Genomic DNA, 135,993 nt, shown 5'->3' with positions numbered 1-135,993 from the left:
TGTAAAGTGGCTGGTCTTATGTTGCTCGACTCACTTCATAAACTCTCTCTCTCTCTCTCTCTCTCTCTCTCTCTCTCTCTCTCTCTCTCTCTCTCTCATCTACCAGCTTCTTTCCCCTTACTTTTTTTTTTTTGCTACTGCTTCCGCCCCTCATTACTGCCTCAACTTTATCCCTGTTCTAAGATTTCGTTCCTCTCTTTTGTTTCTCACTCCTATTATCTCTTTTTCTTCTGATTTCCCTTCACTTCCCTTTCATCCTTTATAAAGCTCTTCCTTTCCTTCTACTTCTTTCCTTTTCCTCCATTAACTTCACATTATCCTCCCTTCGCCATTGTTACTCATTAAATCTTTTTCCTCTCTCTCTCTCTTCTCTCTCTCTCTCTCTCTCTCTCTTTTCCCCTCCCCCATCCCCTCCTTTTCCTCTCCTCTCTATCCCCATCCAACGTTACCCATTTCTCCTCTTCATCTCTTCTTTCCTCCCCATTTCCCCTTCTTCATCCCCTCCCCCTCACTCTCTTCACTCCCATACTCCCATTTCCCTACCCTCCCTCCCTAACTCTATCCTACGTACACTATCCCTCAACCCTTCTCCCCAACCACTTCCCCTTCCCCTCCTATCTTTATTTTCTCTCCCCCTCCCTTCCTCTCCCCCTCATGCTCTCTCTCTCTCTCTCCCCCTCCTCCCTCCCTCCCTCCCCCTCCTCTGCTTTGTTGGAGTGCCTGGTATTGATCTGTAATAGCAAGTGTGTGGACGTGGGTGAGGGTGGGGGGATAGGGGGATAGAAAGGGGGAGGAGAGGGATGGAAGGGGGGAGGAGAGGAATAGGGGAGAGGATGGGGGGAAATGATAGGAAGAAGAGGAACAGGGGAGGGGTCTGGGGGAGAAGGACGGAAAAGAGGGGAGGGATAGGGGGAAAAGGATGGAGAAAAATAGAATGGAGGAAAAGAAATAATAAGGGGAGAAGGGATAGGGGGAAGAGGAAAGGATAAGGGGGAGAAGGAATAATAGGGGGAGAAGGGATAGGGGGAAGAAGAAAGGATAAGGGAGAGAAGGAAGGTTATTGGAGAGCGATTGGGGAGGACAGATGGAGGATGAGGGGGGGCCGGAGGGAGCAGAAGGAACTGGGGAGAGAAAAGGAGAGGGATGGGGATGGGGAAGAGGAGGGAATAGGGGAAGGGGGGGGTGCAGAAAAAGGGATAGAGGGAGGAGAGGAGTTACTGGGGGGTCGGGAGAGCAGAGGGATTGGGGGATAGGAGGGAGAGAGAAGATGGATGGGGAAAAGGAGATGACCAGAGGAGAAGGGAATGGTGAGAGGTCAGAGGAGAGGAGAGGAGAGGAAAGAAGAGGAGAGGAAAGAAGAGGAGAGAAGAAAAGAGGAGATGAGGGTAGAGGAGAGGTGAAGAGAGGAAAGAAGAAGAGAGGAAAGGAGAGGAGAGGAGTGGAAAGAGGTGAGAAGAGGAAAGGATACGGGACGGGAGGGGGAGAGGAGAGAAGAGGAGACAAGATGAAGAAGGCGTGGAGTGGGAATGGGAAGAAAAGGATAAGGATAGGAGAGGTGAGAGAGGACATGAGGGAGGGGAAGAGGAAAGAGAGACAGGGGGAGATGAACTGGAAGAGAGGATATGATGGAGCAAAGCATGAGGGGGAAAAACAAAGAGGGGAAATTATAAGATTAGGGGTGGGTGAGGGAGAGAGGATGGGAGAGAGAGGGAATGGAGGAAGGAATGGAGGAGAATGGAAGGAATGGAGAAGTGTGGAGAAGAGAGGAGTGGGGAGAGAAAGGAGGAAAAGGTAGGAAGATGGTGAGAAGAGGGAGAAGGGAGGAGGGGGGGGGCAGACGGAACAGGGAGAGTGGTGAATGGATATGGGAGAAGAAGAAAAAAAGAGTAAGGGAGAAAAAGGAGAAAGCGAGTTATATATGGAGAGAATGAGAGGAGACGGTGGAGATGAGAGGAACAAGGGAGGGAAGAGGGAGAGAGAGAGAAGAAAGGGAAAAGAAGGAGAGAGACAGGGAGGGGAGGGGAGAGGAAAGAAAAGTAGGAGTTAGATTGGGGGGTGAAAGGGAAGAGAACATGAGAGAGAGAAAAATGAACATGTGAAAGAGAACAGAAAATACAAGGGATGGGATGGGATGGGATGGGATGGGATGAGAGAGAGAGAGAGAGAGAGAGAGAGAGAGAGAGAGAGAGAGAGACGGCAGGGAGAAATACAGGGAAGACTAATGAGACGATTAAAACATTGGTGAGAAAAAAGACAAATAAAAAAACAACCGAAATAAAAAAAGAACTGAAAGAAAAAACTCCCCGAAAAAAAAACGAGTAAGACAGATGATAACAAATAAAAAAAACACCAAAAGTCAAATAGGAAAGACGAAGAAATGTGAAAAAATGAAAATAAAGGATGAGGAAAACAGAAAAACAACACAGTGAATGAGAAGAAATAAAAATTAAAGTTATAAAGGCTGATTCGGAATAGCCTGGGGACGAAAATAAAATAAAGTGAAGGTAAAGCAAGTGTAACAGTTAAAGAAAGGAGAGAGGGAGCGAAAAATGTGAGAAAGGCAAAGTGAGACTGAATGAACAGCGTTGTCAACAAGGAATTAGTGGAAGTAGTGCTACTGAGAGAGAGAGAGAGAGAGAGAATGTGTGAATGAGATTATGTGCTCGAAGGGATGTGAATGAAACTTAGTGACTCTCTCTCTCTCTCTCTCTCTCTCTCTCTCTCCCTCTCTCTCTCTCTATTAGCAACAAGCTCATCTGTCAAGTTACCTGGGTGATCGTCGCGTTACCTTAGCGACATACCATCATCCTCTCTCTCTCTCTCTCTCTCTCTTTCTCTCTCTCTCGAGTTTGCTTTCCTTTGTACTCCTTTGTATTCCTTCAAATTTCATTACCTTGTTATATACCTTTCTGATGAAAACCTGCCCACCCTCCTCTCTCTGTCTCTGTCTCTCTCTCTCTATCTCTCTCTCTCTCTCTGTCTCTCTCGAGTTTGCTTTCCTTTGTACTCCTTTGTATTCCTTCAAATTTCATTACCTTGTTATATACCTTTCTGATGAAACCCTGCACACCCTCCTCTCTCTGTCTCTGTCTGTCTGTCTCTGTCTCTCTGTCTCTCTGTCTCTGTCTCTCTCTCTCTCTCTCAGCTTATGCCTCCCCCCCTCCTCCATTACTCCTTGTTAACTCTCTCCCTAAAATCTTCCTCCTCATCCTACCTTTTTCCCCTCCTTCCCTACCTACCTCCGCACAGACTTACGTACCTACCTACCTACCCAAGTCCCTTCCTTTCTCCTAATCCTACCTCCTTTCCCTACCTTCCTACCAATCGTTCTTCCATAACTCAACCTACTGTTTCACCCCACTTCCTCCTTGCTACCTCCCTCCCCCCCCCCAATCTCCTCTCTTAATCACCTTCCCTTCTCTTCCTATCTTCTTTTCTTATTTTTATTCAGTCTCCTCTTCCTCCCTCACTCTCTCTCTCTCTCTCTCTCTCTCTCTTAATTCTGTCTTCTACTCTTCCTCCCATCTTCCTCCTTCCTACCTTCTGTTTTTCTTCTCTCTCCCTGCTTAACTCTCCCTTCTTTCGGTGTTCTCTTCCTTCCTTCTTTCTCCCTTCTTTATTCTGTTTGTTTTATTCTATTCTCCCTCCATTTTTTAAAGTATGTTCTCCCTGCTTAACTCTCTCCCTTACATCAGTCCTCTCTTCTTCCTCTCTTCCTCCCTCCTTCTCCCCCCTTTCTTCCTCCCTTCTTCCCTCCTTTCTCCATTCTCCCTCCTATTTCTCAGTTTTATTATATTATCCTTTTCTTCCCCCATTCTTTACCTTCTTACCTAATTCTTTCTTTACTTGCCTTCTCTTCCTTCTACAGACCATTCTTCTGTTTCTCTTACTCTCCGCCCTTCTTCTTCTTCAATTCTTTATCTTCCCCCTGTTTTACTCTTTCCCTTACCTTTCATTTTCTCTTCCTTCTTTCTCCCTTTCTTTCCTCTGTCTCTCCATTGTGTGATAGTTCCTTGGCTTTCACTGTCTCTCCCTCCTCTCTGCTATCTCACCCTCCCTTAATTCTGCCTTAACCTCGTCCTCCCTTCTTTTTCCCTCCCTTCTCTTGCCTCTCCTTTTTATTAACTTTAGCTGTTTTCTTCATTCTCTCCCTTTTCCCTGCTTCACCCTGTTTCTTAATGCATCCTCCTCTTCTCCCTTCCTAACTCCTCCCTCAATTGAATCTTCTTCCTGCTGCGTGACTTATCCTCTCTCTCTCTCTCTCTCTCTCTCTCTCTCTCTCTCTCCTATTTCTTCTTTTTTATTCTTCTCCTAAACTTCTCCTAATCTTCTACTATACCACCCCCTTCTCTTCCACCATCTTTCCCCCCTCTCACTTCTCTCTCCCCCTCCTTTTTCCCCCCTTTCTCAGCCCCCTCCCCCTCCGTCTCAGCCCCCCCTCATCCGTCTTGTCCCCCCCCCCATCCAAGGAAAAGAATCAATGGTGTCTGCGCCATAAAATTCGTCCCGCCTGTTTCAAAATGGTGTGTGTGTGTGTGTGTGTGTGTGTGTGTGTGTGTGTGTGTGTGTGTGTGTGTGTGTGTGTGTGTGTGTGTGTGTGTGTGTGTGTGTGTGTGTGTGTGTGTGTGTGTGTGTGTGTAAAACTCTTGACACAACCCTGAGAGAGAGAGAGAGAGAGAGAGAGAGAGAGAGAATGTCTTTACTCAGTGAAAATAAGGTAAGCACGAATAACGCACTGGCAAATCGGAAAGCATAAAATTTGCATAAAGGAGTAGGCACCACACGACTCTCTCTCTCTCTCTCTCTCTCTCTCTCTCTCTCTCTCTCTCTCTCTCTCTCTTTCTCTCATTCAACAACTGCAAGTAAGAAAAATAAAATACACGACTTTCAAAAGGCAAGAATAAAGACAGATTCTAGCTACACAGATGAAAAAATATAGAGAGATAGACTTATATTCATGGATAGACAGACAGACAGACCGACACAGAGAGACAGACTGGCAGGTAGACAGACAGAGACAGACAGACAGATAGACAGGAAGACAGACACAGATACAGACACAGATAGTGGGTGAGAAACACAGACATACATACCGTAGACACACACATCCCCCCCGCCACACACACACACACACACACACACACACACACACACACACACACACACACGAACACACACAACCTAAACTCCCGAGCATTACGCATAATCGCCATAATAATTCTTGTCGGCAACGAGTTCGATAACAGCGAGATAAGGACATGGAAATCGGCAGAGTGTGAGTGTGGCAGATATATGGAAATGGAAGGGGGGGTCTCTCTGGTCAAACGTGGAGGGGGAAGGGAGGGGGGAAGAAGGGGATGGAGGAAAGGATGGGGGGACGGGCGAGTGGGTGGAGGAGGAAAGGATGGGGGGACGGGCGAGTGGGAGGAGGAGGAAAGGATGGGGGGACGGGCGAGTGGGAGGAGGAGGAACGGAAGGAGTGAAGCGAGTGGGGGGGAAGGTAGGGGAGGGGGCGAGAAGGGGGGGAAGATGAGAGGGGGGAAAAAGGAGGAGGTTAAAACTAACAAAACTAACTTATCAGCTACAGACAAGGATAGAAAAGCAAGGAGTGGGGAGAAGGGGAGTGGGGGGAAAGGGTGGAGGGGTAATGGGGGAAGTGTGTGGGGAGGGTGAGTAAGGTGATGAGACAGAGGTGGAGGAGGGGGGGATATAGAGAGGAAAGCAGCGGGAGGAAAGGCAGAGAGTGAGGGACAGGGGGGAGAAAGGGAACAGTTGGGGAGTGAGAGAATGAAGGATGTCAGGAGGGAGAAAAGAAAGGGGATGGACATGGATGAGAGGGGGAAGATGTGGGGGGAAGAGAAAGGGGATAGAAAGAGGATGAGATGGGAAAGAGGGGGAGTCGGCAGAGAGGAGTTAAAGGATGTGAGAGGGAACGACAAATATGGAGAGGGGGAAGGAAATGAATTGGGGAAGGGGAGGGGCGAATTTGGGGAAGGAGAGTTGGGGATGTAGGAAAACTATGGACGGGGGGAAATGGGGAAAATTGTGGCCCAGCTGTGTGGAGGAGGAGGAAAAAAGGAGAGGGGAAGTGGAGGAGAGGAAGGGAATGGAGGGGGAGGAAGGGAAGGGAAGGGAAGGGAAGGGAAGGGAGGGGAGGGGAGGGGAGGGGAGGGGAGGGGAGGGGAGGGGAGGGAGGGGAGGGGAGGGGAGGGGAGGGGAGGGGAGGGGAGAGAGTGGATGGGAACGAGGGTCCTGCTGGAAAATTTGGAAAAAGCTAGGACTGGGAGGCTTAGTGGAGAGGATTAGGAAATGGAGGGGGTGGGAGGGAGAGAAAGGGGAGGGGAAGGGGGAAAGAGGACAGAAAAGGGGAAGAGGATCAAGAAAGTATGACAGGGAGTGAAAGGGGAAGGGAGGAAGGCGAAAGGAACGGTGAAAGGAGAGGGAGAGAATGGGGGAAGCAGAGGAAGAGAAACTGGGGGGAATGAGAAAAGTGAGAGAGAGAGAGAGAGAGAGAGAGAGAGAGAGAGAGAGAGAGGTAGGTCGAGGAAAGGGGGAAGAGATATAGAAGAGTAAGAGAAAAAGGGTCAGAGAGGACAAAGAGAAATGGTAGGAGGAAAGAATGGGCCAAAGGAGAAGGGAAGGGAGTGGAGGTAAATGAGAAGAGTGAATAGGAGGGGATCGGAGAGTGGGGGAGAGGGGAAGGGGGACGAAAAAGGGAAGGGAAAGGTTATATGAATAGAACCAGAGAAAACAAAAGGGTAAGTTAGATGGGGGAAGGAAGGGAGAAGGGAAGGAGAGAGGAGAGGATGAGGAGGAAGGAGGATGCGGGGAAGGAAGAGGGAGGGGGAAGATAGATGGGAGGATGAAAGATGGGGGGAAGGATGGGCTGATGAAGAGGGGGAGGAATGGAGCGAGGGGGAGGATGGAGGAAGGAAAGAGGGAAGAGGAAAGGAGGGAGCGGAGGAGGGGGAGGAAGGAAAGGAGGACAGGCGGGAAGGAAGGAAGGGAGAAGGAAGAGGGAAGAGGAAAGGAGGGAAGAGGGAAAGAAGGAGAAAGGAAGAGAGTGGGAGGAGAGGAAATGGAAACGAAGGACAAAGAAATCTGGAAAGAGAGGAGAGATGGGGCATGGGAGGTAGAGAGAGACTAGAGAAAGAAAGGGAGAGAGAGACGGGGGATAGAGAGAGGGAAAGGAAGGGAGAGAGGGAGGCTGGTGTCGCAGGGAGAGTAGGAGGGAGGAAGGGAGGGGGGGCCTGGAGGAGAAGGGGAGATAGAGGGTGGGCAAGATATTGGCTAAGTTAGTGTGACTATAGATACATTGATCCGTTCACTCTCTCTCTCTCTCTCTCTCTCTCTCTCTCTCTCTCTCTCTCTCTCTCTCCCACACACACACACACACACACACACACACACACACACACACACACACACACACACACACGCACGCACACACACACACAGTCATGAAATTCTGCTACGCGTACCAATAAAAGGAGTAATTCTAATTAATCATCTCAAGGTCGGGTCATCTCCAATTAGCATTCTACCTAACAAAAAGCAGTTCATTTCAGCAGAGTGAGTCATAGGAGCCTACGAGTTACTTAAAGCCATTCTACCATGAAGGGATATTTGACTAGGATAACACAGTCTTTCGTAAAATTAACCATAGAGAATAAGGGCAATAGGACAGGTAATTAAACGAGAGAGGTCAGAATAACACCAATGGGACTGGTAGTTATAAGAGAAAGGTCAAGTTTAGCAGATGGTGCAAAATAAAATGTACTATTTGTTTTTTGTAATTTCATCTGAAGTCGAGAAAACAGGTCACAGCAAAGAACGAATGAGTTGGAGAAAGGCTGGGCAGGAGAGGGCAGGGCAGGGCAGGGCAGGGCAGGATAGGACAGGACACAGAAGGGCTGAACAGGAAAGATAAAGAAAGAAATGGACAGGGGGGTAAAAATACAAGGCAAAGAAGAACAGAGAAATACGGGGCAGATAGGAGCAAGAGAGGGAGGGAGGACAGGACAACAAAAGAACAGGGAAGGGCAGGCAAGACAAAGGGGCAGGGCTGGGCACAGGAGGGCAGCAGGAACTTTGCAATATAGTGCAGGTCAAGGCAGGACAGAAGGAAGGACAACTATATTTTCTAATGCTGCTTTCTCTCTCCCTTTCTCGGTCTGAACAGGGCATGGGTAAGTAGACAAACAACTCCCAGGACACACCACTATGTCCTGTGTCCTGGGTGTCCTGCATGAATGACGTCTTAGGTACTGTGGCCTACATTTTGTGTGTCCTGCATGTCCACTCCTCTGTATGATGTGTCCTGGATGTATAAAGGGACATGTACGGAGTAAGGCGTCCTAGGTAAGCTTTCTAAACAGCATGTCCTGGCGATGTGTCCTGGTAATGGGTCATGGTTATTGCCCTGGGTGTGGCTTCACATCGGTGAGTAGGTTACAGGATACATAAAGAGTACATATATGATGTATCCTGGCATGTACCCTGGTAATGTGTCCTGGTTATGTGTTCTGGTGATGTGTCCTGGCAGTGTGTCCCAGTAATGTGTCCTGGTGATGTGTCCTGGGTGTAGTGTTCATTAGTGGCTAGATCAGAGGGTGTATAGTATAATGTGTCCTACGTAACCACTAAATATAATATGTCCTGGTAGTGTGTCCTGCGTTGTCCTGGGTGTGGTGTCAACGGGAGGGTGTGGGCCAGGGAGTGCAGTGGGTGTAATGCGCCTGATTAAAGGTGTCTGATTGTTTATACCCTTTTATTCGGCTTACTGGCACCAGGTGTGTCTAGGTTCTGTCACTTCCTGCTATTATTATTATTGTTATTGTTATTATTATTATTATTATTATTATTATTATTATTATTATTATCATTATTATTATTATCATTATTATTATTATTATTACTGATGATTTTGTTTCATCTATTACTGAGATTACGGTTATCGGTATCACAAGTTTTATAGCTATTGGCAATATTTTAGTTAATTATTATTATTATTATTATTATTAGTTTTTCTTGTTATCCACCCTATTCTTGTCGTTGTTGTTGTTGTTGTCGCTGATGTCTTCCCTACTATTACTGTTGTTTTATCTACATAATAATTCTCTTTATAATAACTAAAACAATCCATTACCTTCATCACTCCTAAACAAAGACAATCCTCATAACAACACTGCCAGTATAATTATTACGCCTTCCTTCACGCTCACATTACTCTCACCACTCTCTCTCTCTCTCTCTCTCTCTCTCTCTCTCTCTCTTCGGCAATTTTTTAGCGGTACGGTTTCATTCAACTTAAAAACCTCACGCACTTTCATTACCAATCTTTATCCTTCACTATCATTATTTTTACGTATATTTATCTTTATTTCTATCTATCCTTACGTATCTTCCTGCCTGTCCTACTACAAAAAGATACACTGAATATTTCTCCTTCGTTTTCCCGGGCGTTGAACAGATTTATAAGACTTCTCGTATTGAAAAGGCTACATTTCCGTCTCCCTCACTACATAAACATTGACAGAAGTTCTCAACATCGTCTTTCGACTAAGTAAGATGATGTTTTCTTTTAGTCTTGCTATACCGTGACGATTGCATTTCCTCATACACAAAGCACCTCTCGCTCTCAAGGATTACATCACCATCGGAATGAGTGGATCTTGAATTTGACTCTGTTTTCACGTTCTTGTTTTTTCTTGAAGGGAACAATCTTGCGGCCTTTGGTTTCTTCTTCCCTGCATTTAAAAAAAATAATAATAATAACCTCCCTCGTTATATATACATTTACAAGAGTTCTCCCGTCTCGTTCTTCAAAGGAATTTAAAGAAAAATATATTTATGGCAGATCCCTCATGTAAAATTCGAGGTCCCTAGTGCCATATATATTTCTTTCAACTTTCCAACTACGCGGTCGGGCTCAGATGGTCCATTTTTGCCTGTCTGGGTACTGGGAGGGTCGACCTTAGTGCCCGGGTGTGGTTTGGGCTTTTTTTGCTCCCCCCTGTTTGGAGTTGAGGAAATTCAATGAAGAAAAAGGAAGAGAGTATAGTGAACAAGGCGACACAGGCTGGGTTGCTATATATATGTTTGTTTATACTCTCTCTCTCTCTCTCTCTCTCTTAGCAAACTTCTGAAGATAAATAAACTAAATCCTTCATCTCTCTCTCTCTCTCTCTCTCTCTCTCTCTCTCTCTCGGATTAGCAAACTTCTGAAGCTAAATCTGCTAAGTCCTTCTAATAGCTCTCTCTCTCTCTCTCTCTCTCTCTCTCTCTCTCTCTCTCTCTCTCTCTCTCTCTCTCTCTCTCGGATGAGCAAACTTCTGAAGCTAAATCAACTAAGTCTTTCTAATAGCTCTCTCTCTCTCTCTCTCTCTCTCTCTCTCTCAAAGGATCCAGAATAACCAACACTGCATAACGACGAAAATAAACCACTATCAACCATGTACACGGTTTCATATCTACGTCTCATTTACGTTTCACTGGGATTGGTCATGTTTCAAAATTTTGGAGCCAAAGTTTCATGAAATTCGAATCTAAAAATCACCCGGACGAAATTTCAAAATGTTTCGCTTCAGTTTCGATGACCAAAATTCGTAATATATCGTATCTGAGCGAAGTTTCAAAATACATCGCGTTTCAAAATCTTATGGACAAAGTTTCAGATTACAGCGTTTGATGAGTGAGGGGAAAGTTTCAGGAAAGTCTAATCTCTCTCTTAACTTCATTAATTCCACGAGAGAGAGAGAGAGAGAGAGAGATCTGAGTGAATTGTTTATGTGAACCTGTGTGTGTGTGTGTGTGTGTGTATGTGTGTGTGTAATTAGTTTAACATATGAGACACCGAAGCAAAGTAAAGGTGAGGATTCAAGAAAGTTCCCAAGAGCGATTATGTTATGTCTGGGAAGCGAGTCCACCCTTGAGTCATATTTATAAAAGATCCTAACCAGTTATTAGGACACACAAGCTTTCATAATACTTAAGTTTTTTTTCTGTATCCCCTCTTGCTAAGCCTGACTATAAATTGGATGTTAAGTGTATGTTTGGTGTATGAGTGAAGAAAAAAAACGCCTCTATAAGGAATCCAAACTCAACTTAAGCTTAGGAACGTTTATAAATACCGTCCCTGATTACCGAAAGAGCAAAATAACCTACAGAATACCAATACCACTTACCGATGCTCTATGTAGGACAGGAAAAAGGAAGAGACAAAGAAGTGGTGTTTTTGCCTTAAAGTGATATTATTAAAGTGCGGTGCAGGAAGGAAGTGAATCAGAAATGTGGTATATATTTGTGAGTTCTAAGATTCGTGCTATTAAAACTAACTGCACAAGGAAAGTGAATCAGAATAAGTGGTATTTGTGGGTTCAAAGATTGGTATTATTAAAACTAAGTGCACGAAGGAAGTGACTCAGAATATTCTAAGTGGTACTTCTGGGTTCTAAGATTCGTGCTACTAAAACTAAATGCACGAAATTAAGTGACACAGAATAAGTGGTATTTGTGGGTGCAAAGATTCGTATTATTAAACCCAAGTGCGCGAAGATGTAGGCAAGCCAGGAAAATGATAACGATAAATTCTGATACTACTGTGAGGATAGGTAATTGTTCGCCCGTATTCCATTTTACATAATACAATCAGAAACAAGGTAGAGAGGTCAAGATTTATTACTTCCCATCAATGGTTTCCGTAATGATTGAAAAAGAACGTGAGGGCTGTCTTCCTCATCGCAATTTCGGGCTTATCATTACAGCCTTAATTGACTGTAAGAGGGCATTTAATTACAGTGCCACGATTACTGACTGTAACTTAGATTGAGAGAGAGAGAGAGAGAGAGAGAGAGAGAGAGAGAGAGAATGTGCATCATAGAGCATTTACTCTAACATGATAAAGATCCCTAACCATTTATATATAGCTCGGTTGATGGCCAAGTGCAGTCAGATTGGAGGGTCGATTTAATTAATGAAGACTCATGCCTACCTTAACACTGCGGGTCTTGCGCAGTCTAGTCAGGTGAAAATAAACAGACTATATTGTAACTGATGACTGACAGCTTAATTAGTTGTAGGCTATTTTAACTCGGAAAAAAGCGATTACTGACACTGCAATTCAGATGGGATACACACAGGCGAACCAGGGCAAGAGCGGAGATAAATAAACTAAAATTGGTTGTAAGCTTGCTGAAATGAGAAGCTTACTTAAAACAGCCATTATTAAACCTGTAGGTAGCACGAGATAAAAACAGGTTAATTAGGATGAACGTAGAGGGCAAAATACAGGTAAGTGAATCAGGTGAAGGTGTGAAGGATATTGAAGTGGTAAATGGAATGTGATTGTGGGAAAATGGAAAAAAAAAAGTACTGACTGATATACTTCTTCACACCATGGATATCTTTTATACTTTATTCTAGCTAACATCTTTTCTTCAAACTGGAGGGGTTGGATATAGTTTTTATTAATCCCTTTACTACTACGGTGCTTTATTAAACTGAATGAAATCGTCTGGAATTAGTTGAACAAAATACCAGTTGTGCCGACCACGAGAGGCTTCATTACAATCTCATCAGTGTCTGCTGTTTGTTTGTAAGTGTAGAATCACGAGACCTGGCTATCCGACTGCCGTGTGGAATGTGGTGGAATGAGAGGGAGGAATGCTGGGGGCGAGGTGAAGGGAGGTGTGGGTGGGGGGGGTACAGGCCGAGGGATGGTGTAGGTGGGTGGGTGGGTGGGGGGGGTCTAGGCTGAGTGGAGTGAAACAAAGTGCTCATTGAGAGAATTAACTTTCATTCAGTCGTTGTGTAATGGGATGCTTGGGTGGAGGACGGTGGGGTGGGAGGGTGGAATTGGGGGTGAAGTGGGAGAGTGGATGAGTGTGGAGTACGGGCGCGGAAGGGTGGATGAGTGTGGAGTAAGAGAGTGGGAGGGTGGATGAGCGAGAAGTAACACTGTGAAGAGTGAGTGAGTGTGGAGTAACCGAGTGGAAGGGTGAATGAATGTGGAGTAACAGAGTGGAAGGGTGAATAAGCATGAAGTACGAGGGGAAGAGTGGATGAATGTGGAGTAGGAGTGTGGGAGAGTGGATGAATGTGGGGTACGAGAATGGGAGGGTGGATGAATGTGGAGTAACAAAGTGGAGTATAATTCTGACCGTGTGGACGGGATTACGAGGGTGGACTGGGAGGAACTAAAACGTGACTGGGGCAACAAATAGCAGGGTAACGGGGCGCACTCCAATAGCAGGCAAACTTTTGGGATATGATTAGGTCGGATTGTGTATTGGGGGTGATTGGGAAGTGTGTTGGGGTGATTGGTTTGTGTGTTGGGGAGAAGAGTGATTGAGTTGGGTACTGAGGAGAAGGGTGACTGGGCTGTGTACTGGGGGTGATTGGGTAAGTGAACCGGGGAGTGATTGGGTAAGTGTACTGGGGGGTGATTGAGTAGAGAACTGAGGGGTGATTGGGCTGTGTACTGGGGGATGATTGGGTGAAAGATGCGTGTGTGGTTTGCCGCAAGATTAGAGGGTGCGGGAGGGACGATGCGGGACTTGATTTATGGAGATGCGGTAAATTATGGGGGAGGAAATACAAGGAAATAGTATTGCATTATGGAAGAAAATAAGAGGGACTGAGTCAAATACGGATATATATATATTTTTTACAGTACGGAACAACTATATATAAATCGTATGGGTATGTATGGGTATGTAAGGGTGTTGTATGAGGTCTCTGGATGGCGTATGGGGGTGTATGGGTGTTAAATGTGGGGGAGAAAAGGGGGAATAAAGTCGAATAGGAATGCTTTTATCTGGATCCTAAAATTGTGCCCGGAGAGTGGGAATTCGAGGCGAGTATGGGGGTGTATGGGTGGTTTAAGGGGGTGTATGGGCGGTGTATGGGCGGCGTATGTGGGCGTATAAGGGAAAGAGCGGGAGGGAAGGAAGAGGAATAAAGCAAAAAAGGGATATTTATGTTTGGACGCTGAAACTTTGGACTATGTCAGAGAGTAATTGCAAATGGAAACCAACAAGGAGAGGTGTGTGTGTGTGTGTATGGGGGTGCAGGAGTTGCGTATGGTGGTGTGTACGCTGCGTATGGGAATATAAAAGGGAAATACGGGGGAACAAAGTCAGACTGAGATAATTTTGTCTGGATGCTAAAACTTCAGATTGCGTGAGAGCAGTTGCACATTGAAACCGGGCAGGAGAGCTGTGTATGGCAGTGTATGAGTGGCGTATGATGGTGTATGGGTGGTGTATGGCTGGATGGTGGAGTATGGGGTTGCGTGTGAGTGTACTTGGGGTAGGGAGCCGTTTTCTATGTGTGTGGTGGTGGTGGAGGTGGTGGCTGCTACCCCCTGTGTGCAGCGTCCGCAGGGAGGGGAGGGCTGGGGACGAGAGAACACACCCTCCTCCTTACACCCACACCCACCACGCCCACGCCCACGTAAGTACGCCCACACCTACCCCAGTCAAAGCTTAAAGTACCCAAGAATCGCGGGAGTGTGAAGAGAAGTGCGGTGAAGACGTAGGGAAGGTGAGGGAAGGAAAGGTATGGGTGTATGGGAGCTGCTTCCCGTCCTAGCCAGCCACACTCTTGGGCCTACATCGCATCGAGCGAGGGGAAGCACAAGTGGCATCCCCTGAGCCACGCTGGGCCAGAGAGAGAGAGAGAGAGAGAGAGAGAGAGAGAGAGAGAGAGAGAGAGAGAGAGAGAGAGAGAGAGAGAGTGAGTTAGAGAGGGAAGAGAGAGGGGAGGTAAAGAGTGATAGAGAGCAGCCTGGGCACATGTGTATGTGTGTGTGTGTGTGTGTGTGTGTGGCACCCTGCTCCTCCTCCTCCTCCTCTTCCTCCCACACAGTGCCACTATATTGATCACCTTCGCTATTGACCCTACCCTCCCTTCCCTGCACCAAACATCACTATTTGAGATAAGGCCATTATAACAGTTGTGATGCAGTCTTAACCCTAGTGCAATGGTGGGGAAAGGGGGAGGGTGAAGGGGGGAGGGGGCTATCTGGCACTTTTTCCCTCCTTCCCCTCCTTCCTCCATCCAACCCCCTTCCCTCTCCCCCCTCTCTTCTCTCCTGCCTACCTACCTACCTCCTCCTAGCCCAGCCACGCACTCTCACAACCAAGCCAGAAATATTGATCCATTGATTTTCCCCCCTCGTGCTCCTCCACTGTATTTTATTTTCACTCCATGCAGTTGAACCCAGTCGCCGCCCGCCCTCTCCACCACACACACAGTCACCACCACCACACACCACACCACCACCACCACCACACCACACAGCAAGCCCGAGAGAGATAGTTAAACTTGGCGCGCCGTTTCCGTAGACTTTCCCTTACCGCCGCCACCGCACCCGCGAACTCCCACAAAATTGATCTCTCTCTGTGTGTGTGGCGCGGGTGTGTGTGTGTGTTTGTGTGTGTGTGTCTGTGTGTGTAGGTTAAAACAGGCATCGTTGATCAGTCTACCTTGGCCGGGTGACGCGAAAACAGGCCGCCTGCTCTCGCTCTCCTTACTCTCCCCACCACACCACACCAACCACCCCCACCACCATCATAGTTATAATGTCGCCTCCACACTGCACACACCACACCAACACCACACAGTATTACCACAGCCACCGCTGCCACCAACACCACCACCACCACCACCACCACCACACCTCCCAACCACACTAAAAAAAAAAAAAAAAGAGTGTGTGTGAGAGAGTGAGTGAGCGAGTGGCAGAAAACGTGCAGTAAGAAATAATGAAGGATTTGTAAGACGAAGAAGTTATACATAGATACGCGCGCCGTAAACTCTAGAGATCCTAACTTCTTCACGTTCAAAAGCAACTCAGCGGATGCATAATTCGCTCTACAAACATGTGATATTTAGAGGAGAACCAGATTTTTTATACGGTTTAGTGCAGTGAAGTGTAGCTGCGCGTAGGTTAAAAATTACGTGCCTGAAAGAGAAGAAAAGTTAGTATACCTGTCGTGAAAAATAAAGATAGCCAGTGAAGTAATAAAAGTTAATCATAATAATAAAAATAATAAAGTCTACGTAGGTAAAAAAAAAAATAATAATAATACAAGAAAAAAAATATCTATCAAAGTTTTTTTCACGAAGCTCTGTGATGCGAGTGTCAGTGTTGTTGTTGTTGTTGTTTGTGCCGTCGAAGTTGTTGTTGTTGTAGTGATCGTAAACAAAAAATAGAAAAATAATGGTAAACAAGATGCTGCTGCCGCCGCCGCTGCTGCTTCTGCTCCGTCTGCCGTCCCCCCCTCGTCACCTCTGAATCCCTGCATCTCTCCCTCACTCATGTTTCCCTTCTTGATACCACACATGTGAGTACTGCCAGACACCTGTAGAGGGGAGGGGGAGAGAGGGGAAAAAGAGAGTGGAAGAGAGGAGAGGAAGGAAGAGAAAAAGAGAGAGTGAAAGGGAGACTGGAAAAAAAGAGGCGGAGAGGGAAGGAGAAAAAAAGGAGAGGGATAGAGACACAGGAATAGGTGAGAGGGCGAGATGGAAAAAAAGAGAGGAAGAGAGAGAAGGAAGAAAGAGGGTAAAAGGGTAGGGAGGGAGAGGGACAGAGGAATCTGTGAGAGGGAGAGAGGGAAGGAGGAGGGAGAGAAAAAAGAAGAGAGGGACAGGGACAGGGGAATACGTGAAAGGGAGAGAGGAAATAAAAGAGAGAGGAGTGAGAGAGAAAAAAAGGAGAGAGAGGGAGAGGAACAGAGGAATAGGAGAAGGAGAATGAAATATAGTTATAAGGGAGGGATGAAAAAGAAGGGAGAGAAGGAAAGGAGGGTGAAACAAGAGGGGGAGAGGAAATAGTGGGCGGGAGAGATGAAAGATGGTTTGAGGGGAGAGATGAAAAGGAGGGGAGAAGGAGAGAGGGAAAAATAGCGGAGAGGGAGAGAGGGAAAAAAGAGGAGGAGAGAGAGTGGAACACATGAGAGGGAGGGATGAAAAATGGCTGAAAGAGAGAGGAGAAAAAAGTAAGGAGAGGGTGAGGGAAAAAAAAAAAAAAAAGAGGGACATGGAGGAAGGGAAAAAAGGGAGACAAAAAGATAAAGGAAATGCGGGAAAAAATTTTGACGGGGAAAAAGAAGACGGAGAGGGAAAAATGAATGATACGGAGAAAGGAGAGAAAGAAAGGGAGGGGAAAAGCAACACGAGGAAGGAAAAAAAAAAAGGAGGGAAGGGGGGAGGAGGTGGAGGAGGGAGGGAAACTGGAGGGGGAGGAAGGAAAAACGGAGGGGAGAGGAGGAGGGAGGGAAAATGGAGGAAGGAAAAACAACATGAGAGAGAAGGAGAAATGGTAACACAGAGGGGGGACGGGAGAGGAGGAAAATGAGAAGGAAAAAGAGGGAGAAGGGAAGAGAGGGAAATAGTAGTGAGAGGGAAAAATGATATAGGAAAAGGAGAGGGTAAAGAACGAAGGGAAAGAGAGGGGGGGAAAAAAAGGTCAGAAGGAAAAATTAGTGAAGGAGAAAGGAAAAGAGAGGGCGATATTTAAAAAAAAAAAAAAAAGTGACAAAAAAACAGTAATGGGTGGGATAAAAATAGAAAAAAAAAAGATAAGATAAACGACGAATTGATTTTAAAAAAATAGATGAGCGACGGATAGATAAAGAAAATAGATGAGCGACGGATAGATAAAAAAATAGAAGAGACGGATAGATAAAAAAATAGATGAGCGACGGATAGATAAGAAAAAATAGATGAGCGACGGATAGATAAAAAAAAGTAGATGAGCGATATAGATAAAAAATAGATGAGCGACGGATAGATAAGAAAAAATAGATGAGCGACGGACAGATTAAAAAAAAATACGTAAGAGGAAAAGGATGAAAAGTAGAGATGAGATAAAAAGGAGTTAGAGGGAGGGAGGAAAGAAAATAGGTGAAAGGGAAAGGAAACATGCTAGAGAAAGGAAAATGAGAGAGAGAAAATTATGTAAATATCTGTGAGAGGGAGATATGTGTAAGAGAGGAAAATGGATGAGTGGTAGAGAGAGGGAAAGATGAGAGGGAAGGAGAAAGAACGAGGGGGAAAAATGAGAGGGAGGGAGAGCGAACGAGGGAAAGATGAGAGGGAGGGAGGGAGAGAGAAAGGACGAGGTAAAGATGAGAGGGAAGGAGAAAGAACGAGGGAAAAACGAGGGGGAGGGAGAGCGAACGAAAGAAAGATGAGAGGGAGGGAGAATAAAAAAAAAATGGGTGAGAGGGAGATGAGAAATGGGTGAAAGGGAGAGAAAAAATGGGGGAATGGGAAGGATATGAAGAAAGTGAGGAGGGAAGAAATGGGTAAAAAGAATGTAAAATGAGTGAGAGAAACATGGGAGAAATGGGTGAAAGGGGGAGAAAGATAATGCATGAGAGAGGGAGAGAAAATGAGAGCAAGAGAAAATGAGTGAGAGAGAGGGAGCAGGGGAGGAAGATAAAAGGAGGATATTGCTGAGGGGGCAAGAGAGGGTGTGTGTTAGGAGAGAGAGAGAGAGAGAGAGAGAGAGAGGATGAAACTGTAGTAGGGATGAGAAGAAGAGTGAGAAGAGGAGAAGGAGAGAAGAGGGGGGGGAGCGCACAAAGGAATCATGGAAGAAAGACGAAGAGAGAAAGAGAGACAGGTTGAGTGACAGAGAGGATTACTGAGAGAAAGAGAGAACGAGGGAGAGAATGGAAGAATATTACGGAGAGAAAAGAGAACGGAGGGGAGATGGAGAAGGAGGAGGAGGGGGGGGAGGTGGAGAAAGGAAGGAAATTGCTGAGAAGGGGTGAGGGCGAGAGAGTGTGGGAGAGAAAGAAAAGAAAGGGAGAATGGAAAAGTCGGGTCGGAGGGGGAGGAAGGGAGGGGAGAGCAAGAGAGAGTGAGAGAGTGAGTGAGAGAGAGAAAGGACGGAAAAGTTGGTCTGGAAGGGGAAGGGCTGGGGACGGGAGGGGAGGAAGCGAAAGCGAGGGTTGCAAGGGTAAAAATGGGGAGAGAGAAGGGGAGGAAGGGACGGCGAGGGTAGCAAGGGGAGGGAGGAGGGACAGTTAGCGAGGGTAGAGAGAGGAAAGGGAGGGCAGAAAGAGGACAGAGGGAAGGGAGGAGAGACGAGTGCTAGAGGAAGATCCAGAACACCGTAAGTTAACCCTTCTTGCCTGCACAGGAGTCCAGCCTCCACCATTTTTCGAGGCGGATTCCACACAAGACGAACTTCCTACCTGTGCTGTTACTAATCATGGTTTATTATATCCTTAAACACACACACCTTGTCCCCCAATCGTCCATCCCCTTCAAGCTGAACAAAGACGCCTCCCACCAGTGCATAGCAAGCCTGATCTGAAGACGAATTTAGTGCATACGCGACATTTATACCAATTTCATATCAATGATTCCCTTGCGTACTGTATCATTATCCCCAGTCGCTCATCCCCTTAAACTTGGACAAAGAAATCTTAGAAGAGTGCACAGATAACCTGTTCTAAGGGCAAATGAAGTACATGTACGTCGCTTTAACTTGTTCTATTACACAATTTCCCTGAGTATATTTTATCCACATCCCAATCGTTTATCCCTTCAAACCCAAAGACATTATCCGCGAGTGGCACCGATAGCATGTTCTAAAGGTTGTGAACTAACGTGCTTATGCGACGCTGTTACCAATTCTACTCCATCATTTCCTTAAGCACAAGCAGCATCTCTACTGCAATCGCTTATCCCCCTCCAACCTAGACAAAGAAATCTCCCGCTAGTGCCACAGAGAAAGGAAGAGAGATCTGAAGGTTGTGAAGACGAATTTAGCGGGGATGAATGAAGTGCTTTCCCGACGGTATTGCAAACTGCAGTACACAACTTCCTTGAGTATATATAATTTCAACCCCAAACCAAATTCACTTCACCTCAGACAAAGGAACCTTCCGTGAGTGCATAGTGAGCTAATTCTTAAGATGGTGAGGATAAATTACGTGCTTTTGCGACGCTACTGCAAACAAATTTCCTTGAGTATGTAGATTTCAAACCCAAACCCAATTCTCTTCACCCTAGACAAAGAAACCTTCCGCGCGTGCATAGAGAGCTTGTCTTGAAGATGACGTAGGTGATGCTGCTACAAAGAAAAATCGCAGCGAGTGATTACCGGGGAGAAGAATGAGGGATGGTTTAGGCGGACGGCCGGAGTGAAGAGTGATTATTAAACCGCCTTTATTGCGCGGTTCTGCCACGCGCGCAGGAAAAAAAAAAAAAAAAAAAAAAAAAGAGAGAGAAGAGAAAAAGAGAAAAGAAAACAGTCGAGTTATGGCGTGGCTCAAAAGTTTGTGTACCCTTTGCTGTGTCATCTACTTAGTTCTCTTAGACCGCGCCACGACTGTAAATTTATTGGACTTTTTTTTTCCGCGCTTTATTTATTTATTTTTTTTTTCCTCAGTGTTATGGCCATACGCTTGAAACTTAACCCCTTCAATTAAGTAACGCATATTTTTCTTTCATTCTTATTTCCTCCAAGCAATTTTATTCCGCCTAAGGAGAGAAAATTCGTCGTCAACCCCCGTCGCTACAAACGGCTTCTAACATCTAACAAGCAATGGGTCCTATAAATATTAGTTACAATTCGGGTCCTGCCTTCCCTTTTCGTGACTGATGGTTTAAGAAGTCGGGTCAGTTAGTGTTTTTTTCATTTCTTCTTTCTTTTTTTTCTCTCTCTTTTTTCTTCCTGTGTGTTCTCTTGCGCTGTAAATAAAATCTGACGAATGTTTTTTTTTTTTTTCTGCGCGTATTTCTTCTCTTTTTCCAGCACTTTGTTTAATTTCTTTTATCTCTGTTTTTCTCCGCGCCATTTTTTTATGTAAGAAAAAATGAACCAAAGGCTTACAAACCGGCAACATTTATCCCGCACATAATTTGTCTCCCTTCTATTTCTTTTTCATCCTTAGTTTCAGGCCCGTATGCTTATCGGTTAAAAAAGCTCCCTCACACCGTTTCCTGAGCGATTTATTTTATTACATTTCACTGTCCTCTGCTGTTAAATAAATCCTTCCAATATCGCCATACTTTGCATAAATAACGTACAAAGGGATATTAACCACTCATATCCAACAATAAATCGATAAGGGAGAGGCGTTAGGGAAGCTTCCTTACCCGACGAGAATAGGGACCTTTATGTTATTCGCTGGTTCGGCCTCGTACTCTCTCTCTCTCTCTCTCTCTCTCATCCACCATGTTCCCTTACAACCTGCACAGCTTCTTAATTTCTCCATATTTTCTTAGTCTCCATCGCCTTTGTCTTCCCTTCATTCCTTCCTCTTTACTTCGGTCTTTGCGTGGCTCAGTTTCTAATATTATTGCTCACTTTTTTTTTTTGAAGCCAGCGCTGCCAGTGAATTTACGCATTTTTTTTTTTTTATCGCTCATTTTCCGTTTTCCGCATTTTTCCTCTTCATCTTTGGGGCTTCTCTGTCTACGTATTTCTCTTTCTCCTTCCTCCTCTGTGTTTTGCAGTAGATCTAGACTCACTGCTTTCATTTTTACTTTTTACAACTGTGGTTACATTTTTACCAATTTTCTTCGTCCTTTTTTAACCCGTATTTTTGGTTCCATGCTTTGTGTTCTGAGGTGGTTTTTATTTATTTATTTATTTTATTTCCCTTTATTCCTCATGCCTGCGCTAATGCATGTAAATCGGTTATTTTTATCGCTTTTTCTGCGCATTACTATCGTTCAATTTTCATCTTTTGTGTTATTTCTTTCTGTCTATTTTCATATTATTTCATCCCTTTCTCTTCTTCCTTATGCCCGAGCTGAAAGTTGCGTTAATAATTTTACATCTCGCTTACAAATCATTCTCTCTGTCTTTCTTTCATTCCCAGTCTTTGTATTTCGCATTTAGTTTCGTTTTATTTAATCATTTCCTTTTTTCCTGACGCCTCGACCGTATCTGCATTTGCATTTATTTATTTATATATCTATTTATTTATTTATGTTTGATTTCTTCGTGTCCTCTTTTTTATTCTTTATATATATGTTTTTCTCAGATGCTATTTTTGAGTCCTGGGGTCATCCAATTTCTTAAATTTGTGTTTTTCTCATATTTTATTTTCGCATTTTTTTTTTTTTAACTTTCTTTAGTTCCCACCGCTCACTCTCAGCTAAAAATTATTATAATAAAATGTCTGTCGTGATCCGAGAGAAAAAGAAAAAGAAAAAAATAAGCGGACCCTTTAATTCACCTGTTTACCCTTCGAATTAGTAATGAATTATCGAACCGGAAGAAGAAAATGGGACGCGAAGGGGTGAAAAATTGCTTTAATAATACCCACGTAATTCCCCCCCCCCCCGATCAACAATACCGCTTATACGGAAAATAATTTAAGCGTTACAATTATGACGCAGTGGAAGGGGAGGCGAATATTTGCCCCCTATTGTACGCTTATAATCCGAAATCCGATGACCTCCAAAATCCGATGAGGTGTTCTTCATACATTCAGACGATTTTATTCAGTTTTGAAGACACTTTTTCAAACTGGAGGATCAACGAGATGTAGCCTTTCCATAAACCCCCTTTACTGCAAGCTGAATAAAATCGTCTGAAGGTAGCAATTAAAAAAACGCATGTTGAAGGGCTTAAATCTATCCTTGGGTCACACTCTCCCTATAATTTCTCTCTGGTGTTTACGGGTTATAATAAAAATAACGCCAACACGGAATTATTGGGGCCTGAATAATCACTCACAGCCATGCATAAATTTTGGGGCGAAATATTATCAGCCCTATAAAAAAAAAAAAAAAAAAAAAAAAAAAAAAAGGGAACTGAAAAATACAACCTTATACTATTACTATCGATTTTTTTTTTTTTTTTAACTTTAATATTGCTGACTTTCTTTACGCTGAAATAATTACAGAAATGATAAGTTCACTCCGAAAAGCTGATTTGTAAGTTTCCCCCATATTACAGTCCTATACTCCGTTCACACTAACTTGGCCTAAAACTGCCATCCCTCCACCTTGAATGCTGAGTTGTGACATGAGAAAAACGCTAGAATAAGGCGCTAGTCACGAAGACGTGCTAGGGAAAGGATGCAGAGCTGTAGTATTGTCATTTTCCGCCGCTGTGCTACGTGAAACAAAGTTGCAAATGGATGATAATCTGAATCAGGTTAAAGTGAATGAAATATAGCTACACAGATAAAAAAAAAAAAACTAATATATATTCTATACCACATTCCCGATATATTACAAAAAATTACTGAACATTACAAAATCCTCCTTCATATCTCATGCAGGTGTTCCAAATTATTACACTTTTTTAAAGATTTTTTTTTTCCTTCATTCAACCACGACTTATAATTAGGGAACTGGTTAATCATATTCATAGGCGGGAGTGGATCTTTAATGGGAAATCTTTGTGTAATTTAAGGAGCCATTAACGCCTTCACTACGAGGACGTCTTCTTCACCATCTTCTTCATAATTTCAGACAATTTTATTCAGCTGAAGGAAGAGTGGAAGCTGAAAGAGATAAAGCCTTCAATTACCCTTTCACTGACACACGTCCCTCGTAAGATGAATAAAATCATCTGGAGGTAACATGAATAAATAAAAAGCGTCACCGGATTGAATACCAATAAAAAATAAGTAATAAATACATAAATAACTACACGGTACATAAATAAACCGGCGATCTATACCCAGGACTCACTTTACTAGACTTACTGCATAATTCTTCCAATAAAGGATCGTTCACTGAGTACCATAAGTGTCTTCGCAACACCTAATTCTTGGCGATTTATTAAGTTTGTTGCACCCTGACATTAACTTCACATTCCTAAAGTCGACACAGTTTGCCTCAGTAACATACAAAAATAAATACATAAAGCGACATGCAAAATAAATCGCAGGGGAGAATATGATCTGAACAGACTGAATTATCCCTCACATTAATAAAGTAAAAAAGAAAGTTAAATGCAAAATAAATCGGTCAGGGAGAAGTGTTAGGAAATCATCAAAACCTCCTACAATATATACGACCCAAAGAGCCAGAATTATCCCCATATCAATAAAGTATAAAAAAAAATATGTTAAACGCAAAATAAATCGGTGAGAAAGACGTGTTACAAGATTATCCCTAAATTGATAAAGTAAAAAGTATGTGTTAAACGCAAAATAAATCGGTGAGGAAGAGGTGTCAGGAAATCATCAAAACCTGCTAGAATACGACCCAATGAATCTAAATTATCCTCAGCAGGTAAACACGACGAAGGAAGGTCTGAATTATCGCGCCCATAGAGCCATGCCGTATAATAATTCCCGGAGAGCGTGCGCAGGCGTCAGGGATGAGGGAATATTGATCGCCCTCAGGAAAGGTTGATATTCTTGCCCGGGTGCTGCTGCTGCTGCTGGGTCGGGTCGGGTCGGGGTTAAGTCGGGTCGGGATGGGTAGGGTTGGTGCTGGGGTCGGGTCGGGTCGGGATGGGATGAGTTGGCGTTGTGGTCGGTTTGGTTAGGTTGGGTTGGACATGGTACTGCTTGGTGACTTTGGGCTGGAGTGGGGTGGGGTAGGGTGAGTTGGGCTGATTTAGTCTAGGGTGGGTTTGCTTGGGGTGAGGTGGGTTGGGTTGGGTTGGGTTAGTTTAGGGTGGATTTGCTTGGGTTGAGGTGAGGTGGGTTGGGTTGGGTTAGATCAGGTCGGAGTCGCGTGAGGAGAACCCGTTGCCTCCGTCGGCTATATATCAGATACGACCTTGCTGGTGGAGGGATGGGGGAGGGGGAACGGGGGACTGCAGAGGGAGGGTAGGGAGGGGGAAGTAGGGGGGCAGGGGTAGGGATGGTGGCGGAACGAGAGTAGGGAGAGGGAAGAAAGGAGGGAGGATTTGGGAGGGGTATAAAGAGAAGAAGGGAGGAAGGGAATAAGGAGGGGTACAAGGGGAAGAAGGGAGGGAGGGAGGGATAGGGAGGGGTATAAGGGGAAGAAGGGAGGGAGGGAGGGATAGGGAGGGGTATAAGTCAAATAGAGGCAGGGATGGAAACAAAGGGAACAGGAGCTGGAAGTGGACAAAAGAGGAGAAAGGGTAGGAAAGGGAGAGAAAAAGGAGGGTAGGGAGAAGGAAAGGAGATAGGGAGACTTAAAAGGAGAGAGAAAAGGGGGGATTCAGGTAGAGAGGAGGGGTTGAAGGGAGGAAAGGGTAGGGGAATAAGGGGAGGGAGGGGGGAGGCAGAGAAGGGGTTAAGGGTAAGGATGGGGAAACGAGGGGTAGGGTTAAGAAGGGAGGAAGGAGGGTATTGACGATTTTAAGTGCGAACATAAATTTGGACAGGAAGCGTACCTACAACGATTTAAATGCAAAAAAAGTTAGAGAGAGAGAGAGAGAGAGAGAGAGAGAGAGTTGGGGAGGGGGGAGGAGAGAAGGAGTTGTATTGGAGTGCGGGAAACTTGACAAATTAATCATAACCTGAGACTCGATCGAACGCCAGCCCCGCAAGACGGCGGTCCACTAAGTAACTGCTGGACCAAAGACAGTACTCCTTTCTCTCTCTCTCTCTCTCTCTCTCTACCATCAGATGACCCTACAGCTAAGGACAGCCACCAGGAAAACGTAGACTACTGAAGGCTATATTTAACCCTTATGAACTACAGTGTGTGTGTGTGTGTGTGTGTGTGTGTGTGTGTGTGTGTGTGTGTGTGTGTGTGTGTGTGTGTGTGTGTGTGTGTGTGTGTGTGTGTGTGTGTGTGTGTGTGTGTGTGTGAGAGAGAGAGAGAGAGAGAGAGAGAGAGAGAGAGAGAGAGAGAGAGAGAGAAAGCAAATAAAAAAATACGAATACCTAACCATGAATAAAGAACAATGAGTGAATGAGTAAATGAATGAATGAAGGCACCCCGCACTACGCCGCCACGCCGCTGAATGAAAACGCACTGCCATTCATTAGCGAAGTTTGCAGGAAAATTGGGAGCAAAACAATGAGAACAGGAATTTCGCTTTATCTCTAGCCCGAAAAAGAAACCTAAGGTATATTGTTGCTACGTTTACTACTACTACTACTACTACTATTACTACTACTACTGCTCTACTACTGGTGCTGCTGCTACTACAACTATCTATCTATCTATCTATCTATTGCCAAAAGCCTCAATCCCGTAAGGAGTGGCCACAAACAAATCGCCTCCATGTCGCCCTGTCCACCGCCATTTCACTGCCCCGCTCCCAGCTCACACCCTCCTCTCTCGTATACCTCTCCACTAATAGTAATAATAATAATAATAATAATAATAACAAATTATATTCTTATATTCCAATCCATTACTGGCCCATCACGAGTGTAGCGTAAATACAAATAAATAATAAATAACAATAATAATAATCATCATCATCATCATCATCATAATAATCATAATAATAATAATACCGCGTCCCATATCACCCCATTATGTTAGTAGGGTCCCCAGGCTAGGCTCCCGTAATTCTCATCATTTTCAGGACAGGAGACGGCCCTACGCCCCTGGTGGCACTACGGGGTCGAAAAAACACCCACTTACCTCTTGGGGATTCGAAACTTTGCGCGGGTGAGGCTCCGATTGGTGTATTCTATCCACTATACCACTGCTGGGCGTCTGAAATGGAACGAAGGGATCATGAGAGAGAGAGAGAGAGAGAGAGAGAGAGAGAGAGAGAAGCTGTGTGTTCACGGGAGGGGGGAGAAGTAGGGAGGGGAGGGGACGGGAGAGGGGAGGTAATGGGATGGAAGAGGTGGATGACCGATGAGAGAGAAAGACAGAGGGAGGGGAGCGGAGGGGGATAAGAGAATAAGAGTTAAGAGGATTGAAGTAACGAGATCCAAGAGGGGAGAGGAGGAGGAGGAGTCAGAAGAAAGCAGATGAGAGGAGGAAAGGAAAGATAAAGAAAAGGAATAGGGAAAAAAGAGGAACTAGGAAGTGAGGAAGAAAAGAAGAGGAAGAAATGAAGGGAGGAAGAAGAGGGGAAGAAGAGGAATGAAAAAAAAAGATGGGTTAAGAAAGGGAGGTAAGGAAGAAGAGGAAGAAATGAAGAAAGGAAGAAAAAGAGAGGATGAAAAGATGAGAGGAAGAAAATAGGACGGGTTAAGAAAGGGAGGCTGGAAAGAAAAGAGGAGGTAAAAGTATATAGTTGTGATAAATATGATAGGGCGGAAAAATGAAGGAGCTTGGAAGAAGAGGCGAGAAGACAAAAGAAGCGATGAATTAAGAAAAGTTACTGAGATAAGAACATAAAAGACGCACACGAAATGGAGTATGCGATAGAAGAAAGAAAGATGGAAATGGATATGTAAACAAAGGAGAAAAAACAGGACGAAGTAAACAGATGACAAAATAAAAACGAAACCAAAAATTAAAGGCAATGAAATAATACATAAGGCTATGAAATAATCGGATACCAAAAAATGTAAGCAAAAAAAGTGCAACGGAAACGTGACGGAAATGAATAAACTTGTATACATCGATAAAAACTGATACACAAAATATTTCACACCCTCATTTTCATTGGTAGTACAGTAAGAGACAAAAGTTTGCTTACTGTATACACCACTGCGTCTACTTCACTCACAAAATGTTTTTCACTTTCCTCAGTACTCCATCACACCCAAGAGAATCATCTATCGGGAGGGAAGCAAAGGCCCTTATTCTCGTCGGGTAAGGAGGTTCCCTAACACCTCTTCCTAACCGATTTATTTTGCATATTACTCCTTGCTATACTCTTCCGTGTCATTTAAATAATTCAAATACTACCATAATCAGCATTAATAACATAGATTGATGTTAACTAGTCGTGTCCAAAAATAAATAGCTCAGGAAGAGGTGTTAGGGAGCTTCCTTAACAGATGTGAATACGGGACCAAGTTTCTCTTTAAATCAGAATACAAGCCAACTGAGGAAAGTGAGAAAAGAAGAGGTGAAATATTAAGCAAACTTTTGTCCCGGAGTGTACACGTTAATTATATATCTAAAGGCACTGAATGTTATAAGAGACGAATACAGTAAAATCAGTGTGGACAGGATACAATATCACAAACTTCACACGACACCCCAGCATTAGTCTTAGTGATACCGGTACTTTGTTTGAGCATTTAGAAGAGAGATTTATGCAGAATCCACTTTGATGATGTACCTTTTTATCACCAGTATACGAAAAGAAGGAGGAGGAAAAAAAATGAATTGAGAGGAGAGCAGGAGTGGGAAGAGATTGTTTTACACATGAAACATTAAGGAGAGGGAGGGCAGCGTTTCATTCATTCATTCATTCATTCATTCACACAGTCAGTCGGTCAGTCAGTCAGTCAGTCAGCCAGTCAGTTACCCAGACAGGTAGTTCGCATTATCAACTCTCTCATTACCCAGTGAGTCGGCCGATCAGTTAACAATTTTGCTCCTTGTGCGAACTAGCTCAACCAGCCAATTATCATGTTCTCACCCACACTGTTAATTAGCCAGTAAGATAGGTCAGTCCACTTTTTCATTAGCAAGTCTAGAATGCTGAGCTGTATCAGGAGATTAACAACAGAATGTGCTAGTCACGAAGAAGTGTTATGGAATGGATGAAAAGTTGCAGTATTGCTTTATTCTGCTACTGGGTAAGGAGATCAAATTCAAAGGGACGAAAAATACTGTAAATCTCCGCCAAGGTGAATGGACTGTATTATTATTTTTTTTTTAATTCCTCAACTCAACCTGCTCACCTCTCTCATCCGATCGTTTGTCTGTCATATCCTTTCTATCACCTCCCATTCTAATTTTACTACATTTGATCCTCTCACTCGTGTCTTCCTTCTTTGTGGTTCAAACTTCAATAGGATTTTCTTCTGTTTCTACTCTTCTTTAGTCCTCCCCCCTCCACCTCTCTCTTGTCATCTATTTTCCCCCCCGATTTCATTATTTTCTTTTGAGTACCCCCTTCTTTACTCTCTTTCAAACCAACTTCATCATTTTCTTATTCCAATATCTTTTCTTCTTTTCGTCTCTTACACTTTTTCTCTTCTCTGTTATTTCTTTGTAAATTCAAATAACACTCCACTTATACCCTCTCTTTTCTCTCTTTCTTTTATCATTCGCTTTTCCTGTTCCCTCATTTTCTCTCCTCTCTCTCAAACCAACTTGCCTCATCTCTCTCTCTCCAACATCCTCGTCTCCTCAATCATTTTATTCGACGTGGGTCTCATTGTTCTAACCTTTGATATTTGTGAATGGTGGTGCCTCTCTAACTCTCTCTCTCTCTTTCTCTCTCACTCTCTTTTTTCCCTCTCTCCCCCGCTCGAAGCCCCGCCCCCCTTCTCCCCTCTCTCTCTTTCTCTAATCCCCGCCTCCCCTCTTCTTTTAGCCCCTCCCACTTCTTATAGCCCCTCCCACTCCTCTCTCTCTCTCTCTCTCTCTCAGATCAATAACCTGCCCTCACTATTGCATCGGTTTAATTATATCTACTTATTAATACCTATCAATTACACATTTCAAAATTCTCTCTCTCTCTCTCTCTCTCTGGTTATACTCCAATTGACGATATTTCTTTAAGATTTCTCCTACCACCGTCAGACGATTTATTCAACTTAAGGAAAGACACCAGGTTCTAAGGGGTTAATGGACACTTTCTTATTTCTTTCCCACAAATGGTTTCTCTCCAAAACTGAGGAAAATCGTCTACAGGTAGCAAGAACAAAACGAAGACGACGTCATTGATGTGAAGGGGTTAATACAAGTGACTACAGAGGTGTGCGGTACATAGGAGGACTACTGGGACCTAAAAGCAGGCTGTGAAGCCTATGCCCAGAGTCGGTCACATAAAAAAAAAAAAAAAAAAAATCTATACCAGAACAATCATCATCATCATCATCATCATCATCATCATCACATCACCTTTTTTCCACCTAGGGATGTGACTGAGGGTTTGAAGCTGAGGAAAGAGACAGCATGAAAGGCTGAGAATTATCAACATCACGCACTGTGAAATTAGACACACACACACACACACCTCTTACTGAACATCAAAGCCTCCGAAATACCACTCCATATAACAGACCTAAACCATCAGCAGGTAGTTTTGCGGTGCAGTTAGACCCACCTGCAAGACAGAAGAGTTAATTGGTCAACTACAAACTCCAAAAATGGGCGCTAAATCCCAGTCTTGTGCTTCTTCGTGAATCATTCCCCCTGCCAACTCTATCCACTGTCAGTTTCTAGCATCAAATCAGTTGTAGAATAAATCCATAATTCACCTAATCAATGCCATTTCCTGTCAATTACCTGTTCTCATAAAATCTAACCTATAAATAAATCCCAATCCCACCCGCCAATAATGACCCTAATTACCAAGCTCATCACACAGCTTATTAGGAAGTTAGAGCGTTTAATGAGACCACGATTAGGCCCCCATTCGCCGTCAAACGTATAAAATAAACAGTAGCAAAAAAGTCAAACAGATAAAAGCAGGAGCGTAAACCAAAGCTAGGCCGGCCAAGTGAGCAGGGAGGGGGAGGGGGAGCGAGATGGGGAGGGGGAGCGAGAGGGGGAGGAGGAGGAGGAGGAGGAGGAGGAGGAGGAGGAGGAGGGGAGGGGAATGGAGTGGAGTGGAGGGATGGTGTGGGGACTGAAGAGACTGACGGTGGAGAGATGGAGAGGGGATTAAAGAGAGGGAGAGTGGAGGGAAGATTAAAGAGACCGAGAGTGGAGGGATGGAAGGGAGTGGGGACTGAAGAGAGGTGAGTGACGGTATGGAAGGGGGAACTGAAGAGACGGAGAGTGGAGGGATGGAGGGAAGATTAAAGAGACTGAGAGTGGAGGGAGGGATGGATGGTTGGATGGATGAAGAGCAGACTGGTGGAATTAGGAGAGATGGATGATGGGCGGGTGAGGGAAGGGAGATGGGGGTGGAAAGGTGAGTGAAAAGAAGTATGAAGAGGAAGCTGAAGGGATAGAGTGGGGGGAGGGAGGGAGGAAAACGAAGATATCGAGTGTGGAGGGAAAGTTGAGGGTGAAGAGGGAGAGTGAATGGAGAGAGAAAGGAGAAAGCGAAGTACCTAGAAGCATTATGGGGGGGGGGAGTACAACGAATGAGGAGCGTGTGGGAGCGATGGAGAAGTATGCGAGGGAGGGGAATGGAAACTGGAGGGGCTGGGGGGAGGAGGAATGGAGGAGTAAATGTGGAAGGGGGGGGGGCCGAAGAATGTGAGACTGCTTTACAAAAACGAGAAAGATATAGTGGCAGACAAAAGGTAAAATGAAATGGCAGAGAGGTAAGGGAGGGGAGAGAAGACAAGGGGAGTCAGTAGGGAGTGGATGAAGTGGGAGTATGAACAGGGGTGGAAGAGGAAAATCACCGGAATCGGGGTGAGGAGGCAAGGGTGGGGATAAGAGGGGTTAAGACAGAGTAGGGAAGGGAAACAGGGGGGAAGGTGAGAAGTATTTGGGTCCTTGGGGGGTATGGAGGATGAGCTGAGGGAGAAGAGAGGAAGGCAGGTAACGGTGGTATGTAAGAGTGGTGGTGGGGAGGGAAGAGTGGTGGGGAGGAAGAGGGGATGGTGGAGGGAGAGACATGGTTGGGAAGCCGGCGTAAAGGTGTATGTAAGGTCCGAGGGGAATGAGAGGGGGGGGATGTTTGGAAGGGGAAGGAAGATGGGGTGGATGGGTTTGGTGGGGCAGGGAGAGGGGATGGAGATCACTGGAAGACTGGCATAGAGATGCGTAAACCCAAGAGGAAAGAGGGGGTCGGAGTGGAGGTGCGGAAGGGGAGGGCCAGAGTGGAAAAGTTATATGGGGGAGGGGTAGAGGGCAGGAGTGCGGGTGGGGGGACGCTGAGTGAAGGTGTGTGGAGGGAATGGGAGGTGAGAGGGGAGCTGTGGAAGGGGGGAGGCAGGAGAGGGGGGGGGCCGGTGGCCATGTGTGTGCAGGGCCCCGGAGGAGGAGGCAGGGGTAGCGACAGGGGGGACGTAGCTTAGGTCAGTGAACCGCCTCCCGTAGCACCGTAGGGGTCATAGGAGCGATGGTGGAGCAAAGAGGCTGGGTGTGGGTGTGGATGTAAGTGAGGATGAAGGTGTGGGTGGGGTTGTGAGTGTGAGAGTTGTGGATGTGGGGGGTTGTGGTTGTGGGTGTGGGTGCGGGTCTGGGTGCAGGTTATTGGCAGGTGCATGGAGAACTGAAGACTTGCGTGTGTGTAGTTAGTACGATCAGGCAGCCCATCTGTTGGTTTCCCGGTTCACCTACACCTTACACTCTCTCACCCAAACCCATCATATCCTCATCCAGATTCACTTACCCCCACACCCACAATCACTCACCTACACCCTCATTGATCCCCACCCTCACAATCCCACACCCACACCCTCACCGACCCCCACACTCACATCTACATCCAACAGCTGCTTATTCAGACTCACACCCTCGCGCACCTACACTTATAAGAGTGTACGAGGAAAACTGCAGTAAACCCGATGGCCCACGCTAGACAGTTCTTACAAGAGTGACTAACCATGCCCATACCTGTACTCATTAACAAACACTCCAATGTTCCCTAACTCTCATACACACCCAAACCCCTTAACCTAAACCCAGCACTCCCTCACCCTTACGCACACCAACACTCAAACTCAACGCACCTTACCCACACCCAATCCCCCCCCCCCCAACACTTTCTCACCCTCATCCATACTTAAACCCGCAAAATTCTCTCACCCACATCACATTCCCCTCCCCCCACACCCAGTATTCTCTCATCCTCCCACACTCAAGCTCACAAACCCTCTCACCCACACCCACTCCCCCTCCCCCAACACCCAACATTCCTTCACCCTCACTCAAACTCAACACACTCTTTCCCCCACACCCACATCCCGTCCCCCAACACTCAGCACCTGCTCACTGTGTTTGACTTTAATCATTAGTTCCATTCGCTGGTCCGCCCATTAAACCCGGTATTGGTTCATTCACTCACCTGTAGCATCACTCGCTGGTTCTATTCCCCATCCCTCTCATTTATCTCATTCCGTTCTGTTCCCCTGTTTTATCATTTATTCTACTGTATACGCCTCTCTTATTTGCGTCTCTCTCCTTCTCCCTTTATTCGCTTCTCCATTTCTCCTTTATTTCCGAGCGATTTGTTCCCCTCTTCTCTCTCTCTTCGCATTCTGCTTCCCACTCCTCTATCTGTTTTAATATTCTAACATTCCGTTCCCGTCTATTATCACCACCCGCTTCCCTTATTCCTCTCTTTTTTCTCTGTGTATTTTATTATCCTGTTCTATACATCCCTCTTTTATCTCCTGGCATTCTGTTCTCCTCTTATTCGTTTCTCTATCCCCCTCCTACATGGCATCGCATTCTCTTCTCTTCCACCAACTGTACATTTTCTATATCCCCCTCCTTTTATCTCACAGCACTGTCCCACCATTTTCTCTGCTACAATATAATTCATTCCTGAAATAATCCATCTGAGCTTCTATATTTTCCAAGCATTTATACGTCCCCTCCTTTATCTCCTCGCAATCTACTCCCTTCTCAGTTACACCTTAGCATTCCCTAGTACGCTGTGTATATCTCTTTTATATCGACAGAACTACATACTCAAAATGAATGGATGGATGGATGGATTACATATTCAATTTACAAGAATACATTAACAAACCAGAAACAGAAATAAGCTAGTAAGAATGAGATATTAATAATTCTCCTAAACCCACGAAAGGACGACTGTGTGACTTGTTTCCGTCCATAACAGTAATCCAGCAATAAATAAAAGGAAAGGGGACAGACATTTAGAGCACTCAATCTTCATTTCTGCGTATCCATTAAGACAAATATTCTCAAGTAATCTGTGTGGGGTATCATTTATTCAACCCAGCAAGCCTCTCATATTTACCAATTTTGCCATTCCCCTTTCGATAGTGGAGGGACACCAATCTATCCATTTGGTTTAGTGGTCCTGTGGTTTAGTGGTGGGAATAGTCAATCAGAGTGACGGACATCCACAGGTTTGATCCCAACAAGTGCCTGGGGTTTTTTCGATCACGCAATGCCACCAAGGGGAGTAGGATTGTCATCTCCCCCTTAAATGAACTGGACTACGGTACCGATCCCATGCTTTTATTACCTATGCAATCATCTAATCCTTTACCCCCATCATAAGAATAGGGGCTGGGACTGTACTACCTGATCCCGACATTTAAGGCTACTGACCAGTCTCCCGTCTCTGAGTGGCATTATGTGGGCAATGAACCTCAACCTCCTCTCTGATATAAACCCCTGTGGACCATATCTAGTAAGAAGCGCCTTAACCCACGACACCACATTCCTACGGGGCCTCAAAAAATAAAAATAAAAATAAAAAACAAAGCCGGCTGGAGCACCTTAACCCACAAAACCCCTCAAACAAACAAGGCCTCACAAACAAAACCCTTACTGCAATTTGGACCACCTCAGCCCACGATGCCACCTTTCTATACTGCCCCCAAACAAAACCCTACGGCAATATCCCATAATAACACCATCCCTACATCTGACTGACCTGCAGCCCCTCCTCCCCTCCTCCCTGGGGTATCATCTGGCTGCTGGTATATCCGAGGCTAACAATATATCACACCGCATCCCTCTCACCCACACCTACACAGCCCCTGCCTTCTCTCTCTCTCTCTCTCTCCCTCTCTCCTACACCCTGAGTTACACCTCCCCTGCCCTATCCTTTTCCTACACCCTGGGCTACACCTCCCCTGTCCTCTTCCACAGACCATGCACCCCTATACAGTACTCAACCCTTTCGCTGCGGTTGATGCACGGAGGCTTTTGGAGATTTCGTAACATCTCTTCCATGCCGATTTATTACCCATATTACACTTTTATATTTTATCTTTTTAGGTATTTAAACATTTTCAGAATCAATACAATTGCTCTTAGTAAGCCAGAAGAGGACAGAAAGGGGTTATATATAAAATATATCGCTGAGGACGAAGTGCTACGATATCTTCCATACCACCTAAGATATGACCCTAAAACATAAAGATTTTATTCAGCTGGGGGAAATCCCAGTAGTCAGGGGTTTCAAAAACTGTCTCATGTAATCCTTTCTCCGCTAATAATACGTAAGAGAAATTTATTTATGTCAACACCAGACGATTTCGCTCAGTAGAGGATATCCCACGTTGACATAACGTTCTAAAGTAATCTATCCATCAGCTTCATATATATATATATATATATATATATATATATATATATATATATATATATATATATATATATATATATATATATATATACACTGTATGCACATGTATCATTTATCTATCAGAGTATAACAATAGATATAACGCAAATTCCCATTAAACTATAAGTATATATACTTCCAGCCAGGTCGCCCTCTCTCTGCACCCCTAAGCTCCAGAAAAGACCTTAAATTAATATATCTACCTCTTTTAATGTATTTTATTAATCTATAAAAGTCTAAAATGCTGTATATCACACCTAACTCCACTCTCACTTAGCCTATACCTCTCTCTCTCTCTCTCTCTCTCTCTCTGCCCCCTACATTTAAATATTTTACATACGCTGGTAAAAACGAGACTAAATTAATCTATTCATCAATTCTGTATACATTTTATTTATCCAACAATCTCACAATATATCTCACTGAACCCTTCTCTTACCTACACCTCTGTTGGCTGCCCTCTCTCTGCACAAAACACTTCAAAATATGTAAGCTGACGAAAAGACACTAAATTAATCCATCCATCTGTTCTATATGTTGTTTTTTTCATCCCACAGTTTAACAATGTATCACACAAAACCTCTCTTCCACGCTGGCCACCCTTTCCCCCACCCCTTTGGTCCCCTACAATTAAATATGGAGGAGGGTGGGAGGACACTATATTAATCCATCCATCTGTTCTATATCTATTTTAGTCATTTAGCTGAGTCTCACAATAAATCACAGAAAATCCCTCTCTGACCTACACCCACCCTGCTGTCTTCACTCTCGCCAAAAACCTGGACCCTTACACTCAATATACTGAAAGGATATACAAAGGCAAAACCACTGTACAAATTTAACTTTCCATATAGACTTGATCATCGTCCATTACATGTACACACCTTCACACATCCTTGGTTTATCCTATGTCGTTACCTAAAGGCGTTCATTCAACCTGTGCTTTTCACCCACTCACTCAGTTTCCCCTAATCATTACTAGTCACTTAAAGACTAGCAATGTCAGACTGTGGTGCTTAAACATATATTTTCTTCATCAGTACATGTATTCCCACTCACTGTACTTTCACCAGGCCATATTACAATGTCAGAACGCAATGGAAACTGTCTATATATAAGTCCGCTATTTCTACCTTCCTCTAATCCAATCCTTAACCACTCAGTAGGGTAACACCACCATTATTCGCAATGTATTCATCACCATCCTGCCATCCATTCATTTTAAATCATGTCGAAAATGGTTACAAAACTAACATGAGGTGTTTGCTCTTCTTATTCCCGTGTCCCTATTTAACCATTCTCGATTAACTTTTCTTTTCATTCTCGTGTCCCTCTTTCAAATACTTCGTGTCTGTGTTGCTAGGAAATAAATTTATTCTTCGTGTCCCTCTCCTAACCACTCTCCTGTCCCTCTTCTAAGCACTCGCGTGTGTCTCTTCTAACTGTTCACGTGTCTTGTGTGTCGCAGGGATGAATTATTATTGTGTATATACTGTCCCTCATTCACGTGTTCGTCTCCTAACCGTTGTCGTGTCTCTTTGCCGCAGGGTGTCACCGGGCGTCAGAATGGCCATGTCCCCCCAGCAGTTCTGCCTGAGGTGGAACAACCACCAGTCCAACATAGTGTCCGTGTTCGAGCAGCTCCTCCAGAGTGAGTCCTTCGTCGACGTCACCCTGGCCGTCGAAGGGATGATGCTCAAAGCTCACAAAGTCGTCCTCTCCGCCTGCAGTCCTTACTTCCAGGTATGGATGTCGTGTTGTTCATTATAAACAACTTTTCCCACCACCGAAAACAGTGCAAGACAGGTACAACAGATCACAACTGATTCCAACACCAGAGGAACGGTGGAAGCAAGAAAAGATGACAAAGACAAACCAGACAAATCAGCTAAAAAACAGGCAGATGTACTCCACGCTGAAAGCCATCAAACAAACACAGCAAACTAAATACCCAGGAAAGCTATTCACAACAGCACATTAATAAAACACCAGCTACTAAAGATAGAATTCAGGATGTTTATTCACAAAGCCGTCCTGTCCGCCTGCAGATAATAATTGATCAAGGACGTTAAGTATCCTCGACGTTAAGTATCCTCGTCAGTCGCCAGTCCCATAACTTATCTTTTTAATGTAAGTCTTGCTATCTCCAGATGATTATATTCAGCTCTGGAGAACTGAAAAGGACAGATATACATTTCACTTAACTCGTCATCGGATTACAGACAAAGTTCACGGTAATTATTCACACACTCGTCTTCTCCGTCTGCAGTCGTCACTTCCAGATGCAGATGGGTCCAGTGTGTACAACTGGGTAGAGTCAGGAAGGAGGGTGACGGTGGTGAAATCGGACCCAGGACTGAAGAAGGATGGGTTCAAGATGGGTAGAAAGGTCCAGGAAGGGTGGAGGGGTTCAGGAAAGGAGGAAGGGTTCAGGATGGGAGGGAGGTTTCAGAAATAAGTGGGCGGTTCGGAGGGAACGATGAGTTCAAGGAGAGTGGGTTTAGGGAGGAGGAAAAGCTCAAGAAGAAGAGAAGGTTCAGGAGGGACGGATGGATTCAGGAGAGGTGGGAGGGGAGGGAAATTCAGGAGAGGCAGAACTCAATAGAGGAGGGAGGATGGGAGGGAGAGAATTTGGAGAGTACGTAGAGAGAGTATTCATACAAGACCAATGAGACAACAGAACACAGCGAGAGAAGTGGGAAGGAAATTAAGAAAGAGTCCACGGCAATTATTCTCATTCACAAGGAAATTGAGAGACAAAGAGAAGCATACAATAGATGAGGAATACCATAAAACATAGGAATGGGAGAAAGGAAGGGAGAGACGCAATTACAACGAAAGGTGACAGGGAGAAGTTGGATCAATCATTGCACTTAAGAAGACATTGCAAGAGGGAAAACAAATGAAAGGAGGGGGAAGCAGGGGGAGGATAAAGACAGGAGATAAGGTGAGGTGCGAGGAATAGGCGAGGGGAATGATGATAGCGATAATAGCAACGAGGAATAACGGAGGAGGTGGGGAGTATCACGAGAATGACAGGGATAATACGCAAATGGAGGAAAGTTGATGAGAGAGAGAGAGAGAGAGAGAGAGAGAGAGAGAGAGAGAGAGAGAGAGAAATAGTAGGTGAACTTTTGTCCCCGATAGTACCTTGTATATGGTGTGGCGTAAAAGTGCGTATTGATTTTGTCATTCTGATGCCGCACTTTCGTTTCCTTGCTTTTTGTTTTTTCTCTTGATTGCTGGTTTGGATACGCTTTGTTTTCTATTCAAATTGTAGGCTAAAACCAGATGATTTTGTTATGCCAAGAGATAATTCCTAGCAGTCATTGTGTGTGTGTAACCGGGTCGCCGGGTCGGTCAGGATCACTTGATGGTCGTGATCGTCAGCTTTTACCCTCCCGGAATGGAGCCGAGAGCTCATATAGTCCGATCTAAGGGCAAGACTGTGACCTTCACACACGCACACACCCGTCCCCTTGCTCAAGGGGGACAGTAACCACCGACTTCGTCAGTGAAACTTTTCGCAACCTGAGCGAGGCGCGAACTCCCGCCTACCAGATGGCAAGCGAGAACGCTACCACTGCGCCAGCGAGCGGTGTGTGTGTGTGTGTGTGTGTGTGTGTGTGTGTGTGTGTGTGTGTGTGAGAGAGAGAGAGAGAGAGAGAGAGAGAGAGAGAGAGAGAGAGAGAGAGAGAAAATACTGGTTAAGAAAATACACCACGTTATGTGGAAATATATGCTGTACACAAAGGCTTTTAATCTGACGGCCATAATAATACTTCAAGATAAGGAGGGCAAATTAATGAGAAATGCAACTAAGAGGGTCCATCAGTAAGAGATTATTAAACAGGAAAACTAGAGATAAAATTCGCCTCTGTATACAAGTTAGAAAAATGCAATGCCCTGTAAATTTGTCAACACGATACTGTTTTCATTTTAACTTGGCCTACGACTGACATCTCTGCATCTTCATATTTGTGTTTTAGCAGTAGATTACTAGCGGTGCTAGTCACGAAGAAGCGCTATGAAAATGACGTAGAGTCGAACCGAATCTTTCCTGCCGTTCCAGTACGTGAAATAAACCGCAAAAGGGCGAAAATTGAGGCCAAGTTAATTCAAGAGCATAACTCTTCATAGCATAGCCAAAAAATAACTTGTTTAATCAAATTACTTTTTTAATTTTTATACGTGATTTTTTTCAACTTAGGAGAGATTTTTGGAACGTGGAGGCAGATACATCCTTCAATAAAACCTTCCTTAATAAACACATCCTCCTTGTGCTAAATAACATCGTACAGAGATAGCAAGTGAAAAATGAAAGAGGCATCAGGGAACGGGTTAACAGATTTACGGCAGGGATGTAAGGGAGCAAGGTGGGGAGGAAGGCAAGAGCAAGGAGTGGGGGGCAAGATTGAGGGGAGGGGAGAGAGGGAGGACAGAGGGAGGGGAGAGAGGTAGGACAGCGGGACAAGAGGGAGGCAGGACAGGAGGGGTGACAGGTATGAAAGAGGTAGGGGAGGGAGGGAGGCAGGACAGAGGGAGAAGAAAGGAAGCAGGACAAAGGGAAAAGAGGAAAGCAGGACAAAGGGGAAAAGAAAAGAAGCAGGACAAAGGAAGAAGACGGGAGGGTGGACTGGGGAAGAAGAAAGGAGGAAGGGCAAAGGGAGAAGAAGGGAGACAGGACAGAGGGAGAAGGGAGGCAGGACAGAAGGAGAAGAAGGAAAGAAGGTAAGATAGGCGATGCTTGAGTCACAGCCCAATAATCACCCACTCGTGACAGTGAAACAAGCAGCAGGGAAGCAGGCGGTAAGGCAGCAAGCACATGTGAAACAGGAAGCAGGGACCAAAAAACGAGTGGAGCAGACAGCAGGTAATAAAACAGTACTTGTGAGGCAGTAAGAAGACAGCAAGTACAGGTAAACTAAGAGGGCATTACGGGAAAAACAATAGGGATGGGAAAAAGTAAAACAGACAGGCAGGGGTAAGAGAGGCATCAGGGAAGGGGAGTATGAAACTAAGCAGGGACATACAATCAAACACTAAATTTTCCCTTTTTCCCCTCCTACAGGCGGTGTTGGCGTCACATCCGGACAAGCACCCCATCGTGATCCTGAAGGACGTACGGTACACGGACATGCGGGACTTGCTGGACTTCATGTACCGAGGTGAGGTGTCCGTTGACCAGGACAACCTCTCGGGCTTCCTCAGGGTGGCCGAGTCCCTCAGAATCAAGGGGCTTACTGAGGTCAACGAGAAGAAGCGCCTCGAGACCACCTCCACAGCGTCCCCGGCCTACCTCCTACCGCAGGCTATGTCGGGTGCGGCGCCCCCGGGTGTAGCGCCGGGGGTCGTGCCTATCGCCCCCCTCACCCCCATAGCCGGAGACCCCCCGCCCCTCAAGAGACCCCCACTCTCCCCCTCAGCCACCTACGGGGCCAAGAGACGGCGAGGACGACCCCCTAAGATATCAGGGGAGGAGTCCGAGGGCGAGGTCGGGTCTGTGGCGGGGTCGATCTCGGCGGCGGAGGGCGAGGACAACCGTAGCGAGACTGAGGTCAAGGTGGAGGTGGAGGAGCCCAAGGAAAACCCAGACCCCGATGACCTGAGTAACAAAGAGGCAGACACTAAGGTAGGTCAGGTCATGAGTGGGAGGCTGGTCAGGCGTGAGTGGGTAAATAGTGGTGTGTGTGTGTGTGTGTGTGTGTGTGTGTGTGTGTGTGTGTGTGTGTGTGTGTGTGTGTGTGTGTGTGTGTGTGAGAGAGAGAGAGAGAAAGAGAGAGAGTGAGTCAGAGTTTGTGGGTAGGACGAGCGGCACAGCGAGGGAAGGGACAGTGGCAAGAAGGAAGGGGAGGGAGGAAAGACAAAGAGAGAGGTGAAGAGGAAGGAAAGAGAGAAGGGAAGGCAGGACAGAGCGAGAGGAAGGGAGGAAGGAGAGAAAGAAAGGGAGGAAGGCCAGAGAGAGGGAGGGGAGGAGAGTCAGGAGTCAGGAAAGAGGGGGGATGGGGAGGGGAAGGAATGCAAAACAAAACAGGGGAGGGGAGAGGAGGCAGGACAGAGGGAGCGAGGGCTTGAGAGGAGAGGAGGGGAGACGAGAGGGGGGGAGGGGTGGGAGGAGGGGAGGGGAAGACTAGGGATATCCCATCCGAGTGACTCCTGCAACGCACCTGCCATCCCAACCCCTCCATATCCCCCACCATCCCCACCCGCCTCCCCACCCCCACCACCCACACCACCCCCGCCTGTTGCACTAATTAACTTGCTTCATATTGCCTACCCTACCACGTATCTGTTTGTCTTCCTCTCTCTGCGTAGGTGTCGATGCTAATGCCGGCGTTTGCGTGCGTGCGTGCGCCCGCGTGCGTGTATGCGTGCGCCCGCATGTGTGTGTGTGTGTGTGTGTGTGTGATATATATATATATATATATATATATATATAAAATCACCATTGCCAAAACAAATACAAGGGTGTGTAACCAGACTGGAAGACTCTGGTTAGGGGCAGAAGCAAGGGGGGTAGAGAAATAAGAAGAGGAGAAAAATAAAAGGAAACGGAGAAAAAAGGGGGGGAAGCTAAAAAGGGGAGGCGAAGAATGGAGAGAGAAAAAGGAGAGCGAAAAGAGAGGAGAAAAGCGAGAAAGAGTGGGGGGAGGAAAAGCAAAAGGGTATGTTGGGGGGGCTGGCTACAGAGGGTGGATGAAAGGGCAATATGAGGGCAAAAGGGAAGGGGAAAATGAAAGGCTGGGTTTAGAGGCGAGTGTAGAGAGAGGGGAAGAACAAAGAAGGTGGCTTTTGATGCTTAAACTATATTGTATGGGAGAACGCTGAAGGTAAAGCAAGGGAAGACTTTATAACAGGTCTCAAAACTTTCAGGTTCATACGACTCACGCTCTGATGAATAAAATCGTTTGGCATTAGCTGAATAACATAGAAGACACGACTATGACAGAAGCAATACGACGTCCATTACCTTACTTACATATGGAACAAACTTGGGATTATATTTCCACTAACACCAGGAGATTATAGTCTGAAGGAGTCAAAGAAGTCTCCGTGTCAATCAATCATTTTTTTTTTTCCATCAATAACTCTCCACAACAGTTCATTATTTTCGGAAGTCATATTAGTTGGTTGCATTTTTTTTCCAAGTCATTCTAGTTTGGTTAAAATTTTCTTGATATCTGTACGAACTGAGGAAAAAGTATGACCAAAATATTTTATACACAATTTATGTCATAGAAAATTGAGGAACAAGGGGTGAGAGTTTAAAATTATCTCCTTCGCTAAGTCGACGTCTTCTTTTATTCTTGAGACTTCCAAGCGATTTTATTCAATTTAAGAAAGACCTCTCGTGCATCGGAAAATAAAAGACGGTCGTGCATAGGAAGTGAAATGTGAAGTTGATCGAAATTTACAAGGAAGACAGCAATTAGAGTGATACGCAGACGAGGAAGGAAGCAGGTGAGATAAATGAAGTAGGAGGGAAAAGGAAAGAAGAAAAAAGAGAGAGAAAGGAATGAGGGGAGGCGAGAGATAGAACAGATGGGAGGAGAGAGAAAGGAAAGAAGGCAGGAGGGAGAAAGGAAAGAAGGCAGGAGGGAGAAAGGAAAGAAAGCAGGAGGAAGAAAGGAAAGAAAGCAGGAGGAAGAAAGGAAAGGAGGCAGGAGGGAGATGGGAAAGAAAGCAGGACTGTGAAAATACAGAAGGGAAGAGGGAGGAAAAAAAGAAAGCGGGAAGAGGGGAACAATAAAGAATGGAAGGAGAAAAGGGAGAAGGGAAGAGTGATGATGAGAACAACTGAGAGGTCAGAGAGTGTCTTTGGAGTCTATGCACTGAGGGGCTTCACTTGCTAAGGGGAAGAAGGGGAGGATATCACGCGACGAGGATGAAAGGGGAGGGGAGAAACAAGAAAGGAAGATGGGTGGAAGAGGGAAGGGGAGAGAGATGAAAGGAGAGGAGGATGAAAGGGGAAGGGAAACAAGAAAGGAAGATGGGTGGAAGAGGGAAGGAGAGAGAGATGAAAGGAAAGGAGGATGAAAGGGGAAGGGAGACGTTAAGACAAGTTGGGTGAAAGAGGGAAGATGAGAAAGATGAAAGGAAAGGATGAAAGGAGAATGGAGTAATGAGAAAGGACGATGAGTGGAAGAAAGATGGGAGAAGGATGACAGAAGTTAGGCTGGAAGGATGAACTGAAAGGACGGGAGTAAGAAAGGAAGATGGGTGGAAGAGGTAAGGGGGAGGAAACGAAGGAAGGCATGGAAAAAGAGATGGGAGATGGAGGAAAGAGAAGGAACAGTGAGAAAAGAAGATGAGCGAGAAGGAGAGAAAAGAGAAAAAAAAGTGAGGTGACACGAGGTTGAAGGAATGACGTGGGAAAAGGTGAATGAACCGGAAAGACATGAGAAGATGAGGAATGTGAGTGAACAAGACAAGGGGGCCGATAAAAGCTAAGAGAATGAAAATAAAGATGGCTGACGTGGGTAAAACAGGGAAAACGGGAGGAGGCTATGAAAGGAAATAGGAGAAGACGGATGAGGGAATTAGGAAAAAGAAGAGAGCTATTACGATTGACGGAGAACATGGGGGAAGGAGATTAGCAGGTAGGAGGAGGAGATAAGATGCCAAAAGATGAAATGAAGGTGAAAGAAGGATCAGGGGGAAAGGAAGGGGAAGGGAGAGATTACGTAAGACAGGGAAAGACAGTGAGGGAGGGAGGGAGAAGGAAAGAAGGCATTAGGGGATGAAATGAAGGGGACAGTAGGATGAGAGGGTAAGAAAGGGGGGAAGGGAGTGAGAGGGAGGGAGTGAGAGGAAGGGAGTGACGGGGAGGGAGTTAGGTGGAAGGTTGAGAGAAAGGGAGAGAGAGATTACGAAACACAGGACAGTGTCACGAGATGGGGGGGTGAGGATGGGGGGGGAGTGAGTGTCGCAAAGGAAAGAGAGGTCAGAATCGTGGGGGACCGGGAAAGGTCACGAATGGAGGAAGGGGTCAGGAAGACGGGGAGATTTCCAAGGGAGAGAGAGGGTTCAGGAAGGGAAAGTGGATTCAGGATGGGTGAAAGGATTCAGGAAGAGAGGGTTCAGGAAGGAATGGAGGGTTCAGAAAGGGAGGGAGGGTTCAAGAGGAGTTAAGGAGTTCAGAAGACACAGACGTTGAGTCACGAGGAGAGGGTAGAGGATCTTGAAAGGAGAAAGGGTGGAAGAGTTCAGAAAGGGAGGCAGGGTACACGAGGGGAGAGGGGTTCAAAAGAGACAGGGGGGTAGTGTGACGAGGGGAGGGGAGAGGATAATGAGGGGAGGAAGGAAGGGTGGCTACGTCTAGGTGAAATGTGATACCTGGCTGTCTTATCCAGGTGACTGACAACCGGACTGACTAATGGTGGACCTGACTCGCTAACGGGTGAAAGAAACGAGAGGGAAAAGAGGGGAGAGAGAGGAGAGGGGAGAGGGAAAAAGAGGAGAGAGGGGAGAGGGGTAATAGGAATATGGAAGAAGGAAGACAAAGAGGGGAATGCAAGAGGGAAACCAGGACTGAAGTGGAATGAGAGTGAGGATAAGCAGATAGAAGGTAAACAAAGAGGGGGAAGGAAAGAAGAAAAGAGGATGGAATTAAATCATACCTTATATATACACCTCAAATAAGAAGGGAGTAGAAAAAGAAAAGTAATCGGCCACAACTCTCTCTCTCCCTCTCTCTCTCTCTCTCTCTCTCTCTCACACACACACACACACACACACACACACACACAAAACCCTCTGACTGCTAAGGATTATCTCTCGGCAAAACAAAATCATCTGGTTTTAGCCAACAAATTGAACGGCAAACAAAGTGTATCCAAACCAGCAATCAAAACAAAACAAAAAAGCAAGGGAACGAAGGCGCGCCATCAGAATAACGGAATCAATACGCATTTTTACTCAACACCGTAAACGTAGGTACAATCGGGGGAAAAAAGTTAGCCTAATCTCTCTCTCTCTCTCTCTCTCTCTCTCTCTCTCTCTCTCTCTCTCTCTCTCTAATATTCCCACACAGAGAGAGGCTATGTATGTTTCTCTGCCCGTATATGATTCTCTGCGACAGGATGGAGTCAGGATGGCAAGAGACGGACATACCTCGAGTGAAATATACGCAACGAAAATTAGACGAACTAACGCCCCTCACTGTACAATATATTTTTTTCTAACCTGACTGAGGGGTTCGTTTCACTAGCAACCAAGGAGATTATTTCCAACAGCACCACTAAGGCTCATCTTTCTTTATGCAACCACGACTAAGTATTTAAGGTGTAGGAGTGGCCCAGTTCTGTCCGGTGAAAACATCGGCTATAACAATACACTAACACCCATACAGGTAAGACTGGCTTTAACTATACACTAACACCCATATAGATGAGATTTTTGACACGGTAATCATCTCCGTCATGAAAATACGATAATAAGGAAAAGAAAACATATACAACAAAGAAAATATAAGTAGTACCCTAGCAGAAGAGAAATACGCATAACAGAAAATGAGCAAGATAAAGAAAATGGATACGCAAACGAGAAAGTCGGTAATGGGGGGACTCAATTAACCCTTTTGGCCCGAGGACGTCATTAATATTTCATCCTTGCTGCCCCCACACGTTTTATATCACGCTTAGTAACGAGTTTTTACTGAAGGATATCTACTGAATAGCATCTTCCAGAGCCAAAGAGATTAATAATGATGAAAAAAGTCTAAATGAGGAGACTAAGAGGAACGGAGAAAGGTGAGGGGCAGGAGAGTTAGGGGAGAGGGAAGGGTGGGGGAGAGATAGGGATGGGGGAGAGGGAGGGGAGGGGAGGGGAGAGATCTGGGAGAGGGAGGGGAGGGGAGGGGAGAGATCTGGGTGAGGAAGAGAGAGGTGAGGGAGAGAGTTAGAGAGATGGGTGGGGGGGGGAGAGAGAGAGAGAGAGAGAGGGGGGGAGAGGGAGTGGTGAGGGAAAGGAAGGAGCGACGGAGGAAAAGAAAAAGGCTTCTGATTAACGCCTATTGACCGCACGAAGGTCATAAAGGCAGCAATCAGTTTCAACCAAGTCACAACCTTCCCGAAGAACATGACACACAACAATCGAAGTTACATCCACGTCCCCAACTGCACAATTAGGTCAACAGGGGCATGGAAGACACAAACTTTATGCAAGAGTCCGACCGGCACGGGAATGAGGAGGAGGGGAGGGGTGACTGAGGACGAGGTGTGACGCGGGGGGGAGTGAGGGGTGGAATGATGAGAGTGATGAAGCCCTAATTCCATCCTGGGGTGATTGGAATTAAGTGGGGTGAGCGGTGTAGCCTAAATGGGGCGGGAATTTGCTAGTAGGAATATATTAGAATGAGGCTAGGTGATTGAGAGGGAAGGAGGGATGAATGTTAGGAAGACAGAATACTGAAGGGTGAAAGAAGGGAGAGAAGGAAGGAGGAGGGGAAAGAAGAAGGGAGATAGGGACGGAAGGAAGGAAAGGGGGAAGGAGGAGAGATGTGGACAGAGGCAGGAGAGAAGTGGATAGAGGCAGGCGAGATGTGGATGGGAAAGGAAGACGGTAAGGAAGAATGGGGGGAAGGAAGACTGAGAGGATGGATGGAGTAGAATACTGGAACAAAGACGATTTTATTAAGCTCATGAGAGGCCTCTAGTGGCGAAGCGATAAATAAACATAAACATTAAGCCGTTCCAGTTCGACAAGTTTCTCCTTAACTGAAAAAAAAAAAAAAAAAAAATAGCCAGGAGACAGCAACAGCACACTAAACTATCTAAACTATCATCGTAGTGAAAGGCTTAAAAAGGAGTCAAAGTAATAGCCTGATATCATGAAAGAAACAGAGGGTAATATTTGTTTATCTTTGGCATTCCTACACCGTCACTTCCTCGGTGTGCTGAAGTGATAAGATCTAAAATATTCTGTTTATACGACTGTGCGTCTGTGTTACACCTTCTTCTATGACTGTGCAGCTGTTTTGTTTATATGACTGTGCATCTGTTTTACAATTGTTTTGATGACTATGTAGCATATACTTCGCTTCGAACAGCTTGCACACACCTGGCATGGACGAACAATTCTACTGTACACGTTAAAGTCATCAGTTTAATACCCGTTTACACCGTGTGACCTGTCTTACACATATACACCTGTCTTACACATATACTCTACACACTACTCCCCGGCACACCAGTCCTGCACATCTACCCAGCACACCTTTCCTATACACCTGCCTCACCCCCATACACCTGCTTCACTTACACACGCCTGTCCTACACGCCTGCCTCGCTCATCACACCTGTCCTACTCACCTGTAGTGTACACAGCCGTCCACAGGTCATTCATCTCACTCAGGTAAAAATTGACATACTAAAAAAATTCACCCTTATGATCACCGGCCATAAGTACCGAAATTGGCTCGTTTTCATGGGCGTAAAATTGGGCGTATCTCCCGTCAGAGGCAAAACAAACACGCACTGGCCGTGTGTGTGTGTGTGTGTGTGTGTGTGTGTGTGTGTGTGTGTGTGTGTGTGTGTGTGTGTGTGTGTGTGTGTGTGTGTGTGTGTGTGTGTGTGTGTGTGTGTGTACCAGTGCGTACGTGTGGAGGAATTTTACCCCCACCCCTCCCCTCCCCTCCGTGTGACTCCGTGTTCTCCCCCACTCCTCTCCCCTTCTCTCTCCTTCCTACTCCCCTCTCCTCCTTCCCTCCCTCCCCTACCTCTCTCCCTTACCCTTAAAGGATCAATATGCTTCCTCGCGGGCCCCGCCACCCTCTCCTCCACCTTCCTCCACCCTCTCCTCCACCTTTCTCCACCTCCTCCATTATTCCCCCCACTTTCCTCCACCTCTATCAACTCCCCTCCATCCTCCTCAATCCTTCACCTTCCCCCACCCTCCACCTTACTCTTCCTCTGTTTCCCCTTTATCTTATTCTATCTCCACTTCCCTCCAACTTTCTCCACTCTCTATTCTATCTCTCTCTCTCTCTCTCTCTCTCTCTCTCTCTCTCTCACCTATTCCACCCCCGCCTGTCCTCCTCAATCTCCCTCCATCACCACATCCATCCACCCATCCATCCATAAAGGTACATACATACATACATACATACATATACAGGTACATCGATATATACATACATACATATATCGATATTTACCTACCTACTTACCTACATACATACACATAAAACTCTCTCTCTCTCTCTCTCTCTCTCTCACACACATTCTAAATTCCAGATGTCTACCAAACGTCACAGTTTACGAGGCTCACCTGTTCTGATTTCACTCCCTTTTGTTATTTTTTTTCCCCTCTCGTAACTTTTTTTTTTTTTTTTCGGAAGAAGTTGAGATGATGAAGGATTATATTGTGTGGAGTGTATTTTTATTTCTTTCCTCCGTCTTTATTTTTCTTTTTCGTTTTCTTTTTTTTTCGCCGTGGGTTTCCGTTGACTGATCGATGGACTGAGAGAAATCCCTTCCACAGGAAACAATGTGGCTTTCTTTCAGTCTCTCACTCACTCACTCTCTCTCTCTCTCTCTCTCTCTCTCTCTCCCCCAAGTCTTTGTCCTCTTCTTCCCTCTGTGGTATGAGATACTTTCTCCTTAATATTTTATTTTCCTTCCATTTCCCTTCCATTTTAGTGAGTCTTCCTCTGCACCTCTTTAACTACTTCTATTATACCTAAAAATTTAAAGGTTCTTCTTCATATCTAAAATCTTGCCACACACTACCTACTTTCGTCCTCCCCTAAATCCTTCCACTTCACTCTCCCTTTAGTATTTCTCCACCTCCTTTTGTTTTTCACTCCTTTATGTCATCGTTCATCCTCTTCTTTATCGTTTTTTCTCATCTACTCCCTCATTTCTCCTTTCCATAATCACTCTTCCCTCTCTATACTCATTCTTCCATCATGTTACCCACTTTTCATTCACCTTTCTTTTCATTCTTCTCTCAGCAAGTCTGTCTCTCTACTCTTGCAACTCCCACAGGACCGTCCAACATAGTGCTCTCTCGCCCCCCTCTCGTCCTCACTCCCTGTTCTTTCCCCAGCCTCCTCCTTTCCCCAATTCTTATCCTTCCCCCTAATATTTCCTTCTAGTATTTTCCTTTCGTTTCCCATTCACTTCTCTTTCCCATTCACTTCTCTTTCCCATCTTCCTCTCCTTTCCTATCCCATTTTCCTCCTCCCTTCCCTCCATTTCCCAACCCCTCCATTCCCCATCTCTCTCTTACATTCTCCACTCAACGTTCTCTCCAGCCAGCATCTCTCCTTTCCTCCCAAAACACATTCTTCTTCCTTACCACCTCCACTCTGCTCCCTCCTTATGCCCTCATCCTTCTTTCCTGCCTATCTCTTCTCCTTAGCTTCCTTCCATCCTTCATTTTTTTCCTTCTCTCTCTCTCTCTCTCTCTCTCTCTCTCTCTCTCTCTCCTTTTACCCTGTTTTTCTCTCCAGTGGTTAAGTCCTCCAATCCGATGTATTTTTGTATTCTTATTTCCCCCAAACAATTTATCCAGCTTAGGAGGAGGTTATAAGACCGGACGGGTTGGATATGGCCTTCATTTAACCACTTCACTACAAGAGATTTCCCACGAGTTTTCATCCGCTTACCTTCCTTCCTCCCTTTCTCTCTCCTTCCTCCTGTCTTTTGCCCCTTTCCATCCCTCTCCTCTCCTCTCATTTTCTCTCCTCTCCTCTCCCCTTCACCAGCTCTTTTTCGTCTCCCCTGCGGTTCCAACGTAAATACTTTGACCCTATACTTCAGATTCCTTAACTTTCCTTCTTTCAGTTCTCTCCATCTCTGTTTCTCCTCCCCTTCCTTCCTCACATTCTTTCCCCTTCCAACTCACTTCTCTTCTCCTCCTTCCTCACATTCTTTCCCCTTCCCTCTCACTCCTCTTCCTTCCTCCCCATACCTCCTATTCTCTACCAAATTATCCTATCCCACCCAGCTTCCCTTCTACTTCCTCTCGCCCCATACTCCACCTACTCCTCCCTTTTCCTTCTTCCTCTCCCCTCTGCTCCCCACCCTTTTCCCAGCTCCCTTTCCTCCACTTCCTCCCCTCCGGCGTTGCTCTCACTCCCCCACACCACAAACAAAGCACAAACTGTCGAGGAAAATCACCGACACCTGCTCTTCCCAGAATCACCCCCATCCCTTTGTGCTCACGTGTTCCATTTTATTTCACCTGTAATTAAACCACCTCGCTAACTAATCGATAGCCAAATTACACTACCGTCCGTGTGGGGTCGCGATTATTTACTGGGTTTATGAATACATGGTTTATTTATTTATCTAACTCACCCCTAGGTTTCTGGATATAACGTTTTCATAAATTTCCTACCGTCAGTGTGAGGTTGTATTTTTGCTGCACTTTTTTATGCAAGGAAGAAGGAACTAAAGGCCAGGAGCGCGCAAGATTTTTCTCTTATCTAACTTATTCGTATGTTTCCGGATTTAGCGCCTTTTCTAAATTTCTTACAGTCTCTTACTCGTGTCTTTTAAATATCCGGTGGTCTGATGATACGGTACTTCACGCGCGCTGGTTCAAATTCACGCGCGCTGGTTCGAATTCACGCGCGCTGGTTCGAATCCTTGAGGTGCCTGGAGCCTGAACTGTCGCCACCAGGAACGTAGGTCAATCTTCTTTACCATGTAGACTACGAAATCCTACCCTCGGGTTCTCACGCCTTTGGTTCCTTCTTCCTTGCCTAAAAAAATGGGTGCTATTAAGGGGCTAGCAATTACCTTTTTTCCTAGTCCTTTTTTCCTACCTTAAGGGATGTCAATTTTTTTTCTTGTTTTAATTATATGCATCTCTTTCGTATTTTCCCTTTGCCCATTAATTATTTTTGTTATATTTTTGCCTTTTTTTTCCTCCGCTCCAACATCCTCCTCCAGCCTGCCATAAATCTCTCTCTCTCTCTCTCTCTCTCTCTCTCTCTCTACGATATTTTTACCGGAGAGGGAGAGAGAGAGAGAGAGAGAGAGAGAGAGAGAGAGAGAAGATACAAGGAAAAGAAAAAGTGCGTTGGATGAAAGATACCAGGAACAGGGATAAAGAAAGAGGAAGAAAGAAAAAAACGGGAGGACGAAAAAGGACGGAAGGAAAACATGAGGAGGGACGAAAAAGGCATTGTATGAAAGAAGAAAAGGTGGATGAATGGGAAGCAGAATGAAAGAGAAACGAGGTAGGATGATACGTCGCTGGATGGATGGATGGACGGATGGATGGATGAATAGATGGATGGATGAATAGACCGATGGATGGATGGATGGATGGATGGATGGACAGACGGATGAATGGAAAGATGGATAGGTGGGCAGACAGATAGGTAGGTGGCTTTTGTGTGGATAAATTTACAAGATACAATGGAATACAAAGGAAAGGAAACAGCAACAGGCCTAATGATCCTTCCGAGACTATGTTAAGACTAAGAATATGATCTTTAATTCTATGAGGCTAAGAAAAGGATGGCAAAGCAGGATGAAGACATAGAAGGGATGGATGTCGGTGGGTGAATTAATGAAGGAATAGACGAGCGGACGGACAGGTGTTTGATTTTTACCTGGTTGAACGGAAGAAGATTTAGAGTAATAACAGAGGTGAATGAACTAATTGAAACTATGCCATCTGGTTCGTGAATGCATTAATAAGTGAACAGATGGATGTATGGATGAGAGTACGGATGAAAAATGAGCCCAGTATGAATTAATCAGTAGACTGAATGAAACATAACGACAGGCGATGGAGGTGGATGTCGGAGGGAGGAAGGATGGATTGGGAGGATGGATGGGGAAGATGGATGGACAGGATGGATGTGGAGGGATGGACAGGATGGATGTGGAGGGGGATGGAGAGGATGGATGAGGAGAATGGATGAATGTGGAGGATGGATGAGGACGAGAGGCGAGGGACAAAGCCGGGATGGAAAGATAATGAAAGATGCCGGAAGATCAACAAACCGTGAGGGGAGACTTGCGGACGCGGGGGACAAGGAGGAAGAAAGGACGGGGGGAGAAAGAAGAGGAGGACGAAAGAGGTTAGGAAGGACGAGGTGACAGGAAGAAAGAAAGAGAAGGGAAGGAGGACAGAAGGAAGGATGATAGGAGAGAAGAGAAGAGGGAGGAGGAGGAGACATGATGGAAAAAAGAGGAGGGAGAAGACAGGAAATGGAAGGGTGGAGAAACGCATAACATTAAGGATGAGGATGATAGACAAGTGGGAGGAAAACAAGATGGAGAAAGAAAAGAGAGAGGAATGGGGAATTAAGAGAAGAGGAAAGCAGAGAAGAGAGAAAAGAAGACTTGAGAAAGGCTGGCAGAAGTCGTGAAGAGAAAACATGATCAGGAGAAAAATGAAGGAACACCGCGAGAGACCAAGATCGAACACAAGAAGAAAACAAGAAAATTAAGAAGACAGGAGGAGTGGCAGAAGAGAGGAAGAGGAGAGTGGAGATAAGACAGGAGAAGAGACAGAAAAGAGGAAGAGGCGAGTGGAGATAGAAGAAGAAAAGGTGGAGAGACGGAAGAGAGAAAGTGGAGACAGGAGAGGAAGTAAAGGAAGAGTTGAACAAAGACGAGGCAAAATGGTGAAGGACTGGGGAAATTAGGACGATATGAAAAGACGAGACAGATTAATTAAAACCATGACAGAAGGAGAAGGACAAGACGGGAGAGATGAAAAAGAGAGAAGATGCAATAAGAAGACTGAAGCCAAGAAGGGATGATAAGAGGGAGGAGGACGGAAATGAAGAGATAGCAAAAGAATTACTGAGAACGACAGGAATAAGACATACAAGAAATCAGGGAAGCGCATAAAAATTAATGATGATATAAAGCTCGGCGCAGAAAAAAAAAAAATTTGTAATGAGTCAAAGGAGAAAGAAAACATAAAAACAATGATGAAACGAGTCCATACAGTGAGGGGTGGTGAAATTAAAGAAAAAAAAAAAAACGACAGATGATTAATTGAGAAATCATAAGGAACAACAAATACGGGGAGTAAGGAAGTGAGGGTGAGGAAGCAGAAGGAGGAGAGAGAGAGAGTGGAGGAGGAGAAGGAAATGAAGGAGAGGAGGGGAGATGATGATGATGGGAAAGCAGGGGAGATCAAGATGAAATGAGAGGAGGGGGGGCCAGAAAGGAGTTAGGGATTGGAAGAAAGATGAAAAAGAGAGAGTGATGGGATGGAGAGTTACACTGAGCTACAAAGATATACAGATCACACATACTTAGTTACACAGATTTACAAACTACATATTCATTGCTAAGTGACTATCTAAATATTACTAGCATGGCTTACTACAAGACTGTAAAAACATAAATGAAAAATTACAGAAGATTAAGAACAGGAAGGTATAAGTGGAAATTGAAGAAAAGATCAATAGAACAGGATCGAAGAAGACGCTGAAGAAAGTGAAGTGAAGAAAGAGAGTGGAGAGGTAATAGAACAGAATGGAAGACGATGGAAGAGGATGAAGGATAGGCGAAAGGGAGGTATGGGAGGAAGGATAGGAGAGAGGGAGGTGGAAGAGGAAGGACAGTAGGAAGGGAGGAAAGGAAGGGTTAATAAAGAGAGAGGGAGGTAAGCAATTGAGGAGGGAGAAGGGAAAGGGTAGGAACTGGGGGATAGGGGTAAGGAAGGCGAGGAAGGAAGAGGGGGGGGGAGGAACGGGAGGGTTGATAGAGAGGTAGAGAAGGGAGGTGAGCAATTGCGAGGGGGGGTAGGGGGCAGTGGAGGAATTGAGGGGTGGGTGAGGAGGTGCTGCTGTGTATCGGAATTCCCCTGGATCAATACTTCCTTCCAGCCATCATCATTTTCCTCCCCCCCTTACCCTCCGCCTCCCCCCTCCCCGCATCTCCCCCCAAACATACTACCACCTCTTCCCCTTTTCTTCTTCCCCTCCTCTTTTCTTCATCCTTTTTCCCTTCCTATTATACCCCCTTTGTTCCTACGATAACTTCTCCTTCTTTCACCTTCTCTTCTTCCTTCACTTCCTCTCCCCTGTCTTCCCCTCCATTCTCTTCCTCTCCCTCTTTTCCCTTCTCAGCATACCTCCCTTCCACACACTTGACACTTCCAAACTAATTCTCCTTCCTCTCTCTCTCTCTTTCTCTCTCCCCTCTATTTTCCTCCTCCCCTTCCTTCCTCCAACACAGTCCTATTCCCCTCCTCTCTCCTTCCTTCCTAAATGAACTCCCTTCCTCAAACTTTTTGTTTTCCTCCTCTCCCCCATTCCCTCTCCTCATCGCTCTCCCTCTCCATCCCTCCCTTCCCCCTTAGTTATATTCCTCTCCCTCCCTAGCTCATTCTTACCCCTTCTTTCCCCATCTCCCTCCTCGTCCTCCCCAACACACTCTCCTCCCCTTCCCTCCCCAACACACAAGTCTTGTCTGGTGCCTCTCTCTGTTTTGTTTCATTGATCGTACCGCCTCACACTTCCCCCTCTCCCTTCTCCCACCACCCCTTTCTCACTCATCCCCCTCCCTCCCCCACCTCCCCTTTCTCGCCCTTTCCCTTCTCTCCCCACCTCCCCTTTCTCACTGTATCCCCTCCTTCCCTGCCCCTCTCTCTCCTCCTCACATCCATCCACTTACTACCACACCATACCTCTTCCTGCTCCCCATTCCATTAAAGATTCCCTACCAAAGATATTCTCGTTTACCCATTCTCCTTCCTTTCTTCGTCTGTTTTCCTTCCCTCTGTACCTTCTCTACCCCCTTTCTCAAAGCCGTTTACTTACTCATCTATTACTACCACACTATATCCCAAATGCTTTCCCATTCCATGTCTTCGTAATAACTTCCTAATTTGCCAAACTTCCTTAATCCCCCCCTCTTCCATTTATCCCTTCTTACATCTCTAAATCACACACACACACACACACACACACACATACACACATACTTGCTTCTCCAAACCTGCGTGTTTCACCTGCTAATTACCTCCTATTATGCCCCCGCAGAGTCATCAATCACTGCAGTAAATTCACCCCACCCACCACCACCCTGGCCAGACCAACTCCATTTACACTGTTGGGTTAATTAGGGCTGAAGCGCCGAGTATAATGGCTAATGTAATCAATCCGCAAAGTCACTTCAGAGGAACTTTGTTTGATTGGGGGAAAAGAGAAGCGCGATCATGGGTTTCAATTACCCTGACTGACTGCTCTCTGATCCTCGTTTCAACTACCAAACTGTTGATTATATTACCACGATAATCCGACTGCGGGTAGCATTCCTAATACTATACGACCTCCGCTGCAACCACCACGTAAACTCGGGCATCGATGTCTGTTCCGAGCAGCGGCAGGGGAAAAGGGGGGACTGTGAAGGGGGACTAATGGGGGGCCCGGGAGGGAAATGAGGATGCGACACTTTCAATGGGCGCCGAGGAATACCTAAGTTATCCTTCCGCGTATTTTGATCTTCCGTTTTCTGTGGGGCTCGTCGATAGCTGCCTTGCAGTAGCGTCGCGGTGATAGTGTTTTGCCTATTGATTTTTCCGCCACCACGCTTTCACGGGAGGTCGGGGATAGGGAGTGGGGAGGAAGGGGTGCGTAGGGATAGGGGAGGATAGGAGATGGGGAGGATAGGAGATGGGGAGAAGGGAGTAAGTGTGGGCAGGGAGAAGGGAGGCGTTGAGAAATGGGATGGTGTATGTGTGTGTGAGACTGAGTGGGGAGGAGGGGAGGTAGGGATAGGGGGAACTGAGAATGGGTGAAGGAGGAAAAGGAGGGTCAGAGATTGGAGAGAAGCGGAGAGTGAGCGTAGGGAGGAATGGGATGGAGTTTGGGGAAGAGACGGTGGGAATGAGTCGGTGGGGAAAGGGATGTGTGTGTGGTAGGGGACGATAGGGGATACGGGGCAGGGTTAGGAGTTGGCTGTATTAGGGATACGAGAGGACAGGGTATTCGGGCAGGGGCAGGGACTAGGGATTAGGGATTAGGTTGGGAACTGAGGGTAAGGGGAAAGAGGGAGTAGAGGAAAAGGGATGAAAGAAGGGAGGGGTGAGGAATTTACAAGGTGAGAAAAGGACTTGGGAGGCCCGCTGCAGTAGGAGGGATAGATGTGAAAATAAAAGATTGAGGAGACACAGGGAGGTGAGAGTGAGAGAGCTAGATATATATACATGAAAACATACATAAATACATACCCGGTACATGCATACAGACAGGCACAGGCATTCAGACAGAGATAAAAAGCTAGACAGACAGGCAGACCGAGAGGCGGACAAACAGATCGACAGACAGATAGACAGAGATAGATAGAGACAACGAGAATAATTAGAAATACATACTTATCACCAATTTCTACAGTACGCATCATCATCTTTCTCTGGAAATTGTACCTCAACCTCAAAAAATTACCAAAATCAAGTAGTTAATTACTGTGTGTGTGTGTGTGTGTGTGTGTGTGTGTGTGTGTGTGTGTGTGTGTGTGTGTGTGTGTGTGTGTGTGTGTGTGTGTGTGTGTGTGTGTGTGTGTGTGTGTGTGTGCAACAAAAACACCGAAAATATCACAACTCATTCTTTAGTAAAAAAAACATGTATCATATTGTTGTGATTCTTTTATTTATTGCTGCGTATCTACACTGGCAGGACTGAGAGAGAGAGAGAGAGAGAGAGAGAGAGAGAGAGAGAGAGAGAGAGAGAGAGAGAGAGAGAGAGTTTGCTTTAATTCATTTAGATGTGACGTTTATCTATGCGTATTGCACACAGAGAGAGAGAGAGAGAGAGAGAGAGAGAGAGAGAGAGAGAGAAATTGGAAAACATACTATCAAAATTAAAAACAACAGAAAATGTATGAAAGTGTGAGAGAAAGGGGGGACTCTACCACAGTTATCCAATTAAAAATCACCCCTTCCCTGGTAACGCGTCTTCCTATTGGCCAGCGTTCGAACCCCAGCCAGATATATTGATTGGCAGCCCACGAACACAAGCCCCGCCCACGCCCCTCTCTTATTGGCTAGATTTTTCCTCATCCTTTATTGATCTCCCTCGTCCTTGGTCTCCCTCTCCTCCTCCTCCTCCTCCTACTCGATCGAGGGTCCCTCTTCTTCTTCTGGATATCACATCTCCTCCTTGGTCTCACTCTTCTCCTTCTAGGTCTCCCTGTTCTTTTCCTCCTCCTCCTCCTCCTCCTCCTTATTCTAATTCCTCCTCTTCTCCTCGGTCTCTTTTTCCTACTCCTCCTCCTCCTTGGTCTCCCTCTTCGCCTTGATCTCCCTCTACTCCTCGTCCCCCTTCCCTTTTGTGTGTCTGTGCCTCCTTTTTCTCTCCCGTCCCTTACCCTTTCTCCCCTTGTTTTCTTTCACGCTCCCTTCCTTTCTCCTCTATCTTCCCTGCCGCCCCCTTTCCCCTTTCTTTGCTGCCTGTTTTCCCCTCTTTCCTCACTTTTCCATTCCATTTTCCCATTTCCTGATTCTCTTCAATTTTCACTCTTCCCTTTACCCTTCTTTGTTCCCTTTCGACTTTCTTTCCGACCCCCCTTTAATGTTTCTCTTCCCGTTTCTTTTCCGTCCCTTTCACTGTCCTTTCCTGCCACCTTCACTTTTCTTTCCACTCCCTCTTTCCCTTTTCCTACTTGCCCCTTCCCCATTTCTGTCCTCCCATTTGCCTCTCTTTTCCACCCTTCCTTACTTTCTGTTCTATCCTCTTCCGCTTCCTTTGCCGTTCTATTCCCACTTTGATCCTCCCTTCTTTACCCTTTCTCTTCCTGGGCCTTAGCCGCCCTTTCTATCTTTTTTTCAACCCTTTTATTATCCCCTCCCCCTTTTCGGGCCTCCTTTCTTCTCACCATCCCCCCTCCTCCTTTTCGGAAAACAGGGCAGAATGAAATAATGGCAAATCATTCTTAATAGCCCTGGTGGTGGGATTATGCTTCCAGTAAACATAATTATTGTTACCTGGAAAATATAATGCCTGGTTCATGCTGGGATTAGATGCGTTATTGCTGCTGTTACTGTCACCTTTGTTATGATTATGGTCATGATTACTTGGAGAGATGACATTTACATTCTGAATAATTATGTCCGTATTGCTATGGTTCAAAAAATCAGTAACATCATTATAGGTGGTAAGGGCGTTCACCATCCAATCCCTTGATGTTATGCTACCTTAAGATAGTGCTCCACCAGGTAACGCAGGAGAGATAGAACACTCACTACTATGCCCAATGAAATACACAAGACATTCTCACGCCACTGAAGCAACCACAATCCTGACTCCACTTCACACGCCTGATAATTTACACTTTTTTATATATTCTTTTTATCATCTCTTAACCCAATATAAAGGACATCTTTTTTTCATTATTGCTACCTACATATTTTTGTTTTTTTTTAGAGACCCCATTGTGTGAATTGCTGTCAGCTAAATAAATTCGCCTCACGTTTGCATTAATGGTGACAGTATTAACACTCTCAGGCACTTGCAACTCAAATCTCACCTGCATATAATCGTCTCAGGTTATTTAAATAATAGTAAAATACAAGAGTTGTTCCAATCATGAAAGACTTGATGAAGGCTAAAAATAATCCCTCCCATCAGAATAGTAATAATAATAATAATAATAATAATAATAATAATAATAATAGCAATAACAAAAATAATAATAATAATAAAGGCACCAAATTCTGAAGTTCTTAATCTCATGCTATACACAATATGGTTCGCTGCGTCTCCATAAATTTCCCCGTTAAAACTTATAATATCATTAAGCAACCTGCGCACCTGGCCATATATTTTTAGCATTTTTTGGAAGACGATGTGCGAAGAATTTTGGAAACTCAAATTACGAGGTTGCCTAAATCATTCTTACTTTTTTCACATTTTATTTATTTATTTATTTATTTTTTCGCTCAGATGATGATATTAAAGGGGGAAATTTGTGAATGGGTGGGATGGGTGGGAAGAAAGGAGGCGGCGTAGTAGTAGTAGTAGTAGTAGTAGTAGTAGTTGTAGTAGTAGTAGTAGTAATATAGTGGCAGTAATGCAGTAGTAGTGGTAGCAGCATCGTTTTCTTACTCCACTTTACGGAAAATGTGAAGAAAGATTATGCTAACGAAAATATAAAAATAATGCGCTAATGATCTTATATATTTTGAGTGTAGTAGTATTTTTTGATGTTATCCCTGCTGCTGCTAATTATAAACTCCGCCAAGGAGGTTATGTTTTCACCCCTGTGCGATGGTTTGTTTGTTGGCTGGTTGGTTTGTGAGCAAGATTACACAAAAACTACAGAACAGATTTCCACGAAACTTGGCAGAAGAATGTGTCTTGGCCCAGAATAGACTCCATTAAATTTTGGTGCGGATCCGGATGAAGGTGAGGATCCAGGATTTTTTTTTTTTTTTTTCACTTTCTTAAAACTGCGAGATAGGGCGTTTTACATTTTCGTAAATTTTTCACTGAATATTGCATGAATCTTGATTGAAAAAAAATCAGGCCTATTTAGGATGCCTTATACAACTTATAGGGTTATGAGTTTGATATTGGATTAGACTTGATTGAATTAAAAGGAACTGCATGTTGGGCCTTGGCGGAGGTATGCGCTCTGCTGAGGGCCATTACTATTATTATTATTATTTTTTATTATATTTTTTTATTACAATTATTATTATTATTATTATTATTATTATTATTACTACTACTACTACTACTATTATTATTATTATTAACTTTAGCTAATTTACATCTATCCTATTATCCAGAACACACACACACACACACACACACACACACACACACACACAAAACACGCTGACCTTTTAATTTGCATGGAAAGTAAAGACAAGTATGTACACACACACACACACACACACACACACACACACACACACACACACACACACACACACACACAGCAGACCCACAAGTTCTTAAGCTGTGTACTGCTTGAATGCATATCTCACGCGATTTACGCACACCATTTACGCACACGGCATTAGAACACGGTGACCAAAAGGAGACACACACACACACACACACACACACACACACACACACACACACACACACACAAAGAACACGCTAACCTTTTTATTTGCATGAAAATTAAAGACAAGTATGTATTGACCTCTTGGGCTGTGTGTGTGTGTGTGTGTGTGTGTGTGTGTGTGTGTGTGTGTGTGTGTGTGTGTGTGTGTGTGTGTGTGTGTGTGTGTGTGTGTGTGTGTGTGTGTGCTAATCATGCAAATGCAACCTCGCGCCTTAACACACACAGGCCACGAGAATATGTAAACACACACACACACACACACACACACACACACACACACACACACACACACACACACACACACACATCTTTGTCGATACCTTACGAAATTCTCTCTCTCTCTCTCTCTCTCTCTCTCTCTCTCTCTCGTAAAGACAATTATGGTCCCCAGTTCGCGCAATATGAGTGAAAAATGCTCTTCATGACTTTCAACACGCCATAAAAATGAGAGAGAGAGAGAGAGAGAGAGAGAGAGAGAGAGAGAGAGAGAGAGAGAGAGAGAGAATGATAAATTAATACAGGTAATCAAAGTGACTGACAGACAAGCACATCAGGTTCCATCTATCGACTGACATAATAGACACACTGACAGGAAGATAGACAGAATGACAGATAGACAGGAAAGAATGACAGACAGACAGAGGCGAATCGATGGATGGGCACAGCAGCGATCAATAATCCGTTTACACATCAGGGTCTCCGAAATACCGAAGCGAGATTACAACATTTAAAACCCGCTTCAATATGGCTGTTTGTTTTGTAATATTTCAACATCATCATCATCATCATCATCATTATCATTATCCTCAACATCTGTATCATCATCATCATCATCATTAGTATCATTTCGTCATCACCATCATATTATCATCATCAGATTGAGAGACAGACATGTTGACAAATACAGGTATGAAAATACAAACATTTACGTAAAGAATAATAATACAGATATGAAGACACACATTTGGACAGACAGACAAACAGCTGATTAAGGATGATACACACACACACACACACACACACACACACGCTTCGACTAAAGCACGTATAATTGCAGTATTTTGTTTACTGTTGTAGTAGGTCAGGTGTAATTAGTGTGGTTTTAACTGGGAAAGAACACTCAAACAGTATATAATGTTACACACACACACACACACACACACACACACACACACACACACACACAAAACTGCTGGTAAAGGCAAAACGACTGCTAGGATTACGTCATTGCTAGGAAGGGCTAACAGATGCTAGGAATACAAAGCCGCTGCTAGGATCGTCACGTGGAGCAATAGCATACAATGAAGCCCCACACTACCCTTAACGAAGCTCCTAGTCACGCGAGGGACGGAGGAGGAGGAGGAGGAGGGGGAAGGGAGTGATAGAGGTATGGGGAGGATAAAGGAGTGAGGGAGAGATGGAAAGAGGAGTTAGAGAACATGAAGTGGTGAGGAGGTAAGGGTGTGGTGGGGAGAAATGGTGAAGATGAGGAGGAGGAGGATGAGGGGTGGGGGGAGAATGGAGAGAGGAGGCAAGGGGATGATAGGGAGAGATGGGAGGAGGAAGGGGGAGGTGACACGGAGGAATGGGGAAGTGGGAGCTGGAGTGATAGGGGGAGAGGGTGTAGCCTGGAATGCATCAGTACACTCACACACATGTTAGGTACAGATGGAATTAATTTAGTATACTTATAAAACCCACTTCGATGCCATGGATGTATCTGGGTATTTTACTGAAGCTAACCCTGGACGATTTCATTCAGCTGAGGAAATTACAGACAGATAAAGGATCAATTCATACATTTCAATACAGGGCCGCTTATGTACAGTCGCCAACCTAATAATCGATCCACTGCACAACAATCAATAACAAGACGGCAGGGAGTGAGCAAAAACACACTGATGAGATTTTCGGAGCACAACACACTTCCAGAATAATTTTTCCGAGTTTCATAACTGTACGACTAAAGAGTGTATCGCTAATATATGTCCGAAATCCGTTTGCTGGAATGGATTTTTTTTTTTTTTAAAGCCAACTCCAGATGATGTTACTCAGCCTGGGAGAGACAACGAATTTTTTTTGTCTTTTTTTTTAATGTAAAGAAGAAGGAACCAATGAACAGAAGCCCGCAAATTGTTCCACGAAAAAATCAAAAGAAGATACTAGGGACCCAAATGCTAGAGACAGCCTTCATCAATCCCTTCAAAACAAGTGATCTTTGCTGCGTTGAATAAAATCGTCTGGAGGTTGCACGAATAACCTTATCGATCACACGCTGGCAGTGAAGGGGTGAAGGGCCCATGAATGCAATATGCACAGGTATCGACATATTCATACACGTGTACCTGGATAAGTTATACATGAGGCCCTACGTACACTACTCATATAGTGCGCACTTATTCACACACACACATACACAACTGATCAATACTTATTCACTCTGGTATCAGTTATTTAATCATTTAAATTTAGGCGACTTTATTAATGTGCGTCTGCTTCCGGATGATTATATGGCACAGAGGAGGTTAAATACGAAAAATCTAATTCTTTCAGTTCCAAAAGTCTCCCCTGAGCTGAATAAAACGCACCTTAAAAGTACTGGGAATAAAAATAATAAAGACATCCTTGTTATGAAGGGGTCAATACTCACGGTCGGGACAACTCTACTTTTTTTTTTTAAGTCAAGAGTGAGTACTATAAACCCGAAAGTTCCAACCTATGCAGATACTATACACACTTCATGGGCATCAATTAATACAGGAAATGGTCATCGTCACTCAACAAGTTTGTAATACATGCCATAAATTGACACCTGTAATATCCCTGGTGTTGGCATGCCGTCACACACTCCATATAGAGTAGTATTTCATTGATCGGTGGGAAGGTCTGGTGTGGCAAGCACGTAAGCTTCTACACACGCACACGCACGCCTACACACACACATATGTACACGCACGTACGCAAGCATGCGCGACCACCCACCCACCCACCCACCCACACACACACACACGCACGCATATCCAAACATATAAACAGACATATGCATGAAGGCGCGCGCGCACACATACACACACATACAAACAAACAAACACAATCTCACACCCAAGATCTAACATTCCCACGCACACACATGCAGAAACACATGCACGAACGCAAGCACGCACATTCGCCCGCGCACAAACATACAAAATAACACACAAATAAAGTCATACACTCATGAGTACACACCCCCACAAACAACCACACACAAATGCAATATAATACGGCCAAACACTCCGAATCAAATTAATAACATGAATGACAGACAGGCGCCACACACACACACACACACACACACACACACACAAAACGTCATGCCATCACTATTGTTAAGCTACTCCTCTTACTGAGAGAGAGAGAGAGAGAGAGAGAGAGAGAGAGAGAGAGAGAGAGAGAGAGAGAGAGAGAGAGAGAGAGATGGGGAGAAAGGGTGACGAGAGGGAAGAGGGGAGAGAGGGTGAAAATGAAAGAGAGAGTGGGAAAGGGGAGAGGAGGGAGGGTGAGAAGGGGAGGGAGGGGAAAAGGGTAGAGTGAAGGGGAGGCACAATTTATATATTCATTACGAGGCCTGTTGGTGGTCTGTTTGAGGTGAGAGAGAGAGAGAGAGAGAGAGAGAGAGGGGGAGGGGGGAAGGGAGGGGGGGGAAAGTAGAGGAAGAAGGGAATGGACATGATAATAACAGTAAAAACGAGAGAGAGAGAGAGAGAGAGAGAGAGAGAGAGAGAATGGCTCTACTGAAGACGAAAAGACACAGAAACCGAGGGAACCATCAAAGAAAACAGCTACCGTCACGAAAGAGAAAGTGAGAGAGTGTGAAAGACAGACATCAAACGGCGGTGCGAAAGAGACAGTAACGAGACGCGAGCGAGATATTAAAGAGAGAACAAGGGCCTAAAAATGTGCCCTTCCACGTCGCACTCCCTCATAAACACGTCCGTATATTGCACGAGAGAGAGAGAGAGAGAGAAATAAAGACAGACAGATATATGAAAACTCATACACAAAGAAACATACACAAGAGCTAGGAACACCATCATCAAATTCTCTCTCTCTCTCTCTCTCTCTCTCTCGATCACACACGACACTTAGCGCCCAGATTAATCGTAAAGGCGACTCTCGTTTCGGGCTTTTACGCAGATGACGACAAGGAGGCGACACCCGACTGGGGGAAAGAGGGTGGAGACGACTCATTACGGCTCGTTCGTCGTTTCAGGGTCGTCGTTTAGATTCGTGTAAGTCGAATAATAATGAAAAAACGACAAAATTTGAAGGACACCGGGTCAAAAGTACATGCGGGAGCGATTTGGATATTTTTCGTCGTTCGGGGCTGACTGATTCTTTCTTTGATAATTTGCTTTTTGTAACTTTCTAACTTTCTCTCTCTCTCTCTCTCTCTTACATTATCCCTGAGTAAAGTCAGTGTGGCCTAGACAATAACGCCTCCAAGTCTCTCAACAACCCTTCAATATTACTCCCTCCCCTCACTCCAAGGTTTCCTCCCTTATTTATTCCTCCACTCTCGCCTTTCCTCCACTTCCTCCACTTTCGACATCCCTCCACCACTCCAAACATTTCTCCTTTATTTATTCTTCCACTTATTTTCCACATCATGTTCTCTAAGCCTCCCTTACTAAATTTATGTCGTCAGTCTTCCTAGTCCCTTATTTATCTTGCACTCTTCTTTTCCACATCGTATTTTCTTCAAGTTTCCTTCCGATTTTCTTCCTCCAGTTCTCATTCCCACAGCGTCCTCGGTCCTCCTCCTTTATTTATTTTCGTTAATTGCCTGGTTTTCGTCCTTCATTTATTTCATTTGGTTTCTATACTCTTCGCTGACCGTACACTCTCCATGTGTTTTACCTGAGGGCCCATCAAAGCATCACTAACTCAATAACATTACAGCGTCTATTCCACTCAATATACACTCTCCTCTTCCCTCCAACTTCCAATCTTCCGTCTACCATCTACTGCTTCTCTTCCACTCTTTTCCCCCATCCACTCTATATAACTTTTAATCAACCCCCTCCCCTGGACTTCCATTTTTCACTTTCACTTCAACATTCAGTTCACCTCCTCCATCTTTTCCCTTTCACTCGCACTGTTCTCTTTCACTCAAAATATATTCTCCTCTTCCCACTCTCCTCTTCCATTCAGCGTACATGCCCTTTTTTTGTCTCATCCACTTTTACTCTTCCCTCCCATCCACTTTCCACTTCCACTCTCCAGCTTTTACTGTTCCCCCTCCACTGGTCCTGTAATCACTGCATCAACTCCTTCATCCCGTCCCCTCACTCTATTCACTCGAGCCAAAACACGGAATTGCACCATCAGAGTAGAGCCATTGTGTAACAGAGTGGGTGCGGGGGCGGTGCAGAGGACGGGAGGCAGGAGGAGGAGAGGTAGGGAGGGAGGTGGAGAGGTATGGAGAAGGAGAGGTAGGGAGGGAGGGAGGGATGAGGAGGAGAGGTAGGGTGGGAGAAGGAAAGATATGGAGGTGGAAGAGAGGTAGGAAGGGAGAAGGAGAGGCAGGGAGGGAGAAGGAGAGGCAGGGAGGGAGAAGGAGAGGTAGGAAGGGAGAAGGAGAGGCAGGGAGGGAGTACAAAGGAAAGCAAACAGCAACAGACCTGGTGGTCCTTTCGTAGCTGTTTGGTGTAGGGAAGGTTATAACTAACAAAACTAATCTATCGGCAAACGACAAGGATAGAAAAGCAGGAAGTGAGGATGTGAGGTAGGAAGGGAGGAGAAGCGGTAGGGTGGGGTGGTAAAACGGGTTGGAGGTGAAGGACTATGGGGGCACTGAGAGGATCCGGAACAAGATAAGTGCAGGGTGGTCGAGGAGGGGGGGGGGGAGAGGTAAAGCAGTGAAGAAGGATGGGGGTTAGGGGTATAGGTATGGTGATATAAATGCGTGGGGTTGGAGTAGGGTAAGGAGGTGGAGAGGCAGGCGTAGGATGGAGAAAAGGCGGGGGTTGGGAGGGAAGGTGTAAAGGGTGGGGGTGAGGTGGTGGTGGGGTGGAGTGGAGTACAGGTTGGGGGAGGAGTGGTGGGGTGGTAGTGGGGTCGGTGGTGAAAAATGGGGAGAGGTGGTAGGACTGCGGAGGGGATCTATAAAGAGAGGATAACGGGTACTGGGAAAGGAAGAGGGAATTTGGACATGAAAGGGAGTAACTGAGGTGAAACAGGATATATATACAGTAAATTCATAATGGGTAGGTGAGGTTGTGAGGGCAAGGCGTTATTAAGCAGGATATTAAGAAAGGACGTTATTAAGAGCAGTAATTATTGAGTTATTAAAATGAGAATGGACAGGGGGTGTAAAGAGGGGAAAGGACTTGTTACGCAGAATGTTTGCAAGAGTAAGCTTTTAAAACAACATACTGTAATACTAAGAGAGATAAAGAGGGAATAGCAGTAACAGCCATTCCCATACTATGTCATACGTGGCGTAGGGGCCCGAGGCTAGGTTAGCAAAATCCAATACATTTAACGGTAGATGACCGGCCTACTTCCCCTGGTGGCATTACGTGAAAGGGTGGCCTCCAGTCGCCTCTTTAGGAATGGAACTGATGCAAGGCCATAACTTCAAGAAGAGAGTTAAAGGGGAAAAAAGATTTTAGAAAGAGTAAGCCAAAAGGAACCGGGATGTTAGGAGGGGGAGGAAGGATGGATGTTGTAGGACTGAATGTGGAAGTAACCGTTTCGTAATATAAATGGAAAAAGCTGCAGGGAATGTGTGTGAAAAATTACGGCGGGAAAGGGAAGGATAGAAACCTAAAGAAAAGAGTGGATAAAAGAGAAAGGAAAGAGAGTGAGTGAGTGAGGGAGCGACAGGAGAAAAGGGGAATGGAGAGAAAAAAGGGGAGAGAAAGGGAAAGGCGAGACGGAGGGAAGGAAGACAAAGCAAGAGGAGAGGAAGTAAGGATGGAAGGGAAAGGAAGGAAGGAAGGAAGAGTAGGAAAGGGAAGGGAACAAGAGGGTTAAGGGAAGAAAGGAAGTGAGGGGTGAAAGGGAAAAGGGAAGGGATGGTAGTGGTTAGGAAAGGTAAACGAAGGGAAAGGGGGAAGAAGTGTAGGCTAGGGTAGTGACTGGGAAAGGCTAGGGAAGAAGACAGGAAAGGGAAGGGAGGAAAAGGGTGAGACAGAGAGGAGGAGCGGTGGAGAGAGGAAGGGGAGAGGAGGGGAAGGGAAGTGAGGGAGAGGGGACGTAAGGGTTCTGGGGTGCACCTGCCATCATCACTCAGGTGGTTAATTAGGCAGAACAGGTGAGCAGCGGGGCCCTCACCTGTCTCATATAGGTAAACAAAAGAGCGAGGAGCCCCTGTGTGTGTGTGTGTGTGTGTGTGTGTGTGTGTGTGTGTGTGTGTGTGTGTGTGTGTGTGTGTGTGTGTGTGTGTGTGTGTGTGTGTGTGTGTGTGTGTGTGTGTGTGTGTGTGTGTGTGTGTGTGTGTGTGTGTGTGTGTGTGTGTGTGTGTGTGTGTGTGTGTGTGTGTGTGTGTGTGTGTGGAAATGAGGGAGGCGGAAGGAACTTGAGAGAAGAGGGGATTATGGTGAGAGACAGAAAGGGAGGAAACTGGAAAAAGTGGAAACAATGTGAGGGTGGGTGTAGATGTGGAAAAGGAGAGAGAGAGAGAGAGAGAGAGAGAGACAGAGAGAGAGAGAAAGTCCCCATTCGTACTTCACCAGCATAGACACAAGTAACAAATAAAGGAATATACAAACAAAATAAACTAACACTCATATCACTTTGCCTCAAAGAAGTAAATATTGGCCAATTTTCATCCTCTTGGCCAACTCACTATTTACGTAAGAATTCAAGAGCGAGCGAAGGCTAGTGAGACAAGGAGACGAATTATTTCTGAAGTGGCAGCGAAGTGGTGTGGAACAAGGGATGAGTGATGGAGGATGAGTATGGGGGGAGGAAGGAGAAAGAAATGGGGTGAAAACTGGGGGTGCGGAGAGAGAGAGAGAGAGAGAGAGAGAGAGAGAGAGAGAGGTAAGATACAAAGGAAAAGAGAGAGAAATGGTAAGGGAAAAAGGAAAAAGGAATTTGTGAAGGAGGTTCGAGAGGGAAGATGGAAGGGACTGGGAGGCAAGATAAGAGACTACCAAATGGAGGAGAGAAGGAGACGCTGGGAGGAAGGAAGGAAGGAAGGAAAAAAAGAAAGAACGAAAGAAAGGAAGGAAGGAAAGAAGGAGTAAGGATGGATGGACGGATGGATGGACAAATGGAAGGAAGGACGGACGGAAGGAAGGAAGGATGGAAGGGAATAAAAGGATAATATTAAAAGAAGAGTTAGAAGCTGGATAGAGAGAGAGAGAGAGAGAGAGAGAGAGAGAGAGAGAGAGAGAGAGAGAGAGAGAGAGAGAAGAGAAGTGGAGGAAATCAGTGAGAAAAGGAGTGAGAGTGAGTGAGTGTGAGCGAAGGAAGTGACGTAAAAAAAATAAAGCGAGGTTTAACGAGTTCTTGATTGAGAGAGAGAGAGAGAGAGAGAGAGAGAGAGAGAGAGTGAGGGCGGGGGAGGGGGAATATGCAGTGTTTAAGTACATGACTCTCAGTATGAGGAGTGAATGAATGTTGATGTGAGTGAGTGAGTATTGCGGCAGACGGGGACGGGTAGGGGGAGAGGATGGAGGTAGGAAGGGGTAATAAGTAATTGGGAGGTGGAATGGAAAGAGGGTGGGGAAGAAAGAAGCAGGAGGGGGAGGGGGAAGAAGGAAGGGGAGGGGGAAGAAGGAGGGGGAGGGGGAAGTGTGTGAGGGAGAGAATGGGAGAAGCAGAGGATGTACGGAGAGGAGAGCGGAAGGAAGGGGAGTAGAAGGGGGAAGGGAGGGGAGTAGAAAGAAAGAGGAAAGGGGGAGGGGACAGGGAGGGGGCGAAGGGAGGGGAGAAGGTGGGGGCGAAGTGAGGGAAGGGAGAGGGGAAGTGGATTAGGGAGGGAAGAGGGACTATGGAGTAGATTGAGAAGGGGATTGAGAAGGGGATGAAGAAGGTGATAAGAGTGATGGGAGGGGGTGAGGGAATAGGAGGGAGGGGAAGGGTTGCTAGGAAAGGGTGAGGGTGACGGGAGGAAAGAAGTGGGAGAGGAAGGGTTGACAGGGAAGGGTGAGGGGACGGGGTGAGGGGATGGGGTAGAAATGAGTATAAGAAATATAGGGAAGAGGAGAGAGTGTGAGGAGAGAATTAGGGTGATGGGATGATGGGGAGAGAGGGGAGGAGAGAGGAAGAGAGAGAAAGAAGGAAAGGGAGAGAAAGAGAAGGGAGTGAAGGGGAGAGAAGGGGAGAGAAAGGGAGAGAAAGGAAGGTAAAGGGAGAGAAGGGAAGGGGAGGGGGTGAGGAACAAAGCCCCTCTAGGCAGGCTTGCACCCAGTCCTCCTTTATTGATTACTCTTTGGTCCTCTTACCCCCCCAACCTTCCTCCCTTTACCCTCATTCTCTCCCTTTTTCTTCCCCTCCTCACTTTTCTCCCCTCTCCCTCTCTCCTCATTCACTCCCATTTTCCTCCTCTCCTCACTTTTCTCCTCATTCTCTCTCCCCGCTTTCTTCCCCTCCTCACTTTTCTCCCCTCTCTTTCTGTTCCCTCTCGCCTCCCCTCTCTCTCCCTTCTCTCATCCTCATTTCCCTCTCTCTCGTCCCTTCCTCCTCCCTTTCTCTTACTCCTCCCTTCCCCACCTCCCATTTCCGTCACTTTCTTCCTTATCCCTTCCCCTCTTCCTCTCCCGCATCTCCCCTCTCTTTTCCCCTCCCTCTCTTCAACTTCTCTCTCCCCCTCCTTTTCTCTCCAACCATCTATCTTCCATTTTCTTCTCTCTTCGCTCCCTTATCCTTTCCCCTACCTCCCTCCCCTTCTTCTTCCCTCCTCCTAATTCTCTCTCTCTCTCTCTCTCTCTCTCTCTCCTAACTTGAGAGAAAACAGCCTGAGGAAAGTTGAATGGAGACGAGAAAAAGCCGAAAAAAGACAGCTAATGAAGACAAAAGATTAACAGAAAGGGAGTTGAAAGGAAAGTAGAGAAAAAGAGGAAAAGGTAAGAAAACGGAATGATGGGACGAAAAGGAAAGAAAAGGAAGATGCAAAAAGGGAAAGAAAAAAGAAAAAAAAAAGGGAGACTGTACGTAAGAAATGAATAAAAGAGGAAAAGAAGATGCAGAGAGGGAATGGAAAGGAAAAGACTAGATTGGAAAAAAAAAAAAAAAAAAAGGGAGACAGGCTATGAGAAATGGCACAACCCAGACAAAAACAAGACTGACAAATATGACAGGAAACCGAGAGAGAAAAATAACAACCCGACCGAAAAATGAAAAAAAGAAGAAAAAAAAAGATAATGAGTGGAAGAGGTAGAGAGAGCAAAAAAACGTAAAGGGCACAGTATGATAAAATGTTGGGCAGTTTGAGGGGAGTCTTAATGTCACCAGAAAAGAGAAAATTTGGGGATTTAGAGAAGAGTGGAAAGGAAGAAAGGTTAGGGGGGAGGGAGGAAAGGTATGGGGGGAAAAGAAGGAAGGAGAGAAGGAGAGAAAGTGGGGAGGGAGGGCAGCGAGAGGAGGGAGAGAGGAAAGAGAGGACAATACACTGAGAGAAAATGGGGAGTGAAGAAAGGCGGAGGAAGGAAGAGGGGAGATGGGAAGGAGGGGGATAGGGCAGAGAGGAAAGGGAAGGAGCGGAGAAAGGAGCGGGAAGGAGGGGAGAGAAGGAGGAGAGGGGAGGAAGGAGTGAGAGAAAGGGGAAGGGAAAAAGAGAGAGGGAGAAGGAAAGTAAGGGGAAGGAAAACTTAGAAGGGAGGCTGGGCAAGGAGGGGAGGGAGCCCAAAGAGGTTAGGGAGAAAAGAGAGGAAATAAGGGGAAAGGGATATGGGGATAAGAATATGGAAAAAGGAAAGCAAGAGGAAAGAAGCAGGACATAAAGAGAAGATGGGGAAAAAGGAAAGAAAGAAATATGAGAGAGATGGAAGAGGGATTGGGACAAAAGGGAATGACAATAAAAAAAGGAAATGCCAGGAAACTGAGGAAAAGGAGAGAGAGAGAGAGAGAGAGAGAGAGAGAGAGAGAGAGAGAGAGAGAGAGAGAGGAGTTTTAATAGTCGTAAAAGTAGCATTAAGATGATAACAATAATAAAGCACGATAAAACACACACACACACACACACACACACACACACACACACACACACACACCGTCCCCACGAACACAGTCTTCTTTCTCTTCCGTGACATTCAGAACCCACATAAAGAATTCAATTCCCTTTTACTTCCTCCTTCGCCCCTCAAACTCATCCTCCTTAAAACCCCAGCAAAGAGAATCGAGTATCATTTCCAGGAGTCTATTATTTTGAAAGCCATCTCTTCTTTTTTATTTTTTATTTTTTTTTAGGGGGGACTGCGCGGTTTCAAATTTACGGTGATTCCGGTTGCCTATGTGTTATTTAAGCAAGGCATTGATTGGTTTGAGGAGACGTGGGTGCTCTCTCTCTCTCTCTCTCTCTCTCTCTCTCGCTCTCTCTCTCTCATTCCACCTCTGAGCTTTGTGAAATAAACAGAAAAAGGACGAAACTCTGGGCCAAGCTACCGTGAAAAGGGCATAGTATACAGTGAGGAAGAAGTGCCACAAAATCTCCAATAAACTAGCAGAACCCAGTTAGGGAGAATTACTAGGAGATCTTCGAGGTTATGCAAGATACGTTCACTATCACCATCGCTGCACAATCACCCTCGCACCAGCATGATATTAACAACTCAACCATTAACACCCTCACCAAAGTTCCTGCAATCCCCAAATAGCAGAACTGACTATCACCACCATAACACCACACTACATCATCACACAGCTACATCACCACCAGACTACACCACCACCCCATCATCCATCACCAGCAAACTAATCTTACAAATTACAACACACCACAGCCACACCACCACCACACTACACCACCACATCATTATCACCACCACCAAACCAATCCTACATAAAAATCACACCATACCACAGCCACACCATCACCACACTACACCACCACCACCACACCACCAGCAAACCAATCTCACACACAAAACCATATTAAAACCACACCATCATCAGCATTACACCACTACATTACCACAACACCTTCACTACCGCACCACTCCCACATCACAAATTATTCCACACTACCACCAGCACCACACTGTACTTCCACCACACATCAACACCACTACCACACACCAACACATCATCACTACTACACCACTCCCACATCACATGCTATACCACACTATCACCATACCACATCACCACACACCACCACTACCACATGGCCGCAACACCAGCACCACAGCAACACTACCACCATCACGCCACCTTCATTAACCGCACCTCAAGGAGAACCACCACACCACCGCCACCACCACCACACCACACCACATTTATCATCACACACCAACAAGAGAGCCACCACCACCTATACCATCAAAAACAACAACAACAACAACTTAGCACTTTACACCACCAAACCACAATAGCATCACACAACCATCACCACTACAACCTTAAATCATCACAACCAGCACCACCACACCGCAACCAGCACCATAAACCTATCCCAACCACAACAAACTACCACATCGCGACCAACACCAAAAAACCATCCCTACCACATTAACATGCCACCACACCACAACCAACACTACCAAACCATCTCATCACACCACAACCACCACACCACCACAAGTTAGCACCACAACAGCACCACCACAGCAGCAGCAGCACAGGAGGAGCGGCGGGAAAACTGTAAAGTCTTGGCGTCATATTGATCGGTGTTTAGGTCAAGCCACTGCAGTACTTCCCGGGGCTCGCCTGATTGGCCCTGGCACTACTCCCCCCCACCTCTCCCTGCCCTGCTGCTGGCACTGATGGCATGGTGGCACTGGTGGCATGGTGGCACTGATGGCATGGTGGCACTGATAGCATGATGGCACTGATGGCAGTAAAGACCATGATGGCACTGATGGCAATAAAGAACTGATGATGGCAGTGATGACATGATGGCAGCAAAGGCCTGACGATGGCAGTGACGGCATCGTGGCAGTAATGGCATAGGAGGTTGATGGCATGAATGAAACCACGGTAGCTTGTTTATGGTAGCCTGAGTACAGTGCCACTGATCGCGGGGTAACAAGTTGGTAGCACTGGCGGTGGCAAAGAGGTGGCACTGATGGCACTAGGTCTCGTAGGTTGCCCTAGTGATACTAAAGTATGCTGGTGGCACTCAGGGGTGGCACTATCAAAAGGAAAGCATAATCAGACATATTTCGTCCTTGACATGGCTGATTCCGTCCTTGACCTGATCTGATCATCTGATTCCGTCCTTGAAATGAAGCCGTCCTTGAACTGAATCTACATGTATTCTTGACCTGATTCCGTCCCTGATATGATTCCGTCCTTGATCGCTGACCAGAAAGTGGCTGGCTTTAGAGAGATTGAATAAGGGTGGAGGCAACCAATACAAGAGCTGAAATGAATCATGACATCAGCTGACACAGTAAACAATGAGGTAAAATTCGAGACAACAGCTGCCAGGAAAAGAAAAACGCAAAATCAATACAATAACTGACTGAATTGGCAAAAACAACCCATAAAATCAACACAACAGCAGACGAGTAAGCAGCAAACATAACAAAGTGGCACAGTTCCACGCAACAGGAGGAAACACTATGAAATCTAGAGGCTCACGGCAAAACGCAAATAATATGCACCAAAGTTACTGTAGCACAAAAGATCTCTATGACAATCCTATAGTTGGCCCGAAAATCTTCTCTGTAACGACTACAAGGCAACGTTTTTCGTTCGAACCTTCTCCTCCGCCTCCATCATCATCATCATCATCATCATCGACATCCGCCTTGAAAAAGAAAGTGCCTTACCCATTCTGTGAAGCGGGGAAAACACATGACATACAGTAGTCATCCCAATGTTGACAGTGTAAAGAGGAACAACTGACATGCCAACACAATAGCTTTCAGTGTACAAACAAGGAGGCAATAAACATACCGGTTCTAAAATATTAAACAACGTAAACAAAGCAACTGATAGCGGTAAACACAAAGCAGGTGATACTGTAAACACATAACAGTTGATCACAATACACATAAAGCGGCGGATACTACTAAACACAAAGAGCACTCGTAGTAAAAATAAAACAATCGATACTACTGAAGACAAAACAGCACTAGAGGTAAACAGAGAACAGGTGGTACTACTAAACACAACAGCTGATGTAAACAGAAAACAGCTGACGACAACATGGACAAAACAGTTGATGAAAGTAAACACAAATCAGCTGATCACAGTAAACACAAGACAGCTGATAATGGAAAACAAAAAAGCGGCTCATGATAACAACGCCAGATACGAGAACACACAAAACGCTGATAACAGTGTGGGGGGAAAAAAGTCGATACAATTCACTGATACGTGTTATCAAGGAAGGTTTCAACACACACATGACATTCCGGGGAACCTGTAAGTGAATAATTTCGTATGGAACTAAAACAGAAGAGTATATGGTGCTAGTATTAACAAACTCAAGTTGCTATGGGTCACTCTCAGCTGAATAAAATCGTCTGGTGTTAGCTGGAACACTCTACTAATTAGAGTTTTCCCGACTACAAGGTGGGTAAACACACAAACCTGTAACTACACCTCCAGCACAGCAGTAAAACACCAGAGCTCCTGAAGGGTTGATAACACACACACACACACACACACACACACACACACACACACACACACACACACACACACACACACAGCCTTCTAATTGTCGAGATAATAAAAAGGGTGGGAATGAGACAGGGAGGGGCCGAGAGAGGTTTATGAATAGGCGAGTTGGTCCTTAACTATCACGCATACTGACTTACCGTTTTCTACTGTTTTCTTTGCTCTCATTTAATTTCTCTTTACGAAATTCCTGCTTACTCTTTTTCTATGCCTCATTCTTTTCTTTACTCGCCTTTTCACACTGTTATTCCCTCTCACAATCCCATTCTTTCCTTCTCTTTGGCTACCCCATTTTTTTTTTTACTTCCTCCTTCACTTTTCTCCCCTTCTCTGTTTTTCTGTTTTTCCTATATTAATTCTTTCACAATAATATTCATTACTTTGCACTTTCCAATCTCCCCAATAAACCTACTAAATTTTCACTTCTTCGTGTGCTATTTTCTTTCTCTTACCTTCTCTAATTTTCTTCCATTTTAACTTTTTTCTTTAAATTCGTCCTCTCATTTTTCTTTTTCAGATTCTCTCTCTCTCTCTCATTATATTTCATTCTATTTCCTTCTCTCTTTTTTTCCTCGCCCTCTCGACTTCTTTTTATCCTCCTCTCCCTTTTTCCGGTCCTTCTCCCTTTCCTCTCCCTCTCCCTTTTTTCTCCCTCCCCCTTTTTCTCTCCCTCTCTCTTCCTCTCCCTGCCGCGAGCCAGGGATTAAAGGGCTTCTGAGCCTATGGGAGGATAAGGGGAGGAGTCACGTGTAGAAATGAGAGGGGAGAGGATTTGGGGTTCTTCTCCCCTACTTCCTCCTTCCGTTTTTCTCCCTTCTCCCCCTTTTCTCTCCCCTCTCCCCCATTCCCTCCTCTCTTTCGTCTCTCTTCTCTCATTTCTCCCTCCTCTATCCCCTCTTTCCTTTTTTTTTTTCTCTCTCTCACCACTTATTTGTTCTTCCTTACTCTTTTGTCCCCTCCCCCCCCTCTCTCTCTCTCTCTCTCTCTCTCTCTCTCTCTCTCTCTTTCTAAAGTTTTTATACTTGTCATTCACCTTACATATAAATTCTCCCCCGTCTTCTTCCACTGTCTTTACCTTTCTCTCCATTTGCCCCCCCCCCCTCCCCTATCCCTCGTTTCCTTTCCTCTGCCTTTCTTTTACCTGCTCTCTCTCTCTCTCTCTCTCTCTCTCTCTCTCTCTCTCTCTCTCTCTCTCTCAACTTCCTACTCTTAATGCCGCACAGTTCATCGCCCCTTCTAAGCTTCAGTCTCTCTCCCCTCGCAACCCTACACTACCTATGGGGCTTCCAGGTACATTCACCCCATGCACCTCTCCCCATACATATACACACCCACCCCATGCTTAAAAACATCCCCTACGCATCCGAATATAGGTTTACTTCTCCTCCATTTACATCCCCATTCACCACGGATGCACCCCCATAAATAAGTACCTCGTCCCTGTACTTAAGAACACCCCCCATCATATAACTCATACACTAAACCCATACATAAATGTACATCTTCCCCATACTAGAAATCACCCTCCTCATCCGTTTTACGTCCTCCCCATACATTAATACTTCTTACCCATATTTATACCCACGCTACCCTTGGAACTCTCCCCTTTACATCCAGGTATACTACTTCCCCATTCTTGAAAAGTCCCCCTCATCAGACACCCCCATACAGACACACTCCTTCCCGATTTACCCCATACACGCCCTCAACACCATCCATACAGAAACACCCTCATTACACTTAAAAATACAATACTCCATAAAATACAATATATACTCCAAACACATACTTTCTTCCCCTGCTTAATACTTTTGCCTTCTTCATGCACCTCTCCCCTTCCCACACTCCCATACAACCCTTCGCATACATTCTACTTTTTCCCATATACTTTACACAACTACCTTACATATAAATCCACAGTATCTACACTACCGACCTTCCTATACAACTTTTTTCTCTGTCTTATAAACTTCATCATTATCACAATCATCAATCTCTCTCTCTCTCTCTCTCTCTCTCTCTCTCTCAGTAACCCTGTCATTATTAACAACCCCTTTAACTACTAATCACGAGTCTAATTACCCCTATAACACCACTAACAACTTCTAATCACATTATGACACCCACTAACACCTAATCAATTAACCTTTCCTCTTTTTCCTTTCGTTAAATAAAAAGGTGTTGGGCTTGTGGTGCTGTGGGACTGTGTGGGAGTTTGATTATCAGCCTTATGGACCCATGTGAATAGAGGTGAAGGTTGAATGCTCTCTCTCTCTCTCTCTCTCTCTCTCTCTCTCTCTCTCTCACCTTCATTCTTGTCCCTCTTTTTTTTCCCTCGCGATCTCCCTCCCCCCTTCTCTCTCTCTCTCTCTCTCTCTCTCTCTCTCTCTCTCTCTCTCTCTCTCTCTCTCTCTCACCTCCTCCCTTCCTCCCCCTCTATCCCTCCCCTCCCCCACCCACCACCACCACCTGCCCATAACAACTTCAGGTTTTGTGTGGAAACTTGAGAGAGGGGGGAGAGAAGGAGAGGTGGGGGGCCGACACGAATTTCAATTTGTTCTTAAGAAAGGACTTAGGGTACGGGTCGGAGTGGTGGGGGAGTGAAAGGAAGGGGGAAAAGGAGTGAAAGGAAGGGGGAAAAGGAGTGAAAGGAAGGGGGAAAAGGAGTGAAAGGAAGGGGGAAAGAGGAAGTGAAAGGAAGGGGGAAAGAGGAAGTGAAAGGAAGGGAATAGGGGAAGTGAAAGGAGGGGGATGTGAAAGGAAGAGGAGAAGGGGGAGTGAAAGGAAGGGGAAAAAGATGAGGGAAAGGAATGGGAAAAGTGGGTGTGAATGGAAGGGGAGAAGGGGGAGTGAAAGGAAGGGGAAAGGTGGGAGTGAAAGGTAGGGGAAAAGAGGGAAAGGAAGGGGAAAAGAAGGAGTGAAAGGAACGGGAAAGGTGCGAGTGAAAGGGGAAAGGGGGCAGGGAAAGGAAGGGGAAAAGATGGAGTGAAAGGAAGGGAAAAAGGGAAGAGAATGTTGTGGCTTTGTGGACTTCTCCCTCACTTATTTGGGGGTCTCTCTCTCTCTCTCTCTCTCTCTCTCTCTCTCTCTCTCTCTCTCTCAACCATCCATCACACACGAAGTCACTTTTGCTCACTCCATTTCTCACCTTCTCAATCACACATTCATTCTCTCTCTCTCTCTCTCTCTCTCTCTCTCTCTCTCTCTCTCTCTCACACACACACACACACTCACACACACACACACACACACACACACACACACACACACACACACACTTGATTCCCCACCTCAAAGTCTCTTACCTCGATTCATCAATCACTTTCGCACTTCCTCAATCGCTGACGAAAGCTAGCTTACAAGTAAACAATCTCTCTCTCTCTCTCTCTCTCTCTCTCTCTCTCTCTCTCTCTCTCTCTCTCTCTCTCTCTCTCAACCATCCATCACACACGAAATCACTTATTCACACTCCATTTCTCACCTTCTCAATCACACTTACATTCATCACTCTCTCTCTCTCTCTCTCTCTCTCTCTCTCTCTCACACACACACACACACACACACACACACACACACACACACACACACACACACTTGATTCCCCACCTCGCAGTCTTTTATCCCGCGTCATCAATCACTTTCACACTTTCTCAATCGCTTACGAGTACTGACTTACTCACAGGTAAACAATCTCTCTCTCTCTCTCTCTCTCTCTCTCTCTCTCTCTCTCTCTCTCTCTTGCTATCTATCTATATTATCTATCCTGCCATTAATCTACATAATTTTCGCCTCCTATGTGTACTCCTTCAGTAACCCTTTCACAATAAAAGATATTTCCAAGCTAAAGAAATCGTATACAAACTGAAAGAACAATAATAATAATAATAATAATAATAATAATAATAAAATACTGGCTTTTAATGGTGAAGGGGTAAGGGAGGAATGGCGATAAAATGAGGAGGGAGAAAAGCTGACGAAGTGAGACAAGAGGAATGGAAGAGAAAGAGATAATGGGGAGGGGGGGGAAGGGAAAAAGGAAAGTAGAGGGAAATGGGAATGAAGAAGGAAATAAAGGAGGCGTAATAAAGAAGGCAATAAAGAAGACGGAGTGAATAGGAGAGGGAAACAGAAGAGAAACAGAAATAAAGGGAAGAGGAAAACAAAACTGGAGGATAGAGGCAATAAAGAGGGAGGGAGTAAAGAATAAACAATAAAAGTGAAGGGAGTAAGGGATAAGTAATAAAGTAAAGGGGGGGGGAATTTCTGACAACGTGGGGGTAAAAAACAATACATGATTAAAGCGAGGAAGTAAAACAGAAGATATAAAGAGAGAAGATAGAAGAGAAGGGTAAGGAAAGGTTAAACCCTGAGCGACGTGAAGGGAAAGAAGGGAGGGACGTGGAGATGTGGGGAAGGGGGTGGAGATGACGGAAGGGAGGAGGAGATGAGGGGAAATGGGTTGGGAAAAGCATAAAAGGAGGGGAGGATGACGGGAAATGAGTGAGGAAGATGGAAGGGGTAGATGGGAGGAAGGTGGGGGCGAGGGGCAGCCTAATGATGAAGGGAAAGGGAGTACAGGTACTGTACTGATGAAGAGTACGGAGGAGGGGAGAGGGTGCGGGAGAGAAGAGGGGATAGGATGGGAGAGAGGAGGGGATAGGATAGGAGAGAAGAGGGGATAGGATGGGAGAGAAGAGGGGATAGGATAGGAGAAAGGAGGGGATAGGATGGGACAGAGGATGATGGAGGGCGGGGGAGAAAGGAGGGGAGAGAGTGGGGATGAGACGAGGGGAGAGGATGGGGAAGAGAAGAGGGTACAGGATGGGAATGGGAGGAGGAAAGAGGATGGGGAGAGAGGAGATGGTGGGGAAGAGAAGATGCTAGGGTGGTGAAGAGAGGAGGATGGAGAGTGGGGGAGAGACGAGGGCAGAGGGTGGGGAAGAGGAGAGAGGGTAGAGGGTGAGGAAGAGAGGAAGCAAGGGTGGGGAAGACAGGAGGCAAGGGTGGGGAAGACAGGAGGCAAGGGTGGGGAAGACAGGAGGCAAGGGTGGGGAACATAGGAGGGGAAAGCGTGGAGAAGAGAGAAGGCGAGACGGATGGAGAGGGGATGAGGGGAAAGGAGTAGGGAGGCGTGGTGGGGGGGTGGGGATGAGGGGAAGGTCAGAGGTGAACATCCGGGTAGGGACAGGATATGGAGGTTGGGGAGACCACGACTGCCGGAGAGAAGGTTGGGGGTGAGGGAGGGAAAGAGAGAGAAAAGGGCGCGGGAGTAGGTCAGGGTGAGGGAGGGATAAGGGTGAGGGAAAAGGTAAGGGTGAAAGGGAGACAAGGATCAGGGAAGGATAAAGGTGCGGGAGGGACACGATAAGAATAAACACAATAACGAGGTAATTATAATAACTAACTCAAATAATCCACCAGAGGCATACTGATAAAAAAAAAAAACTAAACAAATCTGACAAGGAATATCACGACAAAGATAACGATAAGGAAAAGATAAAGAACAGTCACTAAGGATCATGACAGGAGGTAGAGTTAAAAGATAAGGTAGTTAATAAGAATGTGAGGTCTAGATTAACCTTTTCAACCCGAGGACTTCAGTATATTCTTGCTTCTACTATGCAAGGGTATCCAGCGTAGGAGAGACCTGTTGTTGTGAAAGGTTGGCGAACGCGGTTAATGAAGTAATTTTCCTAAGCTTAATTAAACCGTCAGGAGGTGGCAAGACTAGAATAACAACGACGTCCCCGTAATGAAGGAGTCAGCCACTTTATTCAAATATCTTTATTATTTACCTACATTAATAAGATTTCATTCAGATGCTATTCGAAACCCCTTTCAATACTTCCGTGACACTCCTACGCTGAATAAAATCGTCCTGAGATAGTGATAATAAGAAAATCGTAATTGTAGTGAAAGCAAGAAGGAGGAGAACAGAACAGGGGGGAAGGAAAGGATGGAGCCCAATGGTGGGGTCAGGGATGCGACTGTGGGTCAGGGAGGTCAGTGAGTGGGTGAGGGAGATAGTGAGGGTGATTTTGATTAGGTGTGTGTGTGTGTGTGTGTGTGTGTGTGTGTGTGTGTGTGTGTGTGTGTGTGTGTGTGTGTGTGAAACGTAAAATGAAGGTGAGGAAGGGTCTGGATAAGGTCGAAGTTGGTGGTGTGAATGAAGTGAGGGAGACGGAGGTAGGATGGAAGGAAAGAGGGAAGGAAATAAGGAAGGAAGGAAGGCCATCATCAAGTAATTAGGTCAAAGGGGCAAAGAATAAGGGTGGAGCAAGGATGAGGCTGGGCCAGCATAGGTCAATCGTGTGTGTGTGTGTGTGTGTGTGTGTGTGTGTGTGTGTGTGTGTGTGTGTGTGTGTGTGTGTGTGTGTGTGTGTGTGTGTGTGTGTGTGTGTGTGTGTGTGTGTGTGTGTGTGTGTGTGGTTAAGTAAATGTACAGGAAGGAAGGACTGGGTTAATAACGAGGATAATATTAGACAGTATAAGGGCAGAGGTAAGGGTTGGGCAAGGGTGAGGGTGGATCATGATAAGGTGGAAGCAAAGGATGAGGTGGGGTATGGGTATGGATGAGGTGGGGTGGCAGGTGACTGTGAGGATGAAAGTAAAAGTCCAAGCAGCGAAAGACAGATGTGTAAGGTTATAATATCAGGTCAAAATAAGGCAGTATAAGGGTGGGCATCAAGGATAAGGGTCGGTGAGGAAGAGGGTTGGGGGATGAGCAAAGATAAAGGTGAAACGTAAAGGGGAAGAGAAGGAAATGTAATGTTATATTATTAGATCAGAGTAAGACGATATAAGGGTGGAGCTAGGATAAGGGTCGGTGAGGATAAGGGTCGGTGGGGATAAGGTCTAAGGCAAGGATGAGTTTGAGGATGAGGGTGAGAGTGAGAATGAAATGGACACAGCGGAAATGGAAATGAAAGGATATATTGTTAGGCCAAAATTAAGACATGATAACAAGATAGGGATGGGGCAAGGATGAGGCTGGGTTAGGATGAGGGTGGGTGAGGATGAGGGTGGGTGAGGATGAGGGTGGGCACGGATGAGGGTGGGTGAGGATAAGGTCGAAGGTGAGGGTGAGGGAGGGGCAAGGTCACCCTGGCAACGCGACTGATCAATAAGGGTGCAGGGGCGGGCAGGGCTGATCAATAGTGCTGCTACATGGAGCTACTTGCGCTCACCATCTGGGCGTCTGTGTGCGTCCCTGGGTGTACATGGGGGACGGTGTGTGTGTGTGTGTGTGTGTGTGTGTGTGTGTGTGTGTGTGTGTGTGTGTGTGTGTGTGTGTGTGTGTGTGTGTGTGTGTGTGTGTGTGTGTGTGTGTCATTCTGGGTTGGTCCGTCTAAGCCCCTCTTGATTGGCTCACACGCCCACATCCCCAAGAGCGTAAACACGTACACAACCACACACACACACACACACACACACACCACACACACAGGGACACGCGCGCGCACACACACACACACACACACACACACACACACACACACACACACACACACACACACACACACACACACACACACACACCCTACGTTCATTTAATAAATTATATTCACAAAAACTCATACACAAGCAAACATACACATAGCCTACATAAGCTACACACGCCAAAGTCCCACATCCACACACTTCACACTAAATGAAAAAAATGATATTACACAAGCGCATGCACAAACACACACACACACACACACACACACACACACACACACACACACACACACACACACACACACACACCGTCATTTTTTGCTCTCTCTCTCTCTCTCTCTCACCAAAGCTGTTAAATTTCTCATTTCGTGACTTCCCCTATTACACTCTCAACTGCGCAGACATCGCTGAGAGAGAGAGAGAGAGAGAGAGAGAGAGAGAGAGAGAGAGAGAGAGAGAGAGAGAGCTCTTGTGTGTAAAAGACAGAACAAAATTGTTTTTAGAGCACTGTGTGTGTGTGTGTGTGTGTGTGTGTGTGTGTGTGTGTGTGTGCACCGCTTCAGTGTTCTTTCCCAATTAAGTTAAAACCACACTAATTATACCTGACCCACTATAAAGACAAACAAATTACTACAATTATTATTATCCATTTATTACAGGTGAATTATAATGTGTCCTATAATTCAGGGGCCGTATTCATAAAATTTCCAGAGTCAAAATAGATTATAATATTGGTTCTTCATAGTGTTGCCTTCTCATCTAAGTTCACATACCTATCACAATCAAAAACAAAACGAAAGCTAAAGGGATAAACATAACGAATTACTATGATTTCTGGTGATAATTTATTGCTATAACTTTTATTTTTCGTTCAAATTACTTAAGGTCTTTCATAAATATGGATGTAGGTTTAATGTTACCAGAATCAATTTTTTAAGATTAAATTTGGTTTTTCTCGCTATTAATCTACTAAGGTTGTCTTTTTCATCTTGTTCTTGCTCTCCAGACGATTTTGTTCAGCTGTGGAGGTTGCTTTAGAACTGGAGGGGTTAGATACAGCCTTCATTAATACCTTCATTCTTACAGAGGCCATTCCCAAGCTGAGTTAAATCGTCTGAGGTTAGAAAGACTAGCATGACAAAGACGATAAGAACTGATGAGGTTTAATGTATGAAAGTTGTTTACATACATATTAATCCACTCTCTCTTTCTCTCTCTCTCTCTCTCTCTCTCTCTCACACACACACACACACACACACACACACACACACACACACACACACACACACACACACAACCACTGCTACAATACCCATCCCCACATCTACTATCCCTCGCTCACTCCACCACCAAAATCAACCAGCACCACTCCACTCCCTCACTCCACCTCCTCTTTACTCCACTAATAAACTCACCCTCACCACCTCTCCTCTACTCCACACTGCCTCACCCTCCCTATCACCACCAAACTCCACCACTCCACTCCTCAACCACTTCCATTCCTCCTACTATTACAATAACAATATCCCTCACCTCGACCACTACTAGTCTCTTCCCAGCTTTCCTCTCCCCTTCTCACTCCTCTTTCTCTTCTTCCCTCCTCCTCCTCCTCTTCATTCACTCCTCCTCTCTCCACTATTCACTACTCTTACTCCTCTTCCCCCCTCCTTTGTTCACTCTCTCCTCCATCTCTCCTCCTCGTCCCGCTCTCCTACCCTTCTCTTCCTCTTCCCCCTCTTCCTCTTCCACCACCATCACTCTCCCCTCCCCCTATATATTTCCCTTCCACCCTTCCATATCTGCTCCCTTCAAGCCTTCTCCAATCCACAACACCCTCCCTTCTCCATTCCTCCACTTTTCCATTCACCCTCTCTCCAGCCCTTCCGCTCTCCCTCCTCCCCGTGGGGTGTGGGAGGAGGGGGAGAGGGGAAAGAGAGTTAGAGAGAGGGAGAGACATGGGAGTCGGAGGAAGAGAGAGAGAGAGAGAGAGAGAGAGAGAGAGAGAGAGAGAGAGAGAGAGAGAGAGAGAGAGAGAGAAGTGGGGGAGGGAGGATGCGTCCCTGAGAGGTCGAGCCCGCCGTGTATTGATCAGGGTTTTTTGTCCTTTGCAGAGTGGGGAATCGAACCCGGGACCTTCAGGAGAGAGTCAGGGAAAAGGTGAGTCCTGCGGCTGCGTTTTGGGGTTTGTTGGGGAAAAGAGGGAATGGGAAATGGAATAATAAAAGGGGATTAGGAAAATATAGTGAAAAGGGATAGGACAGGAAAAGAAAATGAAAAGATACCAGAAAAATTAAATGAAAGAGTTCAATAGAGAGACAGGGAAAAAGGTTGAGTCCTATATCTGCTTTTTGGGGTCTAAAAAAGGGAAAGAGGAAAATGAAAAGGAGGAAAATGAGAAGAGGAAGATGAAAAGGGGAAAAATCAGAGGAGGAAGATGATAAGAGGGAAAATGAGGAAAGTAAAAAGGGTGAACATGAGATGATGATGATGAAAAGAGGGAAAAATGAAAAAAGGAAGATGAAAAAGGGGTTAATGAGTAGAGGAAAATCAAAGGGAAGAAAGAAGTGGGAAGAACACACAATAATCTATATGAAAAACAAGAGTTGGGGAAAAGGTAAGTTCTACAGCTTCATTGCGGGGTACTGGGGCTAAGGGGAAATGGGGGAAATTGACAGAAATGAGGAAATGGGGCAAGGTGGGCAGAAATGAGGAAATGGGGAAACGTGGGCAGAAATGAGGAATGGGGAAAGGTGGGCAGAAATGAGGAATGGGGAAAGGTGGGCAGAAATGAGGAATGGGGAAAGGTGGGCAGAAATGAGGAATGGGGAAAGGTGGGCAGATATGGGGAAATGAGAAGAGAAGGCTTTGAAAGGATGGAAAACACTCAATAAAAGTATCTGTTCTTCATTTTGGGGTGTTAGGCTGATGGGAGAAAAGGGGGGTAACGGAGGGGAAAATTGGGGAAAGTGGGGGGAAGGGGGGGAAAAGGAAAGAAAACAGAGGGGAAGAGAGGAACAGAGAGGCCAGTAGGGGAAAAGGAGAGCTAGGGGAGAAGAGAAAATGAAAAAATAAAATGTGTGGTAAGGTGATCAACAGAGAGGGAAGGAAACGGTGAGTCAAAAACCTTTATATTACAGTGGCGGGTTGGGATGAAGAGAAAAGAGAAGAGAAGAGAAGAGAAGAGGAGAGAGAGAGAGAGAGAGAGAGAGAGAGAGAGAGAGAGAGAGAGAGAGAGAGAGAGAGACGAAAAAGGGGAATGAAGGGAAAGAACGAGAGAAGAGAGGAGGAGGGAGGAAAAGAGTAGGAGAAGAGGGAAAGGATGAAGGAGGGAGGAAAGAAGGAAGGAAAGAGGGAAAGAGAGGAAGGAGGGGAGGAAAAAAAGCAAGGGATGAGAGAGAGTAAGAGAAAAGGGGGGGGGAAGAGAAAGATGGGACGACAAGCAGAATTCAGGAGGAAGTGAACCTGTTTTTGTCACGGAAAAAAACGGAGAGAGAGAGAGAGAGAGAGAGAGAGAGAGAGAGAGATGAAAGCTAGCGAGGCAGGGAAGGGAGTAGGGAGATTAGAACACCGAGAGGGCAAAGGTGAACCTCTCCCTCGGCGACGAGAGAGAGAGAGAGAGAAAGAGAGAGAGAGAGAGAGAGAGAGAGAGAGAGAGAGAGAGAGAGAGAGAGAATTATTACATTATGTGACAGTTTACATTTTGTTCCTATGAGTCATACGAGTTATATCTAGAGCAAGGAAAAGAATACTGGGAAAAACAGAAAGAAAAAATAAAGTAAGAAAAAGACTAAGGAGATCATTTTGTGTGTGTGTGTGTGTGTGTGTGTGTGTGTGTGTGTGTGTGTGTGTGTGTGTGTGTGTGTGTGTGTGTGTGTGTGTGTGTGTGTGTGTGTGTGTGTGTGTGTGTGGTACAGTGGTAGAGTGTGCGTTTCGCACGCAGGTGGACGCGGGTTCGTCCCCCACCAGAGGTGTAAAAACTTTGGGAAGCGTTCACCGAGCCACTTACTACTTTGACGGACATAAGGGACACTGTGGTTGAACCAGTGTCGCATACTAGTATGCTTGCACCCAGTCAACTTAAGGAGGGCCGATTACACTTGGTTCACAGACTATACACACATCCAAAGCCACTACAATCACACAAGCAATTGTCACCCTACATACAGCCACTGGGTAGAGATACATTGGCTGTACCGTCCCTGCTTCGATAGGGATAGGCTGGTCCTGTAGTGGACCTCAACGGCTGATGATATATATATATACCGGTATACATATTTATATATTCAACCTCACATCATCATCATTATCATATACCGTGATTTTCTAGCTTACCCCATCCTTAGATGGGAAAATAGGTCAGGATGGTGAGAAATGTGACTGAAAATCAAATATTGTATGAATGAAATTGTAAGAATGAAAAGAGCTACAGAAAGGGTGAGAGGTGGTGCTGGGATGAGAAGGAGAGGGAGCCTAAATGGGTGATGAAGGAGATGAAAGGGAACAGAGATGGATGAAGGAAGAGATGTCAAGGAAAAGAAAGATGGGGGAGATGAAACGAGAGTCGAGGGGAGATTTATATATGAAAGAGACAGAGAAATTTAGGGGACAATAATACAGGCTAAGGGGAGGTGAAAGTGATACGGTAAGAAAAAAGTTAAGAGAAATGATGAAGGAAATAACAGAAAACTGATACAGGGGAGAGGAAAAAGAAGGAGAAATAAAGAAACGTAAAATACAGGTGCAGATATAGACTGTATAGGTGTTTTGATTATCTCATGGTCGGGGTAAATATGATAATCAATTCCAACAAACAGACGACTTTATTCATCTGAGAGTCATACAAGGCGAGTATTAACGAAAGATTAGATCCTTTTGCTTTAAGATCTCCCCCGCAGCCAGGAAAAAGTCTTGGGTTCAATCAAGAAAATTAAAGGGGTTAAATCAAGAAAAAATTTAACGGGTTAAATCAAGAAAATTAAAAGGCGCCATCAGGTATCGAGTTTGGCATGATCACCGAATCAATGCGGTTGGCTGACTGATGCCCACTCAATGCTGTGCTGGCGAGAGAGCACTATAATATATTTCATTAACGGCTTATGTCTCTCTCAGTGCAAATGGTGGGAAGTTCCTTACGACAGTATATGATTCACACAGCCTGAAAGCTGTAATTATGGAGTTTCATTTAAACTGTTTCTTTGCTAACGGATATATTAGTCTGAGATCTCACAGTAGTGAATCACTATGTGTGTTTATAATACTCGTGTGTGTGTGTGTGTGTGTGTGTGTGTGTGTGTGTGTGTGTGTGTGTGTGTGTGTGTGTGTGTGTGTGTGTGTGTGTGTGTGTGTGTGTGTGTGTGTGTGTGTGTGTGTGTGTTCTCTTTGTGTTTTTTTTATTCTCGTGTGTGTGTGTGTGTGTGTGTGTGTGTGTGTGTGTGTGTGTGTGTGTGTGTGTGTGTGTGTGTGTGTGTGTGTGTGTACTCGTACTCGTGTATACACACACACACACACACACAACAGACAGACAGACTGACAGAAGGACAAGCACAGGAGAGAAGAGAAGAAAGACTACGATGAAAGGGGCGAGAGAGAAAGGGGAGAAGGTGATTGGCAATATCGTTCCCCTTCTGATTAGGGCAGGGAGAAGGTAAAAACGGGAAGAAGGGAAAACGGGAGAGAATGGAAGCGAAGAGGGACAGAAGAGAGAGAGGAAGGAGGGATGAAGGGAAATATAATTGAAACGAGAGAGGAAGAAGGAAATGAGGAAAGGGGAGAGAAGCCACGGCCGAACAAGGAACAAGGGAACAGGGAACAAGGAACAGGGGAACAAGGAACAAGGGAACAAGGAACAAGGGAACAAGGAACAAGGGAATTAGGAACAACGAACACGAGAACAAGGAACAAGGAAACGGAACAGGGAATGCAGAGAAAGAGAACATGGGACAAGGGAACTGAGGAACAGGGAACATAGAGCAAAGGAACAAGGAACAAGAGAACATGGAACAAAGGAACATGAAACAAAGAAAGAGAACAAGGGAACAAGGAACAAGGGAACCGTGAGCAAAAAACAAGGGAACAGGGTACAAGGAACAAGGGAACAGGGATCAAGGGAACAAGGAACCTGGAAAGACTGACTCGAGAACTGGGAAAAAGGGAACATGGAACAAGGAACAAAGGAACAGGGATCAAGGGAACAAGGAACAAAGGAACAGAGATCATGGGAACAAGGAACAAGGGAACAGGAGAACAAGGAACAAGGGAACAGGGAAAAAGGAACAAAGGAACAGGGATCAAGGGAACAAGGAACAGAGATCAAGGGAACAAGGAACAAAGGAACAAGGAACAGGGATCAAGGGAACAAGGAACAAGGGAACAGTAAACAAGGAACAAGGGAACAAGGAACATGGAACAAGAACAAGGAACAAGGGAACAGTGTACTAGGAACAAGGAAACAGGAAACAAGGAACAAGGAAACAGTGAACAAGGAATATGGGAAAAAGGAAACAGGGAACAATGAACAAGGAACAAGTGAACAGGCAACAAGGAACAAGGGAAAAAGGAACAATGAAGAAAGGAACAAAGGAACAAGGAACAATGGAACAGTGAACAAAAAACAAGGGAACAGTGAACACGGAACAAGGGAACAGTGAACAAGAAGGGAACAGTGAGCAAGGAACAAAGGAATAGTGAACAAGAAACAAGGGAACAAGAAACATGGAACAGGGGAAAAAGGGATTTGAACCTGTATCCTGCTGATGGGTTTATTAATTATTTCTCCGTTATTAACAGCATTATTACAGTACTATAATTATTATTATTATTATTATTATTATTACTGCTACTTGCCCAATTCACTTACTGGTGGCAATTTCAATGCTTATTATTTTTCTCTACAAATACTACCGGTAATTCTTTCCAGCGGCTTTATCTTTTTATTTTTTTTTGGAGGGGGGGGGTTAGTGTGAAGTGAGGTTACATGGGGACAAGGGGCGCACAATTAGGCCTCTCTCTCTCTCTCTCTCTCTCTCTCTCTCTCTCTCTCTCTCTCTCTCTCTCTCTCTCTCTCTCAGGTTAGTATGAAAAGGGGTTTGATAGGGGTAAGGGATGTAGAATTAACTTTTCCATTCAGCATCCGTAATCAACCTTTCCATTTGGTACCGTTAATAACTCAAAGAAACATCCTCATCTTAAGTCCAGTACAGTAATTTCCAAAGAGAATATCAGCATAACTACCTGTAAAAAAAGAAAGCAGGGGTCTGGCTACTCTTTCACTCAGGCTACAGACAGACGATTTTATTTAGCTGAGACAGACGGTTTTATGTAGCACAGGCACACTCCCGCTTAACTCCATAGATGCTGGGTCCTAGCTAACCTTAATTCTGCTTACCTCAAGTGGTCAGGTAAGAGGGTGTGCATTTAAGGTATTCTACAGTCTTTGGTTAGCTTCTTAATATTTAGCACAGAAAAACAAAATACAACAAAGCTCTTCAGGTTAACTTTTCGTTCAAATCCATGGACTAAACGCTCCCTCGCGAAAAATAAAAAGGTAGTAATATTAACGAGATGGCTACGTTAGATTTCCGAAAACAAGTTCGCCGTGAAAAAAAAAAAAAAAAAATCAGTTTACGATATGAAAAGATTTGAGTACTGTTCAGCAGGGTTAATGAAAAGCAGATTAAGAGGTGATTTTAGTCAGCTTAACGTGGAGGTTAGTAACAAGTTCAACAGCTCAATGTAAAGGAGATTTGGAGTTGCTTTCATTTTTGCAAATTGGTTAACTTAATACAACCAGAATACTTTTATGTGGATCAAGTATTAGATCGACTATAATTCCGTCCGAACAACATACTCGTCATTCCCTTGCTGCCAGTCTAACCAAACATAGAACAACCCAACCCACCCGATATGATCCTTCTAACTTATCCTAACCTAAACGTAATCTAACTGCACCGAATTCAACTTAATCACACCTAACCCAATAAACATACCAAACTTTAACCTAACCTAACCTATTTTAAACTAACCCATCTTAAATCTACCCTAATCTAAGCCTGTCCAACCCATCCCAACCTAACTCAACGTAACCGTACCATCTCTTTTGTTGCAGAGGTGACGAGGTTACCCCAAGACGACCAAGAGAACACGAGGGAGTCCCCAGGATCAGGTGAGTGAGCACGAGCACCGAAGGGGGGAGGGGGAGAAAGGGAGAGGGAGGATTAACGGGGGGAGGGAGCCAAGAGTAAGGGAGAGAACGAGAGGGGAGGGAAATTAGGTAGATGTTAGGAGTATAATAGCAATATAGATTTAACGGGTGAAGGGAAGGAAGGGGAAGCTATATGAGGTGTGGGGGTTAAGGGTAGGGAGAGGAAAAGGGGAGAGGTGGGGAGGAAAGGGAGAGTAGAGGGAGGAAAGGGGGAGAGCAAGGGGGAGGATGGGAGGAGGGTAAGGGAAAGAGTGAACCAGGTGGAGGGCTTAAGTCCCACTGGGGTACAGATTTCAGACAGGAAGGGGAGATCATCGGGATGAGAGAGGGGTACAGAGGGGCAGGGAGAGACAGGAGACAGCTGAGTGAGGGGGAGATAGGCGGCTGAAGGAAAGATAGATGTCTTAGAGGTAAACAGAGAGAAAACCGAGGAAGAAATAAACAGATCGGTGATTCGAGGGTGATCAGGTGGGCATCAACAGAAGGAGGGGGATGAGCCTGAAGTTAGAGGACGAGATAAGGGTGAGTGAGGGGGCAGAGAGGGGCGGGAAGAGAACGGATGAGGGAAAGACACAGGGGAAGATAGAAGGGAGGAGAGATGTAGACGGAGGGAGAGACGAAGCGGAATAGAAAGGGTAAATGAGGGTGGAAGAAAGAGACGAGGGTCAATAAACAAAACAAGCTTGGAGGGTGTAGTGTTAAGAAAGTAGTTGGAAGGGGTTATGGGAGGGGGTCAAGTGAGATTAGCTTCAAAGACTGTTTAGAATTTAGTTGGGAAGCAGGGGATTAAGGGGAATAATAGAAGAATAAGGACAAAGAAAGCCACAGAAAAAGCAACACTATAAGGGGAATAGCTTTAGGTAGACGGGAAGCAGACAGACAGAAGTAGCAGAGACAGGGGAGGAGAGATAGGGGCAAGAGGGCTAAGGGAAGGAGAGAAGGATAGAGGAAAAGGGGGAGAGGGAGTGGGTCAGGAGGGACAAGGAAAGGAAAGAGAGGGTAGGAGGGGGAAAGGATAGGACTTAGGGATGATCTGGATGATGGGAACTCTTGGGGAAAAAAAAGGGGGGGACTTTCACAAACATAAAGCTTTAAGTCAGGGTAAAACTTCCATCATTGGGGAAAAAAATATTAGGGGAAAAAGTAAGGCCAACTTTAGGGAAAACCAAATTACCTTAGACTGTGGGTAACACTGTATGGAAAATAAAGTTAAACTAAGTGGGCAAAAGCTGTAGCATAAAATAAAAAGGTGAAAATATATAACATTAAGAGGGCATTGTTCAACTTAATAAAACTCACACCTATATTGTAATAAAGATCATCCTTACTACCAATATGTTTTGTGAAGCTTTACTACAGATTTCTTTAGGTTTTCTCCCATAGCCTAATCCAAACTGCCTAACATGTGGATTTCCATATATTAAAACTATCTTCCCTATGTACTGTATATATATCTTTTAAAAAATAATCTGACTATACAAGACTAATCTCTTTCTATGGGTATCTTTTTTTTTTTTTTCTAATCGCTTGGGTATGGGTTATCTCTATCTTTAATCTCTTTAATCCAATGACGTATTCTTTATCATCCCTGCTATCTCCAGACGGTTTTATTCAGCTTAGGGGAGCCTTGGCGAACTAGGGGGGGTTTAGACACACCCTTCAATAACCCCTTCATTACAAAACCTCTCCCCTTAAGATGGATAAAATCGTCTGGAGGTAGGAAGAATAAACCACACCAAAATACGTCACTGGATCAAGGCGTCAAATTATCCACCTCCACGTATATAATTCCCTGCACAAGCTATAATCGCGGTGAGACTGGTACCCCTGAATTATACACACACACACAAGGGGGAGTAGTGATAATACCAGCGACAAGAACTTGAACATCGGTGCACTCAGTGTTCATCCCCTTGAGGTTCATTTCCTTCTTCCCAAGCGGTGGAGTGTGTCTGTCTGTGGTGCAGATCTTGTGTGGTGTAGGATTTGTGTGTCTACTGCAACACCACACCACACCACACCACACACACACACACACACACACACACACACACACACACACACACACACAGCGCGCGAAAGTATTTACTCAGCTTTCCAAACTTGGGACACAAAACGGAAAAAAGAAAAAGACCCTTGCTTCTAATTCTGCTCAATTACCTACAATGTAAATCATACGCAGCAGATGCAATACTGGTAATTTTTTATCATTTAATAAGGAAGTGGATTTTGTGTACTGTCAGATTACGGCTAACCAATATTCATACACCCTTCATGTAAGTTAATTTAGGCAATACGGTAGAAAGATTAATTAAACACAAAACTGACAAGATGAAGTCCATGAAGTTCTTGTCTGTATTTTTTGTATAACAGATGAAAAAAAGTTACAAAAAATATAAAAGTTAGTCAGTCTTCATTATACGCCCGTGATGTGTCCCAAGACATCTCAAAATCTTCCTTACAAATCAACTTAGAAACAACAAAACTCTGACAGGCAATATTTCTTTACTGTTTTCCGTCGAGGAAATAATTAAGCACATCAGATAGCGGAAAACAAGGATTTATTGCATAAATTTTTATGATGAGATCAAGCCAGAAACTTAGCCACACACCTGTCCAATACACCGGCACCATAAACCTGTTAATTAAACGTGCAGTATACACGTCTTGCACAACACTCACTTGTCCAATACACTTGCCTAGCACAACACACACCTGTCCAAAACACCTGTCTTATACACATGCCTAGCACAACACACCTATCCAGTACACCTGCCGTATACACATGCCTAGCACAACATTCCTGCCCAATACACGTGCCATATACACATACCTAGCTGAACACAAGGTTCAATACACCTGCTCTATACACATACCTAGCACAACACAAGGTTCAATACACCTGCTCTATACACATACCTAGCACAACACAAGGTTCAATACACCTGCTCTATACACATACCTAGCACAACACAAGGTTCAATACACCTGCTCTATACACATACCTAGCACAACACAAGGTTCAATACACCTGCTCTATACACATTCCTAGCACAACACAACGTCTAATGCACCTGCTAGATACACCACCTTAACACAACATACATCTGACCGCTTCACCTGCCCTACACACCTACCTAGCACAACACGTATCTGCCCTATACATCTGCCTAACACACATGCCTACAGTGGAACAGTGCACACATCCTTAATCGACACACCTAATCAATACACCCAATCAACACATGAAATCAATAAGCCTAATCAATACATCTAATTAACACACCGAAACATCATTAATAATCACTAATCACCATTAATAATCAGTATACCCAATCAATACACCTAGTCAGTATTAATAAGCAATTCACCAATCAACATACCTGTCTAGTAATCAATCAATACACCTGTGCAATACACCTAATCAACTAATCAATATACCTGTGCAACATTTAATCAACACGCCTTCCATTTTTGTTGTCTGACTCTGGGCATAGACTTGACAGCCCGTTCCCTAAGACCAAGTAGTCTTCCGTGCCACATGCCTTCACATGTCACCCACCTAGGTCCTGCTTTCCAATTTCTCTCTCTCTCTCTCTCTCTCTCTCTCTCTCTCCCGATTTAACCCCATCGATGCCGTGATGTCGTCTTGTATATTCTTGCAAACTCCAGACGGCTTTTTTCTGGCTTAGGAGAGGCCTACACTGACCTTTCACTGCTACGGGTCTTTCTTTAAGTTAAAAAAAATCGTCTGGAGGTAGCAAGAAGAAGAAAAAAAAGACAAGGGCGTCACCGTAACGAAGAGGTTAAGAAGCTTGTGTTTGTACGGTGCGTGTGTGTTTGGTCTGTGCGACGTTCCTCATGCAATGTTAAAAAAAAAAAAAAAAAAAATAGTGTCTTTTTATTCTATACACATAAATAGAGGAAAAAATGAAGGTTATAGAAAAAAGGATAAAATTCTATTAATTAGAGATGGCAATTTCAATGGAGAAAATAATTATTAAATACTAACACTTCAAACTCCTATGACAGAGGCTTTGGCTGGATTATGATACTAGAATTGTCCTTATCATGAGATGCTAATTGAACGTGACTAACCCTATCTCTGGTTCCTCAAAACTTTTAAATGGTCAATGCTAAAGAGATATCGTACAAACAAGCAAACCTGAAGTCGGAAAAAACGAGAGTATGAGAGAGAAGCGAGAGACGACAGCAAACACACACACGCACGTACTCTTCCACCCCCAATGGGAATAATACTAACGGCAAAAGAGGTACGGGTATGAAGCTGCTTGGGTATACTGGTGGTGGTAGTGGCAAAATCAACCTTCCTACTTTGGGCTATAAGGGTGAAGGTCGTTCGGTTCGCTGCACCCCAGGGACGGCTTGTTTGTTTTGGTGTCTGGCAACTATGGTGTATTTGCCAAAGTTCAAGCTCCATTATTCAAACACACACGTATACATCACGTTGTAAATATCACCTAAATACACACCAGTCCATTCCCAGTCTTAAAAAAAAAAAAATAAAAAAAAAAATAAAGGATAGTCGAATATTCCAATAAACAAAATGATTCACGGGGTCGAATAACCCAATACATATCGTACACAGAAGCACATTTCGCCAGATTAACTTGTCTCATTCATCAAAAGACACATTTATTGTAAATTATTGTGAAACTGTTTACGATTCAGCGCGGCACTAGAAGCTACCCAATGTTTTCCAATCGTCATTCCCGGCTATGAAACGCTCGAGCCTAAGTTTCGAGACAGCAAGGTGCACATGTTTCATTCCTACATTTGCTCGTGATTTCACAGTAACGTAACACTGAATGAAAAATAACAAGAAACGAAAACAGGCTAAAGATGTGCACTGTACTGTAACGTAACTCTGAAAAAGATAAGAATACAATGAAAAGGAAAACTGATGATGACGAAAACAAGCTGAAGGAATACACTGTAACCATTAATAATACGGAAAAGTATTTTGTAATGTGCGAACGACAAGATAAAGCAACATCAGCCAAATTATACAGCTTGTCCTTTGTACTTTTTCCTCATTGCATTTTCTTTCTTTATTCTATAGAAGAAATTTAAAAGTTGGAAGAGAAAAAGGAGAGAAAATGTCGAGGTAAGCCTTGCATAAACTCTGTAATGCATGATGGTTTACTATTTATTATTATCATTATTTATTATTATCATAGATGGTGATACTTTTTCCACTCTCAGGACTCCATTTTTTGTACTACATATTATTGCTTTTATGATCAGTGACCAACAGCTCGTTTTTGATGCAAAGACTGGAAAATGTTGTACATATTATTATCATGTTTATCGTTCTATTTCCATAATTGATTTTCTTATCTTTTTTTATTCTTGTCTTGTGTATTGTTCCATTTTGAGTATCATATTTAATGAGTTTGTGAAAGTGACACAAATTACAGTAAGACGAATATATATACAAGTGGAATTCTAGAACGTTTTTCCTCATTGTTCCGGTCACTTTCACAATACTCCGCCTCTTCTGCATTATCTTGCATGCCGCGACTGCCGTTCCTATAGTTCCGTTCAAAAGAATGCCTCTCGTTCACTCTTCTTCCACCACAACACGAAAACCACCTCACATAAATCCCATTACAAGTCAGATCCACTCTCTCCCACCCACACTTACTCCCTGCTCTTTATTCTCCCTACTAACCTACCCACCCTCTGTGTATCCCTTCCCAATTGATAACAGGTTAGGGGATAATTAAACCTTCAGTGAGTCAGTACAGAAGTCAGTCAGTCCAGTCATAATTCGATTGTCCAAAGTTAGACTCGCATTCAAACAAATACTTCTTGGATAGACTCCTTCATTTATACACGCTTTAAGTGGCTACGACTTTCTCAACACATCCCCATCACTCACCACCTTTTGCCCTTCTTGGTCAACTCCTTATCGCATCCTATCAATTCCTGATCAACTTCCCTCTCAACTGCTCTCTTTCGCCATTTACTACCTTATCACAACCCAACACGCCTATTAAATTCTAACGCTCTAACACGAACCCAGCCACAAGTATCCATCAACTTCCTACACTAGCTCCTCTTCAACCTACATCCCAATCTTATCAGTACACATCAACTACCATCCCAAACTCCCATTATCACCTCACCCACCAGTATGCATCAACATCCCCAATCAACTCATCAGTCCTCTCTCCTACTACCCTATAACTTTACTTCTCAACTCCCCTCAACTGCCCCATTCTATTACGATCAAGTTAGTCATTATTTGTTGTTAACTGCACACCTGAACTGCCATCAACTAGTCATCAACCACTAACAACTCAGCAATCAACTTCTACCAACTAACCCCACCCACACCTCTCCCTGCACCACAAACATCCCATTCTACCAACTACAGCCGCTCTCAAACTGTCTCCTCTGCCCTTGTATCAGCCCAGCCATCAATTTACAACTCAGCAATCAACTTCTACCAACTTTCCCTTTCCATCTCTCCCCCACCACCACCACACCCAACACCCCATTCTACCAACGCCAGCCATTCTCAACTTGCCTCTTGTGCTCTTGTATCAACCCAGCCATCAATTTACAACCAACTTCTGCCAACTTTCCCCATCCATCTCGCCACCCCCACCACACCCTACACACCCCATTCTACCAACTCAACTTGCCTCCTGTGCCCTCCTATGCAACACACACGCGTTGAGGTGTGCATGGCGGTGTTGCATAAAGACCCACTTCCTTTCCGGCCTCCCCCTCAGTGCCAGGCATGATAGTAATGATGTCGCATTTTTTATATATATATATTTATACCCTTAACCCGTTCAGCCGGACCACCTCACTGGCATTTTTATTCTTGCTACCTCCAGACGATTTTATTCACCTCGATATATTTTTTCAGACGATTTACTTCACCTGAACGTATTTAAAACGATTTTATTCACATTTTATTCTACCGGAGGGGGTAAGATCCAGCCTTCTACGCTATCTCCCCTTACACTGAATAAAATCGTCTGGTGCCAGGATGACTAAAATGAAACTGAGGCACTTGGGCTGAAAGGGTTAATTTCTCTTGCAACTTCTGTGTGTGGCGATGGAAGGAAAAAAAAAAAAATGTGGGGATGGTGGGAGGGGAGGGGAGGGGGGAGGAGACGTAGGAAAAAAAAAAAGAATAAGAAAAACAGAAAATGGCAGTGGAAAGCGCAGGACTAGATTGCACTGACTGATTTTTAGTTAACATTCTTCGGATTCTCTGACTCACTCTCAGCTGCATAAAATCGTCTGGCTTTAGCTGGGATATAATGCTAGACTTATCCCGGCCATGAGAGGGCTACACACTTCACTTCACTACAATGGCGTCTTTTCATATTACTCAAACGCCATCCTTTCGCTCCCATGACGTCCTTTTTACTTATGACCAGACGATTTTAGTCAGCTTTATGAAAGCCTTTTCGACTCAGAAGGGTTAGATAAACTCTTGAGTAACTGCTGATATCAGGGCTGATTTAAAATAGTCTGTTACGCAGCAAAAAATAAATAAAAATATAATAATAAATATAAAAGGAAGTAACTACTGAAACTATTACAAACCACTACTATTATGCATTTTTCATTTTACTCAGAGTACTACTAGACAATTGTATTAATTACGAAAGACCATTTACTGAAGTGACAAATGAAGGATTATCTAACCTCCCGTATAAAATCGCCTGGAGATAGCACGAAAAACTATATATATATATATATATATATATATATATATATATACGATTTAGCTAATCTTTTGAAAAACTTATTCAGATAGAGGTCACGTCCAATTAATCTCTCAAAGGTTCATTAATATCACCTCACCATGAAATCTAACTCTAATTCATTTTATAGTAATAATAACCCTCTCGTGATCGGGACAACTCACTTTATTCCAGTTAATGTCAGATGATTTTATTCAGCTGAGACTAAGTCAAAGGAACTCGAGTGTTAACATCGGTATTATCAACCCTCTCATGGTCAGATCATCCCTATTATCAAAACCACCTGTCCCTTGACGAGTTTATGTTGAGTGAGTCACATTATCTTCAGAGTTAGTATATAAATTTAGTAATGAGGACTAATGAATAAGGAAGACAATGACAAGGTCGAGGTTAATGAGATATGGTTACCAATTAACGTTAACTCTCAGACTCAGCTAAGAAAAACTGTCTGGCGTCAACTGGAATAGAATATTACAGCTATGCCTACCATGGGCGTCAACTGACTGTAAAAACTAGCCTAAACTTGTCCTTATCATGAGAAGGTAGGCTATTACAGTATTAACACTACGAAGTTCCCGTGACTCAGCCCCACCTAAATTCAACCGTCTGGCGTTAACTGCCATACAATACTTGTCTCGACTATGAGTGTATTAATGAGCAGTCAGACGATGTAACGATCATGTCAGAACAGGTAACTATAGGCCTCGTCTCACACAGGTCAAAATCGAAGAAACTCTGACGAATTCAGTCCAGCCGTGTAGGTCGGGGAAAGAGCTGAGGGACACCCGTTTCATCAAGTCATGTTCTGTGTATTCCACCTCACTGTCAGCCACGATCCAGGTGACCGTGAGAAGTGGAATGACACGTGACGTAAAGACAAGATGCGGGGTGTTCTTTCGACTTTTACTCCGACGTACACGACCGGACACATAGCATTAGATGTATCCAAGTCAGTGAAAAAGAAACAAAGAAAAAGAAAATTAATCTAGTCCTGTTCTTATCCCAGCCATTTCATCACAGTGCCTGAGGAAGGGGTGGGGGATGAGGGTGGGGGTTAGTGAGGGGGGGATGGGGGGAATGTCGAGGAGTGGGTGCGGGTTGGTTGTGGCTCTCTCAGCACTGCATGTCACTGTTGTTCCTCAGCACAGCACCCGAGGGAGCCTTCCTTGCCCACACCCAGCAACTCACTGCCAGCCACGCCTAGCATCATCATCATCATCACCGTCTACCTAGCTGAGTGTTTATGCTGAGCTGGTTTGAGAGAGAGAGAGAGAGAGAGAGAGAGAGAGAGAGAGAGAGAGAGAGAGAGAGAGAGAGAGAGAGAGAGAATGTAGTGACACGACTGCAATTATATTTAAGTTTTATGACTGAACCGTACACACCTGCTGCCAATTAACCTGTGTATATAAAGTACCTTCCTGTCAGTACATAACCACTTGTATCTCTAATATGTAGCATATTAGAGGCATGACAGAGGTGCAAATCAAGCAGGGCCTCAAGAAACAAAACTATATACATTAAAAAAAAAACACTGAGACAATAAAAATCCCCAAACAAGGTAAACCATTGATAAACACACCAAAACAAACAGAACAGGTCAGACTATAGGATTACTTACATATACTGTATTCATTAACTAAAAGCAAGAACAAATTATATCGGGCATTAAATAGCCTAAAAACAAAAATACACACACACACACACACACACACACACACACACACACACACACACAGAAATGTTGCACCTGAATGACTTCTTAGAAAAAAAAATTAGTAGCACGCTTCAACTAGCCGCAATAAGAATCAACAAAACCTCAAATATGCAAACAAACTCACTAAAACACACACACACACACACACACACCAAAACACTTACAAACAGCTAAAGCAAAAGGTGGCCCTGTACGACTGCTCAGACATGGAACTAATTAGACTAAACTTGCCATAGCTTTAAAAAAAAAAAAAAACTTTGGAGTAAAACATGTAAAAAATAATAAGCATAAACACAAATAGAAAGACAGATAGATGGATAGACAAACAAACTATCAATGAAAACAAACACCCATTTAAAAAAAACACAGATAAAAAGCAAAAACAAACGACCCAGCCACATATAAAACCAGTAACAGGCTTGAAATTCTATAGATCAACCAGACACTCGAACTAACGAAATATCTCCAACAAAAATAAAATAAAACAAAATAAAGGGCAGCAAAAACAAACAGTCCACTTGTATGATTTTATATAAACAATTACTAAGAGCCTTGAAGTACGGTATGCAATAATATAATAATAATCCACGTCTTAAACTATCTACATAAATACACCGAAAGAGACACACCAAAGCAAAATATTCCACCAGTAGGGCTGGCTGGATAAACAATATGTGGACCTAATGAAGTATGATATGAAAATGGAACTCAACCAGATGACGAAAACATGCAGATCAACCCCAGCAAAAACTAAATTGATAAAAAAAATAATAACACAAACACCAAAACACAGACACAGCCAAAAACAAATGTTGGACAAACATGCCTCTATTTCCACACACTTTTTTTTTTTTCCCACTCGCCACCCTCGATTGTAACATTGAATTTAACGACCACATCAAACACATCCATGCTTCTGTGTACAAACATAGGCACGTGCTAACAGTGTGTGGAATTCCATTAAAAAGCGCAATAGCTACCCAGTTTGATCCCAGACACATGCACAATGCGTCTATATTTCACTTTATTTTACGTATTTGTATGAACACTGACTCATTACGGCTAGGAAAGTTGGCAGTAATGATAAGGTGTGTGTGTGTGTGTGTGTGTGTGTGTGTGTGTGTGTGTGTGTGTGTGTGTGTGTGTGTGTGTGTGTGTGTGTGTGTGTGTGTGTGTGTGTGTGTGTGTGTGTGTGTGTGTGTGTGTGTGTGTGTGTAACCAGCTCAACATAAACACCCTCATTCACAAGTCAACTTCAACTTTCAACTACAAATTCTGGTGTTGCTCGGTGGTGGCAAGGTGACCTGACTCTGACCTTACCGTGCCCGGGTTCGAGTCAGGTCGGGTCAGGTCAAGCTAAGGTCAAGGTCAAAGGGGAGATAAGGGCACGGAGTCAGGCTGGGATGGTATACCTCCTCCTACTTTCTTATACTTTTCCAGTTCTCTTGTTTCCTTTTTATTACTTCATTTATATTTTTGTGGCATACTCTTTTATAATGTGTATTTTTTCCAAATAGCAAAACCAAGTAGTAGTATATATTTATTATTATCTTTGCCATCTAATTTTTATTGCTTAAATTTTTTGTCATACTGAAACGTAAAATTTTTTGATAATGTCACAAGTTTTGGTTTTCTAGTTTATTTTTGACTGCATTTTAAGATTTTTCCAAGTAATTGTCAAAAACTTCATTTTTTTCTATTTTATTTTTGACTGCATTTATTTGATGTTGTTGTTATTCCTGGCTTACCGAATCCCTTTGTGTAAGTCATGCCACTCTCTGATTGGCCCAAACTTTGTGACCAATCAGAGAGACGCGTGCCGAAGCCAATAGGATCCCGGTACGCCAGACCATTATTTCAGAGCCAGCCCTTGGGTTGAGAGAGAGAGGGAAGAGAGAGGGAGGGAGAGATAAAGTGGGAGAGAAAGAGAGCTTGCACAATTTCAAAATGAGTAAGTGGGAAGATCCTTCAAAAACACTGCAAGCTCTCCCTTCCTCCCGCTCTCTCGCTCTCTTTCACACTCTTTCTCTTTAAGCCAACAGACAGAACAGCACTGGTACAGACTGCAGGTGGTAATATCAAATCTCTTAAATATCTGGATTAAGTAGCCTAGCCCAGGGTCCCTACACTCCTGATGGGTAATGAAGGACTTGATGATAGACAAATACAAATAGATACTGTAGATACTGCTAAAAAGTTCAATTTAATCGCAGACTAAATGTTCAGAATAGTCTAGGAGGTAAGACTACTATAGTGCACAATACTACTACTACTATCTACTGAGCTATGCTGGTACTAGGACTACCATGAGCAACTATTACTACTGCTACTGACGGGCTACATAGGCCTTAGCTGGGAAATGCACTCTGATAGTCTAGGAACTATACTATAATGCACAGTACTAATCTATACCCAAATACTGGTACTAGGACTACCAATATCAGCTATTGCTATTGCTAGATTGTGTAGGCAGTCTGAGAATTTAACTTGGACACGGCAGGATAGTCTAGGAGCAATAAATACTGTTCTCTAATGCACAATACTACTAACACCTACTGAGCTATATCGGTATAAGGACTACTGATATAAACTTCTGCTACTGCTACTGCTAATGCCAGGTTGAGTAGATCTGGCTGAATAATATTATCTGGCAACTGGGGAGGAAGAAAAAAGGATGATCTCTTAAAAAAAAAAAAAAAAAAAAAAAAAAAAAAAAAGTGATCATGCATGAGATTTTACGGAAGAAAATCATTAGGTCATGTAGTTTCAACCCCTTCAACCCTAATTTTCTTTCTTTTTTTTTTAACCAAAAATAATTTACTCAAGAAAGGGCTCTCGTACCGCAGGCATTAATGAAGGCTAAGGCACGTTTTCTCGTCGGTTACGGAGGCTCTCAAACATCTTTTCCTCAGCGACTTATTTTTGGATATGGCTGGTTACTATCCTTTTGTACATGATTTATGCACAGTATGACGATATTAGAATTAGCTATGTAAAATAGCAGAGGACAGTAAGGTGAAGAAATATAAATCGCCAGGGAGGTGTTAGGGAGCTTCCACAGCCAACGAGATGAAGGTCCTGTGTCTAATCCCTTCAGTTCGAAAAATCTATCCAAAAGTTGAGTGAAATCGCCAGGAAATATCGAAATGACAAACGAAAAAGATGAAGAAAAAAATGAGGTTAGACGCAGCAGCAGTGATAAGGAGAGACTGAATGAAGGTACTGAGAGTTCTGATGATAGTAAAGATATTAAATTTGAGGAGAGACGAAGAAGCAAGAGAGGATAATGTTGATAACGAGACCTGGGGGACGCTGAAGATAAAAATGAGGATAGACTCAGCAGCAGTGATAAGGAGAGACTGAATGAAGGTACTGAGAGTTCTGAGGATAGTAAAGATATCAAATTTGAGGATAGACGAAGTAGCAAGAGAGGATAATGTTGATAACGAGACCTGGGGGACGCTGAAGATAATAAAACTACGAGAAACGGGTTGCAAGACGAGAATAAGAGATAGGAAAAACTTAATATGATCCTCAACAGAAGAAGAGATAGTCGGAGTAGGATCAGCCGTAGGAGTTGGATCAGGAGTAGGATTAGTAAGAGGAGTAGCATAAGAAGCAGGATCAGCCGTAGGAGTAGGTTCAGTAGTAGGATTGGTATGAAGAGTAGGATCTGCAGCAGGACTGGTAAGAGGAGTAGGATCAGTTGTAAGATTTGTAAGAGGAGAGGGATCAGTAGTAGGATTGGTGAGAGGAGTAGGATCAGTAGTAGGATTGGTAAGAGGAGTAGGATCAGTAGTTGGATTAGTAAGGTGAGTAGGATCAGTAACAGGATTAGTAATAGAAATAGGGTCAGAAGCAGGATCGTTACAGGATCAGTTACAGGTTCAATGCCAGGAGTAGGATCGCTAGTAAGATCAGTACCACGATCAGAAGCTAAATCAGGATCAGTAGGAGGGTCAGAAACAGGATCGGTGACAGGACCAGCACCAAAAGAGGCTTAGCAGTTGGATCAGTAGTAGTAGGTAGAAAGATCAGTACCAGGAGTACAGACAACAGCACGGCAGGATCAGTTGAAGTAAGATCAGTCCTAGGATCAGTAGGATGGGTAGGATCACTGAGATAAGTAGGATCGGTAGCAGGAAGTAGTATAAGTAGAAGGATCAGTGGCAGGCGTAAGATCAAGAGCAGGATCAGGGGTAAGGTCGGTAATAGGATCAGTAGGAAAAGTAGCAGGAGCAAGATCAGAAGCAGATGTAGGACTGGTGGCAGGATAAGGATCAGTAGCAAGATAAGGATCAGTAGCAAAAGTAGGATCTGTTGCAGGAGTAGTATCAGCAGGTGTAGGATTAACGGCAGGAGTAGGATCCACGGCAGGTCAAGTATCAGTAGTAGTAGTAGGATTAATAATAGGAACGGTAGGAACAGGCTTAGTATTAGGATCAGTAGCAGGAGCAGGATCAGTACTAGGATCAGTAGCAGAAGTAGGATCATAAACAGAATAAGTAGCAGGAGTAGGATCAGCAGCAGGAGCAGGATTAATTAAAGGATCAGTAGGAGGAGGATCTGTATTAAGATGGGATTAGTAAAATGGATTAACAGGAAGAGCAGGATTAGTAATGGGATCAGTAGGAGAAGGAGCTGAATTAAGGTATTATGAGTAACAGGATCAGCAACGGGAGGAAGATGTGTCCCTGAACAAAATTAATTGGTGGATCAGTGTGGATGAAGTAGGATGAGACACACTAATACTAGTAGTGGTACGAGGAGTATGAGCAAGATTTAGTAGAGAAGGATGAGGATGAGGAGGGGGATAATAATGAGGAGGACAAGGATGATGAGGAGGGGGATGATGAGGATGAGGATGAGGATGAAGATGAAGATGAGGATGAGGAGTGGGATAATGATGAGGAGGATGAGGATGAAGATGAAGATGAGAATGAGAATGAGGATAAGGAGGGGAATGATAAGGAGGATGAGGATAAGGATGAGGTGGAGATCTGTATTAGGGTTAGCCAGCAGAATCGGTAGCCGAAAAATCTCTATAAGCCTGAGATCAGTAAGAGAATTCGTTGGCAAAATAGGACCGGTATCACAGGTGGGATCAGTAGAAGTAAGTATCAGGGCCAGAGTAAAAGACAGAATCAGTAGCATGGGAAGCATCAGTAGCAAGAGTGCAAAAAGGGAGCAGCGTCAGTAGCAGTAGACGATTAAGTACTAGGCTCAGTAACAGGAGTAAGGTCAGTATCAGTAAAAGAAGGATCAGTACAAGACGGATCAGTAACATAAGTGAGATCGGCAACAGTAGGCTCAGTATCAGTAACATTGTAGGATTAGTGATTGAAGTTAGATCAGTAATAGGAATAAGATCAGTAACAAAAGTAAGATCAGTACCAGAAGTAGGATTAGTGATAGGAGGAAGATCAGTATAAGTAACAAATGTAGAAACAGCATCAGTAACAAGAGCAAGATCACTAGCAGGAGTAGGATCAGCAGTAGAAGTAAGCTCAATAATAACAGCAGAATTAATATCAGGAATGAGTGGGATCAGTATCAGTACCAAGAGTAAAATCAGTAATAAGGGCAGGATCAGTATCGGTTAAAGGTTGGATCAGTAACATGAGTAGGATCAGCAGAAGGGAAAAAATCAACACCACAGTAAAATCAGTAGCAGAAAAAGGAGTATAATATCAGTAGTAAGATAAGTCCAGTTTCAGTGGCGGGAAAACGAGCAGTAATAGTATCAGGATCAGGTGTGCAGGATAAGGTGCCTACGAAAACCAAGACCAGACGCAGAATCTGTAGTCGTAGAGCAGGATCAGTAGTAGGAGCAGTAACAGCGCAGAAGCAGGATCAGTGGTCGTACGAGATGGATCAGTAGCGGTGGAGTATAAATTAAATCAGTAGTCATGGGAGGTGGATCAGTACTAGGATTAGTAGTAAGATGAGTAAGATAAGGAGCTGCGTACTGTAGGATGGAGAAACACTGTAGGATGGATTGAGGGTACGATGTAGGATGGACAGATATTGTTAGATGGATAGAAAATGTAGGATAGATAGATAGATAGATAGATAGAGTAGGATGGATAGATACTGTACAACACAGATCCTGTAGGGTAGACCAATACGGTAGAATGGATTGTTAGGGTTGGATGGACAGACAGGGTAGGATGAATAGAGTTGGATGGACAATTACTGAAACACAAATACTATAGGACTGACAGACAGGGTAGGGTGGATAGGTACTGTAGGATGGATAGATAGGGTAGGATGAACAGAAGGTACTGTAGGATGGATAGATAGGGTAGGATGAACAGACACTATAGAATAGATAAATACTGGAAGACACACATACCGTAGGACGGAAAAATATTGTAGGATGGTTAGAAACTGTTGAATGGAAAGATACTGTAGGATGGATAGATAAGCGATTGTAGGAGAGAGAGATATTGTAGGATAGATACAGAGCTATTGTCGGATAGAGAGATATTGTAGGATAGATACAGAGATATTGTCGGATAGAGAGAGATTGTAGAATTGACAGATATTGTAGGACAGAGAGATAGATATTGTAGGACAAAGGAAGAGATATTGTAGGATAGGGAGACAGATATTGTAGGATTGAAAGATAATGTAAGATGGACAGAGAAGCCACCTCAGACTGTGCTGGACTGTTCTGTGCTGTGCTATGCTGTGTTATGGTGTACTGGAGGTGGGGCTAGGGTGTAGGATGGTGGGCTGACCCGGTGCTCTGTGTTGCAGGACCCCCCATGCCCCCGGAGTGGACGACACACGAGTACGACCCCCACGACGACCCGCCACCCCACCACGCCCTCACCCTCCACCCAATCATCAAGCCGCCCCACTCCCAGCCGCCGCCGCCGCCTCTCCCACCGCCGCCGCCGTCAGTATCAGATATGGACCAACTCTACTACACCAAGAACCTGCTGGAGGCCGCCATGCTCAAGAACCCATACGAGGCGCTCAAGTCTGAGAAGGACCTGCATGGTTCCATTCTGCTGGCCTCACTCAGAGCGCCTCTCAAGTTTGGCCTCCACGGCGCATACGAACGTGAGGCTGAAAGGGAGGCGGCAGACTCCTCCCCACACTCCCCGCACACCTCCTCCCCACAGAAACCCACACAGTCCTCACCCACGTCTAACTCCCCCAGCGGCGGCGGTGGGGGCGGTGAGGGTCGCAGCAACAACAAGGTGTCTGTGCCCATCATGAGTTACTGCATCCAGGACAACGGGTTCAAGTGCTCCAAGTGCTTCCAGACCTTTACTCACCCATCTAACTTCCATCGCCACTACATCACGGTACACACGGACCGTCGTGCACACAAATGTCACGTGTGCGGCAAGGAGTTCAAGCGCAAAGACAACATGATGTCCCACATCCGGTCCGTGCACCGTCCGGGCAAGGAGGGCCACACCATCTTCAGGGAGGTGTCGGCGGTGTCGCCCAGCTTGGTGCGCGACGTGCCGCACCTACAGGAGCAGCTCATGCAACAGATGCAGCAGGTGGACAAGGTGTAGCTGCCACCGTAAGGCCACATGGCCCTCTACTCTCACCCTCATGTGCAATGTTCAGGTTGTCGGCTGTCCTAGCTCCCTCCCTCACCCTGACAATCTCTGGCTGTGGTCTGTGATGACGTGCATATCCCGGCAGCGGCCCCGCAGGCTGCCCCTCCCCCCCCCCAACCAATCCCCACTGCACCCCTGGTCTTTGTACGGTGTTGCCTCACCCGCATCACTTGTCCCGACCCACCCTGCAGCAGCCGCCGCGGGTCCTCTACCTGACCATGTCTGAGGCCTTATTGTGTGCCTTGTGCAGCCAGGAGCCGGGTCACCACCCCCCCTCCCCCATCGCCCCCGTGGCTCCCGCACCGTCATGACAACCCCCCCCGTCCCCCTCCCCGCGGGCCGGTAGATGCACCCCCTCCCTCCACACCCCGCGGTTCCCTTATGTATACCGGTTGTATTATGATAGTGATAACGAGACTCCTTAGCAACAGTGCAATATAGTGCATTATAGTTAATTTATAAACACAACTTCTTGGTTACTTAAGCATGACATTACTTTTAAGTGTGAGGGTGGAGGCTCCACCACCAGGCGGCGGACGTCCCCGCCTCACTGCCAGGAATGACACTCGCTCATTCCTTCTGAACTGTTTTTTCACAGGAACCAAACTTCGTAATTTTTGTATAAAGTGACGAATCTCACGCTGGAGAGTTTTTATAATGAAGTTTATACGTGAGAGTTGTTGTGTAGCGGGAGTACCTATAAGTCTCTCTCGACGTGCCTCCACCAACCAATACTTTTAGAGAGGAAACATAGTTTATCTCTTACTCGGGAATGTGGCCACGCCTGTACACACACACACACAAACCCGCACACACAGGACACCCACATATACATACGTATGTACGCCCCCTCACACACACACACACACACACACACACACACACACACACACAATGAAAAGCAAGTACACAAACACCCTACATCCTGTCAAAATCACACACGCACACAAACACGCACACACAGAGCTGGCTCAAATTCATGTGCCTATATATTCCAAGTGGGATGCCTTTAAAAAGTCCCAGGGATATTACAGTTTAGCTCTCGATATCACAAAAGCCAGAAAGCCAGTGAGCACGAGTCTGTGCGTGCGGGTTTTGAGTTTGCGTGCAGGCCTCCCCCCCACACAATCCCGGATCTCACTACAACGGAGGTACTCGATATTGCCAATCACAGGTATCGCTTCGTGATAAGACTATTGCATTTACGATAAAACAAATCCTTACCGAGTGAGTCAGCAAGCAAGTGATTCCCTACGATTCTTCAGTAGCTTTGAGATTTCGTGACACCTTTTCCTTAGCGATTTATTTAGCACATTATACGTCAATCCCTTCATTATGCAAACCTGCTTTATGTCGATACTGAAACGATTACGTGAGAGGCAATGTTAAGGTGTAGGGCAAAGGTGTAAGGCAAAGATAAATCGCTAGGGAAAGGGTGTTACGTAACCTCTGCTGCCTGCTGGAGTACGATTCTACTTTTTCTCTGTCCTCCCCTCCTTTCCCCGCCTCCTCACCCTCTTTATTTTCACCAGTGATTACGGATTTTTCTTCTTCTTTCACTATTCCCAAAATCCTTCGAGATATCTCCTACCCTATGCTTGCTCCCTCACTCCCTAATTTCCTATCTGTTGTGAATAGTTGACTTCTTCCTCCCACTCTCTATCTCAATCTACCTAAGTTACTCATTATCTATCTGTCTGTCTGTTTATCTATCTCTCTATCTACCTATCTTTAAAGTTCAATTATTTTTCTGTCTCCATAAATGTTTCTCTCTCTCTCTCTTACTCCTAGGTTTTGCGTGACCCTTTGTGTTGTGTTTTCGACCAAAGCTAGTGTGGTAATGTATTTTTTCTCTGTCAAACACGACGGAAAACTGAAGTCGCGGTGTCTACAGATAAATAAATAAATAAATAAATAATAAAGGTCATGAATTATATAAACACGCCGAGGAAGAAGAGAGGCTAAGGAATTATTCATTTTTCGTCGTTTGTGTACTTAATAATTTTTCTGTCTTTATTTTTTTTAAGAATTGTGAGCACATTATTTTCGACTTCATTTTTCTCGACGTGCATTCGGCTTGAGGGTTATCACTTTTTTTTTTTTCCTTTTTGTAGGTGATAAAGTTAAAAATAGTGATAATGGACGTAGTGAGTTTTTTTTTTTTTTTACATATATAATAATATAAGGGGACACAGTGTCTCTTTCTCCGTCTATTTCCCGGTTCTGTACTTTCTCTCTGCCTCCGTCTGTCTCCCTGTTCTAGGCTAATTCTCTCTCTCTCTGTCTCCGCCTATCCCCCAGTCCTGTGCTTTCTGTCTTTCTCTGCCTCCGTCTGTCTCCCGATCCTGTGCTCTATCTCCGTCTCTCTCCCGGTTCTGTGCTTTCTGTTTCTGTCTCCGTCTATCTCGTCCTTCTGTGTCGCTCTAGGCTCGAGTGTGTTGTACAGGTTGTAGTTAGTAAGTCTCTCCCTCTGTCTCTCTCATCTGGGCCCTGGGCTCTACATACGAACGTGAAAGTCTTGGAACTCTTTCACCAGTCAGTTTTATACAAAGTTCTCGCGAATGAAAATGTTAAAGAAAAAAACAGAGCAAATATTTATAAAAACTACTATACTACTACTACTTCTACTACTCTACGACGGACAGAAACTATGCAAAGAATAAATAATATATTATGTAAATCATCTAGGAAGGCGTAGAAGATTTTTAAAAAGCTAAAAAAAATATTAGTCTATTTAGTGAGGGTTGGGGGGAGTGAGACGGGCGAAACCCCGGAAGCAATATTACACACGATAAGGTTGACTTTACCATAGCTATAGTGTAGGATTTTGAGCTGTGCGTGTCCTTTTTTTTTTTTTCATGTTATTATTTCTTTAGTGATGTAAGGGTGTGTGGGTTGCGCCTGTCTTGCTCCCCCATCCCCCCTTCCCCCCACCCCACCCCTCCTCCCACCTCTCCTTCTAAATGCATGTAATATAGTAAGCTTTAAGTAAAACAGAATGGCGAGCTTATTATGTAAACGTTATGCGCTGTTTGTTTGCTATACGAGAGAAAGTTGTGTAAAAAAGAGAGATTATCTTATATAAATCAGAGTTAATATATGCAATAATATATGCGATATTATTATTATTTATTTATATCGTAAGTTAACGACACAGAGTTAATATAAATAATGAAGTTTGCGGGATAACGATAAGCAGTACAGACTCCAACTTCTACGTAACTAAGAGGCTATAGCGAAATGTCCTGACGTCAACAAAACACACCCACATTTCTGTGCGTCCTGATTGGCTGGCAAGACCGATAACGTCACAGGGAAGTCGCTGATTGGCTGGCGAGACCGATAACGTCATAGGGAAGTCGCTGATTGGCTGGCGAGACCGATGACGTCAAAGGAAAGTCGTTGATTGGCTGACGAGACCGATGACGTCACAGTGGCCCTCGAAGCTGGACTTGGCCATTCATGCAGTGGTCTTCGAGGTCTATGGGCCATCTGTAGTCACCCCTCGATGCTGACAGTAAGCTGACACAGTGACCCTCAAAGCTGACAGGCCACCCGTAAGCTGATAAAGTGGCCCTCTAAGCTGACAGGCCACTCGTAAGCTGACAAAGTGGCCCTCTAAGCTGACAGGCCACTCGTTACGGCTCGCATAGCAGTCCTAGGGAAATAACTCCTTCAAGACGGTGACTATTTCTTAATCTTACTACAACCAGGCGCTTTTAAGATAACCCCTTCATTCCTGTGACGTCCATTTTTTATCTTATTCTTGCTACGGACGATTTATTCAGCATCAAGGACACCTCGTAGCGAAGGGGTTGACGCTGCTTCTAAACCACTCACTACCAGTCACTAACCCAGGGCTGAAAAAAATCGCTTGGGGGTTGCAAGAACTGGAGCCAGAGACGTCATCGTGCTGAAAGGGTTAGACTCAGATCAGACTTTGGGTACTGAAGGGGTTAGACGGAGCCTTCATAAACCCCTCCACTACAAGAGATCCATCCTGAAGCTGAGTGAAATCGTCTGAAGGCAGCAGAAACAAAATTAAACAAACTCACATCTGTATGAAGTGTTCTAGTTCACTCTTGTTACCACCAGACGATTTTACTCAGCTCAGGAAAGGCCCCCCTGTACTAAAGGAGTTCATGAAGGCTGCATCTAACCCCTCCAGGTCTTAAAAATCTCCCCTCCTCAGTATAAAATCGTCTGGAGGTAGAGAGAATGAAGAAAAAAGGACGTCATGCAAACGAGGTGGGTAAACACAGGTGGTCAGAACGTTTGATTTGCTGCTCAAGAGTAAGAGAGAATACGCTACAAGGGATTTCTCTCAGCTGAACAAAATCGTCTGGTGTTCGTCCTAAATATAATTCCCAGTCGCACCAATAGCAAAGAAAGGGTTACTCGGCATAGATTTTTCACTTATTTTTAGTCTTTGATATACGAATTCTCGGCTGAAGAAAATCGTCCGTTGTTGGCTTGTATTCAAAAAAATAAATCCAGGTGTACCAAAAAAGGTGAAAGGGTTTAGCAACGAAATGGAGCTTTTTTCGTTTTTATTTTTTGTGTGTGTGTGTGCTGGGAGGTGCTTGTGATAGTGATGAAATCTGGCAACAGTGTTATCGTTGCTGTTTTGTGTTAATCATGTCATTTATTATTATTATTATTATTTATTATTTTATTCTGCTGACTAACTTCAATGGATACAGTGCTGTTACCAATTAATATTTAGCGTTATCAATAACATAATCTCATTTTCATTGTTACCATTATCAATTAGCATTAACATTACAGAAACATTATTATTTTCACTCCTATTATTATTATTATTATTATTATTATAATTGTTATTATTATTATTATTATTATTACTATTATTATTATTTTACATTATCTAAAATCATTTCATTTCGTTGCCAAGTTACTGTGCCCACCTCCTTTAATACAGCGTCGTTTTCCCCCTTGTTACTACCCGCCGATTCTACCGAGCTTACGAGTCGTTGAAATAGGGGGGTTAAAATACGTAGACTTCATTCATCCCTTCACCATCAAAACTCCCATAAATGCTTAAAATCGTTCGACGGTAGCGAAAATAAGGCGTCATTATATATATATATATCAAAGGGGTTACTTAAGTCCTTTTATAAATGACGAAACTAGGGGCTTTGATGAATAATAAATATAAAAACGTTTGGAGACAAGTAATTATAGTTTTCGAAAAAGCATGAGGAGGAGTTTCAGAAGGCTGTGTTAAATATTATGATAAATACGATGAAAAAAGAAAGTAAAGGCAGAATGGAAGTATGTGCCTAAAAAGAAAGACGAAAATCAAAGGGAGTAACTAATACGTGTACAGTAACAGAAGTGAATGAAAATGAAACACAACGCTCAATTTTTAAACAGTACCCATGCGGTGCTAGGCGTCCAAACATATAAAAACAACGTCAAGGAAGAAAACACACTACGCTCAAACTCAGTGCCCAAGTTGGTGGCATGCGTCAGGGGGAAAAACAACAAGCACCATGGATTGAAAATAAAACACTTGTTAGTATGTCAGTCGAGGCAAACAATACTAACAAACAACAAAGAATAAACTAATAAATAAAATAAAACACTATGCTCAATCTCCTAACAGTACCCAAGTTGGTGGTATGCGTCCGAACCAAACAAACGAGCAACGCAGTCTTCCTTGAGTGGGTTGGGAGCACGACCTAATCTACGACCTGATCTGGGAGTGGATGTGTTTGTATGACCCCTCCCCCGCCCCCTCCCCAACCATCCACCACGAAGTCGAACCCAGGCCCTTCCAATTTCAATGAGAGGCCACTGCACCATCATCTTAACCATCTCGATCCCTTCCCTTCGAGGACGTATGCTCATATTCTTGCTACCACCAGACGATTTTACTCAGCTGAAGGGGTTAATGATGCCTATGTCCAACTCCTTACGTTTGACAGGCCTCTAGACAGCTGAGGAAAATTACCTGGTAGTAGTAATTATAAGTGCGTCATCGGTGTGAAGTGACATCATCACCATCATCACCATCTACCAATAATGTACAATTTTTATAGTGAAAAAATAATAATGATAATAGTAATGAATGGCAGATTAGCGCACCAGGCGTCTTTTGTAATTTTATACTTTGGAAATCACAAAAAGAGACGTAGAAAATAATGTGCTTAAAATGTGTGAAATAATGTCTAGGTGTTCAAGTGTAGGTGTTCTCTTGTTCACTGTAGCAATGGCAACGAGCTGTACAAATACCTGTGTTCTGCAAGTCAGGTGTATGTGTTGGTGAAAGGAAAAATAAACAGACAAACATAAAGACTATCATGAGCTAATGTGATTGTGGTGACAGCCATCTTGGTCACCCGTCTTCTTACCCAATTCCCAATCCTCCTTTTCCTTCCCTGCTTTTCCTTTCCCGTCCCTATCTATGTTTTTTCCATTGCCTGTTACCCTTTAATGCCACCTTCCCCCCTTTTCCCAATCCTCCTTTTCCTTCCCTACTTTTCCTTTCCCGTCCCTACCTATTCTCTTCCCTTCTCCGTTTTTCTTTCCTGCCCACATCGCTCCTTTTCCCAGTCCTCATTTTCCTTTCCTGTTCTTTCCCGTCCCTATCTATCCTTTTCTCTTCCCTGCTTTCCTCGCCTGTTCCATCCTTCTCTTTTCCTTTTTTTTTATTCCTTTCCCCATATCCTTTTCGTCACCTCCTTTTTCTTACCCATGTTGTTTTCTTTCCCCTGTCACTCCAATTCCCCTCCTTAATTTCCTTCCAACCCTATTTTCCTGTCCTTATGTTCCACTTCTACTACTACTCTTTTTTATTTTCCTCTTCCCTTTCTACATCTCACCTTTTACCCCTGCCTTCCTACTTTTTCTATCTTATTTTCCTCTACTTACGTTCCTGTTCTACTACCCCTTTTCCATTTTTCCCTCTTTTCTTGTTTTTTTTTTTCTTCCTATTTTCACCTGTACTTATTTTTTTACTCCACCCTTATCCTTTCTGTTCCTATTTCCCTAGACACGTCTCTTTTCTCCCTTCTCTCCCCGTCCCCCTCTTTTCCTCCTCCATTATCCAATAAATAATTCCTTTCTATACTCCCAATCTCTCCTTCTCCCCCATCCCCTCATCCCATATATCATATCCGCTTCTCCTCTTCTTTCCTCCCCCTCCTCACCTACCTTATCCTCACCTCTGTCCCCTCTTCCTTTCCCTCTTTCCACTAAATTCCCCTTCTCCCCTCCCGTCTTCATCCCCGACTCCCCCTTTCCCTCTCTTCACCCCTCCTTCTCTTCCTCTCCCCCTCTTCCCCCTCATTCAGTTCCATTACTATTCCTTTTCCCCTATTCCCTCCATATCCCCTCTCCTCCCCTCCACCCCTTCTTTCTACCCCCCCCCTCTCTCACCTCCCCTTTCTCTAATAAAAAAAAGTCAAAAAATCAAATAAAAAAAAATCCTCCCGGTTTGACCCAATAGTACAATTAGCCCTTTGAGGCACTTCTGACACGTCCTCCAATTTTAATACATTTTTTTGTTATTTATATATACTATAGATAGTTTCGAGAGGGAATAAAATAAATAAAGTTGACGGAATAGCCCTGTGTTTTATTTCAGCTCCTTACCCTTCCCACTTTATTCTCAGCTCATCATCTCCCTGGTGGTTTGGTGAGTTAAGGCGCCCTCCCAATTTATTCTCAGCTTACCAATTTATTCTCAGCTCATCTCCCTGGTCGTTTAGTGGATTTAGGCGACCTCCCAATTTGTTCTCAGCTCATCAACTCCCTGGTGGTTTAGTGGGTTAAGGCGATCTCTTAATTTATTCTCAGCGGATGGGGCTCACATGGGTTTACATCGGAGGGGTGGTTAGGGGTTTGTTGTTCACATAATATCTCTAAGTCACTGGTAACTCTCGCCTTAAAATTTCAGAACTAAGTAACCTAGCCCAGGGCCCCTACGCTCCTGATGGGGCAGAAAAAGAAGATAGATGCAAGATGGATACAATTTTCACTTATTACCTTCTTCAATCTAATTATGTATTTTTTTTTTTATTTTCATTTTTCAGAGATGGATATAATTTGCTATTCTCACCTCCTTCAATCTGACTATGTAGTTCTCTTATTTTTATTTAGATTTTTTTTTTTTATTGCTATCTCCAGGCCTTTCTATTTCAGCAAAGGAAAGCCTTCTCGACTTAAAGGGAACACAGTGTCTCTCTCCTTTATTATTTCCTTTATATCATGTCTTTATTAGCCCCTTTACAGTAAGAAAAATCCCTTAACGTAAATGTAATAGACTCGATAGAAAAAAAAGAAGGATACCGGATTAAACAGAAAATTTTTGCATCTTTCAATTCACTTTACAAGACAATTTTCTCAACCTTTATCTTATTTATTTTATTTACTGCTTTTATTTTGCTCTTCCATTTAATTTTGAATGACATCAACCCTCTCATGGTCGGGGCAACTCTAGTACTTTTTTCCAACAACGCCAGAAGATTTTACCCTACTTAACTGAGAGTCACACTTAACCCTTTCACGATACCAACAACTCCCAGCGCTAGACGATTTTATTCAACTGAGAGTTAGTATTAAGAGCCTAAGAGTGTTAATATGGCCTTCTTATTATGCATATCTTCACTAGTTTATTTTAGATTCTAGGATAACTTTTACATAATCAATTTTCTGTTTATTTCCCCCTCCTTGTTTTCCTCAAATATTTATCACCCAGGCTCCTATGACTCACTCTTAAATAAATAAATATAATAATCAAAATAATAATCATAATCATAGCCATAATAATAATAATAATAATAATAATAATAGTAATGCTTCCTTACTAACTAATAAAAATAATAATAATAATAATAATAGTAACTGATCGTTGGGTGTTAGCTGCAATAAAAAAAACAGTACTAGAGTTACCCCAACCACAAAAGGGTTAATTAGGGCTCTTTTTGTCAAATTTATCAATACAAAACTATAGGAAACATTCATTACATTTATACTGCTTTATCTTATTCAATAATTTTCCATATCACTGTGCGTACTTGAGAATTTTAATGTGTTCTCTCTCTCTCTCTCTCTCTCTCTCTCTCTCTCTCTCTCTCTCTCTCTCTCTCTCCATTTAAGCCAGCAAGTCCGAGCGACCTACGCGTTTAATATTAAGCACGGTATATCATTTTCATCGGTCATACGAAAATAAAAAATGAAAAAGGTACCGAAAAATAATTAATGGTTACATGTATTCCTTAAGCAAAAAAAGGAAATAAAAAAAGGAAAAATGAAAAAGGAAAATGAAAAAGAAAAACTAAATATACTAAAAAAAGTCGACTTCAAAAAATAATTTCTGATTATATGATGTTAACTACCATAACTAGCGCATCTGAACTATTATTCTTACTGAACCATCACTATTTCCTCAACTACCGTAATGTTACTAATGGCTAACCACAACTACCACTATTATCAATGACTACCACTACCCTACACTATTATCGAATCACATCCACCACAACTCCCACCATTATAGAGTCAACTACCAATACTTCCATTATTTCCAGATCACAACTACCACTACTTTTAGCACCAACCATGGCTTCTACAACTACCATATCCCAACTATATCACCTGTCTCAACAACCACTATCACCACCACAACAACCGCAATCACCACAATAACATCCACTATCTTAAATCAACCACCATTCCCTCACCACTACCACTATCTCCTGTCACCACTTCCACTAGCACCACCAAAACAACCACTATCATCCTTAAAAACAACTACTATCACCAACATTGTACCACACAACTCCCACCACCAAAACAACAACTATCGCCTCTGAAAACAACTACTATCGCCATTCCACCACCAACATTCTACCACACAACTCCCACCACCACCAAAACAACCACTATCGCCTCTCAAAACAACCACAATTACTTACTAATAACTGTATGCGTGAAAAAAGTTAACGACATGTAATGGGAAGCAGCATCATAATAATGGGTAAAAATAAGGACAGATTACAGACCAAAATAACTAAAAACAGTGAAACAGAAATAAAGTTAGTGATGTGTGTGTGTGTGTGTGTGTGTGTGTGTGTGTGTGTGTGTGTGTGTGTGTGTGTGTGTGTGTGTGAAAACAGGCCGAAATCAAAGACATATATAAACATTAATTTACACATCATAAACATTCATAACCCACAGTACGTCAAAAACTGACCGTGTTGGCTGACTGATTCGTATGAGCTGGCCAAAGTGTAAGAAACAGTCTATAATGTACAGTTAGGGTCAATAATTCCTTTACCCTGTCCCGAAACCGTAATCTAAGTGACTCTGAAGATCTCGCTACATCTCTTCCTTAGCGATTTATTCCACAGTTTACATCTCAGAATCCATCCGTATCTACTGGTGCACACTAGGTCGATATCAGAACTACTGGAGAAGGTAAAGGTGTGGCAAAAATAAATCGCTTTGGAAGAGGTGCAACGAAGGCTTTTATGTCACCAAGAATGTTGTCTCTATATTGATCTTGCTAAATTATCTCTATGTAAAACCGAAGTCAATAGTTTCTATAGAGTCTCATAATAGTATATAAAGTTAACGATATCTTGACACTCCTGCCTCCCTCTCATTCACCACCCCTCCTTCTCCTCCTTTCCCACTCACCCACACCTCTCATCATTCTTCCCTCCCTCTCTCTCACCCATACCCCTCTCCGATCTTCTCTCTTTCATCCTTCTCGCCCTCTCAGCACATCCATCTTTGATCTTCTCTCACTCTCCATTCTCCCTCCCTCACTCGTACCCCCTCTCAAAACTTCTCTCCCTCTCACTTATTCCCCTCCCTTTCCACTTACGTATCACCGCACTCCTCTCCTAACTTACCCCTCTCCATTCTTTCATCCCTCCCCCTCATCCACCCTTCTCCAATCTTCCCTCCTTATCAACCACCTCTCATCCCTTCCTCTCACCCACCTTTCACCCTTCTTCCCTCCCTGTCATCACCCAACCCTCTCTCTCTCTCTCTCTCTCTCTCTTATTCCTCTTTCCTCCCTTTCACCCGCCTATCATCCTTTCCTCTCACCTACCTCTCATCCTTTCCACTCACCAACCTCTCATTCCTCTCGCCTCCCACTCATCCTTTTTCTCTCCCTTCACCATCCCTTTCAATCACCCTTCTCCAAGCCTCCCTCCCTCTCATCCCTCTCCCCTCCCTCGTCTCAGCACCCACCATCAATCCATCACCGGCAGTAATCCATTAGTCTCCCTTCCACCAAACGCCCCCATTTTCTCCCCTCCCCCTCTCCGTCTTCATCCTTCTTCCTACCCACCTCCACGTCCCTTCCATTCTTCCCAGTCTCCTACAGCCAGTCATCCTTCAGGTTATTATGAGCCCCTTCAACCCAAGGACGCATTTTATATATCCTACCTATTTCCAGAAGATTTTTTAACACCCCAGTCTAGTAATATCTTTGCAACTTTATTCTTCTTACCTCCAGGCGATTTTATTCAGCTTGAGGGAAGTTTTACGAGCCTCTTCACAACTTAAGGTCCCCCGTAAGATGAATGAAATCGTCTTGTGGTAGCCTAACAAATTAAAATATATATATGTCCTCTAGTGCTGTAGTGGTAAATGGAGACTTTCTAAACCCATCACTACACACGGTTTCTCCAAAATTAAGAAAATCGTCCTGAAATACGTCATCAGAATCAAAGGGTTCAGTCTAGTGGCGTGGTTTTATTTCTAGATATTACACACACCAAATCTAGCAAGACCTACCCTAACAGTGAAAGCCATAATAATATATACTAAGTCTTTGCGTCCACCAGTTCTAGGGTCTATTCTAAGTGGCTCTAGAATATCGTAACACCGCTTCCTTGCCGATTTATTCTGTTCATCTAATCCACAATATCGTCTTGTAAAATACTGATAAAATACTGATGATAACTTCGGTATTAGAAGGATAAATAAAATACAAGAGAATATCGAGATATTCCATGCAAAATAAATCGCTAAGGAAGAGGTGCTACGGATTTTCTTACGCAGAAACAAAATACGGCCTCTTGTCTTTGAAGAAAATAAAAATAAGGAAAGAAAACTGTAAACCTGTGACTCTCACGCTAGACTGGGTATTCTCTAGGTTTGATCTGTGTAATAATCATAAATAAGGCTGCGAAACTAAACTTAAAAATTACCCTTTCTTTCTACCTCTTTCCTGGCGCCCAATCCCACAGTTCACCCAAAGAGGTTAAAAATTCATGTACCTCAGGGCCTCTACCTCCAAATCTCTTAAGTTTCTAAGCTCATTACTACACCTTCCAGTCACTCTAGTCTCCTTTCTTTATCTCTTCAGCCAAGTACATTCATATCATTTCACTCTTGCTCTATCTGGGCGTTTATAGTCAAAGATTTTTTTTTTTTTTTTTTTTGAAGTGTAGGATTTTCACAGAGCCTTCAAAATCCCTTCCTTGCTAAGCTCCTCTACTTGTGAAATTCGTTTGGCTGAGGCTTAACTGAAGTGCAAATGGCGTCATTGTGCTGAAAGGGTTATATACTTCACTGTTCATCTCATTCTCGGTGTTCCTCTCCACTTCTTTCTTACGTCACTTTATTAACTGTAATTGGAACCCTCATCCGATTGCAATTAGAACCCTCATACTTATCAGTCTAGTTTATAACATGTCTATAATTTCCCTAGTGAGGAATTATCATGATGTATACAAAGGGGATAACACGAGTATCATGTGAATTATCGATGATGATTTTTTGTACTCCACTTTCATCTCTATAATCTAAACTTGTCTGTATGGTAGGCACTAAGTATACAGTCCTCAATGCCATACATATCCATTCAAATACATACAGCTCCTGAGAATTCATAATGTATACCTGTAGGTCTTGGCATGTCAAACTGTTTCTCCAGGTACTGGCTAAGCATTATGTCAAAATGTATACAAGTCCTGTCATCAAAATGTGTACACACACACACACACACACACACACACACACACACACACAAAATCATCCTTAAGGAAGAAGGGTTTAGGTCTCTCTCTCTCTCTCTCTCTCTCTCTCTCTCTCTCTCTCTCACACACACACACACACACACACACACACACACACACACACACACACACAAACACACACACACACACACACACACACAGAATACGAGCCAAAGCCTCTTGCAGGTGGGTGTGTGCCTGGCCCTGGTGTGAGCCAGGGTGAGGGTGACCATGACCAGTGTTCTCCCGCAGAGTGGAGTGTCAGCCTGTGTCCTTCGCGGCCCCGGTCGCCCCTCCGTCCCCGGGCCCCGACCTCCAGCAGCAGAGACTCCCCCAGGGGCTCTTCTGCTGAACCAGCATGTGAAGCCCGCCCGACCCCCGCCCACGATAGTATGTGTATGAGTGACAGTCTATGTGGGGGAATGGACCCCCTCAGGTCTCTGCCGCCAATGTTGCCGCCCACCTCTAGTGCCCTGGTGCTGCCTCCAGGGGTGTCGCTCATGCAGCCGGGTGTGGGCGTGCCTGGAATGGGGCTGGGTGGTGTGGTAGGGCTGGGGGCAGGGGGACCTGGAAGCATGGGCTTAGAGGTGCCTGAGCCCAGCGTGGTATCTGTGGAAGAAGCAGCAGCCGGGGTGCAGATGGGCATCAAGGTACGCGGGCTGGATCTGATGCGCTACGGCCGCCTGGAGGACGGTGTGTACAAGTGCAGCGAGTGCGAACGGATCCACATACCAAAGACGTTTAAGACCTCATACAGCTTTCAACGACACGCTTACTTATACCACGAGGGCCGACCCAAGCGCTTCCCGTGCCCTGTGTGTGGCAAGGAGTTCTCCCGGCCAGACAAGCGCAAGAGCCACCTCAAGGAAAAGCACGGTCTCTTCCAGCCCGACCCACCCGACCTCCCTGACTTCTCTTCCACCTTATAGCGACGGCCCAGTGCTGGCTCGCTGCTGGGGGACTGGACGGCCTGGGGTAACGCCACGGACCTAGAGACATTGCTGGAGACCCTGGCACAGTAAATACCATCAGTCCCCGAAAGCGCCAACCACTAATGAGAGAGCAACCAGTCCCCCTATGCTCATCCTAAAGTACATGAATTCGTACATAAATTCGTCTAACACATACGCAGTCCCTTACACCATTAAATACTGACGAACGAGCAGCTTACCCCTCCCACAATCTCAGTCACTAGGGTACATGTGGGTACAGAAGTTCGCTAAATAACCTACATCACCTCTTCTGCTTCCCATTGCCCTCTCCTGGCTACTATTCCCAAAAGGACTGGTATGTTTCCTGCCCACACATGACGTTCGCTGATATGATGTGCCAGGGAGGAAGGTGACGCATATCCCCTTAATGTGAAGCAGACGCGGTGGAATTGAACGCGAACATTTGTCTCCGAATGTACTTCTACTGACGTGGGGGAGTAAGGACATGCACCGATATGCAGATAAAAATAATATAATAACAAGTAAACCATTCTGCTACACTTTCAAAAGTTACATATGGCATACTTACAAACACGTGTCAGAAGAAGTAGGCACCAACCTGCGAAGAGAAATATCATTATAAATTGCATTATAATTATGTGTGTGGGAGTAGAAAAGTTTAGGCAGAAAAGGAATGGGTGAATCCAAGGGGGAAAATGGTGAATTTTTACCTGTACACCAAACTCCCTTATAAGGTTAAATTAATTTTCTTTAGATTTTTAGTATGACAGTACCATTCTGACATTGATTTCAGCAGGAAGAGACATTAATCTGACTCACCACAGCATTTTAAAAACGGGCTGGAATGACGCCCTCCGTGAGGGATTGTAAACAAACAAGAAAATTCTAAGTGAATAAAAAACTGATTTTTGACAGATATTTAGGATGTTTATGAAAAAAAAAAAAAAAATGTTGCTTACAAGAACAGGCGCTATGATGTAAGCAAACCGGTTTTTCCCAAGATGAGTTTGGTGTGAGATAAAAAAAAAATAAATACCAAAAAAATATGGAAGAAGAGGAATAAATGAATCCCAGCAGTGATAAATTAACCCGTTCAGGCCAAACACGTACTCTATATTTTACTCTTACTACCACCAGATTATTTTATCCTGTAGAAAGGCTTACCGGACTGGAGGGGTTCGATGGAGCCTTCACTGACCCCCTGCACTACCCGAGTCCTTCCCTCACTTGAATAAAATCGTCTGGTGGTGGCCCGAGTAGAATGGAAAGCACGGCATTAGGCTGATATAGTAAAATAGGATAGACAATATACTTTCTACATACCACAACAATTGGTAGGAAAGTCGGGCATACGTTTCCTGTCAGGATTTATACCAAAGAATTAGTTTACATTAAGAGTATGGAAGAATTACTTTACACTGAGAGTATGGAGGAATTAGAACACATTAAGAGTATGGAAAAACCTGAAATTAAAAAAAAGTGGCTAACTCAAGACACAAATGTTGAGTGAGAAGTCTTGTTGGTATATATTAAACATAAAAACATGCCCATCCTCAACCCCTTCAAACCGGCGAGTTAGTCTTTATTCGTGTTACATTAGGACGATTTTATTCAGCTGAAGAAGAGACATTAGGTTGTGAATGGGATGATGGAGACTGTTTCAAGCATCGACACTACAATATGGTCTCTCCAAAGCTTAAAATCATCTGCTCGAGGCCTATAGAGTAAAATAATAACCCACCGTAATGATGAGATTAACGCCCTGAATTAAATGACGTATTTCTCATTCTAATCCTGCAAGCTTTAGACGATTTTATTCAGCACAGGGCAACTTTCAGAAGATTTTGTTAAGCATATGAGAGGCTTTCCTGACTGGAGGTATTAGATGTATTCCTTAATGACCCTACTGCAAGAAATCTGCCCTAAAAAGATCACCTGGCGTTATCAAGAAAACAAAAATGCGTCACAGAAATGATGGGGTAAAAAAGAAAAAAAAAATGCAGACATCCCCTCAACCCATGAATTTCGAGGGTAAAATAAGAGAGAGAAAAAAAGCACAGGAGGGTTATATGACAAAAGGAGAAAACACACAAGGGTAACAAGAAAAATGGAAAAGGCCAACAGACTGACTGATTAACACTCCCAGGCGCCCTCATTCACACATATAAATAAAATGGACCGACGTTTGCCAGAACACAACCCCTTGACTTAAAAAGGCGGGGAAAATGAGGGAAAAACAGAGTAAAATTGTGGAAAATGGGGGAAAAACTGAGGATAAATTGTGGAAAATGGGGGAAAAACTGAGGATAAATTGTGGAAAATGGGGGAAAAACTGAGGATAAATTGTGGAAAATGGGGGAAAAACTGAGGATAAATTGTGGAAAATGGGGGAAAAACTGAGGATAAATTGTGGAAAATGGGGGAAAAACTGAGGATAAATTGTGGAAAATGGGGGAAAAACTGAGGATAAATTGTGGAAAATGGGGGAAAAACTGAGGATAAATTGTGGAAAATGGGGGAAAAACTGAGGATAAATTGGGGAAAATGGGGGAAAAACTGAGGATAAATTGGGGAAAATGGGGGAAAAACTGAGGATAAATTGGGGAAAATGGAGAGGACACTGGAATAGAGGGATGTAAGGAACTAAGCAAAAAGGGGCTGATTCATTAACACTAAGGCTCCTACAGCTCACGCTCTGCTGAATAAAATCGTCTGGTGTGAGCTGGAATACAATGCCAGTGTTATTCCGGTCACAGGATTAAACGGTGACAGTATTAACACCCTCAGGCTCATTATTCACTCTCAGCTGAATAAAATCGTCTGGCGTTAGTTTGATCAAAATACTAAAGTTGCCCCGACCATCAGACAGATAACAGAGAGAAAACGGATGTCACAAAAGAGAATTATCTGATAGGAAACGTGAGAATTACACGAGAATAATTAATAAAAAAAAAAATGGTCGAGATAATACGGTTCGAGAAAGGGAAGTGAGGGAGAAAATGAGAAAGAAAAGGATAGAGGGAAATGGGAGAAAGGGAAGAAAGGAAAGGGAGAAAGGGATGAAAAGAGGCAAAGAGGAAAGAGGAAAGAAAAATGTGAGGAAGGGGGAAAAATGGACGTAAAGGAGAGAGACAGAGAGAGAGAGAGAGAGAGAGAGAGAGAGAGAGAGAGAGAATGGGGGTTGTGGCTGAAAGAAGAGTGCAGAGGGAGGACAAAGGAGAGAGAGACAAAGGGAATAGTAAAAGGGAGACATTATAGAAAAATGGAAAGGCTAGATGTTATTAAAGGAGTAATGGGTAGAGATGGGGTGGAGAAAAACAGAGAAACGAGGAAAAGGCAAAAAGATACGAAGGAAACAGTACAGAGGGAAAGAGAAAAGAAGCAAAAGGAAGAGAAAGAGGAGAGGTGAGGATGGGTTCAGAAAGAGAGAGAGAGAGAGAGAGAGAGAGAGAGAGAGAGAGAGAATGAAGAATGGATAGAAAAATGTACTGAAAGAAATGAGGAAGAATGGGGAAAAATAAAGAATAATAAGAGACAGGGAGAAATGCGTTAGTCCATTTATGAAAACGTGAAAAGTGAAATAATACAGCAAAAAAAAGAATAAGTACTGAGAAGTATTTACACTCCCAGGCTTCCATACTCTTTCCAGGCTGAATAAAATCGTCTGGCGTTAGCTGGAATTGAATACTAGATTTATCCCGACCATGAGAGGGTAAAGCGCAAAAACAGGCAAACTATGACTGTAAAATAAAGCCACTTCTCACAGCCGCTCTCCCATTTTCTTTTCACTAATGGTACAGTAAAGGGGAGATTAAGGAAAAAACGAATAATATATAATGAGGAGGTAAAACAGAAGTAACTAGGTAACGTAAAAGTAACAACAGGATAATCTCAGCCCCTCTCTCATTTTCTTCCCGCTCAAGAGCGAAGAAAATGTATGAAAAGAGGAGGAGTTGAGAAAAAATAAGATGGATAATGAGGAAAAAGACTGGGAAAAAAGAAGATAACATGGAAGTGTGCCGGAAATATTAATAAAAAAAAAATAAAAAAAAACGAGGGGGAATGAAAGTAAACAAAAAAATGGAGGTGGGTAAAAAAAAAAAAAAAAAAAAAAAAAAAAAAAAGTAAACAGTGCCAGCAACTCCTCCAGTTTCCTTCCTGCTCGAGCAGAGGAAAATGCATGGAGAGGAAAAGTAAATAGATAATGAGAATGAGAGAAAAGGAATAGAGAAAACAAGAATAAATAAAGAGCTGAATAAGAGAGATAAAAGGTAAGAGATAAAAAAAATGACTAACTTAAGAAAATGGGGCAATTATTAAGGCACAACATTAATTTAAGTGGTATCAATAGGACAATCTTCACATCCCTTCTTCCGTTTTCTTCCCGCTCATGAGTACAAAGCCAAGCTGCAATGGGCGTCTCTTAGGCTAGGGAAAAAATAACAGATATCAATAAAAAAACGAACAATCAGATGCACAGAATGGCAAACTTTCAAGAAGGCCGTCTCTATTATTTGGTAAGTTGCTGTTGTTGTTAAGAAATAAATAAAAGCTCTTGTTAAATGTATTGTTACTTGATGTATCGTCATTTTAATATATACATATGTTGTTGGTTCTTTAACATATATTCCAGGTTTCTTTGTTATTAATCTTTACAAAGCCAGTGTTAGCTATAGGTGTAGTTCTTGAAGGTTTTATCAAAATTATGCGCATGTTTGTACGTAAAGTGTATTATTATCTACAGTGTATTATTAGTACTTATATGCTTTAGCTTCCTCTATTTACTTGACACTGGAGCAAGTCTTCGAGCATGGAATATAAATGATAATAGCTACAGACAATACTATATACACCCTTTATAAAACTGACCATGAACGCTCCACATGATAGCTTCAAGGTGTTACATTATTATTATTCCCTGATACATGACTGTATTTCCCTCAATAATGTGTGCCAAAAGCCATTAATACCGAGTTGCACTTGTGTGGTACTTAATTCTCCAAACCATCACTAGAGTCAACAAAAACTACTCATTTTTGGAAGTACTGCTGCGGACAATAATATCGATCCACCTTGTACCCAAACTATTTTAGCTTTCTTATATATCGTACTGAATTGTTTGCTGGGCTCCGAAGATTGCACCAGTGGGTTTTGCTGGTCATTGAGAAGTGGAGCGATACTGACTGTCCGCAACTGCACAATCATTTCAAACAACCCTCTACGCCACACTCCACAAAGACTGTCAACAAGCTTCAAATGTTCACCTCGAGACCAATGAGGCAATGCTGCAAACAGAAATATTAAAACTTTCAACAAAATCAACAGGAATAATGAAATGTGCGTAAAAAAAAAAAAATGTGTGGGACTGTACAAATATTAATTTATTTGCCAGATATGTAATCAGGAATATTCAAGTATTTGTAAGTCATCAACAGTGATATGTCATGCCTGAAAAAAAAAAAAAAATGCATTTGTAGGACTATACATTTACAGACCTACAATGCACAGAAATAAACACGAACATCACAGTTTTATTAAAGTCATCACGAGTAACAGGTGACTGTGACAATTAACTTGTCAACGGAGCATTAATTAACCAGACAACATTTAGTGCTCATTCAGTCTCGATAATTTTGCGTCAACTGGAAAAAGAACCTACTACTGCTACAATCGTCAGTTTTACTCTACTCCACGTGCCATATTAGTTTGTAAAATGAAGGATGGACACTGCCAAGCCTCTTCTACACGACAGCCCAACGATATTACAATGGAGTAATGTGATAAGGTTTTTCCAGAAATTGGTGGAGAGATGCAAAGGTAAGAAGGTGGTTTAGTATTAGTGTTGATTTCATATGTTAGTTGATCATTTCGCTTCTCATGGACGCATCAGTTTAGTTTACTCAGGCTGCCTACGGATGATTTTTATTCAGCAGAGAGACTGTCTAGTGGTAAAAGGTAATAAAAATGTGTCGAGTAACGTTTGGAATGCTCGAATTTTCCTCGCCTGAATAAAAATAATTACCTGAGTAAAGTACCCAAGCGTGTCCATATCAGCGAAGGGGTTAACAACTTACAAATACTACTTTTAATCAGAGTCTGGCCAAGAATGATATTGCAGAGAATGGACTCGATCAACTATAGTGAGATTATTGGTACAACGCTGGTTCGTATTCTCAGTGGCTTTGGAGGGTTTCTAGCATCTTTTCCTCTGTGATTTATTCTGCATACCACATATTAGACCATGGAAACACAGGGAGAGGATCGGGGCAGGCATGTGAGGGAGATTGCAGGCTGCCAAGAGTTAACACTGCGATTTGATTTTTCTTCCTTCAATCCTTCAGTGCAGTGTAACAAACGCTCTGACACTGTCCTTGGTATAGGATACGTCTCGAACTGCGGGCGTTAGTAAATCTTCAGTTATGTGCTACAAGATATCCATGTTATGCCATTGTCTGATGATATGAATGAAAAAGCTGACTGTCAGTTCTTCACGCGTGTACCTGCTCAGACCCACATGTTTGCCCACACCCACCCACTGTTAGTGTGTCCATGACCTTACTGTTCTCTTGAACGTTATTTAAGTCGAATTTAATATCAACATGGACTGTATAAATAACATAACCTACAAGCGATTTGTTATGTGTTCTATGCAGAAAATTAATGGACCTCTTCCTTACCGATTTATTTTGCAAAACACTTTCCTTAAATTTAAATCACCTAACTAGACTTCATATATAACATACAAGATTACTGACTACTTCACCCCAATGTCCTTTTTTTTTTTTTTTTTTTTTTTTTTTTTTAATAATGCTACCTGAAGATGATTCAGTTTAGTAGCGCTCTGGGAGTGGAAGAGTAAATTCACTTATACGAGTACCCAACCACTCCAGCTCCATGTCTCTTCTAGGCAGAAAAGAAGCTTTGTAATGAGCAAGAATATGAAGAATATTACACAGAGACTGTATGTTTTAATGTGTCCTACGTAGAAATAAATAGGTAAAGGACAGATGCTAGAGACCCTACTTAACCTTCAGGAATATGAGCTGCTATAACAAGGAACCGATTATCATGTAGACTAGCTGCTGGTTGAATAATTATACTGATTCCTACCATGTAGCGATAGAGTGATTGTTGATATGTATCCAACTTGTTAATCTAGAGCAGTTGTTAAGATATATATTACCTGTGTTCAGGAAAAACGAAATAGGTAGGAAAATTATCAAGAGTAAATTGTGATATGCATGCCAAGGAGTGAGGGATTTTTATAGCAAGAGTAAGGAGGTATTTGTGATGTAAAAATTCTTTGTTACAAAATATAATACAACTATTTAGGCTCTACGGTTGTGGTGTTTAATAAAAAAAAAATTATGTGCATGTGTTTGGACGACTGCGTTTATGGTTGGGAAGCAAGGAAGAGATTTTAGAAATGGTTGTTGAGAAGATTAGGTATAAATGTATTTCGTGTGATAGGAATTTTGTTTAGATATGGATGGTAAGGTATGTTAAAAGTTTGCAAAGCCTCGTCACTGCAGTAAACGTGGCCATACCAAAGAAGTAAACATTTTTTGCCAAAGATATAATAGCTAGTCTCTAAAGCTAAGTCCTTAGTACCATGTGACTCTATACTTACTCTTATGATGTACATAAATATATATAAATCCCGAATTGCACACGGCTTCAGAGTCGCCACTATTAATGTGAGTCCTGTAAATAGGCATATAAATCTACTATTTTGCTCTGCGCATCGGAGCTCCACTCGGTAGGTTCCTCCCCAACCCTTTGATACTCATAGTGTTTCTACCCTCGTCTTCAGCTGAGCATACCAGGAGTTCTGGCTGTTCTTTTCGTTCACATAGGCCAATCAAATTTTTTCAACAAAAATATGCATTTAGTTAGGCCAACTGAAAGGGAATATCAAAAAATGTTGGATGACACAGACACATTATTGAAAGAAAAAGTGAAAACACCCTGACTAAGTTTGATGACAATGTTGAATAACGGACAGCTGCCCATTACAGCGAGCACTGAAACTCTAGATGAAATTCGGTCTTACTAGATATTAACCAAGACTGGTCCCAACGTATTTTGATGGATAATGAGTGATTCTGACTTCTCCGTACTGCATACAAAAAGAGTCCGTCACTTCACAAGTGTAGCATAGCTTCCCATGGTGCTGTACACACTTCAACGGACAGCAATCTAATGCAAGTCATACGGACGACATGGTTACCCCGGCTTTATATAACAAAGGGACGCATGTGTTCACGCAGTCAGATGATTTCCTGTTATGGTGATACTCTTCTGAACTCAAACGGTGTCAAAATTGATTCTGACTTTTAATTCTTGCAACAACCGGCCTCAGCTGTCATCCCTGCACACTCATTTCAGAACATGAAAAACTTAGCTTAAAGTAAATTAAAATATGGTAGTTATATTACTAGTGAAAAAAAAAAAAAAAAAAAAAAAAAAAAAAAAAAAGCCCAACGTAATCATTCACTTATGCAACAAATGGATAGATACAACATAAGAACATAGATAGAATGATATGGAAACCTAGGTAGTTTAAAAGGCCTATTTGCCAGATTAAAAGAGAACAGCCAAAGATCCTACAATGCTCACTAAGTTATTTATGTTATAAAGAGAGAAGACATGAAAGATAGAGAAAGAGAGAGAGCGCGCGAGGTCGTGGGTGCCTCACACTCGAGATATCAAAATACATGTCTAGTACAAAACAGTACAACGCCCTGCAATTACTGATTAATGTCGTTAGCCTAGTTCGGGATCATTATGGTTGTTGTTATTACTATCATCAGTTCTCTCATTATGTGTTTCCTATGATTCCACACAAGAAGTGGGACTGAGTTACAGATAACAATTTAACTGCTTCAATCGGTTAATGGATTTGTTGTCTTATTCTTGCTCCCTTGCCATACTAAGATCTGGAGAAACTTTCTGAACTGGCGAGGTTTGATAGCTATAGCCTTCACTTACCCCTTCCCCTATACGAGGTCTCCCAAAAATCGAATAAAATCGTCTGGGAGTAGCAAGAATAAATCAATAAAAGTCACCAGACTGATGTTAGCAGTATGAATAAACGTTCACAAATCTAACAAACACGAATTTGATAAACAACTAACAAAAATAAATATGTGACACGTTCTATGCGAACTGTGGACGGCTTTGTTGGTTGCGATGTGATTTCCTTGCAAAAGTTTGGTTTTATTCTCTGAAACGAAGCCTGGTTTGTGTGTAACTGCACTGTGGGTACACCCGTCAGCCAGAGTTCTGTCCCCCCATCTAATTCTACCACTGTCTATACAATGGTTCTTAACGTGGGTCGTATGCCCCCAACCCCCCCGGGAGCCATGTCATATTTCTAGGGGGTCACAGGGTAAAAATGGAAAGTTAAGGGCCACAGTAAGTTTCTGAGGAGGCCACCTAAACTTAACTGCCATGAGTATGATGAACTTTTCATAATCTTCACATTTCATTTTCCGTGCTAGATTTCAGCATCATGAATACTGAAAATTATCATAATGCACAATACATCCATGAAGAAGGCACTTTGTATAAACTGAATTTTTATATTCAAGAGAAACAAACCTTAACGTAATAAACACTTTGAGGTGACAAAATCTGGCAACTCTGACACTTTCAGGCTACGTAAGGTTAGTTTGGCTCTCCAACTTGGATTGCTCCACGTGCATTTGATCACTATTTTCTTCCAACTTAAGGTATAACTTGTACGTTAGATTCACGTTTTACCCTAACTTATCCACCCCTGAGCAGCTATGAGGGGCCCACAAAGGCAAATGAGGCTCAGAAGGGGGTTATGGGAAAAAAAAAAAAAAAAAAAAAAAAAAAGGCTGAGAAACCAGAGGGAAGTCGTAGCCAGGATTTCACACCTAAAGAAGACCTGCTGTTGAGTGTCCGAAGCTATATAGACAGCAGATGTAACAGTGTCGCTGTGCACTTTTCTACCTGTAGTATAATAAAGTTTCAAACTATTATCTTAAAGACAGACAACAGTTCTTCATTCAGTGTGAACCCTGGCTACAACTTCCCCCAGACAATGGAAGGATTAGCTGGCCAGAAACTAACGTTCTCGAGTGTACGTTCCACACCAGAGCATCTGTTTCACTCCTAAGGTACTGACGTGTTATGCCTCACAAGTTTAACATGCTGACCATTTTTGAAGCCTTCGGTTACAGAGACTGAACAACCAATGGAACGTTAAGGTGTATCTAGGATTCTAAGAAACTTGGTTTTGTAGTTATACGGAAGAGATCCTTGACTCCTAACCCCTTCAATATGGCGACGTCTTTTGTGATTATTTCTTGCTATCACCAGATTTTTATACAGCACAGGAGAGACTTTTCGAGCAAGAGGGCTTGTATATTCTCCAAGGCAGGTATTGCATCACCTGTCAAGTCATGAGCAAAGGTTTGCCAACACTTCTCTGCCAGCTGTGGCAATGGAATGTGTTACATGAATTATCTTGTGATAGAAAGACGAAGCGCAGAACAAATATGTAAGAGAAGGAAGGACATGCTCTCCCATTTGGGGAAGAATAAGAAATATTGATGGCAAGACCCAATACTGGCAGACGACAATCAGCATACTCTAGCTCATGGATGTACCTCCCGAGTGTTTTTTTTTTTTTTTTTTTTTTTTTTAGTCCTTCAAAAACAGCACTTAGCTTTATAAAACCGCAGAATATATCATACAGAACAAGAAAATGCGCTTAATTACTTTGTATAGACGTTTCTCTGACATTTACAAGTTTAGCATAGCAGGCCAAGTTAGCTAAAGTTACTAATTCAAACAAGATCCACTAATTTCACTGCCTGACCGCTATGATTATGTAACAATTATTCAACAGTCTTTTAAACACCTCAGATAACTATAAGGAAATGTTTTCAAGTGGTCCTAATTCAAATGAAACGTGAAATTTTACTCTCATGTTATTGCTGGCGCATTATCTTACGCCATGCATCCACTCATGTATTTTTATTTACATTCACAAAATAAACATCATATACAGTACAAGTACCTTCAAAATTATCATAAAATTCGATAAATATTTTTGTTTTACTTATTTCTCGTGTAACGCCCATTTCCGTCCCCCTAATACTCATAATGCACTAAACATAGTTAACAAGGTCGGCATACAAGCTGTTCCCTCTCTCAGCACTTGCGGGTGCCTAGGAATGTCTGGAGTGGCACGAGAACTCACGAAAAAGTGATGCAATAGCTTCCATCAAAACTGGAAAAGCTGGATTCAAACAGTAGTTCAAAAGCTATATGTATATTAAATTCTTCCATAGCACTGCCCTTTCCCACCCACATACTTCACTCGGGCACACGGATTAACTTTCAGTATTCGTGACCTTGCTCAGTTAATAATAGTCTGGAGGCAGGAAGAATACACTTAAAAAGAAAATAAGAGTGAACAGAAATGGAAGATCATGATTCTACAGGGGCTTAAGGATTCTCTCCAAAATTCTGTTGAAATTTATTGTGCCCTGTCATTATATAAAGATACTAATTGTTGTGATTTTCCCTTGACGAGGAGGAAGGGGGTTTAAGAACTACCCAAATGCTCTCCTGAACACGTCCCTCGGCAACGATAAACCTGTAAAAATCAATAAAATAAAACTAAGATCCTAGAACAGATTATATGAAAAACCAAACCTTCCCTTAATGCACGTGCCAATGCAAACTTACTCTCCATTATCTTCTGAAAGACAGTACCATCAATGCATGCAATACTAAAAACCCAGTAACCCTACCACGTATGAGTAAACAGGACCAAATTTTCTCTCCCTGCTGCATAAAAATAATCTGTAAACTAACCCAATCAAGCGAAAGCAGGTTTTCGTAATGGATGAGGCAAACCGACTTACCGCAAAAAAAAAATAATAATAATAAAAAAAATCCATGACGACCAGTTTAACTCGATATTCATAACCTCATTGCCTGCTGCTGTTTCATCAGTCTGCTCTCAAAACATAATCATTCAGTTCAATTACATTTTTATTTTTATTCTTGCTACTGGTGGACGACTTTCAATGGCGGGGGGGAGAGGGGAGTAGAGATCAATTTCTAAAAGGATTAATAGAGACTGTTCTGAACCGCGTCACTACAAATTGTTTCTCTTAAAAAGTTAACAAAATCGTCTGGAGACAGAATGAACAAACGAAACTAATACATCATTGAACTGAAGGAGATAAAAGATAAAGTGTAACATACTAGTCACGAAACTGTACATCAATTAATCAATATTCACATACTCACTAAGATTACCAGCATAAGCAAGTACACCCTCCCGATTTCAGTATTACACCTCTTCAATCCGACGGACGTATTTTTATATTCTATTCTAGCTACCTCCAGACGATTTTATAAGGAGACATCTTTGACAGTGAAGGGGTAAATGAAGGCTACAGACACAACCTACATCGGTGCGATAAATCTTTCCCGCGCTGAGTAAAACCGTCTGGTGGCAGGAAGAACGAAAGAGACGTCATCGTTGTGCAGGGGTCATGTTTTAAAGCAGGGACCTTGGTATTTTATGATGAATGGGTTTAACAGAGTTTTGTAAGCAACTGTTAGTTCCTCACTTGAATTAGGTGTTACTACGACTTGCAGCTTCTTTGATCTGAAGACGTCTTTTCCTTTTTATTCATTATTATTATTATTAGTATTATTAATTATTATTATTATTAGTATTACAATGAACAGACGATACTATATAATCTGCGGAAAATCTCTTATAGTAAGGGGGTTAGTGAATGCTCCTCTTGACCTCTCCAATTTCAAGTTTCACCTGAGCAGAAGAAAATCGTCTGGAATCAGCCAATAATGAATACAAAAGACGTCTCCGGATCCAAGGGGTTAAGGCGACTATATACATATTGTGATAAATTCTTTTAGTTATAATGAATTTGTGGTTAAGACTGAATTTCTGGAAGATGAAGTACACTCAAGATGAGGTTAAATTAGCCCTATGTTCTAACCTTAAAACGACTCAAATTTTGGCGTAAGTGATGTACAACAAATACTGTACATAAGACTTTTGTAGATGTATACCCTATGTAACCTACAAACTTCGGCTGGTATTAGAGGTCTCAGTTCTCCCCTAGATACTTCAACTCCTGGGCCGTCTTCACACTGGGGATGGAATCGGATATAAACTGATCTAACTTTCCGATCGTGTTGGCTGGGGTACAGGTCGGAAGAACACCCTTTTTCAATGAGCTCTGGGTGTTCTCTTTCTCACTGTCATCTACATTATGTCCAACACTGAAAAGGGGAACAGACGAAACGTAGCCCAATGAAACGAGGTATTCTTCCATCAACCTGTACTCTGACCAACATAACTGCACAATATTCATCAAAATATATCAGATACAGACCTCAGTGTGACGAAACTCACCCAAAATCAGTATATAATAGGTATTCACAGTAAATGGCCTAATCAACTTGGAAGCTCAATTCTTAGTGGAAAAAAACAGAAAATATTGTGCCACACCATGCCCGAAGTTTGCAGGTCAATATTCTGGATAGTCTGCCCAATGTTAATCCTCGAGTCTCCCCCCATCCCCTACCCTCAGCACGCGACTAGACCACTCTGGCTGCAGTAATTGTCCACACACTGTCTCACGCCACTCGCACCCTTTCCCTTCGCCGCAATTAACTCCCATTACCACCGTTGGCTCATTTAACTTACTCCCAGAATTATGGCCGGGTCCTGAATGGAATTACGCTGCTCTGTTGTTCCTTGGACCGGTTATTCTAATTCCCCCGTGATTGTACGTCCACTATATTTTGAAAAGTTAGCCCCATCAGCTAGAGGTCATTTTTTTTTTAATTCCTGCTACCAACGGATGGTTTTATTCAGCTTAGAGTCAACTGGTAGTGAAGGGGTTATTGAAGCTTGTATCTAACCCCTCCAATTCGCTACAGCCTGTCCTAAGCTGAATGAAATTGTCGGCAGATGGTTGGAATAAACTTGACAAAAGGCGTCCGTGGTGTCAAGGGATTAACACCTCGACAAATAAAGGGTAAATTTCTGGCTCTTCATTAGCGCCAAAGTTTTACCCCTAAAGCTTCCCCCCCCCCCCCCCAATTCAAGGCACAGACACTGACAGTCCATTCCCTGAGGTGCAGCAGTCCTCTTACGTGCCACATTCATTCAAAACTTATAAACTGACTCATGATTTTTTTTTTTTTTTTTTTGCGCGTTACTAAAGCACCAAAATATTACTTCCTCAAACCTACTTCATAACCTACCTATTCAATTACTCTCCATGCCAGAGTGAGCTAAGCGCCATCTCGTCCCCAGCACCCATCTGTGA

General features: G+C 43.9%; 1 protein-coding gene across 1 annotated transcript; it reads left to right on the top strand.

Annotated features, from left to right (window-relative positions):
* Positions 1-16,217: 16,217 nt before the first annotated feature.
* LOC145410235 (uncharacterized) lies at positions 16,218-107,625 on the top strand. Its single transcript, XM_080280456.1, has 6 exons — positions 16,218-16,349; positions 36,736-36,931; positions 40,260-40,820; positions 84,531-84,576; positions 90,524-90,580; positions 106,850-107,625. The coding sequence occupies exons 1-6, from the start codon at positions 16,324-16,326 to the stop codon at positions 107,623-107,625; spliced, it is 1,662 nt and encodes a 553-aa protein (XP_080136582.1). The 5' UTR covers positions 16,218-16,323.
* The last annotated feature ends 28,368 nt before the right edge of the window (positions 107,626-135,993 follow it).

Source organism: Coenobita brevimanus, chromosome 84 (genome assembly GCF_032717465.1).
Source record: "Coenobita brevimanus isolate Jiangsu-jjx chromosome 84, ASM3271746v2, whole genome shotgun sequence".
NCBI lineage: Eukaryota > Metazoa > Arthropoda > Malacostraca > Decapoda > Coenobitidae > Coenobita > Coenobita brevimanus.
Note: the sequence above shows the minus strand (reverse complement) of the source record. Positions and strands in the feature narration are given on the sequence as shown.

What these genes read in the sequence shown, in the direction of transcription:
- LOC145410235 (XM_080280456.1), top strand. Translation starts at nt 16,324, where the DNA reads ATGTTTCCCTTCTTGATACCACACAT. An exon ending in CCCTTCTTGATACCACACAT is followed by an intron (nt 16,350 to 36,735) that starts GTGAGTACTGCC and finishes TCTTTGCCGCAG; the next exon opens with GGTGTCACCGGGCGTCAGAA. An exon ending in ACAAAGAGGCAGACACTAAG is followed by an intron (nt 40,821 to 84,530) that starts GTAGGTCAGGTC and finishes TGTCCTTTGCAG; the next exon opens with AGTGGGGAATCGAACCCGGG.